Genomic DNA, 144,179 nt, shown 5'->3' on the forward strand with positions numbered 1-144,179 from the left:
TCTCAAGGTGAGCGGCCCATACGACAAGAATGTTCTACATGCGGTCATTTTGGGCACACGAGGAACGCTTGTACGGGTAGGGGATCGGACAGCGGATTTGGGGTAGGAAAAAATTGACACAAAAGGGCATAATGACTGATGAATTCGCATCCGGGAGCGGTGTAACGCCCGTGTTTCTAGGCTAGGCATTAATATTGACATAATGGTCTAAGTTAACCTTTGTAACTCATTTAGAAGAAATGAAAAGGAATTATGTGAATTTTATGTGAATTATGTGTTTTATGCTTAATTATTAGGGTTTAATTAATTAAAAATAAAAATAAGCGTCAAAATTAAAGTGTGAGATAAGCCCGATATCTTTACATAAAGTTGTAGTGGTCGAAACAAGGATTTCGGAGATATAAGGAGTGCTGAAATCCGAGTTATAACGAAGAAGTTATGACCTGTCGAAGTTTCGCGACAAAACCGGCACGGTGCTGAATGTCGTAAAAAGTGAGTTTTTGATAAACTACTTTTTAGCCTTATAAATCTAAACGAAAGTTGTTGTATTCGTTAAACCGAGAAGTTCGATAAAAAGAACGCCCAAATCTGACTTCGTATGAGGAAGTTATGATTTTTCGAAGTTTCAGTGTAGCAGTAGACAGCTAGAAACTCGAATTTTAGATTGAGCGATTTTTAGCCGACACAACCTAAACGAGAATTGAAGGTCTCGTCATTAGGAGCACAATGGTAAAAAGTCTGACGAAAACGGACGTCGGATGAAGAAGTTATGAATTTTTAACGGATTTCCTGTCTCGGTCTGTTAAAAATAATAATATAAAATTTAAAGTCAAAATTAGCTGACGAAGTCTAAACGAAAGTTGTAGAGCGTAATTTTAGCTACGCGTGCATATAAAAAACGTCAAAAACGGAGCTCGTATGCGAAAGTTATGGATTTTAGAAGTTTTGGCGCGAAAATCGAGAAAATTCGCATAGTCACGAGTTGCCACGTCACCCTCGCTGAAAAAGTGCCACATGTCCTGCTGAGTCACCGAAGTCTGTTGAGTCACCCTTGCATGAACAGTAGCCACGTGATCCTCGCATGCAACCCACGTGATCCGACCCGCGTGTAGGCTTCTGATTCGACCAAGAAGGATACCCAATCCGAACCGAGCATCTGTCCTAACCGAGGCTGCTGACCAATCCGAAGCTCGCACCTAGCTCTGAGCCTTGCACGTGTAAGACGACTCCGCGGTCCAATCAGCGAGTGCCACCGAGACCCTCGCACCTGCTGACCACCTGCGCATCGGACACACGCCTCAGACCAATCATAGACTGTCAGCGAGCCTTCGCACGAGCAGCCCATGTGCGAGCCACCCCCCCGCGAAGCCTCTTAGCCGTCGGATCAGGAGACTTCTCAACCCTTGGATAAGAACTTCGGACCCTATAAATATAAGGGTACCTGCGAGGGTTCCCGGTTACTTTTTGAATTTTGTCATTTTTAGCCCCTCTCTTCATATTTTCTTCATCTTAGAATCCCCCAAAGCCCCGGTATCGATTGTAAAGCCCGGAATACCACACGAAGTGCCCGAGAAGCCCAGAAAATTTATCTTTTCGGTTTTGAAGCCCGACTTTTGCAGAGCCCGGTTTCTCAATAAAACTCCCGGTTTTATTAGAAACGATCGTTTTAGGAAACGAATTGCTGCCCGATTTTCACCAAAATACGTGAGTGTGTAGTTACTTTCAATTTACACATAGATATGAAGTATTTACCTTGAAATACGTGTTATGTGTAAATATATTAATTGTTTAATTGAGGTGACTGTTGAATTGATGTTTTATACAAGTTTTAAACTGTATATGCTTTTTATCTACGAAAAATGTTGGGTAAAACATGGGTAGATGAAATAGTGGGTATGATGAAAGGTGAGTTGGATAAAGGAGATGATCAATAATATTGATCATGAGTTGAGGGTGAGTGGTGAAAATTTGAGAGAATCACTTACCTAAATTGTTGGCCCCCGTCATTCAGCAGAGTATGGATGACAACCATGGACTATTCTAGACAGTCTATGGAACACTAGCAGGCCCGCAACCTGTAGGTGTAATGAACTATATGTTCATTTGTTGTACTCTAAAACCCATTGACATGTATTGTAGGAGAGAATACCTGTAAATAATATTGTCGATAAATGAGAGCTATGGACTTAGCACATGTTGAATAAACTTTGGCAGCTATGGAATTAGTGCCCGTTGTATAAACCCGGTCACGAGGTGACTTTGTGTCTATTCCTTAGGATGAATCCTTAGGAAGGAGTGATAGTTGATTCTTACGGTAAACCCTTAAGAAATAAATAAAATAATGGGGTCTGGGGTAGTTAGGTTGATTGATTGATGTTTAAACATAATAAATTTATGTATTGTGGGTTGAAAACCCTATATGCTCACCAGGCTTCCAAGCCTGATCCACTCAGTTGTTTATATTACAGGTAGAGGACCCCGAGCATAGTCGGATGATGATGATGAGTGAATTTTGGATTATAGGCCAGTAGTTACAAATAATTGTCGTAAGGCTTATAATGTCTTGTTTATGCTTTTGATCTGTATTGGAACATGACATCCCGAGGTTTTGATATAAAAGGAAATGATATATTTCTTAAAGAAAGGTTTTGACAAACTTTTATCATATTTTGTTTTGGGGACCAACTCCGCAACATCTTTTATAAAGATTTCTCTTATTTGATTTTAAAAAGCATAAATTAAATCGGTCTTTTTTGGCCGAGAAATTAGGGGATGTCACAGTTGGTATCAGAGAATTAGTTTAAGCAAACTAAGAAATTGTAGAATTTCTAGACTTGAACTTAGAATGCTAAGTGATGATTGTGAGATGAGTGTCTACCATAATTTAGACACGAACACTAGTTTATTTTAGGAAGGATGCCTAAAATGCTTTTATGTGATAAATGTTTTGTGTTATAGCTATAATGATGCTATTATTTGTTCGGATCTATGGTCTGTTGCCGACCGGATCTGGAAACCTTATGTGTGTAGGATTCTAAACGTATGACTACGATATTGGAACTAACATATAAACGTTTCTAAGACTTAACATCTAACAAAAATGAGGACCTAAATTCACCTATGATTGGTGTATAGATCGAAATGCCGAGTACTCAAAGTGGGTTCGAAAGTGATAATCCACAGCCTGAGCCAATCACAATGACTGGAGTGCAGGCAATGGTATGTACGATGTTAGGTGCACAGATGGAAGAAACAAAACGTTTACTTCAACAAAGTAAGGATGAACTTATTGTGCCAATAGGTCAGACATCTGTTCTTGAGGCAACTATTAGGGTTGCTAAGTCTATTGAGGAAATGATCAATGACACAACCGCCAACAAAGTTGAAGTTGGCAAGAAGAGGAAATTTGAGGGGTCTTCAAGGCCCAACAAGAGCAACATATCCACAAAGTTTGGCAAAAGAAGAGATAAAGGAAAATGGTGCGGGAAGTGCAAAAATAAACACTCTGGGAATTGTGACGGGAAGGTGAAGTGCTTTAAGTGTGGAGAAATAGGGCATTACGCCCATAAGTGTACGATTCCCAAGGAGGTGTGCTACGGATGTAAAGAAGAAGGCCATATTTCTAAGAATTGTCAGAAGAACAATGAAGTAACAAGGCCAAGTGCACCATCAACGCCAAAGGAATTTCAGGATATCCTTGAAGAAGCGATTAGTAACACTAGGAAGTAGAAGTCAAGACTTGGTACCCGAAGATCAAGTTACGAAGTAGTAATGTGAATAGTAACAAGTAGTTTAGCCTATGAGAGGCATAGTATAGGGTAAAATTGAACCTTTGTGTAATCGTTTCAAGGAAATAAAATAAACCTTGGTTTTGTCGTCTGATGAATAGAATGGATGGTGTAATTTTTGAAGTTGTCCCAATCATTTGGAATTTCCATCACCAACCAAGTTGAAGTAGAGTTGATCATTGAAGATACGTGTGAAAGAAGTCCTAGCAGAGTCTAGGAAAATTTTATGATTAATTGGACACATTGTATGTGTTAAATTGTTTTGTGATTTTAGGACTTGGGGACTGCGAGACAGTACTTGGGACGAGTATGAGTAGGTGTGAATAGTAGTAGAGATCTATACTACTGGAAGCACAAGACTCACATTTGGATAAGGGAAAGTCACAAGGTTACCAAGAAGCTATTATTTGATTCCGTCTTGTTCTAATATGTTGTTACCATCGTTTCGGTAATGACTAAGAAGATGATTGTTATTCCGACCTTAGAGGTCATATTGAATCGAGTCCGACTAAGATGAGTATGTTACGTGGTTCAGAGAACCAAGTTCGATGTAGCATTTGACTTAAGCCAGAAGATTGAAGTAAAAGATGATTAAAGCGATCAACAGAAGTATCGCACTCATTGTTAAAGAAGTTGATATTTAGGAATCATACATGTTGAACTGTGATTGTATCACATTAGAACATGAAGGAAGGTGTAGTTTGTTCTGAAAATTGTCCCAAGGAGATCTGAGTCTAAGTAGTGCAGTATACAATGAGAGATCATTAGAACATGACCCATCGGTCTGTTACAATAAATGAAGGAAAGTACTTATTCCAAGAAGAAGAAGGAGTCCTCAATAAGGATTTATTTTGTAACTCGAAGGTTACGATTGAAGGTCCTATAAAGATCTGAAGCTTTTTAGGATTAGCTGGATATTATTACTGAATTATCCAAGGCTTTTCTTCGATCACGATTCCATTGACAGCTTTGACCCACAAAGGAGCTGTCTATACTTGGAATGAGAAGCATAGGAAGCTTTGAGAAGTTAAAGAAGAAGTTGTGTGAAGCACCGATTCTTTCGTTACCTAAAGGAGTTGATGACTTCACAGTTTATAGTAATGCCTCTGTAGTTGGGTTAGGATGTGTTCTGACCCAAAGGGATAAGGTGATAGCGTATTCATCGAGGCAATTGAAAGAGCATGAAAAGAACTACCCCACTCACGATTTGGAGTTGGCAGCGGTAGTATTCGCCCTAAAGATATGGAGGCATTATCTCTATGGCACAAAGTGTAAAATTTTCACTGATCATAAGAGTCTCCAATATCTCTTTGATCAGAAGGAATTGAACATCAGGCAACGACGCTGGCTAGTATTACTCAAGGACTACGACTGTGAGATACATTACCACCCTGGTAAAGCAAATGTTGTTGCTGATACTCTCAGTCGGAAGGTAAGTCTTGAAAAGAAAAGGGCCAAGAGCGTTAAGAATTAAAGTTGTCTTGACAATTGTGAAAAGTATAAAGAAAGCTCAAGAGGAAGCTTTAGAGAAAAATAACCGAAAGGAGAAACGTTTGAGTAAAACGTTGGTGTTTGGTACAAACGGTCAAGGAATGCAGGTATTCAAAGATAGGATTTGGGTACCTAGGATGGGAGGAATAAGAGGTCTTCTGATGGAAGAAGCTCACAAGACCATGTACTCGATTCATCCCGGCAGTACGAAAATGTATAGGGATCTAAAACCCTATTACTAGTAGCTGACGATGAAGCTCGAAGTTGCTAAAGTATGTGGCTAAGTGTGTAACTTGTGCTAGGGTTAAGGCACAACATCAGAAACCGTATGGGAGTTTAGAACCTTTACCCGTACCCATGGGTAAATGGGAAGACGTCACCATGGATTTTGTGACTAAACTGCCCAGAACAAGGAACGGTCACGACATGATTTGGGTAGTCGTTGATCGCTTCACTAAGAGTGCGCATTTCATAGCGGCCAAAGAGAAATGGTCTATGGATAAACTTGCGAATTCTTACGTGAAGGAAATTGTGAGGCTTCACGGTGTTCCGTTAACGGTTATGTCCGATCGTGATAGCCATTTTACCTCAAGGTTTTGGAGGAGTCTACAAGAGGAATTAGGTACCAAGTTGTGTTTGAGTACAACTTACCATCCGCAAACCGATGGTCAGAACGAGCGAACGATTCAAACATTGGAGGATATGCTAAGAGCATGTACCCTAGAATTCCAAGGTAACTGGGATGAACACTTACCTTTAGTAGAATTCTCCTATAATAATAGTTTCCACTCAAGCATTAAGATGGAACCTTATCACGCTTTGTATGGGGAAAAGTGTCGAACACCATCATGTTGGCTGGAAGCTGGGGAAAAGCAGTTTATGGGACCTGAAATAGTCCATGAGACTGCTGAAAAGTTGAAAGTGATAAGGGAAAGGATGTTAGTTGCTCAAGATCTACAAAAGAGTTATGCTGACAAGAAAAGACAACCGATATCCTTCGATGTTGGAGATTTGGTTTTACTTAAAGTCTCGCCGTGGAAGAGATTTATAAGATTTGGTAAGAGAGGGAAGTTGAGTCCAAGGTTTATTGGACCATTTAAAGTTCTTCAGAGAATCGGGAATCAAGCTTACAAGCTAGAGTTACCGGAAGAACTAGAGGGTATTCATAACACCTTTCATGTGTGTTATTTGAGAAAGTTCAAGGGAGTTGTGCCCGACATAATTCCCATTTCTGAATTAAGGTTGGACGAGAACAAGAGGTTAATTGGGGAACCTGAGGCAATCGTTAACCGTAAGACTAAGAAGTTGTAACATAAGATAGTCGATTTAGTGCCTGTACGTTGGAAACTTATAAATGGGCCAAATCCCACCTGGGAAACGGAGAGTGACATAGTGAGTCGCTTCTAACGTCTCGCATCTCACTACCATCTCTAACAACCACCGGAAATCGCCTGAACCGTCTGGTCACCACCACCACCTCACACTTATAGTTTTAAATTTCATATTATATGTAAATATCATCGTAACAATCTTATTAAATATTAATAACTTGTTTTTTTGTTTGTTGAATTCCTTTTTCTTTCATATCTCAGCATTTTCTTTATAATCATATAATCACATATATGTTTTTTTCTTTACCTTTTTCTAAAATATAAACATTAATTTTAGAATAGTTTTTTAATTGATTTTTTAAATTTTAAAAGGGCTCACCACCTATTTCACCAGAGAAGAATGTGAATCGTCGTAATCAGACAAGCGTGAGAAAAAAATACTCGTCGGAGCGTTGTACAGATGGCTAAAACGGCGTCGGAAATCTGAAAACTTTCTTTGAAATCGTCTAAATCGTTGGAGAGTGAGAAATAAATAGTCGTAATCTGAAAACCTCGCCGGAAAGCGCATGACACCTCGCCAAAAATCGACTGAGCGTCGTCGGAAATCGAATGGGCAGCGGCTGGAAATTCCGTGAATAGTGGCTGGAAATCACCTCTCTCCTATCTTGGCGACTAGAGATTGTGCTAGGTGCTTTTTATATTTACAACTTTACATTAACAACCTAACATTTTTAAAGATAGTTCATTTTATACCCTCTAACATAATATATTTTATAAATTTTGTATGTGTATTTATTTTAACAAAAAACATCAACTTTTTTATTAAATAAATATCGAATATCATTTATGTACTTTATATTAATAAGAACACTAATTTTTATAATAGTTCTAAGAATTGAAAATATTTATTTATTGTGAATACACGTTTTTTTTTTAATTTAAAACATTAAATTATTTGGTATGTAAATAGATTTATATATTTAAATTTGATTGGCTATGATAAAAAGAATCACTAGTAATTAGAAAAAATATATAATCATTACCTAATTATTAGTAAAAGTAATGATTAAAGGGTAGAGATCAGTGAAGATAGGGTAAGGATAAATGAAGCCCCTTGATTTTATTTTCCTACGCCTGCAATAATGACTTTATTAGTAGTCCACAGTGAGTTTAACCAATAACATATCTAGTTTGTATAACTTCATCTTTTTTTCATGGAAGATCGTGCAATTCAATGTTATTTTTAAAAAACATGTGTTCCATTTCTAAAACTCCTACAAACCAAACTTACATTAAGAGCCTATGTATTTTGACGATATTTTATTTTTTACCTTTTAGTTTTAGTTTTATATCTTTTATAGTTACTGCATGCATATATTTAATATAACGAAATACATCGTTTTATTTATTTATTTATTTATTATTATTATTATTATTATTATTATTATTATTATCAAAAGGTTGTTTAATATAATTTATGTATTCTTTATTCTTTATATTCTTTTAATAAAAACACCAATTTTATACATAGTTTTTTTTAATAGATTACATAAATTTTAAAAATTGTACAAATTTGATTTTTGTTAATACATGTTTTTTTATACTTTATAAATTTACATTAATAACCCCTTTGCTTTTAAAATATGACATTGTTTACCCTTATATTTATATTTGTATAGATTATATAAACTTTAAAAATTATACATAATTAATTTTTGGTGTTTTTTAATAGATTACATAAACTTTAAAAATTGTATATATTTAATTTTTGTTAATACATGTTTTTTTAGTTTTAAAAATATTTAAAAAAAATACATAAACTTTAAAAATTGTACGTAAATATTTTTTTTATGGATATAGAGATGTTTAAGTTATTAGGAATTAAAGTATTTGCTCGATATAAAGATATTTCTATCAAGAAATCGGCATCTCACTATCACCTCTAAGTCTCTAACAACCACCGGAAATCGCCTGTAACGTCTCGCATCTCACTACCATCTCTAACAACCATCGGAAATCGCCTGAACTGTCTGATCACCACCACCACCTCACACTTATAAGTTTTTAAATTTCATATTATATGTAAATATCATTGTAACAATGTTATTAAATATTAATAACTTGTTTTTTTGTTTGTTGAATTCCTTTTTCTTTCATATCTCAGCATTTTCTTTATAATCATATAATCACATATATGTTTTTTTTTTTTGCCTTTTTCTAAAATATAAACATTAATTTTAGAATAGTTTTTTAATTGATTTTTTAAATTTTAAAAGGGCTCACAACCTATTTCACCAGAGAAGAATGTGAATCGTCGTAATCAGACAAGCGTGAGAAAGAAATATTCGTTGGAGCGTTGTACAGATGGCTAAAACGGCGTCGGAAATCTGAAAACTTTCCTTGAAATCGTCTGAATCGTTGGAGAGTGAGAAATAAATAGTCGTAATCTGAAAACCTCGCCGGAAAGCGCATGACACCTCGCCAAAAATCGACTGAGCGTCGTCGGAAATCGAATGGGCAGCGGCTGGAAATCGCGTGAATAGTGGCTGGAAATCACCTCTCTCCTGTCTTGGCGACTAGAGATTGTGCTAGGTTAAACGATAGTGTGTTTTTTATATTTACAACTTTACATTAACAACCTAACATTTTTAAAGATAGTTCATTTTATACCCTCTTACATAATATATTTTTATAAATTTTGTATGTGTATTTATTTTAACAAAAAACATCAACTTTTTTATTAAATAAATATCGAATATCATTTATGTACTTTATATTAGTAAGAACACTAATTTTTATAATAGTTCTAAGAATTGAAAATATTTATTTATTGTGAATACATGTTTTTTTTTTTTTTTTTTTTTTTTTAATTTAAAACATTAAATTATTTGGTATGTAAATAGATTTATATATTTAACTTTGATTGGCTATAATAAAAAGAATCACTAGTAATTAGAAAAATTATATAATTATTACCTAATTATTAGTAAAAGTAATAATTAAAGGGCACTGGGGTAGGGATAAATGAATCCCTTTGAAAATATAAGTCAAACATCGAGGTACATGCTATTAATGCATCGTCCTTCGATGGAGATACAACATACAAGTAATTACAGCCTCCTCCGACGATTAAAATAGGCGCGCATTCACAGAAAACAAAAATAATACTATCAAAGTTACTTTTACGGTTGGGGTTTTCTTTCAGAGAAGTAGAAATGGAAGATGACACGGGAGAGCGATCAAGCTTCGTCATTGGACTCATAGAGAATCGAGCTAAGGAGGTATCGCTGCTTAGCTCTCATTCCCTATATATGTGTTTTGTGTCTGTGAATCGGTATGTATAGATATTTGTATGTATACGTACTTGGTTCTGCATTGGGATTAGGGCATGGTATATGACGAAGTTATCGTTATTCGTTAATTGTCACTCAATTCCTAAAACATATCGCTGGGTGTTAAGAGCAATTATTACTCTTTTCTTGTTCATTCCTATTTTTTTTCATTGTAGGACGAATTCGTGCTTGCTTCTTAGATCAACATTGCAACTGAAAGAAATGATTATTGTTGTTTCAATTGTAAGAGATGAAGATTTTGTTTCCTTTTACTTTTGCATCTGTTGTAGGTCTCATTTAGAGGCAATTGTGGTTTTTGGATTAAGAATTGAAAGGGTGGAGGGAAGGAGATACGATGATCGACTTATTTAAGTTACTTAAAAGACGTTAGAATGTGTGAAGGATAGATTCCAAATCCAATCTCTCTCCGGACTCTGATGATCATAGTTTTCGTTACCTGATTCATATAAACAAACCTGTTACAAACATGGACGTTTGGGGATTTAGATGGATCAAGACATGAAAGACACATATTTTCTGCGTGGCCATGCAGTTTTTGCTCATATACTGTTCAAAATCTTGTATTTTATTACTGATAAAATACACCTTGGAACCATAGTTTTCAGAATTCTGTGATCTGCTATGAGATTCGGATTTAGCTTAGCTGAAATGGGCATCTGATGATGATTGTTTGCCTAACTGGAGATATCCATCTTATCATCAGGTTGGAGTGGCTGCTTTTGACTTGAGGTCGGCTTCACTTCACCTGTCTGAATACATTGAAACTAGCAGCTCCTATCAAAACACGAAGACACTGCTGCATTTCTATGATCCAATGGCAATTATTGTCCCCCCTAACAAGCTAGCAGCACCTGATGGCATGGTTGGGGTATCAGAATTAGTTGATAAATTCTATTCCTCAATTCTAAAGGTAGTATATCTACTACTCTATGTAAAAATGTTGTTTCTGATTTATAGTTAAGACTCTAAGTATGGGCTCGCATTTGCAGGTCACTATGCATCGTGGTTGCTTTGATGATACAAAGGTATTCAGTTGTTTCTCATTCATTAGTAGTTTGAAATATGCTATAATGGGTATGTTTTTTTGAAGGGAGCTGTGCTGGTAAAAAGTTTAGCTGCTAAAGAACCTTCTGCACTTGGCCTGGATACTTATTACAAGCAATATTATCTCTGCTTGGCTGCTGCTGCAGCAACTATCAAGTGGTACCATTTGTTTAATTTTTAATTTAATTACATTTTAGATGCTAAATGAATGAAGAGATGGGATTCTAATCCTCCAAAATATTTGAGATGCTAAATGAAGCTGTCAGTGTCTACCAAATAAAAATTTGTTAACTGCTTTGTCAAACACAGGATTGAAGCAGAGAAAGGAATCATCATTACAAATCATTCATTGTTAGTAAGTCTCTATTTCTTTTCACATGTACTTTTAACAGAGGAAGCTGTTCTGTTGTGAGCTAGTTCCTATTTACCTTCCAGTATTGCTCTCAACTTATTAATGGTCAAAAATATCTTTCACTCTACTTCCACTGATTCTTCTTTCCTTCCATCTTTTTTCACCTCTCAGGTGACTTTCAACGGATCATTTGACCATATGAATATCGATGCAACGAGGTAGGGTTTTTTTAACCTTTTACGGTATGTTATAAATCATCCTGATGGGATATTATGATTATGGAAGTAGAATCAGGTTATTATTTATTATAACTAAGTATCTACTTGATAGTGTACATAACCTGGAGATTATAGAGCCACTGCATTCTACACTTTTGGGCACAAGCAACAAAAAGAGAAGTTTATTCCAGACTCTCAAGTCGACAAGAACTGCTGGAGGGTATGCCATTGCCATTGATTTACTGGAAGATAATTGTGTTTATTTTGTTGTTGTTGTTGTTGTTGCAGGACTAGACTTCTTCGTGCCAATCTGTTGCAACCTTTGAAAGATATAGAAACCATCAAAGCTCGACTTGATTGCCTGGTCAGTGAGTGATTCTTTTTAACAATAAATGTATGCAATATCTATTAACTAAATAAATGATGCAGGATGAATTAATGAGTAATGAACAGCTGTTTTTTGGGCTGTCACAGGCTCTTCAAAAGTTTCCAAAAGAAACTGGTTAGTCTGTGGGGATTGATGAATGATTATTAGTTACCATGACATGATGTATGTACTTATGTTTTGATTCAGACAGGGTCCTCTGTAACTTCTGCTTCAAGAGGAAGAAAGTTACCAATGAGGTCTTGGGGGGCATTGACAATGCTAGAAAGAGCCAGGTTGTAATAGGAAACATTATTATTCTGAAAACGGCTCTGGATGCCTTGCCATTTCTCTCCAAGGTACATGTAATATAATATATAACTTGTATGCTCAAACTCCAAAACATTTGAGGAATTTAAAGTTGTAACTGGTGTTAGGTACTGAAAGATGCAAACAGCTTTCTTCTTGCAAATATATACAAATCTGTTTGCGCAAACGAGAAATATGCTTGTATGAGGAAAAGGTAACATCATACTTTTTTTTTATTTTTTTACATCATAAATCATAAATCATAAATCATAAATTGATTGATAAGTAGTAGTAAAATATGTCAGGATCGGGGAGGTGATTGATGAGGATGTAGTTGATGCAAGAGTTCCTTTTGTTGCGCGGACACAGCAGTGTTTTGCTGTGAAGGCCGGGATCGATGGATTTCTTGATATTGCACGAAGATCCTTCTGTGACACCAGCCAAGGTAGTTTATACATCTCTAATCACTATTTCATTCATTCATGTGTAATAATAATCATAATCTTTACAGCTATACACAACCTTGCAAATAAGTATCGTGAAGATTATAAGCTTCCGAATTTGAAAATCCCATTCAACAATAGGCATGGCTTTTACTTCAATATTCCTCTCAAGGACATACAGACACAGGGAAAGCTTCCCACCAAGTTCATTCAGGTACCAAGTAAATTGTGCATACCATTTGTTCTCCTCTGATTTTGAAACAATTTTTTTAGGTTGCCAAGCATGGGAACAGTATACATTGCTCAACTCTGGATCTTGCTTCTGTGAGTATATTTTTTGTGATTAGTAGTTATTTGGTCAACAAAGAGTCTTTGCTGCTAATTTGTCATTAATGAAATGGGTGGGGTTGGTTAGTTAAATGCAAGAAACAAGTCTGCAGCGAAAGAATGTTATCTGCGTACACAAGTTTGCTTGGAAGGTGAGTGGAGTGTGTGGTGTATAGATTGAGGTTTTTGGTTTGATGTGGAATACTTACTTGATTAGCATAACTGCATAAGCCTTAGCAGCACTAATGGATGCAATTCGGGAGGATGTGTCGGTGCTGACCTTGCTTGCTGAGATCCTATGCCTATTGGATATGATTGTTAATTCATTTGCTCACATGATTTCAACCAAGCCTGTAGATCGATACACCAGGCCTCATTTCACTGGTAATTATTTGTGTATATCTTTTTTGTTATTGGAATGGAAGAATGACTGTTTTTTTTTTTTTTTTTTTTACTGATAGAAAATGGACCGCTGGCAATTGATGCTGGAAGACACCCTATACTAGAAAGCGTGCACACTGATTTTGTTGTACGTACAAGTTCTATGTTGGTTGCTGCTTTATTTCTGACTCTCACTCTCACTCTCTCTCTTTCATTTTCAATTTGCATTGCAGCCCAACAACATCTTTCTTTCAGAGGCTTCAAACATGGTGATTGTCATGGGGCCCAACATGTAATGATTTATTTGTCCTCAACTACAACTGTCATCACTCATAATAATATTAATAGTAGAAGTTTGTTGTTTTGGGTCAGGAGTGGAAAAAGTACATACCTTCAGCAAATATGTCTGATTGTGATCCTTGCTCAAATTGGTTGTTACATTCCTGCCCGGTTTGCAACCCTAAGAGTGGTGGATCGTGTTTTTACAAGGATGGGCACACTCCATAATCTTGAATCAAATTCCAGTACGGTACGCCTTTCTTTTCTTTTCCTACTCATCACTTCACTTGACACAACTAAACTAACAAATCAAACAACCTACCTCTCAAATCCTAACATCTTCTAATCACACCCACACACACCTTTACTCATATAAATCTCTTTAGAAGCTGAGTTGTGTAGATGATTGAACAAGCTGTGATTTTGCAGTTCATGACAGAGATGAAAGAGACAGCTTTTATTTTGCAGAATATCTCTGAAAGGTAACATATCTATATTACACAATTTACAATCAGGGCTGCTTAATTTACTCAACAGATACATACATATGTATATGTTCGACAGGAGTCTTGTTGTGATGGATGAGCTTGGGAGGGCTACATCTTCCTCTGATGGTTTTGCAATTGCATGGAGCTGCTGTGAACAACTCTTATCACTCAAACCGTAATTTTATTTTTATATCCCATATGCTATTCTCATTATATGGTTTTTCCTAGTAGAATCTTCATCACTTGCTTGTTAATTGGGGGATGGGGTTTCAGTTACACAATATTTGCCACACACATGGAAAAGCTATCACAAGTAGCCAGCATATATCCAAATGTCAAGATTCTTCACTTCAATGTTGAAGTAAAAAACAATCGCTTGGATTTCAAGGTAAACTTAATGTATGTATGTATGTATGTATTACCAACAGCAGCAGCAGCAGATTAATATGTTGTTGATAATGATATGAATTCCACTACAGTTTGAGCTGAAAGATGGGCGGCGCCATGTACCACATTATGGGCTTCTATTAGCAGGAGTAGCAGGGCTACCAACTTCAGTTATCGAGACTGCCAAAAATATCACTTCAAGGATTACAGAAAAGGTAATCAATTCCTTCCTTGGTTTCTTGTCTTGTGGTTTTCAACAAATGAAAGAGGAGGATTATAATTAAGGTTAGTTTTGGCAGGTTAGAATGAAAAAAAAAATTGGATTAGAATTTAGAAATGGTTATGATGAGATGTGTAATTTTGCTTGCTAACTTTTGGGTGGTTGGTTGGTTAGGAAGGGAAGCGAAAGGAGTTGAACTATGAGGCATATGAAGGTATTCAGATGGCATATACAGTGGCTCAGCGTCTGATATGCTTGAAATATTCCACCCAAGATGAGGATTCCATCCGACAAGCACTTGAACATCTTAAAACCACCAATTTACAGAATTTTAGATAGACAGATAGATATCTCATATCTTGTTGGATATATGTATCAACACCATCTCTATCCCTTTGATTTCTTATACATATTACATAACATAACATAACATAAATAATCTTACAAATACGGTAGCATGCATGTATGTACTTTTCAGCTGTAAAAGCTCATAACCCATTCGCTTTCTTTCTCCATCCAATCAATCTAAATCTTTTCTAGCATCAAGTCATATTCTAATTCACGGAATCAACATCAAAGCATGTATGTATGAAACCATTATTTATGGCGCTATAATAACATCTTTCAGATCAGCAAGAAACCAAATTTTAACTTCAATTCTCTTTTCAACTATCATTAACATTGAAACTCGCTCACACAGTGTATTTGTTTTGTTGCAAATATCATAATTCAGAAGTCTGTATATAGCAAAAATGAGCCGAGCACAAGATAAGCAAGAAAGGAAAAGACGAGTATCTGCATCAACAACTTTGGATTGTCCCTCAACCTCATGTTTGGAGATGCAACACCCCTGCATCCATTCCATAAACACAAACAATTCTGTAAATAAGAGAAGAAGATATGTAAAAGTTTAAAGGTGATGACTTGACTCTTGAGTGGGTGGGTTGTTAACCTAGCAATGCTTTGAGAAAGGCGAGGGAAGGGCATACTCTGGATAAACACAATTCCTGGTCCTCTCATCATTGCTGTCACCATATTCTGATTCTCCCCCTGCATGCATGCCCAACCATTTTACTTTTTAGAAACTAACAAACTGTTACTCTATTTTTTTTTAAAGAAAAATATATATCACCCCAAACACCACCCTTCTCATTGGACCATTATATTTGATTTGTACATCCACCGTTGTTGACAGGGCAATAATGCTACAAATGTCCACTGAAAGTATCTCACCAACCTCAAGATTTTTCTGCACAACTACAAAACCACAAGGAACATAAACACATTCACAGGCCATATCAAGCAGAATGTAAGGCAACATGAATTAATAGTATCATAATTACCAGATCCACCCCCAACCATGAATGCCAGGCCTTGCCCAGATACTTTTTGTCTCAACAATCTCTGTAAAGTAACAAATTTTAAAATTATATATATATATATATATATATATATATATATATATATATATATATATATATATATATATATATATATATATATATTATGGGACAAAACCTGGAAAAAGAAAATGTCACCTCAACAACATTACGATTAGGTCCCCTCTGATCAAATGTGTTGCTACTGACTTTCACATCACCAATGGAGCAAAGAAATGCATCTGGCTACAGACAGATTCAGAAAATAACAAAAACTGAGACAATGATGATGAATGAATTAATATTTAATTTAACATCATACCTGGCATAATATCTCACCACCGAATCTTGCCAGGTCAATCTACAGAGTTAAAAGAAAGTATACAATAATACATCAGAATCAAGCATCAAATGTAGTAACTAGCTAACTAACTAACATTGACAGATTGACTAACAGGGAGAATTCTTCCTAGAGAAGGTGCAGCCATGGCAACAAATCCATCGGTTGACCCACTGTTTACAAAGATTGTTTTAGTTGCATTCTTTCCAAAAACCCATTGCCACATTCCTGCTTCATTCTCTGGGGCATAAACATTTTCCATTTGAATGGAGCCAGACATATAGCACATGCAGCCTGTTGTAAATAACTCACTTACCATCAATAAATAAATAAATAATAAGCCTATTTCAGCACAACAAGCAAGCAAATACCTGGTTTTGCACTCACCTTGTCTTCTGGCTTCAACATAATCTGGCAAGAAAAATCAGGATCAGGATCAGGATGATGAACATAGAAGGAAGCAAAACTAACATTAATGAACAATGATGCTACTGCTACACATACCTGAACTATCTGAACTTCACCACCCAAAATCTGAAAAGGCGTAACAGCATCGTCTTGACTCTATTATTGTACATTAACCCCAAATCCAATGTTAAATACTCCTAAATACTACCATTCTAATAAACTGATTAACATATATAGAATCATAGATTTAAGTATAATAAGCTAATTAAAACAGTTATTCTACTTTTGCTTCAACTACAAATATTACGTTTATGTTATAATAAAATGCTCAATGTTATACTCTACACAACATTTCACCTTGATTAACCTAACCCTCACCTTAACTACCACAGCATACACCATTTATCTGATCATCAATCCATACCAAAACTTTAAAACATAAAAACTCACAAAAACCTGTTTCTCAATGTAACCTTCAATCCGCGTCTGGTTAGAATAGTAATGTTGAATCAAATTACGTTCAGATACAATCACATTAACATACACACAAAAAAAACCTACTGAAATTCTGATTTCCATACCTGATAAACGAAGGGTTGGAAAGGCGTTGAAAAGAACGGAGCCGCCATGAACAGACAGGCACCGAAATTCAAACACGGATCAAACACATAAAAGATCAATCGAACGATTGAGTTCAGGTTTAAATTCCTAAATCACGAGTCCTTTCACTTCAAATTACCTGGGTCTAGAAGGGTGATTTAGGCATTATGTTGTTGACGTGGATGGTGACATGTCGGCAGCTGTGTGACGCGGTATGATTATGATTATGATGACATGTCAGATTTTTAATGGAAATGTTTAGCGTGTAGCATGTCATCGGTTGGTCATCGACTAAAATGTATTTATCCATCAGCCCTCCTACATTTCTTTTATTCGATAAAAAAACTTATTATAATATTTATACATTTTAGGAAAAAGTTTCAATTTAGGTCCCATTTTTTTTTTAACAAAATAACCTAGAAAAATGGATAAATTGAACAAATTAGAGGGTGTTTGAGATTTCTTTTCAAAGTAACTTTTTTGATTTTTGGTTTTTCCGAAAAACTAAAAGTTTAAAAAGATGTTTGACAAATTTAAAAGTCTTTTTAAAATGACTTTTTGACAAGAAGAAAAAGAAATAGTTTTAAAAATCATGAATTTGTGATTTTTGGTAATTTTTGGCTTTTTGGCATTTTCTCCCTCAAAAGTTAATCCAAACATATTTTAAAACCTTCTTTTAGAAAAAACTATAAGTCAAAAAGTTCTTTTGTTGAAAATGATTTTTTAGGCTACAAATCAAATCCCAAACACCCCCTTAGTCTTTTTCATCCGATCACCCTTATTTACCTGGTTATATTAGCTGATGTGGCATTAAATGACTTATGTGGATTGAGGTAAAAACAAACACTCTCGTTAAGTGAGAAACCCCCCCGACATATCCTCTCTTCCTTCTCTCGTTTCACTCTTAGTAAAATTAGGGTTTTTACCTTCAAGGAAATGGACAGTGTGTATGTAACGCCCGTAGATCCGGGCTAGTCAATTTAGAGGCAATAGGGGTCGAAAACGACTTTTCGACAAAAGATTATTAAGAATAAATAATCTCAACCAAGTTGTAGTATATGTTACAAGGTTTCCGTACATATAAAGAACGTCGAAATCCGAGTTATAACGAAGAAGTTATGACCCGTCGAAGTTTCGCGACGGAACCGACACGATACCGGAAGGCATAAATAGTGATCGTGAATTTACGATAGAGCGAGATTTAGCCTTAGCAATCTAAATGAAAGTCGTGGTATATGTTAAACCGGGAGTGTGCATAAAAAGAACATCCAAATCTGACTTCGTATGAGGAAGTCATGATTTTTCTAAGATTTAGCATAACAATGCACAACCCGAAATCTGAATTTTAGATAGGTCGATTTTTAGCCAAAATAATCTAAACGATAAATGAAGATATCGTTAATAGGAGTTAAACGATAAAAAGACAGTCAAAAACGAAGCTCGTATGCGAAAGATATGGACGAAGCTTAGTTCCTACTCTTCGAGCGTTGCGAATTCGATACAGTTTTGTAAATCTGAGATAGAGTGAGAATTAGCCGACGGGATCTAAATGAAAGTTGTAGTACTCGTAAATATTAACGCGTGGATATAAAGAACATCGATAATAGAGCTCGTATGTGAAAGATATGGATGAAACTTAGTCTCTACTCTTCGACGCAGAAAACGGAGCTCGTACGCGGAAGAGACGGACGAAGCTTAGGGGCTACTCTACGATAAAATCCCTATAAATAAAGGATGCATCATTCATAATTTCGTCACACCATAACCTTTCTTTCTCTCTCTAACTTCTCTCTAGCCTCCTTAAACCCCTCCCAAGTCTAGGGAACCTCCCTAGCATGAGAAGAAGCCCCGGAGCGCCCGACGGCTCCGAGAAGAAAAACTTTCGGCTCGAAAACGCTGCTCATGCGAAGCCCGTTTTTTTTAATAAAAATCCGCTGTAAGTGAGCTACGCCTATGATATTTTTAATATAGCTTCTAATTAATTATAGTAACATTATTTGGACCTTAAAATAATTATTTGGCTATTATTATGAGTTATATAAGAGTGTTGTTTAACACTTATATAATAGTAATAATAGCTAGACTATTAAATTAGTCTCGATGAATATTGAACTAAACTCTAGTGGTAATGATACTAGGTTTTGTCGAGGGAAATTGTTTTAAGAAGTAACGAAGTGTCGTTCGAGTGCCGAGTCACCACCTTGCCAGGTGAGTGCATAGTTACTTTCATCTTACACATAGATATGAAATATTTTATATAAATTACATGCTATGTGTGCATATTACCTGAGTACTTGCTGTCTATGCTGGATGGATAATTATATACACGTTTTAAATGATTTAAACTGTATATGTATTTTATATCTACGAAAATGTTGGGGGTAAGACATGGGTAGATGTAATAGATGAAATATGAGCTGGATGATGAGTTGAGAGGTGAAATAGACCGTGAGGTGAGGGTGAGAGGTGGACGATGTGAGAAGCTTTTTTCCCAAATGATGGCCCCGTCATTCAACAGAGTATGGATGACAACCACAGACTATTCTAGACAGTCCAGTGGAACACTAGCAGGCTGGCAACCTGTAGGTGTTGTGAACGATGTGTTCACCGGTGTACTCTAAAAACTCATTGATATGTATTGTGAGTGGACTCTCGAAAACAATACTGTCAATAAAACCCTGACATATGCGCCTAAAGGACTCTACTGGTAGAAGCGCCTAATAGAGAACCTCATAACCCCGGCAGATGCGCCTAAATGACTATTCCAACAGATGCGCCCCATAGAGAATGTCACAATTTTGGCAGCTGCGCCTAAGTGACAGAACTAGCAGCTGTGCTTGACAGATGTGTCATTTACAACGATGGAATTCGTACCTATTCCGTAGGATACTCCTTAAGAATGAATGAACAAGAAAGAACTGATTCTTAGGGTAGATCCTTAAGAATAAAGAAAATAATGGGGATAGGAAATTGGGTTAACTATTTGATGATTAAACATAATAATTATATTATTGTGGGTTGAAAACCCTATGTACTCACCAGGTTTCCCAACCTGACCCACTCAGTTTATTTATATCACAGGTGTCGATATGAAGTGACATTACACTAAGAGATTAAAGAGATGTAGATCACTAGTGTAAATAAATGTATGTTCTGTTTATACTTATGTTCTTGTATTGACGATGACATCCCAAACGTTTTAAAATGAATAAAATACGTTTCTTCGAAATTGTTTTGATAACGTATTTATCGTATTTTTCTGGGAACAAATTCCGCAACATTTTTATGAAAAGAAGTACTCTGATTTTTATAAAGCATAAACAAAATCGGTCTTTTCTGGCCGTGAAAATGGAGATGTCACTGTGTATGATTTAAATAGTATAGATATGGATAATGGCGAGGGAATGCTAACCTTTGGTAGGTCACTTGACCCACCTATTATTTTTATTTTTTATGATAATGTATAATACAATTAAAATTAGTAACCCACCTTTAACAATTTTAGTGAGCTACCTAGTATGTTAGACAATTAAAACCCATGTATAAATCTGGTTTTTATAGCCTATACATTATATTTTAATAGACCAATCCAATATTAGTAGTCAATATAACTTCAATTTTTTAAAAAAAAGGAAAAAAAATAATCGTGTGAAGGCAAAACGACGTTTCCTCCCCAAGCTCACAATCGTCGAGCGATCACCATCATGCATTAGGCATCAATCATTAGCCCATTGGCCGTCTCAATTGACAATCAACATCACTTTTAGGTGTGTCGGTGCCACCGCCGTCAGTTCCACCCGCCCTCCGCCATTAGTAATGATACAATTGTAGAAATATATCAAGATATGAGATCTCGTTGGGTATAGCTGTAAGAACTTTGAATCTTTTCTGGCTTATACAATTCAACCCGATTCGAACACGCAACTAGTATTGTTTGATTTTTTTATCGTTTTCATTTAAATAGTGAACCATGTGATTTTATATTATGGATTCGCAACTGGATGTGGAACTCGATGATTATTTGAAGAGGAAACCAATTTTCTGATGCAGATATGAATTTCTGAACATTCTCTGTGAAGAAGACGATGACGATGATGCAACTGATGATGCTCAAGCTCAAAGTAACGTTGAACTTCAAATCCATAACCAAGAATTGGACTCAGAGTATGTACAAAGTAGTGATGAAGAAGAGTTGGATGTTGATTTCGAGTCTTCCACCCATAACCCAAAGGTGAAATGGAACTTAATGAAACTAGTGTTTGGTGAAAGGTATGAAAAGCCACAAGAGCTCAATTGTGTTTAACTAACTATATTATCAGTAAGGATTATCAAATTCATTTCAAAAAGTGTAATAGTGTTAGATTAGTGGAAATATGTGGAAGTGCTCCAGAAAGTGCCCATTCGTGGTTAGGGTTTCTTGGATGAGTACTGAAAGGACATTCCAAATAAAAAAGCTTATAGACCTGCATACATGTGTTAGGAGTTTTAATAATTGAAGGATTATGAATCCTACTTGGTTAGCAAGGCAATTCGTGAAGGAGCTAATTAGGAAACCTAACTTAAAATGTAAGGAGATGTAGGTTAAAATACAATGTAAATTTCATTGCAAAATCACATGGTTAAAATACTATAGATCAAGGATGAGGGCATTGTCATTAATTAATGGGAAAATGAGTGACCATTATGCAAGAGTTTAGGATTATGGGCCAACAATTGTAACATATTTTGAAGTAATGAAGAGGAATTATTTGAGTATTATGTGATTTATGTGCTACACAAGTGCTTATAACGATATAATAAAATAATAATAAAAATATGTGTCAAAAATAGAATTAAGATTTGACCCAATATCTTTAAAGAAAGTTGAAGTAGTTGTAACAAGGATTTCAGGGATATAAGGAACGCTGAAATCCGACTTATAATGAAGAAGTTATGACCCATCGAAGTTTTACAACAAAATCGGCACGACGCTATGTATCGTAAAAAATGAATTTTTGATAAACTACTTTTTAGCCTTAGTGGCCTAAACGAAAGTCGTTGTATATGTTAAACTGAGAACGTATATAAAAAAACATCCAAATCTGACTTTGTATGAGGAAGTTATGATTTTTCTAAGATTTCGCATAACAATATGCAGCCTAGGAATCAAGTTTTTGATCGATCGATTTTTAGCCGAGACAACCTAAATGATAACTGGAGTCTCGTTAATAGGAGCTCAACAATATAAAGACAGTAAAAAACGGACGTCAGATGACAAAGTTATGAATTTTTAACGAACTTTAACTGTCTAAGCTTGTTAAAATATAACTTTAAAAATAGAGTCAAAATTAGCTGATAGAGTCTAAATGAAAGTTGTACACCCTGTCAATACCTACGCGTGGATATAAAGAACGTCAAAAAAGGAGATCGTATGCAAAAGTTACGAATTTTATAAGATAATTAGTTTTTGGAGTGATCAGCGAGTGACACGTGGCGCGGTCTGAGCCACTACTTCTTCCCCACGCCTTGCCACCACATGGTGACACCTGGCATGAGTATGCCCAGTTACCCATCTAGTACGCCCAGTGTATTGCCTTCATGCAGGCTATAAATAGAGGCGCATATCACTTCATTTCTTCACACCTTCTAACCCATTCTCTCCCAAACACTCCCAAACCCTCTAAGCCTTTCCCTAACACTTCCTAAGTGTTAGAAGCGAATCCCGGAGTGTCGGAAAGCCCTGAGAAGAAGAGCTTTCGGCTCAAAAGTTCTGCCCACGTAGAGCCCGATTCCTCGCCAAACCCCCATGTAAGTGAGTTATGCTTACCCTACTCTAAGTATAACTTATGTTTAAGTTCATTATCATTATCATGAACCTATAAACAAGATTTATCAGTGATTCAAAGTCGTTATACTGATTGATCTACTTACGGGGATGATTTATAAACTGTAATTTAGTGAGGTGTTTAAAGTGGCCTTTCCAAACAGTATACTACGTATACCAAACGGACCCTACCTCCGATATGATCCTACTTGGTTGTTCCTTACTTGATAGATCATGACGTATACCTCGAGTTAATGATAAATCTAGACTTATAATTAGTCGCAATAAATATTAGACTAAAATCTAGTAATAATGATATTAGGTTTCGTCGAATGAAAAGAAAATATTAGATTTTTTAACATGTGCCACTTGTGACTTAGAATATTCACTTAGCAGTCAGTTCACATCACTAAGAGTCCCACAAAGCACTAAACAAGCAGCATTCAGACAACGGAAAAAAAATCTAACTCGCATACACTAATCAGGCCATTCTATCCACTTATCAGATGTTCATACTAGCATGCGATTCTAAAGCTCATACAATCAGGCATATAAAGGCATCTCTCCTATCATAAAATACTGAGCAGATCCTTAGCCCTAATCTAGCATGCAATTCTCATAATCATATCACCTATCATAATAAACATGTATTGGTATTCTGGGAACCATTTACCTGAGCTTGGCCGATTGCACGTATCACACCCCTTTCTTTGATTAGAAATTCTTTTTTTTAATGTTTACTTTGTAAAAATCTTCACCAAATCCTCAGTTTGAGTTCAGGGACACCTGAAAGTATGCATGAATCCCTCAAACCAAGGCTCTAATACCAACTTGAAACATCCCAAAAACCGAGGGTAAAATTTTCATTTTTAATACATATACATTCAACATCTATTTACCAAGGTTGTAAAAATCGCTCGACGTTAGTGTTGGATTAGTGTCTAAGTCCATAACTATTTTGGTATGTACTTGACCCGATGGTGCATGGTCCTTTTGGGTTGCCTTCACCAAAACAACTTGATTGGAGAAATATATATAGAGAGAGAGGATAATATGATTTATTAATATGTTATAAGAATAATATATTAAAGGAGAAATCATATTTGTTTAATTAATATTGGTCAATAATTAATTAAGAATTAGTTTTGTGATCAAATGTAATTAATTAAACTAGAGGGGCTGAATTGTAATTATGTGATAGTTACAAAATAAGGTAAGAGTTATCTTATTATTAGGTTGGACGAATTTAAGGATATAGAGCCTTAGAATTCGAGTATGATAAGGATTCAAGGATTATCTTATGGGTTGCTTTGTGGATAAGCAACTAGATAAGGATAATGACTGAAACCCTATCTCTACACCTATATAAACACCCCTTGGCTCATGAATTCGTGTATCCCTTCCCAAGAAGTCTTAGAGATGAATTCTAACCTCCCTCCTCTCTCTTTATACCTTCTCCACTTGCTTATGGTGTTTGTAAGCCATTAGAGGAGTGACACTTGTGACTCTCAACTTTCCAAGGTCAATTCAAGGAGGAATTGCATTGTTATTGCTATATAACAATCAAGGTATGTTCTTAAACCTATTTACATGTGAATTCTGATTTCCATATGCTAGAATTAGGGTTCAAAGTCTTGGATTCAAAGTATGTACAATAGAGAAACCTAGATCCAAGTTTTAGGGTTTGTATGAGCACATAGGATGTCTTATGACCAAAACCCATCAGTGGTATCAGAGCCTAGCTTGGTTTCAATTGTATTGATGCTTGATGTAACTGAAAATCGTGTTTTGGCCTCACTGTTCGACCTGACTCGGCGAGTCACTCTTGGACTCGGCGAGTTCCAGAGGTTGACTCGGCGAGTCGGTGCGTCAGATAGTGCTTATCTCGGGATTTCTTGCTGTTTTTGCATTGGGATAATTACCTTATCATGTTAGATTAATATTAATCCGATTATATGATATATTTGACTATATTTTTAATTTAATTGAAGATATTTATCAATTAATAAGATAATTGTTTCCTTATAAGATAATTGATTAATTATTTTAAGTAAATTGATAAATTATTTTGCAAGAAATCATCAAATATGGATAATTATGTGATTAAATGTTAATTTGAATTATTTGTTATTTGATCCTTGTTGTTATGAAAAGTTTCATATTTTGCCCTTTAGGTTTTATAGTTTAAATTTGAACCCAAAAGTTTTGTTGTTTTGAAATTTAAATAGTTGAAACCCTAATGTTTTGAAAAAGGTTTCAAAACTTGCCCTCAAGTTTTGGAATTTAAATTTTGATTAAATAGTATAATTTTGATGCATATTTAAATTCTAAACCCTTATGGTTTGAAATGTTTCAAAACTTTCCCTCAAGTTTTGGAATTTAAAAGTTGATTAAAAGTTTAATTAGGAATGTTAAATTCTAAAACTCTAGTATTGTTTTGAAAAGGTTCAAATCACACCCTTATGGTTTTATTAATTAATTAAGGTGTATAATTAAAAGAGGTTTAATAAATCCATAAAGGTTTTGGTTTACAATTTAATTGAATTAAAAGTATAATTGTTAAATTTGACCACCTAATATTTTAAAAATATAAAATACACCCTATACTATATATAACATTAAAAGTCTAACATTATATATATGTATGAGTAAAAGTCAGTCTTACCGTTAGTAGGCCTCATTCACGAAGCTAGTCTATAAGGGGTGTTTAAGGAAATTGCCTATAAAATGGCAATTGAATGGGTATCCACTCTTACCCACCGCACTCTTGACTAGTGGAGGGTCGTTAGCCGAACGGGTAGGATAGGACTAAACCTTCCATTATAAGTATAATGAACTACTAAAGTAACTAAATGTTTTTCAAAATTCCCAATCTTAGTTACTTAGGAAAAGTGAATTGATGCAATTCCATGAAATTACACTTTGTGCCCTTGCGAAGACGTTAGTGGAGCGTGTGTGGTTAACCGGCACACTAAATGGTTCTAAGCAAAGGTAGCGAAGGGTGACTCAATGTTTGTCATAGTTCGGTGGAGCATGTGTGGTTTACCGGCACATCGAATAGGTGACTGTAACATGTGAGGGCACCATGTAAGTTTGCATGGTTATTCACACCCGCTTTGTGATCCTCGGCATCCCAGTCACAAACAAGAGGGGCATATCGAGATTTAAACATGCCATTGAAAGTTCAATGAATCTCAAAGGATCTAGGAGTTTTCATAGATTTAAAACTTAAATTTCTTTTTCATTTTTCATGGTGGAAATTAGTGAATCGTCATTCACTTACCTTCAAATATTCTACAATTAGGGTTACGGCATCCCTCTCCCGAGTTGTAGAATATTGTGTTGGGTCCTAGCCTTAGTATTTCATTTGGGTGATTTACTAAGGACTCAATCTATCAACTAACTTGAATTCGTTTTTCTCCCGTTTTGTAGATGTCAAAGTTCGACAACTATGGTCTTCCCAAACCCCGTGGAACAAGCATTCCACATGAAGATGGTATTCCACGATTCAATCGAGGAACGAGAAATCATGCTTCACTTCCTCCTTCTCCTCCTATTGTTCTCCCCAACCCACAAGATCGAAGAATTGAAAGGTTCAATATCACTAAAGCCCTATTGGAAATGAAACATGAAGATGGTAAACCCGTGTGTGCCCACGTTCTAGGAATGAAATCACACATTGATAGGTTGATAATGTTGGGTGTGTCATTCCCGAATGAGTTGGCTGTGAATTGGGTTTTGCAGTCACTTCCAGAATCATATAATGAGTTCAAAAGAAAGTATTATATGATGAATCATGACGACAGCCTCATTGACCTAACTTACATGCTCATTGCTGCTGAATCAGAAATGATTTGGCGAAGCAATGGAGCGTATTTGTTGGGAGAGTCAACCGACCATACTTCCGAGGACGTTCTAGGAGAACCGACCTGCGTTTGCTGCCAAAAGAAAGGGCGTTGGATACAAGTCTGCCCAAAGAGCCTGAAGAGTCTAGAAGATGGGAGAGTCAAAGAGTATGGCTGCGCTTCAGGTAAAATCCACTATCTAACTCCATTAAGTTCCTATTCATTAATTCTTAATACATAATGTAATAAGATTGCATTTGAATGTTTTACAGGATCGGTGAAAAGAAAGGAAGCTTGGTGAAAGAGCAAGATGAATCTAATCACAAGGAATGGATCTTGATCATATGGACTTGAAGATTAGATTTTGATCTTAGATAGTTATGATAGAGTTGTTAGAAAATTTTCTTTTGAAATACATAGTTTTTCAATGGATTTTGCATTGTAAGGACATATGTTTTCCGCTGCTTTTATAAATAAAATAAATTTTCTTTTGAATTATTTATTTATTTGTTTATTTCCTTGCAATGAAATCGTTATGAAAATTGGTGTTTGCATATTTCTACAACAAATGGATATGATTCTTATTTATGGTGTTTATGGAAAAGTCGAGAATTTACCAAATAGGGAGAGTTTTCTCATCGCCCAAGTTTCAATTGGACAGAAATTTGGAATCATGCAACTTGGTTGCACGATGAATGAGAAATTTCATATATGGAAATTAGACTAATTCGTTGACAAGGTGTCAAGTGAAGGACTAAGAGATCGAGCACACAATGTTGCGTGTTGATCGAGTCAACCATAAGAGTAACAATGATATTCGTCATGATTTACTAAAGGTTTAGTAAATATGATTATACTTACAAGATTAAGTGTAATTTTGAATTGATTAAAGGGTTTAAATCAATAGCAGAACGAATAAGAAGAATCAAGTAGGCAGAAAGATAAAAGTTTCTCCATTCTAAGAAGAAGGGAGAGTACCTTTTATGCTTTATGATAGGTCTTAATGATTAAGAACCATAACGCAATTGATCCTATAAGTGAGTCTTAGTACAATTGTATGTCTAAGAAGAGGAATCAAGAATTGAAGAAATGGTTAAATCAAGAAGACAATCATACTTCGTTCCAAAACAAGTCTTAAAGTTAAGATTGTGACAATGAGTGAAAAGTATTAAAGGTTTATAACATTCATTAAATGTGGTAAGTTGTGATGTCTTGGATAAGACAAAGACCAACTAGTACCAATTTATGAAGTGTTTTGATTAAAAGCTACACTAACTCTTGAATATTTGTTTGTCAGGAAATGTTTTGACAAGAGAATCGTATATGTCAAGGAGTCAGTGGGAGTTTTTATAGTCTTGAAAAGTTTCAAGAACAAATCAAATAAACCTTATCGATCATCACTAGCACACGAGTTAAGGTTTACTACCTATCGTGATGACATTATTTTGGTTTCTATGCCAATCCAATCGAGTTAATTATGCATGTGAGTTCTATGAGTTCTCATTTTGAACGCATAAAAGGCAAACCACCTTAATCAATGAAAGGTATATTTGTAGGAAAGGGTGAGCTGCTTAACTACTTGGAAGACATGGTGGGCAGCCGTGCTACCATAAGGCAAGAAATCAAGATCAAGAAAGTTCCGTCCATATGAGTTTGAATTTGTCGTAAACTTTGGTTTTAACAAATTCACATGGATAGGAACACATACACCGCTCAAATCTAAGTGTCATAAGATTTCCTCCTTCATGAAAATGATTGTGAGGAAATGCTTTCACTAAGAAAGATTTAAAAAGATAGTAATTGTAAAATTGCATTCTCAAATTCAATCATGGTTACGGTATCCCTCTCCATAATTTGAATTGTGAGGTTTGGCAATTGTTTACACACACATATGAACTATCGAAGGCAAATGTGTATAAATTCAAGAAGCCTTGATAAAAGATTATCAAAGCATTAAGTATTAGAAACATGAACTTAAAAAATTCAATAAGTATTGATTTTTTGAAAGTCAAGATGTTTATGAATACATGTCGAAGCTAGTGGGAGCATAAGTGTTATGTTTTATAATAATCATCATGATAGTGGGAGCATAAATGTTATGATTGTATGATTATTGAAGAAAGTATTGCAAGGTTAGCAATATTAATTATAGAAAACATAAGTCATACTTTGCAAAGTCGCAATACTTGAAGAGTTGTTTTGCTATAATTAAGGGAGAGAATATTATGCTTCATTTCAAATCTAAAGGTTTAGGTTGAGAAATTTTAATAAGATTTAGTCAAAGGTACAAAGTGTGTTCTTAAAATTTCGATTATGATTACGGCATCCCTCTTCACAATTCGAATTTTGAGAACATAGCAAATAAAACATTATGCGTCGTGTCCCATACGCTTCGGGTATAGGATAGATTGCAAATGCTTTAATGTTTGACCATTCTAAAATTTTCCAAATGTCGAGCGCATTTAGAGGGAAAAGGGACTAGAATTGGTTTTGACTAAAATAATTAAACAACTATCAAAGGACAATCCAAGTTCGACGAGGATTGGTCGCTTGTGAGTAGTTGGAAGTATAGTATTGGAAATTATGGAAATGATTCCATATTGGATGGATCATATCGACATCATTACAAATAGAAAAGATTCTATTAAGAATGAGTTGTCATGAGGAAAATATGGAAGCGTGTTCATATTAGGAAGTAAATATTGAAAATCTATGTCTAGATTAGAAACTTTTATGCAAAAGGATGTTCAAAGGAATGTACTTTGAGAGATAGACATCATATCTAAGGAATTGTCTTGTAACAATCTCCGATAGAGGACTTTGTAATATCATTGGCAATAGTCTTTGTGACTTTGGTGCAATGACATTACAAAAGAGATCATTGCATAAAATGTTAGAATCTAGCATATTCTATAAGTAGCAAGAATTTGATATTCTTTCACTTATGAAAAGGATTTGGAGTTGTGAAATGAGAATGATTGGAAATGTGTTCAATGTGATCTATTTCACAAAGTAAGAACCATAGGTAAACATTGTGTGCATGCTAGGAGCATGGGACAAGTGTTGTAATTCAAGTAAGAAGTTGATTACCCGAAACGACAAATAATGAGTAATCAATATGGTGATAAATAAAAGGCGTTTTATTTATACTCAAAGGTTTGAGGCCATATGGGATTAGTATTATTCTTGTGTTTCACATTTGCATGTTTTGACTTCCAGAATAATTGAGTTTAATCGAATTATTCGAACGGGCCACAGTCGTTCATATGTTGGAAGTAGATATGAATGAAGACTGTCGTGAATTGGTGTGTGGATTGTCTATAAGGTATTAGACATAAGCAAATGTTTGCTGCAACGTTCATGAGTGCTTATGAATATGATTTGAGCATTGGATCAAACCCACGCTCACTTGGATCACTCCATGAAATTGTATCACGAGTGATTGGTGAGACGATAACATCTTATATTCTTGAAACCGAGATGTGTGAGTTGTATCTTGCGAATCGGTTGCACATTGATAATATGTAAACGCACTAGTAACTTGGTGTTATAAAACATATTGTTGTGTGTGATTCGGTGCGTGAGTGCAAGCGAGCATTGTATCAAAGTTTATCCGTTCCTTTTATTCAAAGTAGGATAAAAGCGATATCTTTGGGCCCCTCGATGGTTTAGTGATGACAAACGTAAATGCTCGGCCGGGCTAGGGCTAATTTGATTTGTTCAATTAGTGAGTCGTCATAAATCGGAAATCGAGATATAGTACAAAGAGAATGATTTGAAATCATATCTCATATGATCTCTAGAATGGAGGAATATATGATCCCTTATCTAAGGACACGCGTATTTGATATGATCAGAGTTGACAGCAACTTTGGAAAGCTACGATTGCAGATCGGGATCCGAAGTCATATGCAGAATAGTTATTAGACTTATCCAAGTGGGAGACTGTTGGATTAGTGTCTAAGTCCATAACTATTTTGGTATGTACTTGACCCGATGGTGCATGGTCCTTTTGGGTTGCCTTCACCAAAGCAACTTGATTGGAGAAATATATATAGAGAGAGAGGATAATATGATTTATTAATATGTTATAAGAATAATATATTAAAGGAGAAATCATATTTGTTTAATTAATATTGGTCAATAATTAATTAAGAATTAGTTTTGTGATCAAATGTAATTAATTAAACTAGAGGGGTTGAATTGTAATTATGTGATAGTTACAAAATAAGGTAAGAGTTATCTTATTATTAGGTTGGACGAATTTAAGGATGTAGAGCCTTAGAATTCGAGTATGATAAGGATTCAAGGATTATCTTATGGGTTGCTTTGTGGATAAGCAACTAGATAAGGATAATGACTGAAACCCTATCTCTACACCTATATAAACACCCCTTGGCTCATGAATTCGTGTATCCCTTCCCAAGAAGTCTTAGAGACGAATTCTAACCTCCCTCCTCTCTCTTTATACCTTCTCCACTTGCTTATGGTGTTTGTAAGCCATTAGAGGAGTGACACTTGTGACTCTCAGCTTTCCAAGGTCAATTCAAGGAGGAATTGCATTGTTATTGCTATATAACAATCAAGGTATGTTCTTAAACCTATTTACATGTGAATTCTGATTTCCATATGCTAGAATTAGGGTTCAAAGTCTTGGATTCAAAGTATGTACAATAGAGAAACCTAGATCCAAGTTTTAGGGTTTGTATGAGCACATAGGATGTCTTATGACCAAAACCCATCAGTTAGCTAGTCGGTGGACTGGGGTTAAGGGATTAATCAGCTAGGCGGAGATTAATCGGGGACCATTAATTGCTAATTTGTTAGATTTTAAAAAATTAAATATGACTAATATCATATAAAAGTTCGTAAATGTCACTAATATCATAACAAAATAGATTAATATGATAAATACAACATGAATCATACCTCAAATAGTTTTTATTGAGATATAAATTCTTCAAAGTGTTAAAATTTCATCAGGTTCTACTGTTTCAGTCATTGTGTATGCATGGATTAATCGCTAGGCGCTCTCTAATCGGTCGAGTAGCGCCTAGGGATTAATTGGAGATTAATCGGGACCTAATCGGGATTTTTACAACACTGTTATTTACATTTATCCAACATTAAGGTATTCCAAATTAAAACATTCATCAAAGTAATTCCCAAAATCATAAGTTGCGGAAAAACATAGGTGTGAGCGCTGCGATCAAGTCGGGCCCTTCCCTTTCGAATCGGAAGTACCTGAAACCATAAACCACAAACTGTAAGCACAAAGCTTAGTGAGTTCCCCAAAATACCACATACCATACATAACCATGATCCAAACATAGCAGACATATCCAAACAATCAATAAAAGTGCTATGTGTCAACCATAGTCTTGTCATTATGCCACGAGCTACCTCGTGGTCTTCCTTGTCAGGCCGGGGGCCACAACCCTGGGCCTTACCAACAAGTTCCAGGAGCCACTTTTGGGTCTTCCATGCAAGCATCACAAAGACAACTAGTATACAATCTACACTACTTAATTAACTGCCAAAGTTCAGACTCAGGTCTTGCATACAGTTTGCCAGGAGTCGCCTCCTGGTCTTTCATACAAATTGCCAAGGGTTACCCTCGGGTCTTCCTATAATACATAAACCAAATGGGCCAACATTGCTATCTTTGACCCATAGAACAGTGAGGAGACTCACCTTGAATGCAGAAGTTCACTGAAAGAAATCCCTAGCTACTGCTGCCCTAATGATTCCTCCGGGCTATCAATACCAAGATAACACCCAATTAGCAATTGGGTTCCAAACTATGATCCATAAACCATACTTGGGGTAAAATGACCATTTTACCCCTAACCCAACTGGAACCAAAACTGAGGCCTAAGTCCAAAAACCATAAAGGCCCAAAACCAAAAGTTACACAAAGGCCACTAAAATTGGGCCCAACCCATATGGGCCTTATCCTAAAGCCCAAAAATTTCCTTTTGTCCAACATTTGATCTTAGATGGTCCAAAAGGCCCAAATCAACAAAACCCAAATAGGTAGCCCAAAACCGAAATGACACCACAAGGCCCAATAAGGCCCAAATCAGCAAGACCGACATCCAAAGTTAAGTCCAAGCCCAACAAACAAAAACTCCATTGATCGAACGAACGCACGACATCCAAGGGCTGAACGCACGACGTTCGTCGCCGGACAAATTGACAGGGACTCAAGACGGAACGCGCTGCGTTCCCAGGGGCTACGCACGACGTTCAAGGCTAAGTTCCAAATTCTCATTCTAAGGACTTAATCCATTAAGTCCAACGTCTAGAACCCCCAGAATAGTCCCATAACATTGACTTAACCCATAAAGTTGAAGGCTTTAACCCTTTGCATGGCTTAAAGAAGCCCAACACCAAAGATGAACCCCAAAGGTCAAAATCACCCCAAAATGTCTTTAAAACTTCTTAATACCTTAAGACCTCACTCCAAACTTCCATATCTGATTTCAAGGGACTTCTTAAGTCATAAAGTTATGGCTTAACATAACTCAGTGGGACCCAAATCAAAACCCTAAGTCCTAAACTTCGTCAAGTGACTACCATATCATGCATGGAAGGTTTATACCCATCAAGATCCAAACTTTATGACTCTATAACCTCAAGAAGTACCAAATATGAAGCTCAAAGGTTCTAGAGTAACTTCTACTCACAAGAACCACCTCAAAGGGACCAAAACCATAACAAAATACCACTTGGCTAGATCTACATGAAAGAGTTGTCAAGGTTGAGACTTTATACCTCTAGAAGATAGATCTAGGTGCACAAAGCCAGGATCCAAAAGCTCCAAGTCAAGCAATGACTCTTCAAGAAGTTCATTCTTCTTCGGTTCTTCCTCAAGCACCAAAAACACACATAAATCACTTTGAAGCTCAAGAATCACTCAAATGGAGGCTAGGGTTTCGTTCTTAGGGTTAGAGAGGATGGAGGTTGAAGGAAATATGGGTTGGAGGTGATTTAAAGTCTTTAAATAGGGCCCAAGACCCTAATTTAGGGGTTTAATCTGGCCTGACGAACACAACGCGTTCCCAAATGCACCCGCGTCCAAATTCCAATGTACGCCATGAGTACCTCCCTTGTACGCCATGCGTACCCGTTTTGGCCCAACACCCCTCTAACTTTCAAATGATCATAACTTTTGCATCCCTTATCCGTTTTCAATGTTCTTTATATCCACAAAAAGGTAACGAGAAACCCTACACTCCTATAAACTTTATCTGAAAGCCAACCAAAATTAAATCCAAAATTCATAAAAGACTGAATTATCAAATTACGATTATACCCTTGACCTCTGAACACACCATCGAACACTTGGATCACTTAAACCATCACACCCACACCCGAGACGGGCCAAATTCTTCCTTCCCTAAGGCCCTAAGCCTCATGACCACTGAAGATTGGGCCGCGACCCCAAATAAAGAAGCAAATCTGAAACTGAATGTTATAGTTTCCTATGATTCACTTTGTTTTCTATTTTCGCCAAACAATGGATTTATGATTCTTGTTGTACCTCGTCCAATGAAAACTCGCTCTCATCTTGGTATCTCTAAACCCATATAGAGACTCGATCTTCACACAACTACTATCTCTCATATTCCTCGCTTTCACCTAAAAGCTCTCTAGGATCCGAATTGGCAACAAGCAATAATAAATGAATACAGTGCACTTATTAAGAATAATATTTGGGTACTTGTTCCTAGGCATATGAGTGTGTTAATATTTTCAGATGCATGTGGTTATTTAAACACAAACAAAATATTGACAGATCCATGAGTAGTTGTTAATGGTTGTAACTATGGTAAACCCTTTAGCCAGGTTGTAAAGGAGTCACAATTTGAACGTTTTGAGTCTGGTAGTTTCCAGAAAACGGCTTATTCAAACTTGATGTTAAGAAAACTTTCTTGCATGGACACCTTGCTGAGACTGTATACATGCATCAATCATTGAGATTTGTTGATAAATTTCTTCCTAATCATGTTTGTCGTCTACAAAAATCATTATATGGGCCGAAACAAGCCCAAGAGGTTGGTTCTAACGTTTTGCCACCTATGTCATCACTTTCGGTTTTAGTTATAGTAAAATCAACCCAACACTCTTTATTTACAAACATAGTAATGATCTGGAATATCTTTTCCTATACGCCGACGACATCATCATGACCACTTCGTCAGCATCCCATGCTTATGGCATCTTGTGGTCATGAATTCTCTATGAAAGATTTAGGCGGTCTTAACTATTTTCTTGGTGTCACGGTTACTCGGAACTAAGGTATGTTTGTGTCTCAAACAAAATATGTAAGTCACATCTTGGAACGTGCATGCATGCTTAATTGTAACACTTATAAGACTCCCGTTGAAATCGACCATAAACTTGGCCCAAACCGGTAATGCATGACATGCAAAACCTTGTACCATAGCCTTGTCGGGGAATTTCCATATTTAACATTCGACATCCAACAAGTGTGTTTTTACATTAACATAATAGTATGTTAATGTATTATATCCACCTGACAAAAGATTTTGTGTTATTGTACAATTAAAGCTTGATCAAAAAGTTACAAAAACAGTTATTTTTAGAAAAACCTCAATTAAAAAGTTTCAAAAAACAGTTGGTTTTTAAAAAAAAAATCATAAATTGCAGAAAACACTTATTTACAACTTTGATGCTGATGTCCTTTCTAGCTTATGTGGCATGAAAAAAATTGATGTACCAACATGCTACCATTTCCTTCCTTCCGCCTAGACAAAGACAAAAAATACAACACTATTTTAAGATAACTCTCTATAGACATTGATAGTTTAAAAAAAATATATACTTTGGGGTCGCCCTTTTTATTATTCTTATCCGTTTATTATCCTTATCCATTCAAAAACTAAAAGTCATAAGAGTTTGTTAATGATTTCCTATATATTAAATGTAAGATGTAAGATACTGAATCATATGTATTTTACAACATAACATGCCATGTCACAAATCTAATCAAGATGCTCAACTAGTCGACAAAAAAGTAACAGGATTATTTGGTAATGTTTTCATCCAGCTTCAAGCCAAAGCTCCATTGCCGAGCTATTCAAACAATAACAAGTAAGCTTAGATGTCAGAAGTTTATCACCAATAACTAGGGAAGACGACACTAAAAACTTAAGTCATGGTAGTAGCAGGCTAGTAGTATACACATAATCCCTCAAAGATAACAAGTACCATGCCAGACAGCCAATAGTCTGGATAAATGACAATCAAATCCTAAAACTCATTAACAGATCAAACTTTGGTGAATCCATATCATATAAACCCTACTAGGCTAAAATCACTGGTGTGTAATTATGTTTTTTTTTTTTTTGCAAAGCCATGTTCCTCATCTCCAAGAGATTTGATAAAGTATTTAAAATCATACAAATTCACTACCACTTGAGTTGGTTGAGATTCAACACATGACACAGATCTTCATTCAACACATACTCTTTTTATGGCATAACCAGACTAGGAAACGTAATTTTGTTAGATGATGATATTGAGCAAAATTCTGAAAGAAAATTTTACACCATAAGATGAAATGGAGGAAAAAAAAAGTAGCAAGTTTGACATTTTCTGGTGCAAAAACAAAGGGTTTTTTTTTTTTTTTTTTTTTTTACAAAGGAGACTGCAGAATATAATATTTAGCATATTCCTGCAAAGAGTGTTTCAGGCAGCATATTCAAGTGAAGTGAGAGAGTAAGACAGGAGAGATGATGAGATCCATATAGCAATACCTGGCACCAGCAGCCAACTTTGTTACAAGTTAGATTCAACACTCAAATGGCCTCTCACATAAATAATAAAAAAATAATAATATGCCACCTGCTGCCCATACCATACCATATAGGGAAGAAATGGAAGTCCTCAGTCTGCAGAAGTAGATGGCATGCATATCAACAAGAAAAAAATAAAAACAAAACATGTTCATAGAGATGTGAATTATATTGTAGAAACATACACAGCCAAAATTCATATCTAAAATATTAGTAAAAAATGAAAAATATTATTATCAGCAAGCAATGATGCATAAAAGATGTGAATTTCTGAAGTTGGGCAACACCACAGCAAGAGCAAGAAGAATAAAGATGTGAATGTGAGTCTGAAACTTGAGTCACTCAGAATTCAGAAACCAAACAAATTAGGTTGGTTTGGTTTGGTTTGGTTGAAAGCTCCAAGAAACCTGCCAAACAATATCCACCATAAACAAGAAGAATCGTTATCAACTAATTCACCTACATATCTTATCTCATATCATAAATCATACATTACATTACAACTGCCTATTCACTCCTATCTCATCCATCACCATAAATTCATCCTTTCAAAGCCCCCCCCCCCCCCCCCCTGCACCAACCATTCCAATAACTTTTCCATTTCTTTATTCAAAAACCAAGCCACAAATTCAGTATTTATCTCATTGCTAGTCTTTTACTTTCAACAAAACTAACAGCTCTTGTACAAAGAAAAACAAATCCACTCTTAACTCTTAAGTCTTACAAGAAAAAAGGTCAAATAACCCAATAATGACTTAAAAACAGTAGCCATTGTTAGCATGCAACAACAGCTGTAAAAAAAGTAACACTGTCAGACTTTGATTAAAATTACAATTTACAAATACAAAGCAGCTCATGCCTCCCCTCCATCTGCCACAGAAAAAAAAATGTCTAGCAACTAGGTTTTATTTAGCAGAATCTGTCATTGATGAAACAGTAAACTTTAACTTAAGTACACATTATTTTAATTATTGTTACATTAGAAGAACACAATGGTTCTTAGTGGCTAAAAAAAAACATAACTCTTCAAATTTGTAGATTCATGGACATTAATTTCTATTTTGTCTCGAGTAATTAATACAAAATTTGTAACATCATGTCTATATGTTCAGATTGTTGACTATCTATTTTAAGTCAAGAATTTCAGTCGAACTTAAGTAAGTGACTAAGCAGAAGCCAACTCCTAAACAGAGAAAGGTAGGTAGAAAATAAGGTGCAGACTTACAGTCGATGCATATGCAGAAGAAGTAGAAGCAAGATTCATTTCATCTCAGCCATAAACTTGTCATACTCAGGGTCTGTGCCATAAGTAGTTTGCTGAGTTTGGTCTGCAGAGAGATTTAAAGACCAGGGTGCAGCTGCAAAACTTTGCTGCTCAACTACTGACTGAGTGTAATAAGAAGAGTAAGGATATGCAGTTTGGGTGTTTGGTGTTGTTGTTGTTGTCCCATAAACATTACTAGACTGGGATGGGGACTGTGCAGGAGGTGCATTCATATTATTTGGGTAGCTTTGTTGGGCTTGGGCCTCAGTATTAGTAGTAGTAGTAGTAGTTGATGTAATAACGCTCTTGTTCTGAGGTGGAGGAGGAGGAGGAGGAGGAGGATATTGAACACCATAAGAGGGGATCTGTTGTTGGCTTGGGTAGGATGAATACATGCTCGATCCAGGAGGAGGAGGAGGCGGAGGAGGAGCATAAGCAGCATAAGGAGGAGGAGGAGGCGGTGGTGGTGGTCCCCATGGAACTGGGGCAGTCATATAACTCCCAGGCGGTGGCGCAGTCATCTGCTGAGATGGATACCCGCCAGGATAAGTGGGCGCAGGAGGACCAGGGGGTACAGTAGGTTGGGGTGGCTTTCCTGCAACTCTTACTGCAATTACTCTTCCATCCAGACGATAACCATTCATGCTAGCAATGGCTTGATTGGCCTGAGATATATCAGAATACTTGACAAAACCATAACCTTTGCTCAGCCCAGTGACCCTGTCTTTAATCACCTTTGCCATTACTATCTCCCCAAATGGTGAAAACAACCGAATCAGGGCATCATCTTCGAAAGTCGGAGGCAGGTACCCGATATACAGATTGGTATCATCGATTTCTTTACCAATTCCAAGACCAAGACCAAAACCGACTCCTGGTTTTGCTACATTGCTTCCTAGACCCGGATGTGCAGATGTTCCTGTACTACTGCTTCCTCCTCCGTTTGTGCTGGGTGCCCATGGTGGATTGCTCGTGGAAGAACCCATGATTGGCAATGGTGTGCTTTGCTTGGTGACACCTTCTGGAAGGGTCCCGCCAAGTTCTGCCAAGAAATTCTGATACTCATCATCCATTTTCTTTCCTGCAGTCCCTTTCACAGGGCAATCAATGGTTGGGTGTCCTCCGTCTCCACAGATCTTACACAACACATCGCTCTTAAAAGTTGACATGCGGGAGGGGCAGGCAAATTGACGATGCCCAGGTTCACCACACAATCTACAATACTCGTCGTCTCTTATTGTTCCATTCAGAGCAGCAAGTTCACGCAGCTGCTGTCTTTTATGTTCATTCAATCCTTCATCAACAGGATGCAATAGCTTTTCCACCATCCCTGCTGCAGCTTCAAGCCCTTCCTGTGTCTCTGCTTCCACTAAAACATGTAAATCTTCGTTTTCAGAAGGATCAAACTTCAAATCACGCTTTTGCCCAAACCTGCCTTCTTTCACTGAGCCTTTCCCCCGTATAACGATTTTAGCTCCAGTCTCCTTTTCCATCCTCTTCTGCGTATTACCTCTCGGCCCAATTATAAGTCCGATAAAATTATAACCAGGGTATTCTTTCATTGGTATATACAGCTTCTTCTGAAGCTTCGGAGGCCTATAATCAGCAGGGGGCTTAAACGCAGGATTTCTTTTAATAATCTGCGAAATAATCTCTTGTCTCTCTCTGTTAAGCCTTTCCCTCGCCCTAAATTCTCTAGTGTTTATTCTGGTTCCCATATTATCATATATCGGGTCCGGCGAAGGAGACCTAGCACCTTCCGGACGATCATCTAACTGTTGTCCAGACTGTAAAATTCTACTAATTTCCATAAGCCTTGCATTCAAAGCCTGAATTTCAGGATCCATATCCATACCTCCAGTAAAATCCTTCATGAAATCCGGCAACTGAAACACGGGTTTCGGCTCGTCGTCCGCCCAACGAGACTTCCTCTTTTTACCCCCATTCTGATCAGCATCTCCATCGGTAGGAGGCGGGTCCCATCTGCTCCGCCTCCGTCTCCTGCTTGTTGTATCCTCCTCCACGCCAGAGTTATCCTTTTCCGTAGTAACACTCCTAACGCCGCCATTATCAGGCTTCGGATCTGTTGTGTCTGGCTTGGGATCCGTTTGACATACGATTTGAAGTTGATGAGAAAAATTGTGGTCGGAATCGGACGGCGGGGGCGGGGGTGGAGGTGCTGAGCCAAAATCAGGCGGCGGATGCTGGTTACTGGAGTTCTTGGTGTAATCCAACGCATCATAGGGAGTAGGAGTGGGAGCTAGGGTTTCGGGGGGAAGAGAATCCATGAGGTGGGGATGGGAAGAAGTTCTGGTGTATCGCGTGTGTGAGAGAGGCAGAGAATCTAATATGTGTGTATTTATATCATACACATAGATAAATGAGAATGCAAATTGTCTTGTTTTTCTTTTACTTTTTTTTTAATATTAATATTTCAATTAGTAATAACTAGGAAAGATTCCCGCGTTGCGGGGTTGGATACGTCAAAGGAATGCACAAAACGGAAACATTTCAGTTTGAAGTTCATCAAAATTCCAGCAGGTGAAAAGAATAGTGTGTAACATGTGAAGCTCTTCCAAACCCAAGGATAAACCAAGACATTCAAACAGAATATGAAATATGTTATTGTAGCAAACCTCAATAGAACATGAAAAAGATATGTTGCCAACCACTACATTTGAAGATGATGGATCCATTATCTGACTCATTTAAAAATGAATGCAAAGTGAAGTTACTGTCCTCAGAATTAGTAATTAGTAAGTAGAAGTCACATATTTTTTTTATTTATCTTGTCATACAAATAGACACACAACCACTATTGTCAAACCCATTTGTTCCTGTTGGCCCAAGTTCATTCTATGGATTCACATTGATTCCAGGCATTGTGCCACTCCCAGTTTCAGTTCCCATTCCAATTCCGGTTCCGGTCCCTGGAGTTCCGGTTCCGGTTCCAGTCCCAGTCCCTGGAGTTCCAGTTCCGGTTCCTGGTGTCGGGGTTCCAGTTCCGATTCCGGTTCCGGGTGTTGGGGTTCCGGTTCCGGTTCCTGGGGTTGGGGCCCCGGTTCCAGTTGGCGGTGGTGTTGGAGTTGAAGTACTGCAATGTTAAAAACCAAAGGAAAATAATGAATAGCTTTCAACACCATAATCTTTAGTCATTACAGACAAACCATCTACTTTCAAGAAATAGAAAAAAAATACAAATAAGCATGCACTTTGAAAAATTGATCAACTTTGAACAAAATCATATACGATGGTTTAAATCTTAAGAATATATCTTAAGTCAACAGAAAGAAGCACTGAAGAATAGCTTATTTACCACTTAAAATACGTAAAATTATAATCCAATTAAGATGGAAATATCATACCTAGGGTTCCCAGAATAACAAACAGAATCTGTGTAAATCATCAAAAAACACATCACAAATGATAATAGAGGGTAGGATGGTAAATTCAAAGGAAAGTCACCAGAAGGGGGTGTTTGGCTAACTATAGTCGTGCCTGAGAAATAACAGCTCCCTAGAACTTGACGTTTGTTTTCATAATAACCATTAACAGCGAAATTGCAATGATCCTATGATAGAAGAGACAAACCGAAACCGATTAAGCAGCGAAAATCTAGAAATTAAAACAAAAATTTAATACGTAGGAATATATAAGGATGTTTGACTGATATTTGAGTTGATTCTCTTTCAGAAATCAAAAAACCCTAATCGTGAAAGATAGAAATATGAACGAAGGTACCAAAATATTAAAATAATTGATTGATTGATTGTAAAATTTAGCATCATGTACCCCGTAGAGAAAATCGAAGAAGGGTTTTCATCGGGTGACCACCACATCTTCTTCTGGGTGCCTTCAAAAATCCCCAAATTTTCCTAAGGTCATCGATTGTCGCAAAACAGACAACAACAATGTGGAAACTCAATATAGAGAAAATAGACTCGATCAAAATAGTGGAGATGGCAGCGGATGGTGACGTTTTCACTTATTCGAACGGTCGGCGGTGGCATATGAAAGAAAATTCTTCGCGATGGCGGTGAAGGCTTAGGCAGAAGTCGAAGAAGCGGTGGATAAGATGGATTGGGAAGCTGACAGATGGATTGGTGGCGATGGAAGCGGTCCCTTTTAGACGGCGGAGGAAATTAGAGGGATAGATAGAGACCGGAGATGAGAAAGTTGGTGGGGGAAAGTCATGTAGTATTGAAGCGGTGGATCATAATCCATAACATGTTGGATGAGACTGCTGATTGTCACGATAGTAATGTAGGTGGGACGCGTAGCAAATCCGGATAATCGGGATGCCATAACATAACACGTAGCAATTTTATATGACGGCTCTGACCAAAATGAAACCCAGCAAAGAATATTTAAAAAAAAAAAATTTAAAAAAACCCACCAATCAGATCCAAAAACTGTTCATCTGGCACTTGTAAATTAGTATGTATATATAATTATTTTATTTATATTATTATATGGGTTAGGTTATATGTTTTGTACCGATAATTTGGACGGTGTTTTTTATAAGAATGATTAAGAGAATATATATATTATTTGATAATATAAATATGTTCAATCGTCATATAATATTTTCTATTGTTGTCATACATTTTCGTTAATTCTTGTTCTCACGCATCATTATTCATTCCTTTTTATTCTTATAAAATACGATTATCAAAAACACACCCAAACAACATTCTTTGATGCATTCCTTAGTTATCATTTTTCGTTTCATGATGGTTTAAAAGAAACACTATCTTATTCTTTCTTCCTTCATCATAAGCCATAATCATTCATCGATCCCATAATTCAAAACGTGTCCACCATTTTTGTTACCTTCGACCACCAAGTGTTGTTATCATCATCGCCCCCTTCAACCACCAAATCTAGGTTCTCTCTCTCTCTCTCTCTCTCTCTCTCTCTATATATATATATATATATATATATATATATATATATATATATATATATATATATATATATATATATATATATATATATATATATATATATATATCGTTGTCACTCACCCTCTATATCGTTGCTCTACCTAAATGCCACCAAATGTTACATGTTCAAGGTGAATCAATATATGTAATCATGATTTTTATGATGTTTTTTTACAACCATATATTTGTTCATGTTTGAAGAATATGTTTTGGTTTTAGAGTTTCGATTTTTAGTTCATGTTTCAAATGAACTGGCTTTTTTTTTTTTTAAGAAATGTTTTGACAATTTTAAATTTTTCATCTTAATATGTTTTCATTTTGTAATGCCCGTTTTTGTTAATTACTTTTGAAATTAGGTCAATAAATAGTCGAATGATTATATAGTTAAAATTAATTCCGATAATGTTTGGAAAATGAATTTAAAATAACTTAAGAAAGATATTATATGATCATAATGTAGGTGGTAATTAAACAAACGGACATTATTATTATTATTATTATTATTATTAATTTATTATTATTATTATTATTATTATAAGGTCCGGGGGTATTGTGTTGTTTTTGGAAACCTCTTATGTAGAAAGAAATCAAGTAAGGGTATATTTTGTCAAAAGACCACACATTAGGGCCTTTCCTTTTTGAATTAAAAAAAAAATAGTCTATTAAATGTCATTTTATGTATCTTTTTATATTAGTGTTTGTACCATATTTTACGTATTTGTGTCTGCATTAGTTTAAGTAATGTTCACCTTATGTTTATCACTAGAATTCTCGTGTTGATCGTATTTTTTATGTCGTTTTTAGTTATTTCAAGTGGTGTAGTAACTTGGAAGCAGCTTGAATCGCGTTTTGGAGCTTAATGGAGCTAAAGCATCCAAGGAAACTAAAACCTGGGTTAAATTTGCTGAAACTGAAGAGTTCGTGTCTGAAACGCGCATTTACAAATTTACACAATTGTTTTTTTCATTCTGCAATCGTGTTTCATGTTTGTAATTTTTTTTTCGAGCCAAAAATCAGTTTTTGAGACTTCAAAGGTTTACACGATCATGTTTCTCAAAAAGCACGATCGTGTTTTTGGTAAATATGTATGAAATAACAACGTACTTCATTAAACGCGAAAATCGAGTAATTTTTAGGAAGGGTGTGGCTCACCTATTTAAAAGCGTGACACGCTTTGGTCGTGCTTTCTGGAAATATCGCGTCTGATGTGTTGTCTTACATACAAAATACCCCCTATTGTTTCCAGTTTCGATTGAGACGATCAAAAACCCTTTCCAGATGTTATTTGAGCGATTTCTACACTTTTTCATCGATTCCTGAAGATCTGATGATTGTGGATAGACTGTCTTAGTTAGTTTAGTAAGATTAGTTGTTTAGTCTTTCTTTTTATTAGCTTTAGATCATTTTAGCCATGTTCGGCAAAAATGTAACACTCCAAAAATTATAAAAAAATATTTAAAATCAACCATTAATCATCATTGTTTACAAAAAGAGTCATTGTTTTAAAATTAAAGTCATATCAGAGTGTCCCAAAAATCCATATCATGAAAATAGGAAGATGTGCACGATCAGGCCTTCGCATTCCCACGATCCTCAGAAGTACCTGAAAAAATAAACTAAATTTATAAGTCATAACTTAGTGAATTCCCCTAAAGTACCAACACACTACATAACAAACAAATCATGCAAATATGAGCCTTCGGCCTAAATGGACCGCCTCGCAGGGCTTACAACCTATCTAGACCGCTCTTCGGGCCTTCGGTATGACTGGACCGCCTCGCAGGGCCTACAGCCTATCCGGATCTCCCTGCGTGTCTTGGCCTTTAGCACAAAGCAGGATTGCCTCAACCCAACCACAATATGTCGACATATGTAACAGATAAACATAAACACAAATCTAGCAAATACAAATAATAATGCAGATCTACTAATCAGCCATATACTAGCATAATATTATCCTACAACCAGGATACATAACCTAGTGGGTCGACATTAGCCTCTAATAAATATCGAGATAAGGGAATTTCTTTGAGAAAGTATAGGAGAAGCTTGATGCTTCAGATCCAACCCCAACTCAAACTTGTTTTTTGGCTAGCAAGAAATAGGCACTTGTTCTTACTTATCTAAACTCTATTTTGGCTTGCTATAAGATTAGTACTAGTTCTTACCATCAATCTCTTTCCTATCTAGAATGGTGGGTACATCAATTTTTGTTGATCACATTCATGGGGGAGGAGAAGCACTGAAGGCTCTAGTCCGGGGTTTCTTCTTCTTCGATTCAAGCAAGTCGACCATAAGGTGAATCGATGACCTGACTGAAGCCATTCTTAGCCACGGTGCCTTCAGCCCACGAGTACAGTGAGAGAAACTCACCTCTTAGTCTGAAAATATATATAACAGAACACAGGTCCGACTGACAACTTAGTTGGCCACCTAAACACCAAATACTGGCTGATCTCAAATACCACTCAAATTACCTAAAATACCCTTAGGGTAGACTTGGTCAAAGTCAACAAACCAATTGAGTACGATGGGCGTACTCATATGTATGCGAGAAGTACTCCAGTTGACCCATAAATCGGGGCTTTAACAACGTACGCGCAACGTACCATTTGGTACGCCCAACATATGCAACTAGTCAGCCCTTTCTCTTATTAAGAGCTTCCTCTTACGTCCAAAACCAGATCTGAGCCCCAAATGTCATCTTTGACCATAAAGTTTCCAACTTTATTGTCTTGCATGGCCAATAAGTGCTTAACATTAAAAACCTTAACCACTTAACACATTAAGACCTTGTAACTCATGCATGGAAGGGGAGAAATGATCAAGAATACATTTTTATGCTTCTAAACACATCAAAACGTCTTAAAGGACAACTTAAATGGATTGGAGTCGCTCATACTTAAAATACCAAACTAATGGGACCAAAAGGACACAAACTTCATGGCTAACTTAGATCTATGCATAACTTCATCAAGTTCAAAGCTTTTTACCTCCAAATTATGCCAAATGGTGATGATATTTTGGATCCAAAGAGTCCTACTCCTCCAATATGATCTTCTATTCTTACTCTCTCATTCAAAGTAGCCCAAAGACACACACAAAGCTCAAGAGTGCTAAAAAATGATGGGTTTGAGCCATAAGAACTTTCCTATGTGCACATGCAAACCCTAATGTTTGGATCTAGGTTTCTCTAATTGAACATGCAATGTATCCAAGACTTTTATTTATAAATCTAGTATAAACATTCAAATCATAACATATGAAATCAGATCTAAAGGAATACCTTGAGTTGCTTGCTTGAATCTTCTTGTCTTTGGAGCTTAGAGTCACAATTGTCACTCCTCTAATGGCTTACAAACACCAACTAGCAAGAGGATGATAATAGAGAGAGAGGAGGGTGAGAAAATCAGCCTTAGGGTTTCTTGTCTTGCATGAGTGCCGATTTCCTCCACCCAATGGGTCTATATATACTATGAGCTACTAAGGTTACACCTTAAACCCTAATTGAATAACTTAGGCCCTAAGCAATCCAATGATCCCTATAGACTAGGCCTTGGACGATTTCTAGGTTTCTCCAAACCCTAAAATTGTCCGCCCTCACATCCATAAAGATTCATAGCCCAAAATACAACTATCACACACTTGATAGTTTATGCCCCTTTATTCAATTAACCTCTTTAAGTCACCAAATTAATTCCTATTAATTTATGACTTATATTAATCAAATAACAATATTATTATTCCTTATATTATTCTCATAATATATTAATAATATTTCTTCTCTCATTATAAATCATCCTGTCAAGTTGCTATGGTGAAGGCAACCCAAAAGGACCATGCTCAACCGGGTCAAATACTTGCCAAATATAGTTACAGCCTTAGACACTATTTCAATAGTCTCCCACTTGGATAAGTCCAGTAACTATATACACAAGCACAATCCGATTAGCAATCGTAACTCTCAAAGACCCTGTCAAACTCTGATCTTATCAGTCCTGTCCTTTAGATAAGGGATCGTACAGTCCTCTGTTCAGATATCATGTGGACACAATCATAGTCCAGCGTTTAGTTTCTCGATCTCAGATTTATTCGACATAGAACTTAATCGAACACATCAATTTAGTTCTGACCGGGCCCGACACATAAGTCAAATCAAATCATCGAGCGGCCGAGATATCTCTTTTACCTTCTTAGGATAAAAGTAACAGATAAACTTCGACTTATATGCATTTACTTATCCGCCAATCAATCATACACAACAATGCGTTTTATAACATCAATTTACTGATGCGGTTTCGCATCATCAATGAACAACCAATTAACAAATAACAAACCATATATCTAGGTTTTAAGACCATATGATATTATCATCTTGCGATCACTTATATATACCTTAACGTGATTCCAGCAAATGTGGGTTTGTTCCAATGCTCAAAACTAGTTCATAAGCACTCATGAACGTTGCAGCAAACCTTTTCTATGTCTAATATCATTTAGACAATCTACATACCAATTCATGACAATCTTCTTTAATATCTACTTCCAACATATGAACGATTGGGGACCATTCGAATAATTCAATTATTCTTAATAACTCAATTATTCAGGAAGTCAAAACATGCAAAGTGAAACAATAGTTAAACAATTAACATAAGACAGTAACTTTACTTATAAATAATTCTCCTTTATTTAATCATCAAATGTCAATTACATTTGTCTATTACAAGTTTCTAAAACTATCTAATCTAAACTAATATCATCCTTCAGCCCACTACTCCTAGCATGCTGCAAGTGCTTAACCTACTCAGTCCCTTTCGTAAGCGGATCTGGTTATCTTCTGATGATATCCTCTTAACCACGAGATGTCCTTCTTCTACTCAATGTCTAATAAAGTGATATTTTCTGTCGATGTGACGAGATCTACCATGATCCCTCGGCTCCTTGGTCAAGGCAATCGCTCCTTCATTATCACAAAAAATTTCCACAGGCTCCTTTATGGCAGGTACAACTCCAAGATCACCAATGAAGTTCTTCAACCATATTGCCTCCTTCGATGCTTCACTTGCTGCAATGTACTCTGATTCGCACATTGAATCGGCTACAATTTCCTGCTTGGAACTTTTCCAAGTTACTTCTCCTCCATTCAAGGTAAAGACCTAGCCCGACTGCGAACGATAGTTGTCCCTGTCGGTCTGGAAGCTGGCGTCACTATACCTTCGCACCTTTAAGTCATCACTCCCTCCGAGGACTAAAAACCATTCCTTGGTCCTCCGAAGGTACTTAAGGATATTCTTGACCACAATCCAATGTGCTCTGCCAGGGTTCCCTTGATATCTACTGACCATGTTCAAAGCAAAGGCTACATCAGGGCGAGTACAAGTCATAGCATACATGACTGAGCCAACTGCGGAAGCGTAAGGTACTCGGCTCATCTCTGCTATCTCGACTTCGATACTCAGACATTGTGTCTTACTCAACTTGGTATTACTTTGTATCGGTAATTCTCCCTTCTTCGAATTTTCCATACTAAAACGTTTCAGTACTTTATCTAAGTAAATGTTCTGACTAAGTCCTATTAGTCTCTTACTTAGTTCTCTCACTATCCTTATTCCCAAGATATAGGAAGCCTCTCCGAGGTCCTTCATAGCTAAGCACTTCCCGAGCCAGGACTTAACCTCCTGTAGTGTCGGGATGTCGTTTCATATGAGTAGTATGTCATCGACATACAAAACGAGGAAGCTAACTATACTCCCACTGGCTTTGACATATACACATGATTCATCTTCACTTCGTACAAATCCAAAATCTTTGACTTTCTCATCAAAGCAAAGATTCCATCTGCGAGACGCTTGCTTAAGCCCATAAATGGACCTCTCAAGCTTGCACACTCTATTTGGATGCTTCGGATTAACAAAACCTTCCGTCTGAGCCATGTAAACATCCTCAGCCAACTTCCCATTAAGAAAAGCGGTCTTGACATCCATTTGCCATATCTCATAATCATGAAATGCGGCAATAGCTAGCATCACCCTAATAGACTTTATCTTCGCAACTGGTGAGAAGGTCTCATCATAGTCAACTCCGGGAGTTTGAGTAAAGCCATTCGCAACCAATTGCTCCTTATATGTGTATACATTCCCATCCACGTCGGTCTTCTTCTTGAAGATCCATTTGCACCCAACGGTCTTACGTCCGGGCACATTATCAACCAAATTCCAAACTTGGTTGTCATACATGGATTGAATCTCCCTGTCCATTGCCTCTTTCCATTTTGCAGACTCCGGGCCTGCCATGGCTTCCTTATAGCTATTAGGTTCATCTAGATTTATTAGTGTACCATCACTAATATACGTGTCCCCTTCGGTAGTAATATGAAAACCATAAAATTGGGGTTTAACTCTAACTCTTTCGGAACGTCTAAGAGGTAAGGACTCGTCAATTGGTTCAACCGGAGTTTCCTCCTCGGGTTGAGCGTCAGCGGTAGAGGTTCCTTCATCACTCGATTCTCGAATCTCTTCAAGTTTGATATGCCTCCCGCTGTCTCCTTCGCTTATGAGTTCTCGCTCTCGGAAAACCCCTCTCCTCGCAACGAATACAACATTGTCATTCGGTCTATAGAAGAGATATCCAAACGATTTCTGCGGGTAAACGATGAAAATACATCGCTCACTACGAGGTTCGAGCTTGTCGTGAGTATCTCGTCTTATGAAAGCCTCGCAACCCCAAACCTTGATATGTGCCAACGAGGGATCTTTCCCTGTCCACATCTCGTGAGGTGTTTTGGCAACCTTCTTAGTAGGGACTCGGTTAAGGATATGGGCGGCAGTCTCTAAGGCATACCCCCAGAATGAGATAGGTAGTGAAGCACGACTCATCATAGAACGAACCATGTCTAACAAGGTTCGATTACGCCTTTCTGCTACACCATTCAACTGCGGTGTCCCAGGTGGCGTTAATTGAGAAACTATTCTGCATTCTTTGAGATAGTCGTGGAATTCAAGACTTAGGTACTCTCCTCCTCGATCGGATCGAAGCATCTTGATTTCCCTGCCCAATTGATTCTCCACTTCATGTTTGAATTCTTTGAAATTTTCAAACATTTCTGACTTGTGCTTGATTAAGTAAATATACCCATATCTACTATAATCATCGGTGAAAGTCACATAGAAGCGGTTCGTGTAACGCCCGCAAATCCGGGCTAGTTAAATTAGAGGCAATAAGGGTCGAAAACGACTTTTCGAGAAAAGAGTATTTAGAAATAAATAATCTTAACCAAGTTGTAGGATATGTCACAAGGTTTCCGTACATATAAAGAACGCCGAAATCCGAGTTATAACGAAGAAGTTATTACCCGTCGAAGTTTCGCATCGGAACCGGCATGACACCAGGAAGCGTAAATAGTGAATTTACGATAGAGCGAGATTTAGCCTTAGCGATATAAACAAAAGTTGTATAATACGTTAAACTAAGAACATCGATAAAAAGAACGCCCAAATCTGACTTCGTATGAAGAAGTTATGATTTTTCGAAGTTTCGGATTAGCAGTGTACAGCCCGAAATTCGAATATTAGATCGAACGGTTTTTAGCCGACACGACCTGAACGAGAACCGATGACCTCGTTAAGAGTAGCGTAACGAGAAAAAGATGGGCGAAAATGGACGTCGGATGAAGAAGTTATGAGGATTTAACGGACCAATCCTGTCTCGGCCTGTTAATAATATAAAATTTAAAATCGAGTCAAAGTTAGCCGACGAAGTCTAAACGAAAGTTGTAAAGTACGTTCCCACCTTCGCGTGGATATAAAGAAAGTAAAAAATGGTGCTAGTATGCGAAAGTTATAATTTTTAGAAGTCGAGAGTGAAATTTGCGAAGTCTGTTGCTAAATCGATGACGTGGCATGATCTGGACCGTTGCTTGCTGATCACGCCTCGCATCCGATGATCGCCACGAAGTCTCGCTACGCCCCGCGTCCGAAGCTGGGTACGCCCAGCGTATTTGATCTGGTCCGGGTCTGAGAATGGGTGCGAGCCAGCTGGTGCGAAGCTGGCATCCTTATCCGAGGAGTACGCGCCGCGTAGCCAAGGATTACGCCTAGCGTAGTCCGAGGCCTCGCAGCTATAAAAGGGGGGCGAGGGTATCCGGATTTTTCACACATATTCACACCATATCCTTTCTCTCTCTAAGATACTTTCTCTTTCTAGCTCCCAAACCACCCCTAAGCCCTAGATAAAATCCCTAGCTCCCGAGGGAAGCCCCGAGGCTCCCGGAGTCCCGAGAAAAAGAGCCTTTTGGTTTCGAAACGCTGCTCCAATTAAGTTCCGGTTTTCGATAAAATTCGCTGTAAGTGTGCTACGCTTACGCAATTTTTTATATAGCTTTCAAATAATTATAGGAATGTTATTAGGTCCTTAAAATAATTATTTGGGCTATTATTATAAGTTATATTGAGTGTTATTAACGCTTAATAATAGTCAGACTAATCAATTTGTCGCGGTTATCGTTAGACTAAACCCTAGTGGTCTTGGTACTAGGTTTTATCGAAGGAAAATCGTTTTGAGAGTATCGAAGCGCTGTTCGAGTGCTGAGTCACCACCTTTCAGGTGAGTACATAGTTACTTTCAGCTTACACATAGATATGAAGTATTTTATATAAATTACGTGTTGTGTGTGTATATTATTTGTATACTTGCTATCTATGCTAGATGAACGTTTTAGACATGTTTTCAATGATTTAAACTGTATATGTATTTTATATCTACAAAATGTGTTGGGTAAAACATGGGTATATGTAATAGTTGTTGTGTGACAAAATAAAATAATGAGAGACCTTGTTATAGATGTTCTTGATGATCTAGTCATCTAGCGGAGTATACATGACGACCACGGACTATTCTAGACAGTCCAGTGGAACACTAGCAGGCTCGCAACCTATAGGTGTTTACTCGAACTGTGTGTTTATTCGAACTGTGTGAACTGTGTGCTCACCAGGTGTACTCCATCCCCCATATGGTTGCCTTTAGGACTTTCATTGCTAAGGAATCCCCTTAGCAGTAGTGTCCATCCCAATGATAGTCCTTAAACTAGGTCCCTTGTGTTAGATGTTTTAGGGACGTAATGTGAGGATAACGAGAATGGGTAATTGGGTTGATTGTTTGATGTTTAAAAATAATAACTATATTATTGTGGGTTGAAAACCCTATGTGCTCACCAGGTTTCCCAACCTGACCCACTCAGTTTATTTATATCATAGGTGTTGATATGAAGTGACATTACACTGAGAGATTTAAAGAGATGTAGATCACTAGTGTAAATAATTGTAAGTTCTGTTTATGCTTATGTTTCTGTATTGACGATGACATCCCAAACGTTTTAACATAAATAAAATATGTTTCTTCGAAAATATTTTGATAACATATTTCTCGTGTTTTTCTGGGAACAAATTCCGCAACATTTTTATTAAAAGAAGTACTCTAATTTCTATAAAGCATAAACAAAATCGGTCTTTTCTGGCCGTGAAAATGGGGATGTCACAGTTCGCATCCTTTGTGGTGGATCTAAAGGGTCCACATACATCGGTATGTATGAGATCCAATAAACCCTCACCCCTCTCACAATACCAGTGAAGGGTGACTTGATCATCTTTCCAAGCAAACAAGACTCACACGTGTCATCTTCCCTAAGGTCGAATGACTCCAACACTCCATCCTTTTGGAGTTAGGCTATGCGCTTCTTGTTGACATGTCCAAGACGACAATGCCACAAACATGCTTTATCCATACTATTGGAAGAATCCATGCATAAAAACATCATTTCCTAGGTTATCTACAATCATAACAGTCTCATAAATTCCATTACAAGGCATTGCTTCAAAATATAAAACACCATTTAGATAAGCATAAATCGAACCATTCTCATTATTAAACGAATATCTAAATCCTTGTCTAAACAAACCATTAAATGAAATGATGTTTCTTGCCATATCTGGTAAGTAACAACAATTATTCAAATCTAAACTTAATCCATTACTAAGCACTAAAGAATACACTCCAATATTGGTAATAGGCGACGATCTTCTGTTTCCCATGATTAGATTTATTCTTCCATGCTCCACATCCCTATTTCTTCTTAGTCCCTGCAATTCAGAACAAATGTGGTAACCACACCCGGTATCAAGAACCCAAGAAATAACATGAGATGAATCATTAGATTTAATTGTGTAAATACCTGCGAAAGACAGCTTGATCTTTCCATCCTTGATGGCTTGCAGATATTCTGAGCAGCTTCTCTTCCAATGCCCTATTTTGTGGCAATGGTGGCACTCTGCCTCCTTCGGGTTAGGGTTGGGTTTAGCAGGATCAACCTTGGTCCCACTAGAAGAGGAACCATCTCGGGACTTTCCCTTACGGTGGCTCTTTGACGGAGCCTTCCTCTTTTTGCCCCTTCCCTGCCCTATAGCCAAAACAGGAGCAGCGGGTGGATTGGGAGTTTATGCAACAGACTTGTCCTTAAGGTTGCTCTCAGCAACCCTTAGGAGCCCTTGGATCTTGCTTAGGGTGACCTCTTCCTTGTTCATGTGGCAGGTCATCCTAAATTGGTTGTAACACGGAGGCAAGGAGTGAAGGACCATGTTGATAGCCAAGTCTTCCCCAAAGTCGACATTCAACTTGCGAAGACGATCGACATACCTTTGCATCTTTTGCAAGTGTACGGTTAGAGATTCTCCATTTCCCATTTTAGTAGTGATAATGTTAGTGAAGATCTCGTAACGTTCCTGCCTTGCTTTTTAGTGTTATCTCTCCAATAAGTCTTGATGCATCTCGTACGGATACATGTCCTCATAGGACTTTTGAAATTCGGCGTTCATTGTGGCTATCATGATGCAATGAACTTTCGTTGCATCACCCTCATGAGTCTCAAAGACAGTCATTTCAACCGAAGTAGCGATTTCTGGATTGACTTTTTCAAGCTTCTTGTCAAGGACATACTCCTTGCCCTCGTAGCGAGCAATCATGCGAATGTATCTTATCCATTCGCTAAAGTTTGTTCCATCGAAAGTCACTTTTTGGCAAAGGCTCATTAACGTGAATGAGCTAGCAGAAGCATTGTTTGCGTTCGACATCTACAAATAGAAAAGGACAAAGTTTGATTAGAATTGAATCCCTAATTATCACCCAATATGAAAAATTAGGGCTAGGATCCAACAACATTATTTACACATTAGAAAAAGGGATGTCGTAATCCAACGTGCAAACAATTTGAAGGTAAGTGAATGACGATTCACTAATTCTCCACCATGAAAACATAACCTTAAGTTTTAAATGCATTTAGAATTCCTAGATTTCGATGAGATTCATTGAACTTTTCAATGACATGTTTAAATCTCGATATGCCCCTCTCGTTTGTGACTGGGATGCCGAGGATCACAAAGTGGGTGTGAATAACCATGCAAATCTACACTGTGCCTTCATTGTTACTATCACCTATTCGATGTGCCGGTAAACCACACACGCTCCACTGAACTATGATAAACAATGAATCACCCTTTGCCACCTTTGCTTAGAACCAGTTAGTGTGCCGGTAAACCACACACGCTCCACTAACTTCTTAGCAAGGGTTCAAAGTGTAATTTCATGGGTTTGCATCAATTCACTTTTTCCTAAAGTATCTAGGATTGGGAATTTGAAAAACATGTAGTTACTTTGTATTTTAACATTATACTTTTAATGAGGAGATAGGGTTGCCCTATCCTACCCGTTCGGCTAACGACCCTCCACCGGTCAAGCAAGCGGTGGGTGTGAGTGTACACCCATTAAGCGCCATTTTATATGCAGCAACTTTATACCCACCTTATAGACCGGCTTCGTGAATGATGCCTACTAACGGTAAGACTAGCATTTTAATTATACATATATAGATGTATATATATATATATATATATATATATATATATATATATATATATATATATATATATATATATATATATATCAGTCTTGTAATATTATATTAGTATAGGGTTGAATTTTAAACTTTGTAAAATTCTAGGGTTTGAAATTTAAATTGTCCAAATTAAACTTTTAATCACAAAACTAAATTTCAAAACTTGAGGATTAGTTTTAAACTTTTCAAAACATAAGGGATCAAATAACAAATAATTTAAATTAACCATTTAATCTCATAATTATCCATATTTGATTTATTTAAATGTTTCTTGCAAAACAATTCACCAATTAAATTAAAATAATCAATTAATATCATATAAGGAAATTATTATTCAACTAATTGGTAAATATCTTTTGTTAGGTCAAGAATATACTCACATATATGTTAAAATTCGAATTTTATTGACCCATAAAGATTAAGGCAAGTTTCCATAAGAAAAATAGCAAGAAATCCCGAAACTAGCTCCATCTGACACTCGAACTCGCCGAGTACCACAATGGACTCGCCGAGTTGAGGCCTACTCGCCGAGTCCACTATGGAACTCGCCGAGTTCATCAGGCAGATGGACAAAAATCGAATTTTGCAATCAACAAGCAATCAACCAATGCATCAATTTAATAGAAACCAATCAAGGCTCTGATACCACTGATGGGTTTGAGCCATAAGAACTTTCCTATGTGCACATGCAAACCCTAATGCTTGGATCTAGGTTTCTCTAATTGAACATGCAATGTATCCAAGACTTTTATTTATAGATCTAGTATAAATATTCAAATTATAACATATGAAATCAGATCTAAAGGAATACCTTGAGTTGCTTGGTTGAATCTTCTTGTCTTTGGAGCTTAGAGTCACAATTGTCACTCCTCTAATGGCTTACAAACACCAATTAGAAAGAGGATGATAATAGAGAGAGAGGAGGGTGAGAAAATCGGCCCTAGGGTTTCTTGTCTTGCATGAGTGCCGATTTCCTCCACCCAATGGGTCTATATATACTATAAGCTACTAGGGTTACACCTTAAACCCTAATTGAATAACTTAGGCCCTAAGCAATCCAATGATCCCTATAGACTAGGCCTTGGACGATTTCTAGGTTTCTCCAAACCCTAAAATCGTCCACCCTCACATCCATAAAGATTCATAGCCCAAAATACAACTATCACACATTTGACAGTTTATGCCCCTTTATTCAATTAACCTCTTTAAGTCACCAAATTAATTCCTAATTAATTTATGACTTATATTAATCAAATAACAATATTATTATTCCTTATATTATTCTCATAATATATTAATAATATTTCTTCTCTCATTATAAGTCATCCTGTCAAGTTGCTATGGTGAAGGCAACCCAAAAGGACCATGTTCAACCGGGTCAAATACTTGCCAAATATAGTTACAACGTTAGACACTATTCCAATAAAAAGTATATTAGGGTTTGTTTGGGGACGCAGGTGGGTTGGAGGCTAGTGAAAGAAGCTAGGTTGGGGACTTAAGGATATTTAAATAGGGTTCAAACCCTAAAATTAGGGTTTGGGAATCATGCACGTATGTGCTGCTTATGCTAGGTACGCCCAACGTATGTGACCTCGGGCCAAATATTACAAAAATGCCACTATGGGCCATTTTGCAACATTTATCAAACACAAGGTCTAAATACAATAAATCTTCATACTTAGGGTTTAATTTGGAAATAAATCATCATCAGGATGTTACATAAAGCCCATAGTTTTCAGTCCTATAAAGACTTCAACTTATTATGTAAGTAATAATTAGCTTTGGTTTTTTACTTTGTGATTCTATTTAGTGGTTTCAGTTGTATGCATAATGAATGTTATTTTTAATTATTTTTAGCTTGATCATTTAATTTAGATTTAAATTAGGTCTAGTTAATCGGCTGTAAAAATCTGTAGTTTTTTAATCAATTGGTAACAAGTAATAAGTAACAGATCGGTTCCACGGTGGGATTTGATTATGTTATAAACTGAAAATCACATATTTTTATGCTACCGAACTGATGAGAAGTATTGAGTATTGCTAAGAATTTTACATTGTTCATAATGTTTCTTTTTTTGACTCTATTAAAGGTTTGTTTCATTAGGTTAGTAAAAAGTTAGGATTAACTGAAGAGTTTGATTTGGTTAATTAACTATGTAAAAGATAACTTACTAGAGCTTTTTAGTGGTTTTCATTGTCATCTTAGATAAAATGCATTTTAAATAACCAAATATGGATTGATTGCATAATTAGGAGAGTCACAACACAACTGAAATACCTTTTTATTATTGAATTTTATTTATTTTATTTCATTGTTACTTTTATATTTAATTCTAAGCAACCCCCCCCCCCCCCCCCCACCCTCATTTTATTTTTTATTATTTTACTAGTATGTGTCTTACATAAAGAGGAATTGACTATTAGGTTGTACATTTATGACGCATTTAACATGGTCCCATGTTGTCTCCTTATTTGCAACAAGTGCACAGGAGAACCTCTTCCCATCTTTACCTTTTTAGCTTTGATATTTCCCCTCAAAACACAACAAAAACCTTAGACTAGTGTAACGACCCAAAAGTCAAGGGTAAAAATTTCATTTTTCATTATTGTCAAATGCAAATGTCACTCCATCCAATCATTCAAAACATTACATAAATTAAAATGTTTATCAGAGTTACATCCCAAAATCACATAAAGCGGAAAACACGGGTGTGTGTGTTGCGATCAAGTTGGCATTTCCTTTCCAAACCGATGATACCTGAAACAATAAACAAAATTGTAAGTACGAAGCTTAGTGAGTTCCCCATAACATGTTGGATTAGTGTCTAAGTCCATAACTATTTTGGTATGTACTTGACCCGATGGTGCATGAACCTTTTGGGTTGCCGTCACCAAAGCAACTTGATAGGATGAATTATGGAGAGAGAGGATTAATTATGATTTATTAATATATTATCCTCCTTAATAAATGAAGGTTTTTTTTGCCACATGTCAATCTCTTATTAGTTTTGACATTTGTCATTTTGTGGTATTTTTGAAATAAATATTATCCACTTGTCAATTTTTGATTTGTTTCAATTTAATTTTAAAATTAAAGTCATCTACTTATATATGTAAAGTATTATATATATATATATATATATATATATATATATATATATATATATATTAAATTGCAATAAATAATTTTCTTCATTTCTTATTTTAAAATTATATATTAAAAATATTTTATGTTTACATTTTAATTTAATGTTTAATCTTTTTTTAAATCAACCCGTGTAATACACGGGTGTCACACCTACTAACATATAAAATGAAAACAAATAACAACTAACAATTATAATTACACCAAAGCCTAGCATTTTGAGGGGGCATCAAAAAGTCGAAAATAAGCACAAGTCACGTTCTTAGAGGAAAAAAAGCACTACCCAACATCAACTATCAAACATCATTCAATATACTATTGATAATTAATATTGGATAGTGAATTAACATTAGAGGAAAATAATATATATATATATATATATATATATATATATATATATATATATATATATATATATATATATATCCATCCGGTAAGAAATTTTTTTTGGTAGGTAGGTAAGAAATATTTTTTCGAATTATTTTTTTGGCAAACAAAACAAATGAATCACTAAATGAATCAATGATAACATGATTCATCAAAAAAAATCCCGAAAAAACATTTCGATGATTCTTTTTTATGATGATTTTGTTGATATTCATTAAAATTGTTATAAAAATGATTTTTTTTTTTCTTGATTTACCTAAAAATGAATCATGATGGTGTTTTTTTTTGGAATTTTTTCTTGTGAATCATCTAATGATTCATTTCATTTTTTTACTAAGAAAACATGCATATAAAAAATTTCTTACCTTCCTACCAAAATTTTCCTTGTTATTTGATATATATATATATATATATATATATATATATATATATATATATATATATATATATATATATATATATATATATATATATATTCTCTATACTAATAAAAGAGTAGCTCTTTTTCCATGTGTCACCATATTATACATTTTAATTAATGTGTTGCCACTTGTCAATCTATTAGTTTTTCATTTTAAATTTATTAGACCTCCTCATTAATGTGATTCTATTTTAAATTTTAATATTTAAATTATTGTTTTCATTAATTCACAAATAAAAAATATCTAATATATATTAAAAATTAATTTAATATATTTATTTGAATCAATGATTATAATTTCACATAACTAATAAAAAATATCTCTTAAGTTAATAATTTATTTAAAATAACTTATTAATAACTTTGAGTTTGTACTATAAAAGTTTGATTAATTTTATAACCGTGGTTCCCACGGGTTATAAACTAGTGAGAATAATATATTAAAGGAGAAATCATATTGTTTAATTAATATTAGTCAACAATTAATTAATAATTAATTTTGTTGCTAAAGGATATTAATTAAATAAAGGGGACTGGAACTGTCAATTGTGTGATAGTTGGATATTATTATTGGGCTAATTGACTTCATAGAGGATGGAGTGGACGAATTCTATGGGGAAACCCATTAGAAATCGTCCAAGGCCTCTAAGGAGGGGGTCCATGGGCTGCTTAGGGCCTAAGCAGTCAAATTAGGGTTTCCTTGTTAGATAACCCTAATAGCCTCACATATTTAAGGACCCCTAGGGCACCAAAAACGTGGCTAAGAGTTTCCTTATGGTTCTAGACGGTTTTTGGGTGCTTTTCCTCTTCTCATTCTTCATCCTCTTGCTCTTGGTGTTTGTGAGCCATTAGAGGAGTGACACTTGTGACTCTAAGCTTTCAGAAGCCAATTACAAGGAAGATTTGAGATTGTTATTGCTACATAACAATCAAGGTAAGATCTAAACCCTTTTTCTTATGTTAATATCGATTATCACACGCTAGATCTAGGGTTTAAAGTCTTGGATGAATGCATGTACAATAGAGAAACCTAGATCCAAGCATTAGGGTTTGCATGAGCATATAGGATGTTCTTATGGCTAAAACCCATCAGTGGTATCAGCACCAGGTTGGTTTCTATTGTATTGATGCTTTGTGTTTCATTCATGCTTAGAAAATCGATTTTTTGCTCCTCTGACTGACAAACTTGTCGAGTCCCAAAGTGAACTCGTCGAGTAGGATGAACTCGGCGAGTTATGCTGTCAAAAAGAGGGATTCTCAGGATTTCCTATCTATTTTGCTGTGGGATAATTTCCAAATTGTTTTTTATTGATAAAATTATGAATTTTATTGATATTGGATGATTATCCTTTCCAAAATAAGAGATCATTTCAAATTAGTCAAATGTTTACTTCCTTATATGATAAATGTTGATTTTTTGGATTATTTGATCATTATCTTTCATAAAATTGAATTAGGTCATAATTAGATAATCACCAATTAATTGTTTAATTGCCTTATTTGTGTTTTGATCTAATAGTTTTGAAATATTTCAAAATTTGCCCTCAAGTTTTGGAATTTAAATTTTAATTAAAAGTTTAATTTTAAAATGTTAAATTCTAAAAACCTAATTTTTGAAAAAGTTCAAATTACACCCTTATGGTTTTATTAAATTAATTAAGTGTATAATTAAAAGAGAGTTAATAAATCCATAGTGATATGGTTTACATTTAATTAAATTAAAAGTGTAATTTATTAAATTAGACCACCTAGTGTTTCAAAAGTGTAAAATACACCCTTATACTATATATAACATTAAAAGTCTAATATTATATATGTATAACTTAAACAGCTAGTCTTACCGTTAGTAGGCCTCATTCACGAAGTCGATCTATAAGGGGGGGTATAAGGTTATGGCCTATAAAATGGTCGTTTAATGGGTGTCCAATCTCACCCACCGCTTCCTTGATTGGTGGAGGGTCGTTAGCCAAACGGGTAGGATAGGGCAAACCCTTTCCATTAAAAGTATAATGAAGTATAAAGTAACTAAATGTTTTTTTACAAAATTCCCAATCTTAGTTACTTTAGGCAAAAGTGGAATTGATGCAATCCCATGAAATTACACTTTGTACCCTTGTGAAGACGCTAGTGGAGCGTGTGTGCTTAACCGGCATACTAAATGGTTCTAAGCAAACGTAGCAAAGGGTGACTCAATGTTTGTTATAGTTCGGTGGAGCGTGTGTGGTTAACCGACACATCGAATAGGTGACTGTAACATTAGGGGTGATGGGTTTTGAGCATTCTAACACTTCCTAAGTGTACATGCAACCCTAATAACCTTGGATCTATGTTTGTCTAATTATCATGCAAAGTTGATTTCCAAGGCTATGATCCTATCTAGCATACATGGGGAACAATATTAACTTGAATAATAGATAGAACTACATACCTTGTTGTTGTAAGTGTTCCTTGAAACCTTGTGAGCCTAGCACCTCAAGTGTGATGCCTCAAATGCTTCACACAACACCAAATGCAAAGAATAAACTTGAGAGAATACTCTAACACATGCAAAATCGGCCAAGCCCTCTTGTTTCTTAGTGTCACCGATTTTGGGGAGTGTTACATTGCTTATATAGTGTGTGACATTAGATAAACCCTAATGTTCCATGAATCTTCATTTCTTGATCCATGGGTTAACTCCATGGAGCATCCTATGGGTGAAACCCAACTTGACAATCCATGGAGCCTCTTTTGATCACTTAATTAATTCTAAATTAATTCTTGATCAAAACTAATTAAATAATATTATTAATATATTAGAACTTATAATATATTAATAAACCATATGTGTTATTTCTCTCATTTAGTTTATTCAATTGCATGGTGCCATGCAACCCAAATGGACCATGCCGGGTCGGGTCAAGTATTTACCAGAAATAGTTATGGACTTAGACACCTTATCCAACAGTCTCCCACTTGGATAAGTCTAATAACTATAAATGCAATACTTCAGAAACCGATCGGCAATTGTAGCTCTTTCAAGGTCTCTCGGAACTGAGAAGATGTTGATACGCCATTTAAGATAAGTGATCATATAATCCTCAGTTCTAGATATCAGCCGTACAATTACATGGAACAATGTATTACTTATTGTCCAGCAGTTTGTTTCCCGATTTCCGATTTGTTTGACAAAGAATTTAATTGAACACATCAACTTAGTTCTGACCGGGCCCGGTACATAGGTCAAAACAAAATCATCGAGGGGCCCAGATATCAGCTTCTAATCCAAGAAGGAACAGATAAACTTCGACTCATATGTTTGTTCTACTACTAGTTGAATTATACACAAAAGCACGTTTTATAACATCGAGTTACCAATGCGTTTTCGTACAATCAATGCATAATCAATTCATAGGCAACAAATCATATCTCTAGGTTTGAAGACTTATATGATATTACCGTCTCACGATCACTCGAGATAAAATTCCATGAAGTGATTCCAGTGAGCATGGGTTGATTCCAATACTCAGAACTTATGAGCACTCATGAAGTGTTGTCTTATATCCTGACACCTACAACCAACTTCATGACAGTCTTACTTCATATCTACTTCCAAGATATCACTGACTGTGGAAAGTTTGAATAATATGTGAAACCACAACATACTATTCTGGAAGTCAAAACATGCAAAAGAAATTATAGTAAACGATTGACAAAAGATAGTAACACTTTACTCATAAATAAACACAACTTTTATTCATCATCAAATGTCAATTACACATTACAATTTCATAATTTATCTAATTACTAAAACTTATATCATCCTTCAGCCCTATGCTCCGAGCATGCTGGAGATGCTTAACCCTACTCAGTCCCTTCGTGAAGGGATCTGCTGGGTTCTCATCCGATGATACCCTATTTGCCATGAGGATTCCTTCTTCTATGCAATGTTTGATAAAATGATATTTTCTGTCGATGTGTCTGGATCTTCCGTGATCCCTTGGTTCCTTGGCTAAGGCAACAACACTTTCACTATCACAGAAAATTTCCATGGTCTCCTTTATAGCTGGTACAACACCAAGGTCTCCAATGAAGTTCTTTAGCCATATTGCCTCCTTTGCTGCCTCGCTCGCTGCTATATACTCTGTCTCATGCTTGGAACTCTTCCTAGTGATTGCTCATCCGTTGAAGGTAAAGACCCAGCCCGACTGAGAGCGGAAATTATCCCTATCAGTCTGGAAGCTAGCATCACTATACCCTACAACTCTCAAGGCTTCACTCCCGCTGAGGGTAAGGACCCAGGCCTTAGTCCTCCGTAGGTACTTGAGGATATACTTTACCGCAGTCCAGTGTGCCTTGCCAGGATTCCCCTGATACCTGCTAACCATGCTCAAGGCAAAGGCTACATCAGGTCGAGTACACGTCATAGCATACATGATCGAGCCTACTGCTGAAGCATAAGGTACTTGACTCATTTCTGCTATCTCAGCCTCGGTACTTGGGCTTTGTGTCTTACTCAATCTGGCGTTACTCTGGATGGGTAACTCTCCTTTCTTGGAGTTCTACATACTGAATCTCTTCAACACCTTGTCCAAGTAGTTACTTTGACTAAGTCCAATTAGTCTTTTACTCCGGTTTCTCAAAATCCTTATCCCTAGAATATAGGCAACTTCTCCTAGGTCCTTCATAGAGAAACACTTCCCAAGCCAGGACTTAACTTCCTGTAGAGTTGGGATGTCATTTCCTATGAGTAGTATGTCATCCACATACAATACCAAAAAGCTAACAATACTCCCACTAGCCTTGACATACACACAAGATTCATCTTCACTCCTAGAAAAGCCAAATTCCTCGACTTTCTCATCAAAGCAAAGATTCCATCTACGAGGTGCTTGCTTTAATCCATAAATGGATTTCTCGAGCTTACACACTCTATTAGGGTACTCGTTACTAACAAAACCTTCTGGCCGACTCATGTAAACATCTTCAGTCAACTTTCCATTAAGGAAAGCGATTTTGACATCCATTTGCCATATTTCATAGTCATGAAATGCAGCTATGACTAACATAACCCTAATAGACTTAATCTTGGCTACTGGAGAAAAAGTCTCATCATAATCCACTCCAGGAGTTTGAGAGAAGCCCTTTGCGACCAGTCGAGCCTTATAAGTGTGTACATTACCATCCATGTTTGTCTTCTTCTTGAAGATCCATTTGCACCCTACAATCTTACGACATGATACATTCTCAACCAAGTCCAAACTTGATTGTCATACATGGACTGTATCTCGCTATCCATATACTCTTTCCATTTAGCAGACTCAGGGCCTGCCATGGCTTCCGTGTAGCTGTTAGGTTCATCCAGACCTACTAGTGTCTCATCACTAATAAGTGTCTCAACTTCCACAGTAATATGGAAACCATAGTAATGCCCAGGTGCATTCCTAACTCTCGTGGAATGCCTCAGAGGTACAAACTCGTCAATTGGCTCAACAAGAGTTTCCTCCTCAAGTTAAGGGCTAGGGTTTGAAGTTCCTTCACCACTTGACCCTTGAAGTTCTTCAAGGTCAATTTGCCTCCCACTTTCTCCTTGGCTTATAAATTCTCTCTCTCGAAAGACTTATCTTCTTGCTACAAAGACCACATTATCACTAGGTTTGTAGAAGAGGTAACCAACGGATCTTTGTGGGTTGCCGATGAAAATACACCTCTCGCTTCGGGGTTCTAGATTATCATGAGACCCGCGCCTCACAAAAGCCTCGCAACCCCAAATATTGATGTGGTCTAGTTAGGTACTTTACCAGTCCACATCTCGTGAGGAGTTTTGGCAACTTTCTTTGTAGGGACTAGATTAAGAATATGGGCGACAGTCTTTAAGGCATACCCCCAGAATGAGATTGGTAGCGAAGCTCGACTCATCATGGAATGAACCATATCCAACAAGGTTCGATTACGCCTCTCATCCACACCATTCAACTGAGGTGTCCTGGGAGGTGTCAATTGTGAGACAATCCCACATTCCCTAAGATAGTCGAGGAACTCTGAACTAAGATACTCACCACCTCGATTGGATCGAAGCATCTAAATGTTCCTGCCCAATTGATTCTCGACTTCCTGTTTAAATTCCTTAAACCTTTCGAAAGTCTCTGACTTATGCTTGATTAAGTATACATTTCCATATCTACTATAATCATCAGTAAAAGTCAAATGATAACGATTAGCATCCCTTGTGGCATGTTTGAATGGTCCACACACATCCGTGTGCACAAGATCCAACAAACCTTCACCCCTCTCACAAGAACTTGTGAAGGGTGACTTTGTCATTTTTCCAAGTAAGCATTATTCGCAACTATCATCAGACTTTAGGTCAAATGACTCCAAGACTCCATCCTTTTGGAGTTGGCCTATGCGTTTCTTGCTTATATGTCCAAGACGACAATGCCATAGTGATGCTTTATCCAAGTTATTATTATTAACAGAATCAACACACAATACATTATTTCCTAAGCTATCAACCACATATACAGTTTCATACACGCCATCACAAGGTACTACTTTAAAATAAAGAACATTATTAAAGAAAGCATTAATCGAACCAACTTAATTATCAAATGAAAAGGTGAAACCTTGTTTATACAATGCATGAAAGGAAATAATATTTATTGCCATTTCTGGCGAATAACAACATTTATTCAAATCTAAACTAAACCCACTACTTAGCGATAAAGTATAAACTCCAATCTTGGTGACATGTGAAGCTTTCCTGTTTCCCATGATCAAGTTTATTCTTCCTTGCTCCACATTCTCACTTCTTCTTAGTCCTTGAAAATCAGAACATATATGAATACCACAACCAGTATCAAGGACCCATGAGTTAGAATGGGGTGAGTTATTAGATAAGATAGTGTAAATACCTGCATGGTTGGGTTTAACTTTCCCATCCTTCACATCTGGCTGGTACCTTGGGCAGTTCCGCTTCCAATGTGCCTTTTCATGGCAATAGCAGCATTCCGCCTCTTTTGGGTCAGAATAAGGAGTGATGAAACCTTTCTTGGTTCCACTTTAAGAAGAGCCATCAAGGGTCCTAAACTTGGTACCATTCGAAGAACTCTTTCTCTTCTTCCCTCGTCCTTTCCCGATTGCCAAGACAGGGGCGGAATTGGTAGGAGCAGGAGTAGTAACAACCGCCTTACCCTTAAGACCACTTTTCGCGGTCTTTAAGAGTCCTTGAAGTTTGCTGAGAGTGACCTTTTCCTTGTTCATGTGGTATGTCATGCGGAATTGATCATAACATGAAGGTAAGGAGTGCAAAATAATATTTATTGCTAGCTCCTCGGGGAAGTTCACATTAAGGTTCAGCAAGCGGTCCACAAATCTTTGCATTTTCTGCATGTGGCCCATGATGGGTTCTCCATCCTTCATTCGGGTTGTTATCATGGAGGAGATGATTTCATACCTCTCTTGTCATGCACTTTGATGGTATCTTTCCATCAAATCTTTGTGCATTTAAAAAGGGTAGTAGTCCTCGTAGGACTTTTGGAGGTCATGATGCATGCCACCTTGGTGGCATCCCTTTCATGTGCCCTAAAGTCAGCGATCTCTTGAGGAGTAGCAATTGTCTCATCAATCTCCTTAAGCTCCTTATCGAGGACATATTCTTTGTCCTCGTAGCGGGTAATCATTCAGATGTTTCTGATCCATTCATTAAAGATGGATCCATCAAAAGTGACTTTCCCACACAAGTTCATTAGAGAAAAGGAGCCATTAGGATTAGAGCCAGAAGAAGCAGTGTTTACAGACATCTGAAAAGAAGAAAAGTTTAGTTTAGAAATAGAGATAGTCCTTAATAAAACACCCAAATGTAGTATTAAGGCTAGGACTCAATCACAATATATTATACTTAGAAGAGGTATGCCGTAATCTAAGTAATAAAATATTTGAAAGGTAGGTGAATGACGATTCACCAATTTCCACCAAAGTCGAAATATTAAAAATATTTAATTTGGTTCTTAGAAATTCCTAGATTCTTTTGAGATTCAATGAACTTTTCAAAGGCATGTTTCAATCTCGAGTGTGCCCTCCAAGTTTTGTGACTGGGATGCCGAGGATCACAAGACGTGGTGTGAAGTAACCATGCAAATTACTTGGTACCCTTAATGTATTACCCCTAAATTGATGTGCCGGTTAACCACACACGCTCCATGATACTATGATAAATATTAAGTCACCCTTTACCTACCTTGTTAAGTCCAAGTTAGTGTGTCGGTTAACCACACACGCTCCACTAACGACTTAGACAAAGTGTAAAGTATAATATTATAAGTATAAGGGTTGAATTTTAACTTCTAAAATTCTAAGGGTTGGAACTAAAGTTTTAATCAAGACTTTACGTGTTCCAAAACTTGAGGGCAAGTTTTGTAAACTTTCAAAACTTTTCATTTCTTGTAGCTTATGAGTTTATTAGGGTATTAAAAATGAAGACTCCTCATTTTTATAACCCATGAGTTCTTTTAATGGTTTTAAAGCAAAGTGACTTTTGGTTTTTCATAACTTGAGGACAAGTTATGTACTCATTAAAACATATAATGATCAAGAATTAATCTACCACATAGGTTACTAACAATTCCTATGATCATCTAAACATCATAAGATCAAGAACATGAACATGAACACTTTCATGAATCAAAACTTACACTTAAAACTTTATAGTTTTGATAACTTGTTGTTGTAAATGGATTAGCAAAGACATTACACCATCTAAAACAAGTTTTCAAGTACCAAAACAGTTTAGGGTAATGTTTCTAGTCCATTTCCAACAGCTAAAGTCGAAAACCTGCATTCTGAGGCTCCTACTCGCCGAGTGCATGAACCTACTCGATGAGTAGGTTGAAGATTCACATGAACTCGGCGAGTCCCCCTATGGACTCAGCGAGTTCATCAGACAGAATGCACAAAATCGACTTTTTTCAACTATTTAGCACAAATAACGAACAAACAATCCTAAGCTCTGATACCACTGATGGGTTTTGAGCATTCTAACACTTCCTAAGTGTACATGCAACCCTAATAACCTTGGATCTATGTTTGTCTAATTATCATGCAAAGTTGATTTCCAAGGCTATGATCCTATCTAGCATACATGGGGAACAATATTAACTTGAATAATAGATAGAACTACATACCTTGTTGTTGTAAGTGCTCCTTGAAACCTTGTGAGCCTAGCACCTAAAGTGTGATGCCTCAAATTCTTCATACAACACCAAATGCAAAGAATAAACTTGAGAGAGTACTCTAACACATTCAAAATCGGCCAAGCCCTCTTGTTTCTTAGTGTCACCGATTTTAGGGAGAGTTACATTGCTTATATAGTGTATGACATTAGGTAAACCCTAATGTTCCATGACTCTTAATTTCTTGATCCATGGGTTAACTCCATGGAGCATCCATGGAGCATCCTATGGGTGAAACCCAGCTTGACAATCCATGGAGCCTCTTAGCCCACTATATAAGATATGGAAGATTTACATAATCTACCCATATATCTGACTAGTTATCTTTTGATCGCTTAATTAATTCTAAATTAATTCTTGATGAAAACTAATTAAATAATATTATTAATATATTAGAACTTATAATATATTAATAAACCATATGTGTTATTTCTCTCATTTAGTTTATTCGATTTCATGGTGCCATGCAACCCAAATGGACCATGCCGGGTCGGGTCAAGTATTTACCATAAATAGTTATGGACTTAGACACATTATCCAACAAGGGGCACCATGTAAGTTTGCATGGTTATTCACACCCTGTTTTGTGATCCTCGGCATCCCAGTCACAAATCGAGGGACATATCGAGATTTAAACATGTCATTGAAAGGTTCAATGAATCTCAAAGGATCTAGGAGTTTTCGATACATTTAAAACTTAATATCGTTTTCTTTTTTCATGGTGGAAAATTAGTGAATCGTCATTCACTTACCTTCAAATGTTCTGCAATTTGGGTTACGACATCCCTCTCCCAAGTTGTGGAATATCGGGTTGGGTCCTAGCCTTAATATTTCATTTGGGTGATTTATTAAGGACTCAATCAATCAACTAACTTGAATTTTTCTCCCGTTTTGTAGATGTCAAAGTATGACAACTATAGTCTTCCCAAATCCCATGGAACAAGCTTTCCACATGAAGATGATATTCCATGATTCGATTGAGGAACACGAGATCATGCTTCACTTCCTCCACCTCCTCCTATTGTTCTACCTAACCCACAAGTTCAAAGGCTTGAAAAGTTCAAACTCACTCAAGCCCTTTTGGCAAGTAAACATGAAGAAGGAAAGTCAGTGTGTCCACACGTCTTAGAGATAAAGTCACACATTGATAGGTTAATGTTGGGAGCCGTTGTTTGTGAGGAGCTGGCTGTTGACTGGGTTCTTCAGTCGCTTCTTGACTCATATAGTGAGTTCGTAAGAGAGTACTATATGATAGACCACGACGTGACCCTCGTCGATCTCACCTATTTGCTTATTGTTGCTGAATCAGTGATGATTTGGCGCACTGGAAAAACAAAGTTGATTAGTGAATCTGCCTTCTAGACCTCTATGAACATATGCGATGGACAACGAAAGGCATGCCATGGTCGAAAAGTTTGATCATAACAGAAAGGCAAAGTCTGAAGTAGTTTCGTGTGCTGTTCCAAAAGAGTCAATTTGCTTTTATTGCCAAGAGAAGGGGTATTGGAGATGAAGCTGCCCAGTCTACCTGAGAGATTTAAGAGATGGGAGAGTCAAGACATTTGGCTCTACTTCAGGTAAAATCCACTATCTAACTCCATTAAGTTCCTATTCATTGATTCTTAATACATAATGTGATAATATTACATTTGAATGTTTTGCAGGATAAATGAAAAGAGAGGAAGCTTGATGGAAAAACAAGACGAGTTTGATCACGAAGAAATGGATCATGATCGCATGGATTCGAAGATCATGTTTTGAGCTTAGAAAGTTATGATAGATTTGTTAGGAATATTTGATTACATAGTTTTTCAGTTAATTTTGCATTCTAAGGACGTGTTTTCCGCTGCTTTTATGAATAAAATTATTTTTTTGATTTGTCTTATATATATATATATATATATATATATATATATATATATATATATAGCCTTGCAATGAAATCGTTGTGAGAAATTGATGTTTGTGTATTTCTATAAATGGATGTGATTCTTAGTTATGTTATTTTTGGTGGTGTCAAAATTTTCTAAGTAAGGAAAGATTCCCATCAGCCAAGTTTCAATTGGATAGAAACTTGGAATCATACAACTTGTATTGTGTGATGTATGGAAATCTTGGTACTTAGGAAATTAAGACTAATTCCTTGATCACACAAGTATGTGAGTCAAGTGAAGAACTAAAGTACTAGAACACAATGTTGTGCACTAGTTAAGTCCACCACAAATAACAATAAGACTATTCATCATAATTTACTAAAAGTCTGGTAAATGTGGTTATGCTTACAAGATTAAGTGTAATTATGAATCATTGAAAAGTTTCAATGAATGGCAAACGAATAAGAAGAATCATTTAGGTAGAAAGATAAAAATTTCTCCAATCTAAGAAGGGAGAGTACTTTTGTATCAGATTTTATGATCGTCTTAATGATTAAGAACCATATCACAATTGATCCTCTAAGGACATCTTATTGCACTAGTATGGCTAAGAAGAGGAATCAGAAATTGTTGAAATGGTTAAATCAAAAGGACGAGTCATACTTCGTTCCAAAATCAAGTCTTAGAATCGTACTCCAAGATTGTGAGTTGAGTGACACACACACATCAAATGTGAAGTAGAAAATTGCTTTTCCTACTCTTGCACGTTTGAGATTGGTAAGTTGTGATGTCTATGATAAGACAAAGACCAACTAAGACCAAATGTGTGTAATGTTTTGTCTTGATATAGACACACACTAACTCTTGGATATTTGTTTATCAATAAATGTTTCTTGATAAGAGAATCTAATATGCCAAGAGGTCAGTGGGAGTCTGAAAATATTGAAAAGATTCAAGAACTAATCAAGAGTAAACCTATTAAACACTAGCACACGACTTGAGGTTTGTAGCCTATCGTGTCGAAAAAATTCTTTTTATGTGCCAATTCTGTTGAGTGATTATGCATATGAGTTCTACGAGTTCTTAATAAAATGCATAAGGCAACCACCTTATTCAATGAAAGTACATTGACTGGAATAGGTGAGCTGCTAGATAACTTGGAAGCAATGGTGGGACCCTTGATGGCAAGAAATTAAGAATGAACAAGTTTTGTCCATAAGAGTTTGAATTTGTCACAAACATTATCTTTCGATTATGCTTATGGAAAATTCACATGGATAGGAACACATACACCATAAAATCTAAGTGTTATAAGGTTTCTCTCCTTCATGAAAACGATTGTGAGGAAACGCTTTCAGTAAGAGAGATTTTAAGAAGATAGCGATTATGTAAATTGCATTCTCAAATTCGATTATGATTACGGCATCCCTCTTCATAGTTCGAATTGTGAGATTTGGCAATTAGTTTGAACAATTGGGACTTAGTAAAATAAGTTCTGAATTAGTTTAGACACACATGTGATTTGTCGAAGGAAAGGTATGTGATTTTGAGAAGCTTATATAAAGGCTTATCGAAGCATATCGTATTAGAAACAATGAAATTTGGAAGTCAATATGTATTGTTTTCTAGAAGTTTAGCTGGTTTCTAAATACGTGTCAAAGCTAGTGGGAGCATAAATGTTATGTCGGAATGGATATAATCATCATGTTAGTGGGAGCATGATTATTATTTAAGTATTGCAAGTTGGCGATATTAATTACAGAAAAACAAAAGTTTCACTTTGCAAAGTTGCAGGGGTAGAAAAGTTGTTTTTGCTATAATTAAGGGAGAGAATGTTATACTTCGTTTCCAATCTAAAAGCTTAGATCAAGAAATTTTAATTGAATTTAGTCAAGGGTATATTTATTATTTGCATTCTCAAAGTTCGATTATGATTACAACATCCCTCTTCATAGTTCGAACTTTGAGAACATGGCAAATAGAAATATTATGACGATATTATAATAAGAAACTGGTAAAGTATCACATTTTTCATTATGAATCGTACGCTCGATTGCATATGCTGTAATATTCGACCATTTTAAAATTTTCCAAGTGCCTAGGGCATTTAGAGGGAAAAAGGAAATAAAACCGGTTTTGACTAAAATAATTAAACAACTGCCAAGGACAATCTAAGGTTCGCCAAGGATTGGTCGCTTGTGGACAGTTGAAACTATAGTCATGGATGGACCATATTGACATTATTATGAATAGATAAGATTCTATTTAGAATGAGTTGTTATATGGAAAATATGGAAATGTTTCCATATTGGGAGTTGAATATCGAGAATAAATGTCTAGATTAGAAACTTTTATGCAAGAAGGATGTTCAAAGGAATGTACTTTGAATATGAGACTTCATGTCTATGGAATTGTCTTGGAACAATATCCAATAGAGCACTTTGTGATTTCATTGGCAAAGTCTTGGTGACTTTGGCGCCGTGACATTATGAAAGGATTGTTGCATAAAATGTTAGAATCTAACATATTCTAGTAGTGGCGAGAATTTTGTATTCTTACACTAATGGATTAGGAATTGTGAAATGAGTGTGATTAAAAATGTTACTCAATTATACTATTTCACAAAGTAAGGACCATAAGTAAACATAGTGTGCATGCTAAGTGCATGGGACAATTGTTGTTATACTTCAAGTAATAAGTTGATTACCCGAAACATTATATAATGAATAATGTGTAATCAATATGGTGATTAAATAAAAGGAGTTTTATTTATACTCAAAATTTGGGGCCATATTGGGTTTGATTATTCTTGTGTTTCACTTTGCATGTTTTGACTTCCTTTGGGAGTAGGTATGAAAGAAGATTGTCATGAATCTAACTGTAGATTGTCTAAAGTGTTTTAGACATAGCAAAATTTTGCTGCAGGGTTCATGAGTGCTACTATAAGATTAGAGTATTGGAATAAACCCACGCTCACTTGGATCGCTTCATGGATTTTATCACGAGTGATTGGTGAGATGATAATATCTTATATTCTTGAAACCGAGATGTGTAAGTTGTATCTTGTGAGTCGGTTACACATTGATAATATGCAAACGCACCAGTAACTTGGTGTTATAAAACGTATTGTTGTGTGTAATTCGGTGAGTGAGTACAAGCGAGCATTGAGTCGAAGTTTATTTGTTCCTTTTACCCAAAGTGGGATAAAATAGATATATGTGGGCCCCTCGATGATTTAGTGATGACATCTAAGCGCTTGGCCAAGTCGGGACTAAGTTGATGTGTTCACTTGTAGTCTGTTATCAGTCGTCATAAATCGGAAATCAGGAAACAACACATAGACTGAGAGAATGATTTAAATCCATGTCTCACGTCTATACGATATCAAGAATGGATGAATATATGATCCCTTATCTAAAGGACACGCTATCTGATAAGATCAGAGTTGACAACGGCTTTTGAAGCTACGATTGTGGATCAGGATCTGAAGTCATATGTAGAATAGTTATTACACTTATCCAAGTGGCAAACTGTTGGATTAGTGTCTAAGTTCATAACTATTTTGGTATGTACTTGACCCGATGGTGCATGGTCCTTTTGGGTTGCCTTCATTAAAGCAACTTGATAGGATGAATTATGGAGAGAGAGGATTAATTATGATTAATTAATATATTATGAGAATTATATATTAAAGGAGAAATCATATTGCTTAATTAATATTAGTCAATAATTAATTTTGTGGCTAAAAGATATTAATTAAATAAAGGGGACTAGAACTGTCAATTGTGTGATAGTGGAATATTAGGCTAATGGACTTCATAGAGGATGGAGTGAACGAATTCTATGGGGAAACCCATTAGAAATCATCCAAGGCCTCTAAGGAGGGAGTCTATGGACTGCTTAGGGCCTAAGCATTCAAATTAGGGTTTCCTTGTTAGATAACCCTAATAGCCTCACATATTTAAGGACCCCTAGGGCACCAAAAACGTGGCTAAGAGTTTCCTAAGGGTTCTAGACGGTTTTTGGGTGCCTCTCCTCTTCTCCTTCTTCATCCTCTTGCTCTTGGTGTTTGTGAGCCATTAGAGGAGTGACACTTGTGACTCTAAGCTTTCAGAAGACAATTACAAGGAGGATTTGAGATTGTTATTGCTACATAACAATCAAGGTAAGATCTAAACCCTTTTTCTTATGTTAATATCGATTATCACATGCTAGATCTAGGGTTTAAAGTCTTGGATGAATGCATGTACAATAGAGAAACCTAGATCCAAGCATTAGGGTTTGCATGAGCACATAGGATGTTCTTATGGATATAAACCATCATAGCATACCTCACACAGTCCACATATGCACATAATCGATACTAGCTATAACAACTACATAAACCATATCAATCACATAAGTCATATCAATCACATTGCCATATCATATAAACATATAAGGATCGCTCCTCCCAAGGTCTTACTCCAGGATGCCATGGGCTCCCCCACATGGTCTTACACCTAAGTGTCATGGGATCCCCCCATGGTCTTTAGCTGAAAAGCCATGGGCTCCCCCACATGGTCTTACATCCAAGTGACATGGGCTCCCCTCATGGTCTTTAGCTGAAAAGCCATGGGCTCCTCCACATGGTCTTACATCCAAGTGCCATGGTCTCCTCCATGGTCTTTACCTAAAAAGTCATGGGCTCACCCACATGGTCTTACATCCAAGCGACATGGGCTCCCCTCATGGTCTTCCATGCAAGTATCACAAAGACAACTAGCGTACCACATACCACATAGTCAAATAGCATACCACATAATCATTAGCATACCACATATAGATGCATACCAAACATATCAGTAGTGAATCTACAATAAACACTACAACTAACTGAATGGTCCGACCTTGGTGCCTTCGACCCATTGGTGTGGGGAGGAGACTCACCTTACACTGCTGAAGTCCCGCGGATAAAACCCTAGCTGCTGGATGACAGATTCCTGAACTGTCCATATCAAAACAACACCCAATTAATAATTTGGTTCCAATACATAACCATAAGTATATGTTTGGGGTAAAAGACTATTTTACCCTTAACCTAACTTGGTCCAAAACCAAGGTCCAAACACACACTCTGAAAGCCCAAAAACCAATCAATGAACCAAGGCCCAACATATGGCCCAATTTTCCAAATTGGGCCCAAACCTTTACACGAACTTATCTTATGGCCCAACCATTTATCCTAGCCCAAACATTTGGCATTATGATGGTCTAATATCTCATAATCATCAAGGCCCAATTATAGCCCACCTATGTTCCCCAATTATGGCCTCTCTTATGAGCCTTATCCTAAAGCCCAACAATTTTCTTAGTCCATAAACATGTTCCCCATTTGGCCCACGAAGGCCCACATCAAGTTAGTCCAAGAAATGGCCCAATAAGAACCCAAACCCAATTAGGGGTTTTCACATAAAATGACGATTTGGGTTAAGTGTTCTTACTTAACCTATGAAGGACTTAATCCATTAAGTTCATCACTCCACTAGTCCAAACATCCATTATTGTTGGGTGTAATTCAAAATTCCAAATCTAATGGTCCAAAAGCGGGTCCCGAAAAATCCAAAATACACATTTCCAAAATTAGGGTTTTCTAAACCCTAATTAGGGTTTCCAACCAAATCAAGAAACCAATTAATCCAATAGTTAATTTTTACATTAATTAAAGTCTAATCAAGTCGGGTACCACCCACTACCACTTCGAGCCGTGGTGGCTGGCGGTGGTTCACAGCGGCAGCCACCACCTCACGGTGGTGGTGGTTATGATCTTGGGCCAAAGAAATACCAAAAGCACTCCAAAAATCTATCCAAAAGCACCTAAAAGCCCATAGCCACTGGAGATGGTGGCCAGCAGTGGCAGAACAACGGCGAAAGGTGCTGATGATTTTCCTTCCATTTCCTGCCCAAAAGAGATTCATATAATCATTAAACTCATGAAATAAGTTCATTCTTACACCAAATCATGCACACAGCCACCTCCTTACGGTGGCTGGTGGTGGCAGAAGGAGATGATATGGCGGCAACCACCATGGTTGGCTGCCATTGTGGTTGTTTAAGACTTCCCGCCATCCACCCACACACACATACGACTAACACACACTCGTTTGCTGCTCTAAACATAAAATGCACCTTGCACACACAATTAACATGTACAATATCGCCACTCATGCGGTGGCAGACAATAGTCGAGGGATGTAGCAAGATAAGCCGCCGGTTGGAGCGGCAGCGACGATGACGACGTGACCGGCGAGACATGACAGAACCACGAAGAGGGGTTACATCATCGACGGAGAGAGAGACTTGGCAGGCACATGGTTTTCGTCCCGTCTCCCCACAGTCACAATGTTGAGCTTGTGACCCCCATCCTTGTCGGCGAAGAACATAGTGGTTGCGGTGCTCATCGGTCTATTTGTGGCTACCAGATGACGACGGCTGGAGCATGGTGGCTTAAGGGTGGCGGCTGGATGTTACGGCTAGGGTTAGGGTTAGTATGCATCCAAAAACGGGAGGGAAGGGAATGACGGGTTTTAAGTCCCGTGTTCCTTTCTATCTGATAAACGAAATTGACACATTCGGTCCCTCCCACTCTTAATCTTTTCAAAACAGATCCCTAAGTTACCATTCAACCCTCAACATTTCAAAATCCTCTCAATTTAAGTCCCAATCTTACCAAACAGCCCCTGACTTCTGAAAATCTTTACAAAATAAATCCTGTAAATTACACTTTTACCCCCGAAATCCAATTTATAACATTTGGCTCCCCAAAACCAACACCCTACTAAATATTATTAATTTGGCTATAAAATAATAATAATAATTACATCTCGGGGCTTTAGAGTTTATTATTTATTTAATTGATTTTAAACAGAATGTTACAACTCTCCTCCACTTAAATTAGATTTTGTCCTCAAAATCATTCCTTACCACTCCTGACACGCCAAATAACTTGAGCAACACAGCTACAACCACAAGTGATGACTTGATTATTTGTATATATTTTAGCAATCGTTTTCTTTTACTTGTAGCATTTTTAACATTCTTTTTGCAATAAATCGTTAGATTTATTGTTTTGAATATTTTTATTCGTTTAATCTAATTTTGTGTAGATTTGTTCGAGCAAGATGGTATTTGGAGATTCGTTAAAGCCACATCGAATTCCTTGCAACCACGATTGAAGTCTTGTAGCAAAATCCAGGAGCGAAAAGAAATGCAAAACAAAGCGATATAAATTAAATTTACGGATTTTGACAGCTTTGCACGACTTTATTCAAGCGATCAAACAGAGGGTCAAATGATGTCCGATTGAGCTGAAAATTTACAGGAGTCTTCACAACTCATCAATCTTCGACCTCACAAAAAATGAGCGGATTTAAACAAGTTTAGATATGGTTTTTGACCTAGTGAACATCAGAACAGGAAGCTGCCAGGTTTAGCTTTGGCAGCCCGATACATAAAGCTTGTGGCAATCCATTTTCAGATTTTAAATAGCCCAAATTTTAATTTCCAGCAGCCCACATGAATTATTTATTAGCCCAATAAGTTTGTGTTGGTGGTGGAAGGAAAGCAAGTCACGCAAGTAGGGCATTTTTTGGAGTTAAGAAAATGAGAAGGCAGTGAGTGGATAGGGAGAACAAGAACGACGCCTCTTTGGTTTCTTCTAGTCTTATGTTTCTTTTCTTTTCTTATTTTTGGAACATTGCATTTATAATTTGTTAATGAGTTATTTATATTTTTAATTAGATTAGGTTAGGTTAAATTTTGTATTAATACTCGGATTATGGATGGAGTTTTTGGAGCAACAAGAAGTGACGATTTCAAGAAGCTTTGTTATCTTCGTTTCGTAATCGGTATTGATATAATTTCTATCCTTTTTATTGTTATTATTATTTTGTCTAGTTAGTTTTTATTTTCAATATTGGTTGAATCTATGAAACAATTAATTGATTAGGAATAGTTTTGTATGGTTTTGATGGCATGCTATGAAATATTTTCTAGTAAAACATCTATTTATGTTCATATGTCTTTAATCATGAGTTTAGATATGTGAATAATTAATTAGTTGATTAATTTCTTGATTAAGTAATAGATCTTCAAATTAACAAGCAACAAATGGTTCTTGTGATTGTTTTTCTTTCACACAATCATGAAAATATTTTCTCCAACATGGTGGTGAAAGCATTTTGACTCCTCTTGGATTTGGTGGCTTTTAAATCTTAATGCTAGTTAATTTTCATTAATTACATGCTTCATGGAAATTATGACTTTAACTAAGAAAATGTGTTATGAGCTTCTCTAACCATTGTATTAACTAAGAAAAGTCTAGGTGATCTCAAACTTCTTAGATTGCTATAGCCAAATTAGTATCCATTAAACCCATTGCACCATACAATTATGATGATTAGTCAACTAATTGAACTTGTGATTTATCCCGACATTGGAATGTTTTATTTTATAGATTTTGTATTTTTTCCATTTTTGTTATTTTTGTGAAATAGTTTTTATCGCATTTAACATTTTGAAAACCCCCATATCATTTTATATTTTTTTATTTCGTAGAAACTGAATGCATAGATTTGATTCGATCCCTATTACCACTACTACAATTCAATTTTGTATGTTGTCGTATATAGGTTTTTTTTATTTGGTGGTCTCGACAACCACAACAAGCATACCCCCAGCCTTTCCAAGGCAACCAAAACCAACCTGCAGGGTTCTAAAACTCGAAGATGAAACGAATTCCTTGCAATATGATCCCCTTTACCCAATTTGAAACCTAAAGTCTCGAGATGGTCTGTCTCCCTGACGGACCGCCTATACTGAATCATCGCTTGAATTCATTACGCTTATCTCCCAAGTGGCTGCTCAACTTCTGATAACTTGAGGTTCCCACTAGAAAACAGAGACACAGATCAAATTTCCCTGCAATACACTTATTCTTAACAGAAAACTCAGATAATCTTTCGAGTAGGAGACTTATCCTTGCAATGGTTAGACTCAGACGAGAGTTGCGTAACAGGGTGAAATCAACCACTTTAAGATTATTTAACTCAACTGCGAACAACTTAGCGTATACCCCGAATACGAGCAACTCCACACACTGATCCCAAGTCACTGAACTGATCTCGACCATAGACTTGGATAACATTGAACACTCCAAACCAGCAAAGAGGGAAACGACCTTTCACTAACCACCATGTAACTCATGGTATGCAAATGACATACGACCTCACTTAAAGATATAACCTAAACACAAACAGGGAAGCAAACTCAGAGCTACACTTACCCAAACCCTTGGAACGAAAAACTACATCATGTAGTTTCCCACAATTACTGCACTGAATCTGGCCCTGCTGGTGGTAGCAACCGTCAGGAAATTTACCCACCTCTACCATAATGTTATTTTGGGAGGTTGGTGAAGTCTATTTGTAACATCATGCTGCGAGATAATTCTTAATTGAATTTTGATCGTGATTTGATCAGGTAGAGGTCTCGGGCCTCAAAGGATTAGGCTTGGATCTAGAGGGAGAAGGCCATTGGGCTATGAGTTAATATTTTAGGCTAAAGGTGAAGTTGGGCTTAATCGGAAGCTGGGTATGTTGGTCGAGGCTTTTCGCGGTGTGATAGATGGTTTACCACGGTACGATAGGTATTATAGCCCAATCCCATGAAGATTAGATTTTCCTCTATATTTAAGGGAAACACAACCGTGTTTTAGGTCATTAATAGCCTCCATCTGGCCATTAAGCTCCTTGGGAGAAAACCCTAGCCACCATATTGCTCTTTCACCATTTCATTTCAAGTTTTATGCTTTTTGTGCACTTTTAAAGATAGAGGAGGTGGTTCTTGGTGTAATGAGTGATTGCTTTAGCTTTGATCTAGCCTCATATTGTGTTTCTGGACTTGGGTAAGCCATAAATCTCCTACCTTAATGCTTTATTTCTTTGTTGTTGACTTGGTTATGAAGTTTTGGTCCCTTTTATGGATGCTCTTAGAGTTTGCGGAACTCCGGAGCTTGCTATGACACTTTTATGATCATTGGACTTCTATTAATAGAGAAAAGGGACCACGTTTGGGTTTTCTTGAATCCATGCACAAATACTTGGCCTTTAGAGAGCTTAATGGATTTAGGGTTTAAGATATTGCCTTGTGGTGATCTCTAATTGCATAAAGTTGGAAACTTTATCCATTAAGTCAATGAAAAGAACCAAATCTAAATTTATGAGCCTAGATATGTAAGGATTAATCTCTTAATGAAGAAAATCATTTCTAACCAAAACCGCAGCATGATCAAGGAAGGCCCGCGGCATCGTGGTGCGTTGTAACACGTCTGTTTTGTCTAGACTTGGCCATAACATGGGGGTTGTTGACTTAGTTAACCGTTGATTGTTAATTTTTGGCCAGTTTGACCTTGGGTCAAATTTGAATTATTTGGGTTGTTGATTAAGGGTTTACATTTTTTTAGTGATAGTCGGTATGTGGGTTTGATCAGAGCAAGGAGTTGAGAGTGTAGCAGTGTTTCTCCAGCTTTACGATTCAGGTGGGTCTTCTTACTATGCCACGTGTGACCAGGATGTAGCCCAAGACACTTGTATGAAAGAACAATATATATCCCCTGACAATTGTATGAAAGACCAAGATGTAGCCCATGGCAAGTTGTATAGTGGAATGAGTGCCAGCGGACGATACATATGAAGGTTATGTATGTTGTATGCATATTGAAAAAAGAGTTGGCAGGTCGGCGCTAGAGTCGAGAACTTTGTTTGTATGTGTTGTATGTATGGTGGAATATGTGGTATACTAGGGAACTCACAAACCTTTATGCTTACAACTGTGATTAAATGTTTTGAGGGTTGTTAGTGAGAAGAGCTCGATGGGACTGCACACTCACATCGAAGATATTGGTTTCTACCGTTTTGCAATTCAACTATCTTAATCTTATGGTTTTCAAACGAATGAATGCCACTTGATGGTTTTAATTTAGGGACGTTAGAAGTTGGTATTAGAGCCTTAGTTTGAGGGATTCAGGAACGCATTATGATGTGTCTAAAATCAAACTAAGGATTGAGGGATTTTATAAATTAAATGTTTGACAAAATAATATTTTTATTTAAAGAAACTCGAATGAAATATTTAGGTCAGAAACATGAGCTCAATCTTTCGCCATGTTCTTGTTTGATTGTTGGCCTGAGATCGTGAACATGGTTTCTTGATCTAACATTAATTTATAAATGAGGATGTGATACGTATAAACAATTGGAGCTCAGTTAGTAAGTGATTCCCAATATACTCATAACATTAGTGTTATCGATGTTGGATTAGGTGTCTAAGCCCATAACTATAATTGGTATGTACTTGACCCGATAGTAGCATAGTCCTTTTGGGTTGCCTTCACCGGAGAAATTTGATAGGATGGATTTTTGAGAAAGAGGTTATTTTTTATTTATTAATATATTATATGAATAATATATTAATTGAGAAATCATATTATTTAATTGGTATTTATCAAAAAAATAATTTGGAATTAATTTAGTGATCAAAAGAGACTGATTAAATTTACAGGGAATGATTAGGTAAATCAGTAATACTTATAGTTTGGGCTACTGATCCATGTTTATTAGGGATGGAGTAAATCTATATGAGAGTCCATGAAGGTTTAGTCATTAGGAATGGACTAAATCTGTAACATCCCGGAATATCAAGAGTAAAGTTGAAGGGCTAAAAATGTAATTGGGAAAGGGCAACTCGGCGAGTCCACGAGTGGACTCGGCGAGTAGGGTCGCGACTTTGGTCGCGTGTTAAGTGGCCAACTCGGCGAGTCGGCGGCTAGACTCGGCGAGTTGGTGCTGAGTGGAGAAAACCCTAATTTCGGAGGATGAGCCTTATATAAAGGACATTATACCCTATCCCCAGCCTCCTTACCCTCCCTTGAAGTCCAGAAAACCCTACTAACGCGATTGTGAAGGATTTGAGTGCATTTGAGCCTTGGAAAGGAGATTTGGAGGAAGATCTTGGAAAGTTAGGAGGCTTGGAGCAAGGGGCTTTGCTTAGATTCAGATTTCCTTGCTGTTGGGGCTTCCTTTTGAGGTATTATCTCGTTCTTGGGCTGCTATTCATCTAGATTCACCATTTTTGGGATGTGTGGGAGGTTTAGCTTGTGGTATTTTGAGTTTGAAGGATAGATCTGAGGTTGCTACCTCAGATCTGGAATGAAGAAGGTCTAGAGTGCATTAAAGTCCCTGTTCTTGAGTGTTTGGTGAAGCCATCTTGTCCCAAACCCTAGCCTTAGAGTTTAAAATGCCTAGATCTCCTTGGATTCACGTAAAGTTTGCCACTTTACGTGATGGATGGGTTATAGGAGGGTAGATCTACGTTTCCGATCAATTGCATGGCCTGGAAGGCTTCTGTATGGGATGAGATCTAGAGGCACTCGGCGAGTCATAAAGGTGTACTCGGCGAGTTGCTTGAAGATGGACTGGAACTCGGCGAGTTGGAAGAACAACTCGGCGAGTAGGTTGAAGATAGCCTTAGACTCGGCGAGTTTGTTCTTGGACTCGGCGAGTTTGTTCTTGGACTCGGCGAGTCTGGTCGCGAGGTCTTAATCCTTCTTCAGGGTGAGCTGTGTAACAGTGAGTCAAGGGATGAATTGGTGAGTCGAGTGAGGAAGGACTCAGAGTTGTTGGACTCGGCGAGTCTCGGGGTGACTCGGCGAGTTGAGTCGCGAATTGTGGGAAATTCTGAGCATGGGGACTCAGCGAGTCATCGGGTTGACTCGGCGAGTAGAGTTAGTCAGGGGTTGACTTTGTCTTGTCTTTGACCAGGGTTAACCAGTTGATTCCATGGGCATTTTGGTAATTGTTAGCTTTTGTTTTGAGTTCAGAGTCTTGGTGTTGGCTAGTGTTGGAGATCGTATCAGTGGTTGGAGTAGCTTGGGTTTATCTGTTCAGTCGGCAATTTCGAGGTGAGTTATCCTCACTATATCAACAGGGTCTAAGGCACCAAGGCCGGCCCTTTGTCTGACTGAGATCCGGGTATCATTGTTATGTTATTACATTGTTATGTTTGCATCCTGGTAGCTAGGATGGTATATGTTAAAGACCTGGTTAAGGTCGGTATCCTGTTATGTAGGGTGATGCTATGCTAGTGACCGGTTAGGCCGGTATCATGGTTAGGATGATGATATGTGATGTGATTTGTTAGATCGGCTTGTTGACTGTGAATTGTTACATGATTGTATGTTTATGTGCACATGGTTGTTGGACTGGGGTTGGGTTGAGGCGGGTCCTGCTTTGTGCTGTAGGCCAAGATACCCAGGGCGGACCGGTTGTCCCGAAGGCCCAGCGAGCGGTCCGGATAGGCTGTAGGCCCCAAGAGGGCGGACCAGACATGCTGAGGCTCGGAGAGTGGACCAGGCCGACTGAAGGCCCAATGCGGGCGGACCAGTCATACTGTAGACTGAGAGAGTGGACCAGGTGGATTGAAGGCCCGGTGCGGGCGGACCAATCACACTTTAGACTCGATGTATATGGCTGGACTCAGAGGGTGGACCAGGTGGACTGAAGGCCCGGTACGGTGGACCAGTCACACAGTAGACCCGAAGTGCATGGTTGTTCTGTGTTTTGTTATGATATGGCATGTTGTGCGTGTATGGTATATGTGGTTGGTATTTTGGGGGTATCTCACTAAGCTTTCGGGCTTACAGTTGTGGTTTAATGTTTTTCAGGTTCTTCAGGAGACCGTGGCAAGGCAAAGGCGTGATCGTGCCGCTCCACATGATTATGTTTTATGATGTGATTTTGGGAAGACTCTGATAATAATTATATTGAAAACCTTTTTGTAATAACATTGAGAAAATGGGTGGTTTTTGAAAAAGTTAAAATTTGTTGAAATTTATGGTCGTTACAAGTTGGTATCAGAGCCTTTGTTTGAGTGAATTGGAGGAACATTCGTGTGAATCCAGTCTCAAATCAGGGAGAGTTTTTAAAAGAGAATTTAAAATGGTTTTCAAAATGAGTAAAAGGAGGACGCGGAGGTACGATCAACCGGAGCCAGTAAGTAACCCCAAAATACCATACATGATATTTGTTGTTGAGCTTTGATAGAACAACATGCTAGTATTAGGCTAGAGATCTTCAGGGTTTCATGATAGTGTTGCCTGATTTATGATGCCTGCTAGCCTAGGGTCCTCTGTGGGAGATTTCCGGTGTTCCTCTAGGAGTGAGGACTGAGCGTTTGTTATGTATGTATTCACTAGGGTGTTGTGGTAGTACTTCATACAAATAGTGGTAGGTGTGGAAGGTAGTATGGCCCCGTACTACTGAAAGCACATGACCCATACGTGTATCAGGGAAACCATGACCTCTAGGGTTGGGTTGGGAGTTGGTTCCTGGGATAGTGGGAGGTGTCTGAGATTTTGTGATGTTTTTCAGTATGGTGGTCACGAGGCATGCTGGGAGCGGATCCGGGTTGGATCAGGAGCCGGAGAGGGCGGTCAGGGAGGGTCGGTACCACCCGAGGTTATTGGTCAGATGAGCACAGGCGAGTTGGATGCTAGGATTCGTGAGATCCTGCATGATGAGGTTGCTGCATTGTTCCGGGCCGAGCTGCCAGAACTGTTTGGGTCAATCAAGACCGCCATGGTTGAGTATTTTGATGAGTGCTATGTGGCTCTCACTGAGACGGCTGCCGCGGCGGCTACAACGGCTGTAGCAGCGGCAGGGGGAGGAGCCGGTCGAGGTTTTCAGTATCAGGACTTCGATAATACGAAGCCTCTTACCTTTGATGGAGTTCAGGACCCGATTGTTGCTATGAGATGGTTTTCGGACGTGGAGGGGTGTTTCTTCACGTGTTCATGCCCCGCTGATCAGAGGGTGAGGTGTGCTCTGAACCTGTTGAGGCTCGGGGCGAAGGATTGGTGGAGATTGACCACGGGGTCATATTCGGATGCGCAGAGGGCTGCAGTTTCATGGGATCAGTTCAGAGAGATGTTCAGCACTCGTTATGTTCCGCGGGTTGAGAGGGAGAGATTGGCTCAAGAGTTCCTTGAGCTGAAGCAGGATTCGGAGTCGGTGACGGAGATCACCAGGATGTTCACTGAGAGGGCGATGTTTTGCCTTGAGTTCGCTTCGGAGCAAGCTCAGATGTCCCGATATATGAGTATGCTCAAGAGGGATACCAGACAATTTGTGTCTACGCAGAGGTGCGAGACTTTGTTGGAGTTGCAGGAGGCCGCCAGGCGGCGTGAGTTGGAGATTGAGTTGCAATTGCGAGAGCTGAGGCAGGCTCCGGTGCAGTCGCAGCCGGCGTCGAAACGGTCCAAGACCGTTGATTCTAGGGTAGGAGATCAGAGCAGCCACACTTGTGGGAAGTGTGGGAAGGGTCACACCAGAGTTTGTAGGTCCGGTGGTGCATGCCGCAAGTGCGGAAAAGAGGGGCACTATACGAGGGATTGTCGGCAGTCAGCGCCGGTTCGGGATTTGAGGATTTATTATCATTGTCATCAGGTTGGGCACTTGAGGGTCAACTGTCCACAGCTTGTTGCAGGACCGGTGCAGGCTCCAGCACCAGCCACTTCGAGGATCACGGGCGGAGGTCAGGGTGGAGCGGATCCCCCAAGGGCTTAGGGTCGTGCTTTTCAGCTTATAGCAGAGGAGGTCAGAGCAGTGCCGGATGCAGCTGCGAGTATGTTTCTTTCTTGATATCTTGTTATCTTGTGATTATTGTGGAGTATTGTTTGTCTGGTAGTCTCGTTGTGTGGTTTTCGGTTTGGTTTTCGTTGTTCTTTGAGGGTTTGGTATGGTTATGGATTTAGTATTGGGAATTTCGTTGGTTATCATTCATGGGGGTTATTAGTGGAAATCTGGCATCTGGTTTGAATGTTGAGTAGCATCTGCATTCTGAGGAGTGGTTAGCTGCAGATTGAGTTTCTTTCGAGCTTGGGATGATCAGTGTTGTTATGTGATTTTGTGAAGGTTGCTCGTGCTAGTGGGGATCAGTTCGCGTATAAGTGTTTGTGTGGTGTAAGGTGGTTGAGGGAGGTCGGTGATGACGACCGGTGATTGATAGTCAGTGCTATAAGTGGGGGAGAATTGGGAAATTCTCAGGAAGATCGATGAGCATATGAGGTTGTTTAGATGTTTGGGATTTAGCAGTGTTTCTGTCAGCCAAGAGCGTAGGCTGGTATGAGTAAGTGGCAGGCATGCGGGGCGGGATACAGACCAAGGGTATTTGATTGTGGAGAGCCTGGGATCAGGCCGGGATTGAGTATGTATGATGGAGATAGAGTTCGGAACCCCTAGAGGGCTAGAACAGTATGCGTGGGAGGATTTCCCGGAGAGATAACTCGGAATGATGAATGCTAGTTGAGCGGTCCGGATAGACTGAAGGCCGGTAGGCGTACCAGTCAGGCCGAAGGCTCGGAGGACAGTCCAGATTGGCTGAAAGGTTCTGAGAGTGGTCCAGATTGGCTGAAGGCCTGGTAAGGCGGTCCAGTCATGCTGATGACTCTGCAGGTGTTGTTAGACCGGTTCGAGGAAATGGGTTGAGTATGTCACGATGTGTTAGCATTAGAAGGTCTGGCCCCGGGTATTGATCTTGATTAGTGGAGATGGTGCATGGACTCGAGAGTCCTTGCGAGCAGATTCAGAGCATGTGTGTTGCATGGATAGCGGTTATGCTATAAGGGAGTGGTGTAGCGTTGGGCGAGCACCGTGGCACTTGTCGCAGTGACAAGGCGGCCAAGTGGATTTCCTTGGTAAGGAAAGAGAGAGGAATGTAGCTCCGAGAGGGAGTGTAAATTCACGGAAGTGAAAGCGGCAGTGCAGAGTTATGATTGGAATGATCCAATTATGGTCTTTGAGCAGCGTGATTGCGGCAGTGGTGTGGAATCACATCCGGATTGGATGACTGCTGAGGTCGCGGAAGGGATTCCGCGGGTGTAGAGCCAAGAGGCTCGAAAGGGATGCAGGGATGGAGTCATGGATTCCCAGCTTGATTCTGATCAAGGAATTGTGTATATAGTGGTGAGTCATCCTAGGGGGATGTTTGGAGGTGTCGTCAGTGTGACGGGTTGTCCCATCCCGAGGGTGCTAGAGCTAGTTCAGCATGTGCATGCGATTGCAAGAGGAGAACTCATGGGAGTTGCTCTGAGATTGAAGGATGTGTCCTTCTGTCAACCTGGAGTTGATGGAGTTGGACTCAAATCGGGTGTCCGGTGGTTCACGGTGATTCTAGCTCGTTGAGTCGAGTGATTGTTGTGAATTGGAGTGGGTGAGGTATCATGGAATGATACTCAGTTGATGAGTTGGTAAGTGTGGTTGTCAGAGGGCGAGGCCAGTGGCCATCTTAAAGCGGTGGTCGGAACACCGCGGGAAGGAAAAATTGGGTTTTTGGGTTTCGATGGTTGTGCTTTGAGGAACTTGGTCTGGTTAATGCCAGGTGATGCAATGCGAGAGTAATTCTGGAGTTGAGTTGCCGCAGGCTTCGAGGACGAAGCCTAATATAAGTGGGGGAGAATTGTAACATCCCAGAATATCAAGAGTAAAGTTGAAGGGCTAAAAGTGTAATTGGGAAAGGGCAACTCGGCGAGTCCACGAGTGGACTCGGCGAGTAGGTTAGCGACTTTGGTCGCGTGTTAAGTGGCCAACTCGGCGAGTCGGCGGCTAGACTCGGCGAGTTGGTGCTGAGTGGAGAAAACCCTAATTTCGGAGGATGAGCCCTATATAAAGGACATTATACCCTATCCCCAGCCTCCTTACCCTCCCTTGAAGTCCAGAAAACCCTACTAACGCGATTGTGAAGGATTTGAGTGCATTTGAGCCTTGGAAAGGAGATTTGGAGGAAGATCTTGGAAAGTTAGGAGGCTTGGAGCAAGGGGCTTTGCTTAGATTCGGATTTCCTTGCTGTTAGGGCTTCCTTTTGAGGTATTATCTCGTTCTTGGGCTGCTATTCATCTAGATTCATCATTTTGGGATGTGTGGGAGGTTTAGCTTGTGGTATTTTGAGTTTGACGGATAGATCTGAGGTTGCTACCTCAGATCTGGAATGAAGAAGGTCTAGAGTGCATTAAAGTCCCTGTTCTTGAGTGTTTGGTGAAGCCATCTTGTCCCAAACCCTAGCCCTAGAGTGTAAAATGCCTAGATCTCCTTGGATTCACATAAAGTTTGCCACTTTACGTGATGGATATTGGATGGGTTGTAGGAGGGTAGATCTACGTTTCGGATCAATTGCATGGCCTGGAAGGCTTCTGTATGGGATGAGATCTAGAGGCACTCGGCGAGTCATAAAGGTGTACTCGGCGAGTTGCTTGAAGATGGACTGGAACTCGGCGAGTTGGAAGAACAACTCGGAGTTTAGGTTGAAGATAGCCTTAGACTCGACGAGTCTGTTCTTGGACACGGCGAGTCTGGTCGCAAGGTCTTAATCCTTCTTCAGGGTGAGCTTGTGTAACAGTGAGTCAAGGGATGAATTGGTGAGTCGAGTGAGGAAGGACTCAGAGTTGTTGGACTCGGCGAGTCTCGGGGTGACTCGGTGAGTTGAGTCGCGAATTGTGGGAAATTATGATCATGGGGACTCGGTGAGTAGAGTCAGTTAGGGGTTGACTTTGTCTTGTCTTTGACCAGGGTTAACCAGTTGATTCCATGGGCATTTTGGTAATTGTTAGCTTTTGTTTTGAGTTCAGAGTCTTGGTGTTGGCTAGTGTTGGAGATCGTATCAGTGGTTGGAGTAGCTTGGGTTTATCTGTTCAGTCGGCAATTTCGAGGTGAGTTATCTGTTAGATTAGTGTCTAAGTCCATAACTATTTTGGTATGTACTTGACCCGATGGTGCATGGTCCTTTTGGGTTGCCTTCACCAAAGCAACTTGATTGGAGAAATAAATAAAGAGAGAGAGGTTATTATGATTTATTAATATGTTATAAGAATAATATATTAAAGGAGAAATCATATTTGTTTAATTAATATTGATCAATAATTAATTAAGAATTAATTTTGTGATCAAGTGTAATTAATTAAACTAGAGGGGCTGAATTGTAATTATGTGATAGTTGCAAAATAGGGCAATGGTTATCCTTGTTAAAGGATGGACGAATTCAAGGATAAGGATATCCTTAAAATCGTCCAAGGTCCAAGAGATAGGGATTTTCAAGGCTTATCTTATGGTTGCTTGATGGGCAAGTAACTAGATAAGGATAAGGACTGAAACCCTAATCCCAACCCTATATAAAGACCCCTAAGGCCTTAGAATTCATGTACTTGTTCCCAAGAGGTCCTAAGGACGAATTCCTACCTCTCTCCTCTTTCTTTATACCTTCTCCACTTGCTTATGGTGTTTGTAAGCCATTAGAGGAGTGACACTTGTGACTCTAAGCCTTCCAAAGTCAATTCAAGGAGGAATTGGGATTGTTATTACTACATAACAATCAAGGTAATATCTTAAACCTAATTATATGTTAATATTGATTTCCATATGCTAGAATTAGGGTTTATAGTCTTGGATTCAAAGCATGTACAATAGAGAAACCTAGATCCAGGCATTAGGGTTTGTATGAGCACATAGGATGTCTTATGACCAAAACCCATCAGTGGTATCAGAGCCATGATTGGTTTTTATTGTATTGATGCTTGATGTAACTGAAAATCGTGTTTTGGCCTCACTGTTCGACCTGACTCGGCGAGTCACTCTTGGACTCGGCGAGTTCCAGAGGGTGACTCGGCGAGTCGGTGCGTCAGATAGTGATTATCTCGGGATTTCTTGCTGTTTTTGCATTAGGATAGTTACCTTATCATGTTAGATCAATATTAATCCGATTATATGATATATTTGACTATAATTTTGATCTAATTGAAGATATTTATCAATTAATAAGATAATTGTTTCCTTATAAGATAATTGATTAATTATTTTGAGTAAACTGATAAATTGTTTTGCAAGAAATCATTAAATAAACCAAATATGGATAATTATGTGATTAAATGTTAATTTGAATTATTTGTTATTTGATCCTTGATGTTATGAAAAGTTTCATAGTTTGCCCTTTAGGTTTTATAGTTTAAATTTGAACCCCAAAAGTTTGATGTTTTGAAATTTAAATAGTTGAAACCCTAATGTTTTGAAAAAGGTTTCAAAACTTGCCCTCAAGTTTTGGAATTTAAATTTTGATTAAATAGTTTAATTTTGATGCATATTTGAATTCTAAACCCTAATGTGTTGAAATGTTTCAAAATTTGCCCTCAAGTTTTGGAATTTAAAAGTTGATTAAAAGTTTAATTAGGAATGTTAAATTCTAAAACTCTAGTATTGTTTTGAAAAAGTTCAAATCACACCCTTATGGTTTATTAATTAATTAAGGTGTATAATTAAAGGAGGTTTAATAAATCCATAAAAGTTTAGGTTTACAATTTAATTGAATTAAAAGTATAATTGTTAAATTAGACCAGCTAGTATTTTGAAAGTATAAAATACACCCTATACTATATATAACATTAAAAGTCTAACATTATATATATGTATGAGTAAAAGTCAGTTTTATCGTTAGTAGGCCTCATTCACGAAGCTAGTCTATAAGGGGTGTTTAAGGAAATTGCCTATAAAATGGCGATTGAATGGGTATCCACTCTTACCCACCGCACTCTTGACTAGTGGAGGGTCGTTAGCCGAACGGGTAGGATATGATGAAACCTTCTATTATAAGTATAATAAAAGTAACTAAATGTTTTCATAAAATTCTCAATCTTAGTTACTTAGGCAAAAGTGAATTGATGCAATTCCATGAAATTACACTTTGTGCCCTTGGGAAGATGTTAGTAGAGCGTGTGTGGTTTACCGGCACACTAATTGGTTCTAAGCAAAGGTAGAAAAGGGTGACTCAATGTTTGTCATAGTTCGGTGGAGCGTGTGTGGTTTACCGGCACATCGAATAGGTGACTGTAACATGTGAGGGCACCATGTAAGTTTGCATGGTTATTCACACCCGCTTTGTGATCCTCGGCATCCCAGTCACAAACAAGAGGGGCATATCGAGATTTAAACATGCCATTGAAAGTTCAATGAATCTCAAAGGATCTAGGAGTTTTCATAGATTTAAAACTTAAATTTCTTTTTCGAAATTAGTGAATCGTCATTCAGTTACCTTCAAATATTCTGCAATTAGGGTTATGGCATCCCTCTCCCAAGTTGTAGAATATTGTGTTGGGTCCTAGCCGTAGTATTTCATTTGGGTGATTTACTAAGGACTCAATCTATCAACTATCTTGAATTCGTTTTTCTCCCGTTTTATAGATGTCAAATTTCGACAACTATGGTCTTCTCAAATCCCGTGGAACAAGCATTCCACATGAAGATGATATTCCACGATTCGATCGAGGAACAAGAAATCATGCTTCACTTCCTCCACCTCCTCCAATTATTCTACCTAACCCACAAGATCAAAGGCTTGAAAAGTTCAAGATCACTCAAGCCCTTTTGGCAAGTAAACATAAAGAAGGAAAGTCCGTGTGTGCACACGTCCTAGGGATGAAGCCACACATTGATAGGTTAAGAATGTTGGGATCCGTTGTCTGTGAGGAAATGGCTGTTGATTGGGTTCTTCAGTCACTTCCCAACTCATATAGTGAGTTCGTAAGAGAGTACTATATGATGAAGTACGACGTGACCCTTATAGATCTCACCTATATGCTTATTGCTGCTGGATCAGCAGTGATTTGGCGCAATAGAAAAGCAAAGTTGATTGGTGAATCTGCCTTCGAGACCTCTATGGATATAGACAATGGCAACGAAAGACACGCTATGATCGAAAAGTTTGATCATAAGAGAAAGGCGATGTCTGAAGTAGTTCCATGTCCTGTTCCAAAAGAGTCGATTTGCTTTTATTGCCAAGAGAAGGGGCATTGGAGACGAAGCTGCCCTATTTACCTAAGAGATCTAAGAGATGGGAGAGTTGAAACGTATGGCTCTAAGATAGGTAAAATCCATTAACTAACTCTTTTAAGCTTCTATTCTAGATTCTTAATACATTATGTGATAAGATTACAATTTATGTTTTGAAGGATCGAAGAAAAGAAGGGAAGCTTAAGGGAAGAAGTGAGCAGAATCTAACCGTGAAGGAATGGATTTCAATCGCATTTCTCGAAGATTAGATTCTTGAGCTACTACTTAGAGTTAGAATTAGATTGCTAAGAAAGAAGTATTAGCATAAGTTTTTCAATGAGTTGCATTGTAAGGACAAATTTTTCCGCAATAAAATAAATTTTGATTTTAAATTTTATTTATTTATCCTTACAATGGCGTGTATGAAAAATTGATGTTAAAATGTTTCTATTATTAGCAATAATGAATTTGGTTCTTATTATGGAAAGTCAAGAATTTATCAAATAAGGAGAGTTTTCATCACCCAAGTTTTAATTGGACAGGAACTTGGAATCATGCATCTTGGTTGCATGATGAATGAGAAATTTCATATTTGGAAATTAGACTAATTCATTGTCAAAGTGTCAAGTGAAGGACTTGGAGATCGAATACACAAAGTTGCGTGTTGATCAAGTCCACCATAAGAGTAACAAAGACATTCGTCATGATTTACTAAAGGTTTAGTAAATATGATTATGCTTATAAGATTAAGTGTAATTCTGAATTGATTGAAAATGTTTAAATCAATAGCAGAACAAATAAGAAGAATCAAGTAGGCAGAAAGATAAAAGTTTCTCCATTCTAAGAAGAAGGGAGAGTACCTTTTATGCTTTATGATAGGTCTTAATGATTAAGAACCATATCTCAATTGATCCTCTAAGTAAGTCTTAGTACAATTGTATGTTTGAGAAGAGGAATCAAGAATTGAAGAAATGGTTAAATCAAGAAGTCTATCATACTTCGTTCCAATAACAAGTCTTAAAGTTAAGATTGTGGCAATGAGTGAAAAGTATTAAAGGTTTATAACATTCATAAAATGTGGAAAGTTGTGATTTCTTGAATAAGACAAAGACCAACTTGGACCAATTTATGAAGTGTTTTGATAAAAGCTACACTAACTCTTGAATATTTGTTTGTCAAGAAATGGTTATTGACAAAAGAATCTTATATGCCAAGGAGTCAGTGGGAGTCTTAATGGTCTTGAAAGGTTTCAAGAACAAATCAAATAAACCTTATCAATCATCGCTAGCACACGAGTTGAGGTTTACAACCTATCATGTTGACATTATTTTGTTTCTGTGCTATTTCAATTGAGTTAATTATGCATGTGAGTTCTCATTTTGAACGCATAAATGGCAAATCACCTCAATAGATGAAAGGTACATTGATAGGAAAGGGTGAGTTGCTTAACTACTTGGAAGACATGGTGGGCAGCTGTGCTACCATAAAGGCAAGAAATCAAGATTAAGAAAGTTCGGTCCATATGAGTTTGAATTTGTCGTAAACTTTGGTTTTAACAAATTCACATGGATAGGAACACATACACCGCTCAAATCTAAGTGTCATAAGACTTCCTCCTTCATGAAAATGATTGTGAGGAAATGCTTTCACTAAGAAAGATTTTAAGAAGATAGTGATTGTTAAAATTGCATTCTCGAATTCGATTATGGTTACGGTATCCCTTTCCATAATTTGAATTGTGAGGTTTGGCAATTAGTCTTAATCGTTTAGACAAACATATGAACTATCTAAGGCAAAGGTGTATAAGTTCAAAAAGCATTGATAAAAGATTATCAAAGCACTAAGTATTAGAAACATGAACTTAAGAAATTCAATAAGTTTTTTTTTCTAGAAGTCGAAGTTAGTGGGAGCATAAGTGTTATGTTTTATAGTAATCATAATGATAGTGGGAGCATAAAAGTTATGATTGTATGATTATTATGGAAAGTATTGCAAGTTGGCAATATTAATTATAGAAAACAAGAGTCATTCTTTGCAAAGTCGTAAGGATGGAATAGTTGTTTTGCTATAATTAAGGGAGAGAATATTATGCTTCATTTCAAATCTAAAGGATTAGGTTGTGGAATGTTAATAAATTTAGTCAAAGGTACATAGTGTGTTCTTAAAATTTCGATTATGATTACGGCATTCCTCTTCACAATTCGAATTTTGAGAACATAGCAAATAAAACATTATGCGTCGTGTCCCATACGCTTCGGGTATACGATCGATTGCAAATGCTTTAATGTTTGACCATTATAAAATTTTCCAAATGTCTAGCGCATTTAGAAGGAAAAGGGACTAGAATCGGTTTTGACTAAAATAATTAAACAACTATCAAAGGACAATTCAAAGTTCGACGAGAATTGGTCGCTTGTGAGTAGTTGGAAGTATAGTATTGGAAATTATGGAAATGTTTCCATATTGGATGGACCATATCGACATTATTATGAATAGATAAGATTCTATTAAGAATAAGTTGTCATATGGAAAAATATGGAAACGTGTCCATATTGGGAATTGAATATTGAAACTATGTCTAGATTAGAAACTTTTATGCAAAAGGATGTTCAAAGGAATGTACTTTGAGTGAGAGACATCATATCTAAGGAATTGTATTGTAACAATCTCCAATAGAGGACTTTGTAATATCATTGGCAATAGTCTTTGTGACTTTGATGCAGTGACATTACGAAAGGATAATTGCATAAAATGTTAGAATCTAGCATATTCTATAAGTAGCAAGAATTTGATATTCTTTAACTTATGAAAAACGGATTTGGAGTTGTGAAATGAGAATGATTGAAAATGTGTTCAATGTGATCTATTTCACAAAGTAATAACCATAGGTAAACATTGTGTGCATGCTAGGAGCATGGGACAAGTGTTGGAATTCAAGTAAGAAGTTGATTACCCGAAACGACTAATAATGAGTAATCGATATGGTGATAAATAAAAGGTGTTTTATTTATGCTCAAAGGTTTGAGGCCATATGGGATTAGTATTATTCTTGTGCTTCACCTTTGCATGTTTTGACTTCCAGAATAATTGAGTTTATTAAGAATAATCGAATTATTCGAACGGGCCACAGTCATTCATACGTTGGAAGTAGGTATGAATAAAGACTGTCGTGAATTGGTGTGTAGATTGTCTAAAGAGCATTAGACATAAGCAAATGTTTGCTGCAACGTTCATGAGTGCTTATGAATTTGAATTTGAGCATTGGATTAAACCCACGCTCACTTGGATCACTCCATGAATTGTATCACGAGTAATTAGTGAGACGATAACATCTTATATTCTTGAAACCGAGATGTGTGAGTTGTATCTTGCGAATCGGTTGCACATTGATAATATGTAAGTGCACTAGTAACTTGGTGTTATAAAACATATTGTTGTGTGTGATTTGGTTAGTGAGTGCAAGCAAGCATTGTATCAAAGTTTATCCGTTCCTTTTATTCAAAGTAGAATAAAAGCGGTATCTTTGGGCCCCTCGATGGTTTAATGATGACAAACGTAAATGCTCGGCCGGGATAGGGCTAATTTGATTTGTTCAATTAGTCAGTCGTCATAAATCGGAAATCGAGATATAGTACAAAGAGAATGATTTGAAATCATATCTCATATGATATCTAAAATGGAGGAATATATGATCCCTTATCTAAGGACACGCGTATCTGATAGGATCAGAGTTGACAGCGGCTTTGGAAAGCTACGATTGCAGATCGGGATCCGAAGTCATACGCAGTATAGTTGTTAGACTTATCCAAGTGGGAGACTGTTGGATTAGTGTCTAAGTCCATAACTATTTTGGTATGTACTTGACCCGATGGTGCATGGTCCTTTTGGGTTGCCTTCACCAAAGCAACTTGATTGGAGAAATAAATAAAGAGAGAGAGGTTATTATGATTTATTAATATGTTATAAGAATATTATATTAAAGGAGAAATCATATTTGTTTAATTAATATTGGCCAATAATTAATTAAGAAATAATTTTGTGATCAAGTGTAATTAATTAAACTAGAGGGGCTGAATTGTAATTATGTGATAGTTGCAAAATAGGGCAATAGTTATCCTTGTTAAAGGATGGACGAATTCAAGGATAAGGATATCCTTAAAATCGTCCAAGGTCCAAGAGATAGGGATTTTTAAGGCTTATCTTATGGTTGCTTGATGGGCAAGTAACTAGATAAGGATAAGGACTGAAACCCTAATCCCAACCCTATATAAAGACCCCTAAGGCCTTAGAATTCGTGTACTTGTTCCCAAGAGGTCCTAAGGACGAATTCCTACCTCTCTCTTCTTTCTTTATACCTTCTCCACTTGCTTATGGTGTTTGTAAGCCATTAGAGGGGTGACACTTGTGACTCTAAGCCTTCCAAAGTCAATTCAAGGAGGAATTGGGATTGTTATTACTACATAACAATCAAGGTAATATCTTAAACCTAATTATATGTTAATATTGATTTCCATATGCTAGAATTAGGGTTTATAGTCTTGGATTCAAAGCATGTACAATAGAGAAACCTAGATCCAAGCATTAGGGTTTGTATGAGCACATAGGATGTCTTATGACCAAACCAATCATTATCCTCACTATATCAACGGGGTCTAAGGCACCAAGGTCGACCCTTTGTCGGACTGAGATCCGGGTATCGTTGTTTTGTTATTACTTTGCTATGTTTGCATCCTGGTAGCTAGGATGGTATATGTTAGAGACCTGGTTAAGGTCGGTATCCTGTTATGTAGGGTGATGCTATGCTAGTGATCGGTTAGGTCGGTATCCTGGTTAGGATGATGATATGTGATGTGATTTGTTAGATTGGCTTGTTGACTGTGAATTGTTATATGATTGTATGTTTATGTGCACATGGTTGTTGGACTGGGGTTGGGTTGAGGCGGGTCCTGCTTTGTGCTGTAGGCCAAGATACCCAGGGCGGACCGGTTGTCCCGAAGGCCCAGCGAGCGGTCCGGATAGGCTGTAGGCCCCAAGAAGGCGGACCAGACGTGCTGAGGCTCGAAGAGTGGACCAGGCCGACTGAAGGCCCGATGCGAGCGGACCAGTCATACTGTAGACTCATAGAGTGGACCAGGTGGATTGAAGGCCTGGTGTGGGCGGACCAATCACACTGCAGACTCGATGTATATGGCTAGACTCGGAGGGTGGACTGTTGGCCGGAGTGGCGGACCAGTCACACAGTAGACCCGAAGTGCATGGCTGTTCTGTGTCCTGATATGATATGGCATGTTCGTGTATGGTATATGTGGTTGGTATTTTGGGGGCATCTCACTAAGCTTTCAGGCTTACAGTTGTGGTTTAATGTTTTTCGGGTTCTTCAGGAGACCATGGCAAGGCAAGGGCGTGATCGTACCGCTCCTCATGATTACGTTTTATGATGTGATTCTGGGAAGACTCTGATAATAATTATATTGAAAACCTTTTCATAATAACATTGAGAAAATGGGTTGTTTTTGAAAAAGTTAAAATTTGTTGAAATTTATGGTCGTTACAAAATCTATATGAGAGTCCATGAAGGGCCTATCAAATGTGAAGAGTCATGATGAATTAGGGTTTACACGTTAAAACCCTAGGAATTCCACATTATAAAAGTAACCCCTAGCACCCCTAAAATCGTCCAAGACTTCCAAGGTGAAACCCTAGCCGATTTTGGTGCTTCCTAACCTCTCTTTCATAGGACTCCTTTTGCTTTTGGGGTTTGTAACTTATTAAAGGTATCACATTTAAGGTACTAAGCTTTTGAAAATCCAAGAACTACAAGCTACAACAAGAGGTATTCATCTAACTAGTTTTTATGTTGTAAATCTCCAATTGTATGCTAACTAGGGTTTATGCTTTGGATAAAATGAAATTGCATGTATAAGTTGAGAAAACTTAGATCCAAAACATTTTGGGTTGTATGTGCACCATAGGATTGTTACAGTGCTCAAAACTCTTCAGTGGTATCAGAGCCTAGGGTGTTCTTTGTCTTGTGTCATAATTAACCTCTTTCTCCATAGATAAAATCCAATTGACATTTGATGATTAAATAAAGGAGTTTTATGTATGAGTAATGTTACTATCTTGTGTCAATTTCTTACTATTGTTTCACTTTGCATGTTTTGACTTCCAGAATAATATGATTATTCAAACCATCCACAGTCGATCATACTTCGGAAGTAGGTATTGATGCAAGACTATCATGAATTGGCTTGTAGATTGTCTAAGCGTTTAGACATAGCAAAAGTTTGCTGCAACATTCATGAGTGCTCCTGAAATAAGATTTGAGTATTGGATTAAACCCGCGCTCACATGAATCACTTCATGGAATTTATCACGAATGATTGTGAGACGTTAATATCGTATAGTCTTTAAACCGAGATATATGAGTTGTTGTTTACGAGTTGGTTGTGCATTGATAATGCGTAAACACATCAGTCACTTGATGTTATAAAACGTATTGTTATGTATGATTTAATGAGTAAATAGTACAAGCATACACGTCAAATTTTTTCTGTTCCTTTTATCCTAAGAGGATTAAAAGCGATATCTTGGGCCCCTCGATGATTTTGTGTTGACTTATGTATCGGGCCCGGTCAGGACCAAATTGATGTGTTCAATTAAGTTCTATGTCAAACGAATCAGAAATTGGGAAACAAACTGTTGGACAATAAGTATGACTATGTTCCATGTATTTGTCCAGATGATATCTTGAGAACGGAGGACTACATGATCACTTATCTATAGGACGTGTCAGAGGTCAACAACGGCTTTTGAGAGCTACGATTGCTAATCGGAATATCAGATTTTGAAGTCGTACTTGCATTATAGTTATTGGACTTATCCAAGTGGGATACCGTTGGATTCGGTGTCTAAGTCCATAACTATATTTGGTATGTACTTGAATCGATAGTAGCATGGTCCTTTTGGGTTGCCGTCACCAAAGCAACTTGACTGGATGAATTATGGAGAAAGAGGTTAATTATGATTTATTAATATATTATAGGAATAATATATTAAAGAAGAAATCATATTATTTAATTAATATTGGTCAAGAATTAATTAAAAATTAATTTGTAGTCAAAATAGATTAATTAAATTAAGGGGACTGATACTGTAATTATAAGATAGTTACAAAGTTGGGCTTAGAATCCATAAGGAAGGGATGGCCGAAATTTATGTGGGAGTCCACATAGAATTCGTCCAAGGGGCCTTCTGGAAGGATCCTATGGGTTGCTTAAGGACTAAGCAACTGGATTAGGGTTTTTACTAAACCCCAACTGCTCAGCTATATAAGGAACCCTATGGCATCCCAAAATCGGCCACTAGAAACCCTAAAAGGATCTCCAACCGATTTTGTGCCTCTCATTCTCTCTCTCTCTCTCTCTCTCTCTCTCTCTTTCCTTCTCTCTTATTCTTCTAACTTTCTCTTGGTGTTTGTGATCTATTAGAGGCATCACATTTGAGGTGCTAAGTTCTCAAATGTTGAAGATCAAGCAAGCTACAATTGAAGGGTAAGATTCTAACTATGTTTTAGATATAAATTTCGATTTATGCATGCTAGTTTAGGGTTATAGCTTTGGATGATTATTATTGCATGTACAATTAGAGAAAACCTAGATCCAAAGCTTTAGGGTTGCATGTGCACCAGAGGATTGATGTAATGCCAAAAACCCATCAGTGGTATCAGAGCCTAATAGAGTGTGCAAGAGTGACAATGTTGGATGAGAGACTCACTACAAACTCAAACCTCTTCTATAGACCGAGTGACAATGTTGTCTTCGTTGTGAAGAGTGGGGTTTTTCCGAGAGAGAACTCATATGACAAGAGGATAGTGGAACGAAAATTGATCTTGAAGAACTTCAAGAATCAAACGATGAAGGAACCTCTAACACTAGCGATCAACCAGAGGATGAAACTCATGTTGAACCGATTAACGAGTCCTTACCTCTTAGACGTTCTAGTAGAGTTAGCGTTCCAGATGAGTTTTATGGTTTCCATATTACTATTGAAGGTGATATGTTTATCAGTGATAGCACACTGATAAATTTGGATGAACCAAACAAATTCAAGGAAGCCATGGCAGGCTCGGAGTCTACGAAATGGATAGAGGCAATGGACAGCGAGATTTAGTCCATGTATGAAAATCAAGTTTGGAACTTGGTTGACAATGTACCAGGTCGTAAGACAGTCGGGTGCAAATGGATCTTCAAGAAGAAGACCGACATGGATGGGAAAGTACATATTTATAAGGCGCGATTGGTTGTGAAGGGCTTTACTCAAACTCCTAGAGTTGACTATGCCGAGACTTTCTCACTACTAGCGAATATCAAATCTATAAGGGTTATGCTAGCCATAGTTGTGTTTCATGATTATGAAATATGGGAAATGGATGTCAAAACCGCTTTCCTTAATGGGAAGTCAGCCGAGGATGTTTACATGAGTTAGCCATAGGGTTTTGTCGATGCGAAGTACCCCAATAGAGTGTGTAAGCTTGAGAAATCCATCAACGGATTGAAACAAGCATCTTGCAGATGGAATCTTTGTTTCGATGAGAAAGTCAAAGAGTTTGGTTATTCAAGAAGCGAGGATGAGTCCTATGTATTTGTCAAAGCTAGTAGGAGTATATTTAGCTTTATGGTGTTGTATGTGGATGACATACTTCTCATAGGAACCGACATCCCAACCTTGCAGGAGGTTAATTCCTGGCTTGGGAAGTGCTTCGCTATCAAGGACCTCGTAGAAGCTGCCTATATCCTAGGGATAAGGATTCTGAGAAATAAGATTAAGAGACTAATAGGACTTAGTCAAAGTACTTACATAGATTAAGTGTTGAAACATTTCAGCATGGAGAATTCCAAGAAAGAGGAATTACCAATCCAAAGCACTAACAAATTGAGTAAGACTCAAAGTCCGAGTACAGAAGTCGAGATAGCATAAATGAGTCGAGTAGCTTATGCTTCCGTTGTTGGCTCGATCATGTATGTTATGACGTGTACTTGCCATGATGTGGCCTTCGCTTTAAGCATGGAAAGCATATTTCAAGGGAATTGATGTGTGTAAAATGCACTTGTTTTATCCCAACTTTTATTAACAAATTTAGCACACAAAGGCAGTGAACCTATCTTTTAGTGGTATAGTTTAGTAAGTAAGGTATCGAACTCAGGGAACGGAAAATTAAACTAATAACTAATTTTAACTAAGACAATTAATGAAAGTAAAAGGTTTTTCTTCTAGTTTTACAAGACTAGAAACTTAAGGACACCATAAAACACTTTATTAACTAAATAACTAAAGCAAAGAACTAATTCACCAAATTTGATAAAGATGTTTCTATTTAGGTTCAACCAATTCACTCCTATGGTTATTTGTATTTATGATAGATTAATTGTTATTGGCTACCAATTATAGTGGTTAGGTTCATGTTCATTACTCCTAACCCTTAGACAATTAACTAATTTAAGCGGTGATCAAGTATTTAATCTAATTAATTCCCTAGATTAATGATTTGGATTAAATAAGATTTGTAGTGGTTAATCAATTTAGTGATTAAATTAACCTCTTGTTTGATGGTTTCTCAAACAAGCTCACACATTAACCTAATTATTGTCTTATTAATCTTAGTTTCATAATCATTATTCCTAAGCATATGAGTTAGTGTTCACATAGACATATGAGATTAACAATTAAGAGATGTTCATGCAACTTAATTGTCTTCCAATTAACAGAAAATAATTGTGATTAATGCATAAGGTTCTTTAACAAACTTAATTTAATAGATCACCAATAAACAATTAACCAAAAGCTAAGAATTAAACCATAGGAGTTCCTTGGTATTCCCCAAACAGAAACAAAAACGTATTTAGCTCATAGTTGCAGTAAAAACAAACATAAAAACAAGTTTAACTAGATTAAACATACTCAAATCCTAAAGCTAAGTGGAATGATTAACCTAGTTGCTTCAATTCTTCAAAATGTTGAAGATTAGAATTCCTCAGCGTCTTCCAGGGTTCTCAATCGCAGAAGGATCTTCAAAAATCACAAGAAAAGTAGTCCCATCGGATAAAGGCTTGGTTTTTATAGATATCTCAAAACAGGGTGTACTTGGCGAGTATCAGACCCAACTCGTCGAGTAGACTCGTTGTTATCCATCTTAAATCAGGAGTCATGGCTATCCTTTGGAACATTCTGATGGACTCGCCGAGTAGTCTCGTGTACTCGCCGAGTAGATGAGCTTTTGTCCCTCAATCTTCATTCTTTGGTCTTCAATTGCTTTCTCTTGTTCCCTTTCACTCCCAAGCATGTCTTTTGGACTGAAAACAAAATTTAAACAATATTAAGTACCTTTTGTCCATATTGTTCACATAATTAGTTAAAAATAAATAAGAATGTATACTAAATAATTAACTAATTATGCACATATCAAAATACCCCACACTTGACTTTTGCTTGCCCCCAAGCAAAACTAAATTTTAAACATATTAGAATCACATATGACAACTCCAATCTAACCCAGCCATTATGCCAAGACCGCAACGCATGCATTTGTGTCTAAAATTTTTCCTAAGGACATACTATACTCCAAATACTCACAATCCTCATAAACACTTACCCACTCATCCCGAACTATGCTCATTTTATGCAACCCTCCGAATCCATCCGCAGAAAACCTCTTACCCTCAAGGTGTTTTTAATTGAGCAACCCAAGCATACATAATCTAGAATTACAACTTTTCGATACCACTATGGAGCTCTTTTGGAATTCTTCACTTTCTTTGATAATTTGATCTTTGATCTCTTTGAATTCACCACCTTTATTGTTTGATTTTTGGTATCTTCAACTTTTTGAATTTCTTGGAATTTTGATCTTTTGATCTTCACTTTATTTGCTCCAAAATTCTTACAACTTTTCTTGTAATTCTCTCTTTTTTTTACATATACCTCTCTTTTTTCACTCAAATCCCTACATGCTTAAGCAGGGGCGCTCAACCTCAACCTTTATTGGCTAACGATAATAATTTTCCTGGATACATTTCAGGTTTAGGCTGCTAAACATATTGCATCCCGCGGGCTGAGCGGGGTCATGTTTTTGTCCCATGATTTCACTGGAATTAGGAAGCCACAAATGCACTAGAACGTATATAGGCTCAACTAAACATTTGAGTTTTCATGCAATTATCAACACAATTCTAACATGGAATCCTAATTTTACTTTTACCAAAATTTTCTAAATGAAATCCTAAGTAATATTTTTGGTATGCAACAAATTTTTTTAAATTAGCCTAAATTATGATTCTAAGTTTTCTAATATGTGACCAACCCCCTACCCCACACTTATGTTATGCAATGCCCTCATTGCATATTAATAAAAATGCAAATATAAAGAGAGAATTGGAACAAACTCCCCTAGGGTAGCAGTCGATAGGTTGATACTCTCTTCTTTAGCTCCTTCTTCTCTTGATTTTAACCATGGGAACAGCTCATCCATGGCTCGGGTGTCATGCGTCTCGTGTGGTTGACAGCTCGAAAATCTCACGGAACAAACTTCTTTAGAAAATCTCCAGTGACAATTCCTCACAAAAAGTGGGTAAATGTTGCAGTGAAAGTGCCCAAAGCAGTTCTGGAATTTGAAAATTGGCAGTCTACTCGGCGAGTAGTAGCGTGGACTCGGCGAGTAGCTCTTGTCTTAGAACAATATCGTGCAATATCTCAGGTACTCGCCGAGTAGAGTTTGTGCACTCGGTGAGTAGGACTGTCAGTTTGAAAACTGATCTAGCTGATGCTTCTTTCGACTCTGGTTCTGAAATTGGAAATGCAAACTGACCCTCACTCTAATTCCTTCAGTAGCAACACTCTCCATTACTCTCAACTTTCACGGACTCAATCCTAAGGACAAGACTCCATATTTTTCTTGAAAATCTCTCAATCCCTTCTTGACCCTAACAAATTAGTATGACTCCTAATCTTCTATCCCTGAAAAAAATAAACAACTAAAAGTGACAATAATAATCAACCCAACAAAATAAAAATCATCTAAGTGTTTGACAATTGTTCAAAACATAACCAAAACATCATAAACATAAAAACATAAAAAAAAATCTTCATCCTTCATCTTCCATATCGGCTCCTCCCGCGCCACTTCCTCCTTCTCCATCTCTTTTCCTCATTCGCTCGTCCCAACTCATAATGTACGGATATCCGGGACCGGGTCTTGGGGCAATATTCATCTGTTGGAAAAGATATTCAAAAGATTGGTTATTATAATTCACCCCTCACCCAATGTCGTCCAAGTAGCGCCAGTACTCCAATTGGTTCCATCCGTCACTATCCTCCTCCACCGGAATAACCGGTGGGTCTTCTCGCACCCGCTCACTATGCTGTCGGACCCGCCTTCCCGGCTCCTCGGGAATCGCCGGCTCGTCTTCATGTGGGATGGTGAATGAGTCACCAAACTTCTCGACTATCCGTGCCCTCCGATGTAGTGCAATGTTGAATGGTGGAGGGTGGATAACCGTGAGTGCCCGAGCTTGTGGCAGATCTAGAACCCCAAATGACTTGGCCAGCCGAGTGATAAACATGCCTCCATTGATTTTTGAGTTGATTTTTCTTTAACCGCCCCTTCAACAAGGAATTTTGCAATGCAATAGGGGAGGTTGCAAAAAGCGTCGGGAGTAATAATACTCCATAGGTAGAAGATGTCAAGGGTTGGGACCTTGTCTCAATCCTTCAGCATGTTGATGGTGCTGGCCACAAAGTGGTGAATGAGGCGGTGGATTGGTGAGCGAATGTGGCCCTCTTGGGCGGTGGAAGGGATATAAACTCGGTTAGCGATCGTGTTCCAACATGTCGAGGCCACCACTGCCTCAGGAAGTTCTTTGTGGCAGTTCTCCAAGAATGCTTCAAAGTCGTCAGTCATCATCATGTTCTGATCATAGATTCCTAACCTCCAAGAGAACTCAACAATGCTGCATTGTCGCAGCTCCCCGCCCAAAGAAAAAGGAATTGTGTTGGGATTGTAATACTCACTACCACCTCGGAATGAGATGGTAGCAAAAAATTCCCAACACAACTCGACATATACCGGCTCTTGAATCTTGAATAATTGTAACCACCCATCACATATGATGGTGGTATACCCCAGACTGCATTCCTTCACCAAGTAAGGTGTAAGCTCCTCCTCCAATCGCACATTGCCCAACCACCCCCAGTCAATTGCGTTTGGTAAATGGATTTCTTTTTGTTTGAGCGCCTCCAATCTGTTTCTGGCCCTTGTTTGTGATGACTTAGAAGTGATTTGTTGAAAAGAAAGCCATGGGATATCACTTTGGCTCCCCCCACGAGAAGATTGCCCCCTTCTAGCCATGATTCCTGCATACAAACATCAAAAAACACACAAACAAACAATACCCAGTAATTAAAAACAAAGGAATCGGGTCTGAATAGTCATCTACTCGCCGAGTACACGACCTACTCGGCGAGTAGGATGAACATCGGGACTGTCTGGTGCCGGACCTGTGTATACTGTCCAAGAATCCAAATTTTTCACAGGGGTTTGTTTTAATGACTTATCTAACCATAAATCATAAAGAAATTCATCCTAACATTACCTAATTTATGACAAATTTGAAACCCTAGAATTTGAGGAAACCCCCAAATCCGTAATCAAGCAAAATCGGGGCAAATCTATGATAAAGATCGAACCTTTAACGAGTTTATAGTGTAAAGATGTTACCTTTTTCGTTGAATGATGAAGATTGAGTGGAAAATTGGAGAGAATCGGACGAAAACGATAAAATCTCCGGGGCTGCTTGAGAGTTTGCTGTGCACGGCAAGTATGGGGCTGAAATGGGTGAAAACCCTCTTTTTTTTACAGACTTATATTTCATCCATGTAAATCGGCTACTTGCCGAGTAGAAAGGTCCTACTTGCCGAGTATAAATGCAGTTACGCGTTTTTTTCGGGTTACTTGGGCAGGTACTCGCCGAGTATACGTGCCTACTTGGCGAGTAAACCTTGCAGATTGAAAAAATTGTGACAATTTTGAAAAATTTATGTATTTTCTCATTTTTTTAAGCCATCCACCCCACACTCTAGGCATTGCTTGTCCTCAAGCAGTTATGTTCTCAAAAATAGATGAAGAAAAGAAAATAATGAAAATAAAGAAAAGGAAAGAAAATGCAAACTTGAAACTCGGGTTGCCTCCCGAGAAGCGCTTCTTTTTAGGGAGTCATTAGCTGGACTCCTCCCCTTCTACGTGGTTGCAATCCCTTCCAGCAGCAACAACTCTTCAATTCCTTCATTCCGGGGGACTCCTTCTTCATACTTTTTAACCCTATGACCATTGACCTTGAAAGGCGTGCCATCTCTTGATAATAGCTCTATAGCACCGTGTGGAAACACCGTCTTTACTAGAAAAGGACCATCCCACATTGACTTGAGTTTTCCCAAGAAAAGCTTTAGTCGTGAGTTGAAAAGCAACACTTTTTGGCCTTCATGAATGTCTTTATCTTTAATCCTTTTGTCATGCCACATCTTGGTCTTCTCTTTATAAAGCCATGAACTAGAGTATGCATCATTCCTCAGCTCCTCAAGAGCATTCATTTGCATTAACCGGTTGCTCTTTAGTTCCTCCATGTTGAAGTTACAACTCTTTAAAGCCCAAAACGCCTTATGCTCTAGCTCCACCGGTAAATGGCACTGCTTTCCATAAACTAACCTATATGGTGTAGTACCAATAGGTGTTTTGAAAGCTGTACGAAAGGCCCAAAGTGCATCATCTAGCTTATTCGACCATTCCTTACGATTACTCCCCACCGATTTCTCCAAAATTTGCTTTAAGGCTCGATTTGTCACTTCGGTTTGTCCACTAGTTTGTGGATGGTATGATGTGGAAAACTTATGGGTTACCCCATATTTCTTTAACACCTTTTCCAATTGGTCATTGGCAAAATGTGTGCCTCGGTCACTTATAAGGGCTTTCGGGACTCCAAATTGTGAAAATAGTTTCTTTAAAAACCGCACCACCACCCGACCGTCATTTGTTGGTAATGCTTGTGCCTCCGCCCATTTGGATACGTAATCCACCGCCACTAGTATGTATTTGTTTCCTTTAGACATGGGAAATGGTCCCATGAAGTCAATTCCCCGCACATCAAACACCTCGCACACTTGGATACTATGTTGTGGCATTTCATTTCGAGATGAAATGTTTCCCACCCTTTGACAAGCATCACATTCTTTGACAAATTGGGTTGCATCTTTAAAAATTGTGGGCCAATAAAACCCAATGTCAAAGATCTTCTTTTCCATGTAGTGTGCTCCATGATGTCCACCCGTGGGCCCACTATGACAATGCTCTAATATTTTCCGGTTTTCCTTCCCGAATACGCATCTTCGTATGATCCCATCCGCACAGCTCCGGAAGAGGTATGGCTCGTCCCAAAAGTAATATTTTAATTCCGCAAAGAATTTCTTCTTTTGTTGACTGCTAAAATCTTTCGGGATGTACTTTGTAGCTAAATAATTAGCTATGTCCGCGAACCATGGCTCTTCTCCCACTGTCACCATAATGTACTCGTCCGGGAAGTCGTCTCCTACTTTATCTTCTTGTAATTGCGGGTTCTCAAGCCTTGACAAGTGGTCAGCTGCTACATTCTCCATTCCCTTCTTGTCTCGTATCTCTATGTCAAATTCTTGAAGAAGTAGCACCCATCGTATCAGTCTTGGCTTGGCATCCTGTTTGGAAAACAAATACTTGATAGCCGAGTGGTCAGTAAAAACAGTAGTTTTAGATAAAACCAAGTAAGGGCGGAATTTGTCAAAGGCATACACCACAGTTAATAATTCTTTTTCAGTGGTGGTGTAATTTTCTTGGGCTGGGTTTAGAGTCTTGCTAGCATAATATATGGGTTGAAAGTGTTTGTCAACCCTTTGACCAAGGACAGCTCCTAATGCATAGTCACTAGCATCACACATAATCTCAAAGGGTAAGTTCCAATTTGGTGCAATAATGATCGAGGCATTAGTTAATTTTTCCTTTAAAAATTCAAAGGCCTCTAAACACTCTTTAGTAAAATTAAATGGTGCATCTTTTCGTAGTAATTGTGTTAGAGGTCTAGTTATTTTGGAAAAATCTTTTATGAAACGCCGGTAAAAACTCGCGTGTCCTAGAAAACTCCTAATGTCCTTCACATTAGTTGGTGGGGGTAATTTGGCAATGGTGTCAATCTTTGCCCGATCCACTTCAATTCCCATTTTGGAAATCTTATGGCCCAACACTATACTCTCCTTGACCATAAAGTGACATTTCTCCCAATTGAGGACCAAGTCGGTTTTTTCACACCTAGCAAGCATTAAGTCAAGATTAGTGAGACAATCATGGAAAGAAGATCCAAAAACGGAAAAGTCGTCCATAACCCAAAAGGCGTGGAATATAGTTGTCATACACCTTTGAAAAGTCGTGGGTGCATTGCATAACCCAAAAGGCATGCGTCTATAAGCAAAAGTCCCACTTGGGCAAGTGAATGTGGTCTTTTCTTGGTCCATTGGGTCTATGGGTATTTGAAAATAACCCGAAAATCCATCTAGAAAGCAATGGTAGCTATGGCCCGATAGTCTTTCTAACATTTGATCAATAAAAGGTAAGGGAAAATGGTCTTTACGAGTAGCATCGTTTAGCTTTCGATAATCGATGCACACTCTCCAACCGGTTACCGTTCGTGTCGGAATTAGCTCGTTCTTTTCGTTGGTTATGACCGTCATCCCTCCTTTCTTGGGCACCACTTGGACCGGACTCACCCATGGACTATCGGAAATGGAATAGATAATTCCCGCATCTAAGAATTTGACCACTTCTTTCTTGACTACTTCTTGCATGTTTGGGTTTAACCTTCTTTGGTGCTGTACAACCGGCTTTGCTCCTTCTTCCAGATTGATCTTGTGGGAGCAATAAGATCGGCTTATTCCCTTGATGTCGGTGATGCTCCATACTATGGCCCGTTTCCGCTTCTTCAACACTTGCACGAGCTCTTCCTTTTCAGAATTGGACAGGTTAGCAGCTATGATTACAGGCTTTTGGTTGCCTTCTTCAAGGAAGGCATACTCCAAATGAACTGGTAAAGTTTTAAGCTCCGATTTTTGGTTCTGACTGTTGGACTCGCCGAGTGCAGGTAGGGTACTCGGCGAGTTGGTGGCTGTATTCACGACTTCTGCCTTTTCTTCAGAGGAACTCGGCGAGTAGATCGGTCCTACTCGGCGAGTAGGACTGTTAGTTTGTTTTACCAATTCTTCATAATCTGCTTCTTCCAGCAGTCTTTCAATTTCCATCAAGTCTTTTTCTGGATCAAATTCTTTATCATCAGTTGTAAACTTGTTGGAATCTTCAGCTATGCATTCTTCCAATAATTCGTCAAGCATATCAATTGAGAATGCCGTGTCGTCACTGTTCCTTGAATACTTCATAGCTTGGTCTACCCCAAATGTGACTGAATCTTCTCCTACCCGCAAGGTGAGCTTTGAGTCCCTCATGTCTACTATAGCACTTGCCGTGTTGAGGAAGGGCCTTCCAAGGATGATTGGCACTTGTGGATCCGCCTCCATGTCTAGAATGATAAAATCGGCGGGAAAGACGAATTTGTCCACCTTGACTAGTATGTCTTCGCATATGCCTCTTGGGAAGGTGACTGTCTTGTTTGCCAAGTGTATTGCCATGCGAATTGGCCTTGGTTCCGGGAGATCCAGCTTCTTAAAGAATGAATATGGCATTAGATTCACACTTGCTCCCGAATCGGATAAGGCATGAATGGTGGCCAAGTTGCCAAATTGGCAAGGTAGAGTCAAACTCCCCGGATCACCTTTCTTCTTTGGTAGCTTATTTAGCATAGCAGCTGAGCAGTTTTCATTGAGTACTACCTTCTTTACTTCTTCCATCTTCCTTCTATTAGTGAGAAGTTCCTTAAGGAACTTTGCATACTTGGGCATTTGCATGACGGCTTCAATGAAGGGTATGTTGATTTGAAGAGTCTTGATATGATCTAGAAACTTCTGATACTCCTCTTCTTGCTTCTCCTTCTTAGCTCGGGCTGGGTATGGCATTGGAGGGTGGTAAAGCTTTTCAGGGACCTGCTCCTTGGGATTTGGTGGTGTACTCGCCGAGTCCATACGTGGTACTCGGCGAGTAGGGTTGTCATAATGTATGCTTTGGTTTTCTGCTTGCTTTTCTGCCTCTTCCTTCTGTGATTCCTTGGATGCCTCAGTCTGAATAGGTGCCATGGGAGTGATTATCTTCCCACTTCTTGTTGTGACTATGTTTATGTGCGCGCCTCGTGGGTTATTTTCAGTTTTGCTAGGAAGTTCGCCCGGTGACCTTTGGTTGATTTGTTGAGCAAGTTGCCCAAGCTGCGTTTCTATATTGTGGATAGATGCTTGCTGGTTCCTAAGCATGGTCCTTGTTTCTTGAATTGCAGCATCATGATCACTATGTCTTTTTTCTGAGGCAGCTACAAATTTGGTGAGCATTTCTTCCAAGCTTGGCTTCCTGTCTTGCACCGACTCCTCCTTTTGGTAGAACCCTCTCCCCTTTTGCCTAAACCTTTCCTCCTTGGCTTTCTTGTACTCTTCATAAGGGAGCCACTCTTTCTTTTGTTTTTGCCAGTCTTCATCATATCGGTCTCCACTTGAGTAACACACTTGCGCCTTCTTGTTGCCATTCTCATCTAAATCACTGTCTCTAGTGAGGTGAGGCCCATTGCAGTTTTCACAACCCACCCGAATAGCATGGATTGTTTGATCCATCTTATCCATCCTCCTATCCATGGTTTTTAGCATAGCCATGACCGCGGATAAGTCTTCAGTAGCTGCATAAGCGGCTCCCCTAGTGACATCATGTCTAGGGTTGTGGTATTCTCTAGAGTGTTTAGAAAATTCTTCAATCAATTCTTTGATGACCGGGGGCGGCTTCTTTGTGAGCGGGCCTTGCGAGTCTAGTAACTGCCTGGTTGTGACATTGACTCCATCATAGAAGATGGATACTTCTTGCTGGCTGTTTAGGTCATGGTGTGGGCAGTTTCTTAGTAAGCTCTTGTACCTCTCCCATGCTTCATATAGCGACTCTCCAGCTTGTTGTTCAAAGTTAGCAATGGCCTTCTTAACCTTGGCTATCTTGGAAGGTGGGCAAAAGTCATCAATGAATTCTTCTTTCATCTTGGCCCAAGTGGCGACTGATTCGAGGGGAAGTGACTTGAGCCAGTCTTTTGCAGCACCTTTGAATGTCACCGGAAGCATACGAAGTAGTTGAGTCTCACGGGGCACATTTGGAACATTGAAGTAATCAACTACATCATTGACTTCGTCCAAATGCTTGTAGGCATCTTCATGGTCTTTTCCATAAAAAGGTATTTCTTTAAGTAAAGCTAGGATATGACCCTTTAGCTCGAAGGTGGCAGTCGCGGGAATTGCGGGTTGCACAAGTCCCGGGCCAGTGTCGTCGCGCATCCTCTTCTTCCATTCTCCCATGGGGATTTCATCAATGTTAGCCATTGTGATATCTAACTCTTCCTCGAACTCAGTTTCGTGCTCGTATGTCAGGTCCTCTTCTTCCTCGGTCTCGTACTCAATATCTTCTTGAATTGGGTCCTCGATTGTCAAAGAGGCACTGGATGCTCCTGATTTGCTGCTCTTCTTTTTCCCAAAAACAGTCTTCAAATTGGACAAAGGTGACTTCTTTGGTGTACTCGAGCTCTCCACGTCCTTTCCTTTATTCCTTTTCAATGCGAATTCGGGATCTTCAAACGGGGGTACCAGCGGGGTGTTTGATCCTCTGGTCATGAAAGTCCTGAAATAAATAAAATAAAAACGTAAAAAAGAACAAAAAAATGTACTAAAAAATCGAAAATTAACAGCTAAATACGCTTGTACTCGCCGAGTAGGTGCGACTGCACTCGGCGAGTACCAGTGTGATTTTGAAAAAAATTATAAACTTAATATTAAAACTAAAATAGATGCTAAAACCTAATTACCAACTACTAAATTGCAATAAAGTAACTTTGTGCAAGTAAACTCACACAAAGGATCGAAAAAATTAGGAATTAGATTAATTATTTAGAACCGTTCCCCGACAACGGCGCCAAAAACTTGATGTGTGTAAAATGCACTTGTTTTATCCCTACTTTTATTAATAAATTTAGCACACAAAGGCAGTGAACTTGTCTTTTAGTGGTATAGTTTAGTAAGTAAGGTATCGAACTCAGGGAACGGAAAATTAAACTAATAACTAATTTTAACTAAGACAATTAATGAAAGTAAAAGGTTTTTCTTCTAGGTTTACAAGACTAGAAACTTAAGCACACCATAAAACACTTTATTAACTAAATAACTAAAGCAAAGAACTAATTCACCAAATTTGATAAAGATGTTTCTATTTAGGTTCAACCAATTCACTCCTATGGTTATTTGTATTTATGATAGATTAATTGTTATTGGCTACCAATTATAGTGGTTAGGTTCATGTTCATTACTCCTAACCCTTAGACAATTAACTAATTTAAGCGGTGATCAAGTGTTTAATCTAATTAATTCCCTAGATTAATGATTTGGATTAAATAAGATTTGTAGTGGTTAATCAATTTAGTGATTCAATTAACCTCTTGTTTGATGGTTTCTCAAACAAGCTCACACATTAATCTAATTATTGTCTTATTAATCTTAGTTTCATAATCATTATTCCTAAGCATATGAGTTAGTGTTCACATAGACATATGAGATTAACAATTAAGAGATGTTCATGCAACTTAATTGTCTTCCAATTAACAGAAAATAATTGTGATTAATGCATAAGGTTCTTTAAGAAACTTAATTTATTAGATCACCAATAAACAATTAACCAAAAGCTAAGAATTAAACCATAGGAGTTCCTTGATATTCCCCAAACAAAAACAAAAACGTATTTAGCTCATAGTTGCAGTAAAAACAAACATAAAAACAAGTTTAACTAGATTAAACATACTCAAATCCTAAAGCTAAGTGGAATGATTAACCTAGTTGCTTCAATTCTTCAAAATGTTGAAGATTAGAATTCCTCAGCGTCTTCCAGGATTCTCAATCGCAGAAGGATCTTCAAAAATCGCTAGAAAAGTAGTCCCATCGGATAAAGGCTTGGTTTTTATAGATATCTCAAAACAGGGTGTACTTGGCGAGTATCAGACCCAGCTCTCTGAGTAGACTCGTTGTTATCCGTCTTAAATCAGGAGTCGTGGCTATCCTCTGGAACATTCTGATGGACTCGCCGAGTAGTCTCGTGTACTCGCCGAGTAGATGAGCTTTTGTCCCTCAATCTTCATTCTTTGGTCTTCAATTGCTTTCTCTTGTTCCCTTTCACTCCCAAGCATGTCTTTTAGACTGAAAACAAAATTTAAACAATATTAAGTACCTTTTGTCCATATTATTCACATAATTAGTTAAAAATGAATAAGAATGTATACTAAATAATTAACTAATTATGCACATACCAGGAATCCTGGTAGAGCTTATTGGACTGCGCTAAAGAACATTCTCAAGTACCTACGAAGGACTAAGGACTAGCTTCTTATCCTTGATGGGAGTGATGACTTGAAAGTGTGAGGGTATAGTGACGCCAATTTTCAGACCGACCAAGATAGTTTCCGCTCTTAGTCGGGCTAGGTGTTTACCCTAAATGGAGGAGCAGTGACCTATAAAAGTTCCAAGCAGAAGACCGTAGCTGATTCAACGTGCGAATCAGAGTACATGGCAGCGAGTAAAGCGTCGCAAGAGGCAATATGGCTAAAGAACTTCATCGGAGACTTTGGAGTTGTACCTGCCATAAATGAGCCTATAAAGATTTTCTGTGATAACGAAGTTGTGGTCGCCTTAACTAAGGAACCAAGGGATCATGGTAGATACAGGAACATCGACAAAAAAATACCAAGAGGGACTCCTCATAGCGAAGAGGGTATCGTCAGAGGAGAACCCAACAGATCCCCTTACGAAGGGACTAAGTAGGGTTAAGCATTTGCAGCATGCTAGGAGTATTGGGATGAAGGACGATATTAGTTTTAGTGATTAGATAGCGGTTTAGAAACTTATAATAGGTAAAATGTAATTGACATTTGATGATTAAATAAAGGAGTTTTATTTATGAGTAATGTTACTGTCGTGTGCCAATTGTTAACTATTGTTTCATTTTACATGTTTTGACTTCTAGAATAATATGATTATTCAAACCATTCACATTCGATCATACTTCGGAAGTAGATATTGAGGCAAGACTGTCATGAATTTGCTTGTAGATTGTCTAAACATTTAGACATAGCAAAAGTTTGTTGCAACGTTCATGAGTGCTCCTAAAATAAGATTTGAGTATTGGATTAAACACACACTCACATGAATCACTTCATGAATTTATCACGAGTGATTGTGAGACGATAATATCGTATAGTCTTTAAACCAAGATATACGAGTTGTTGTTTACAAGTTGGTTGTGCATTGATAATGCGTAAACGCATCAGAAACTTGATGTTATTAAACGTATTGTTGTGTACGATTTAATGAGTAAAGAGTACAAGCATATAAGTCAAATTTTATATGTTCCTTTTATCTTAAGAGGATTAAAAGCGATATCTTGGGCCCCTCGATGATTTTGTGTTGACTTATGTATCGGGCCCGGTCAGGACCAAATTTATGTGTTCAATTAATATCTATGTTAAACGAATCAGAAATTGGGAAACAAACTGTTGGACAATAAGTATGAGTATGTTCCATGTATTTGTCCAGATGATATCTTGAGAACGGAGGACTACATGATTAGTTATCTATAGGACGTGTTAGAGTTCAAAAACGGCTTTTGAGAGCTACGATTGCTAATCGGAATATTGGATTTTGAAGTCGTACTTTATAGTTATTAGACTTATCCAAATGGGAGACTGTTGGATTAGGTGTCTAAGCCCATAACTATATTTGGTATGTACTTGACCCGATAGTAGCATGGTCCTTTTGGGTTGCCTTCACACACAACAATATGTTTTATAACACCAAGTTACTAGTGCGTTTACATATCACCAATGTGCAACCGACTTGTAAACTGCAACTATATGTCTCCGTTTCAAGAATATAAGATATTATCGTCTCACAATCACCCATGATGAAATCCATGAAGTGATTCAGATGAGCGTGGGTTTAATCCAATACTCAAATCTTATTACAGGAGTACTCATGAATATTGTATCAAACTTGTGCTATGTTTAAACACTCTAGAGAATCTACAGATGAATTCATGACATTGTTACCTCAATACCTACTTCCAAAGTATGATCAATTGTGGATAGTTTGAATAATCTTATTATTCGGGAAATCAAAATAGGCGAAGTGAAAAACAAGAATAATCGAATTCAATATGGTCTCAAAACTTTTGAATATAAATAAAACATCTTTTAATTAATCACCATAGTGATTACACATTATTCATTGTATAATGTTTCAATTAATCAACTTAATACTTGAATTAAAACAATAGTTATCCCATGCTGCAAGCATTCACACTATGTTTGTCTGTGGTCCTTTCTTTGTGAAATAAACACAAACTCATTTCACAATTCCAAATCTTTATCATAAGTGTAAGATTCTAAACTATCATGCAATGATTCATTTTGTAATGTCATGGTACCAAAGTCATAGAGACCTTGCCAACAATATTACAAAACTTTCCACTAGATATTGATAACAAAACAATTCTACGGAAGAGAAGTCCCGAATTCAAATTACATTCCTTTGAACATCCTTCTTGCATGAAAGTTTCTAAACTACACATAGATTTTTACTATCCAACTCCCGTTAACAAACCATTTCCATATTTTCCATATGACAATGCATTATTAATAGAATTCTGTCTATTCATAATAATGTCAACATGGTGCATCCATTACTATACTTCCAACTGTCCTTAAGCAATGAATCCTTAGCGTACCTTAGATCGTCCTTGACAGTTGTTCAACCATTTTAGTCATATCCGGTTCTAGTCATTTTTCCCTCTTAATGTCCTAGGCATTTGGAAAATTAGAACATGTGATTATTATAGCATATGCAATCGATCCTATATCCGAAGCATATGGAACACGATTCATAATGTCTTACATAAAGACATGATACTTGACCAGTCTTTTGCTATAATATTTCCATATATAGAATTTCCAATGTTGAAATATTTCAACATGGTATAAGTATCCTCTCCCTTACTATAGTGAAAAAGCTTTTCAACATTTGCAACTTTGTAAATTAGAACTTTATTTCCTATAAATAGTATTGCTAACTCGCAACACTTACCATAATAATTATGCTCCCACTAGCATAACAATTATTTTGTTACTAGCATAACACTTATGCTCCCACTAGCTTTGAAATGTATTAGTTGGACTTCCAGAATTCAATATTTATTGAATTTCTTTCCATAGTTCAGATTTCTAATTCGAGATTCTTCAATAATCCTTTGTCTAAGCTCATACACCCTTTATAAGAAAGCTTATATGTGTATCTAAACTATTTCATAACTTATGGCAGTAAGTCCCGAATGTTCAAACTATTTGCCATTTCTCACAATTCGAACTATGAAGAGGGATGTCGTAATCATAATCGAATTTAAGAATGCAAATATCACAATTGCTAACTTTTTAAAATCTACTTAGTGAAAGCGTTTCCTCACAATCATTTTCATGAATTGGGGGGAAAACCTACCACTTAGATTTAATGGTGTATGTGTTCCTATCCATGTGAATATGTCATTTCCAACCATTCTCTTAAGACAAGGTCTATGAAAAATTCAAACTCATATGGACTGAACTTTTTCAATCTTAATTTGTTGCCACTTGGCAGCATAAGGGCCTACTATGTTTTCAAAGATATTAAGCAGCTCACCTATACAAATCAATGAACTTTCACTGATCAAGGTCCTTCGCCTTATGCAAACAATTGAGAACTCATAGAAGTCACATGCATAGTCAACTTTTAACTGGAATGGGCACATAAACAAGAGTATGTCAACACGTTAGGTTATGAACCTCAAGTCGTGTGCTAGTAATAAACAATATGTTTATTATTGATTAGTTCTTGACACTTTTCAAGATCTTTAAGATTCCCACTGACTTCTTGACATATAAGATTCTCTTGTTAAGAAACACTCCTTGACAAACAAATATTCAAGAGTTAGTGCAGATTCTTATCAAGGAAAAACACTTCATACAATTGGTCTTAGTTGGTCTTTGTCTTAAAGACATCACAACTACCAATTCTAAATGTGTTATAAACCTTCTTAAGATTATGTCACTCAAGTCACAATCTTGGAGTATGACTCTAAGACTTGATTTTGAAAGGAAGTATGACTCACCTTAATTGATTTAACCATTTCAACAATTACCGATTCCTCTTCTTGGCCATACAAGTTCACTAAGATGTCCTTAGAGGATTAATTGTGATATGGTTCCATAATCACTAAGATGATCATAAAACACGATACTCAAGTATTCTCCTTTCCTTTCAGATTGGAGAAACTTTTTCAATGTTTCAGAATTACACTTAATCTTTTAAGCATAACCATATTTATTAACTTTTAGTAAATCATGACAAATAGTATTATCGTTCTTTGTGGTGGACCTGACCAATGCACAACCAAGTGTACCCGATCCCCTAGTCCTTCACTTGACTCACATATACATGTGAACAAGTAATTAGTCTTAATTTCCCAAAGACGAAGGTTCTCATTCATCACACGATACAAGTTGCATGATTCCAAGTTTCTATCCAATTGAAATTTGGGTGATGAGAATCTTTCCTTATTTGGTAAATTTTGACACTACCACAAACGAAAGAATCAAATCCATATAGAAACATACAAGCATCAATTTTCACAAATGTCATTGTAAGGAAATATAAAATAAGGTAAAATCAATTTTTTTTCTTTATTTATAAAAATTATGGAAAATCTTGTCCTTACAATGCAATTACAAATGAAAACTATGTTACTACATGTTTCTAAGAAATCTATCATAACTCCTAAGCAGCAGCTCAAAAATCTAATCATCGAACCATGCGATCGAAATCCATCTCTTCGTGATCACACTCATCATGCTTTTCCTTTAAGCCTTTTTTTTTCTTCGATCCTACAGAATATCAAAATGTGATCTTATCACATCATGTATTAAGAATATCCAAACAGGAACTTAATAGAGTTAGATAGTGGGCTTATTTGAAGCAGAGTTATACACTCTGACTTTACCATCCTTATGATACTTTAGGTAGATAAGGCAACCTCGCAACCAATGCCCCTTCTCTTGGCAATAGAAGCAAACATATTCTTTTGGAACATAAGACAATCTCATACTTAGCCTTTCCCTTTCCCTTGGGAAGAGAAATCTTTTCTGGACTTCTAATGTTTCCAATGTCAATGTCCATGGAAGTTTGAGAAGTAGATATTCCAATCAAATTTGCATTACCAGTGCGCCAAATCATTGTTAACAATTAGCAAATAGGCAAGATCGACAAGGGTCACGTCGTGGTCTGTTACATAGTAGTCTTTAGCAAACTCACTATATGGCTTAGGAAGTGATTAAAGAACCAATTCAACAACCAACTTACTCGAACGACAACTAACATTCCCAGCTTGTCAATGTGTGACTTCATCCCCAAGACGTGTGCACACACAGACTGGCCATATTTGTGTTTGCTTGCCAATAGGGCTTAAATGATCTTGAACTTTTCAAGTCGACGAACATGTGAGTCAGGGAGAATTATTGGAGGAGGTGGAGGAAGAGAAATTCCACTACAACAGGAATAAGGGATTAATCTTTCACCTCGATCGTCTTGTGGAATATCATCTTTATGAGGAAAGCTATTTCCAAAAGGATAATGTAGACCATAATTGTCTGAACTAGACATCTACAAGGAATAAATTGAAGTTAGTTGATTTAAGTCCTTAATATAACACCCAAATGAAATATTAAGGCTAGGACCCAACACAATATTTTACAATTCGGAAGAGGGATGCCGTAATCCAATTGTAAAATATTTGAAGGTAGGTAAATGACGATTTACCAATTTCCACCATGAAAAACAAAAATGAATATTATGTTGGGTTAGTGTCTAAGCCCGTAACTATATTTGGTAAGTACTTGACCCGGTTGTGCATGGTCCTTTTGGGTTGCCTTCACCATAGCAACTTGACAGGGTAATTTATGGAGAGAGAAAAGATATTATGATTTATAAATATATTATAAGAATAATATATTAAATTATTTAATTAATATTATTCATAAATTAAGTAGGAATTAATTGAATAAGGGGGGCTTAAACTGTCAAATGTTTGATAGTTGTATTTTTGGGCTGGGGAACCTAATGGACTAAGGGGTGAACGAAATTATGATGGGAGCCCGTCATATTTTCGTCCATGGCCTTATTCCAGAAGGTTCCATCGACTGCTTAATGTTTAAGCTATCCATTAGGGTTTTGACTGAAACCCTAGCCGCTCACAGTATAAATAGGACCCCTGGGTTACAGAAATCGGCCACTGCTTCTCCTAGAACCCTAGAGCCGATTTTAAGTGCCTCCTCCCTCTCTCATATTCTACCCTCTTTCTAGTTGGTGTTTGTAAGCCATTAGAGGAGTTACACTTGTGACTCTAAGCTCAAGGAAGAAGAAGATCAAGAGATATTCAAAGGTAATCATCTAGATCTCATTAGTTACATTGGTTTTGTAATATGTATGCTAGATCTAGTGTTCCAAATCTTGGATGAATTGCATGTTCAATAGTGAAACCTAGATCCAAGTGTTTAGGGTTTGCATGTACAAATAGGAATGTTCTTATGGCTCAAACCCATCAGTGGTATCAGAGCTTGATTGGTTTCAATTGTATTTGATGCTAACATATTCGTTCATTGCTTGATTTGAAAAATCGTTTTTTGAAAATACCCAACTCACGACGTGACTCTCTGTAATTCACGACGTGAGCTGTGACATCCCCAATTTCACGGCCAGAAAACACCGATTTGTTTATCCTTTGTTTTTAAAATCAGAGTAATCGTTTATAGAAAACAATTGCGGAATTTGTTCCCAAAACAACATATGATAAGAATTTATCAAAGCATTTCATTAAAAAATATATTTTCATTAAATAACAAAATCTCGGGATGTCATGTTCCGATACAGACCAAAAGCATAAACAATATAAAATAGACCTTGCAAAAGTTATTTATAACTACTGATCTATAATCCAAAATCTCTCGTCAAGTCCACCAACTTATACTCTTGTGTCATTACCTGTAATGCAAAGAAAACTGAGTGGGTCAGGCTTGGTGTAACACCCCGGATTCCCAGGTATTATTTATTCTTGTATTTTTTGGTGATTTGTGAGGAGACTCGGCGAGTTGGAGCCCAAACTCGCCGAATAGGATCGCGGTTTTGGGCGCGGGTTCGCGTCTGGACTCGACGAGTCCATGCTATTTAATGAAACCCTAATTCCCTGGGTTTGGAGCCTATTTAAGGGCACTTATAGCTTCCCATTGCGGCTACCAGTCCCTTGAGAGAACCCTAAGAGAGCTAAATCGCTTTGAGAGAGAAGAAGTCACTTTTGGATCTTTGTATCCTTTGTTTAGCAAGAAGAAGGTGACAATAGCAAGGAGGAGGTGAGATTCAAGCAGATCCAGAGCCTAGAGACTTCATTTTGAGGTAATAGTTCGAACCTCCCTTAGTTTTACTGTTGATCATTAGAGTTAGGGTTTTCTAACCCCCCTTTGGAGAGTGATTATGTGGAGCAAATGGTCCCTCTTCGAGTTTGTGCCTTGGATCTGGACTCAAAGAGGTCCAGAGACCTTACCCCTTGGAGCTTTATGGGTTAGTATGGGGCTATTGGACTTAGGTTGTCATTTTTGGGACCAAATCTCCTTTTGATGCCTTGTTGTGGTTATACAAGCATCAAGTTTCGAACTTTACGTGACATTCATGCTTGGGGAGGCCAGATCTATGGTTTGGGGAAACAGATCTGACCTCAGGATGTTAATAGAGTTTGTGCATGGCATGAACTCGCCGAGTTGTTCTTGAGACACGGCGAGTAGGGTTAGGGTTTCACGTAAATTGTTCAGTGAGTAGACTCGCCGGGTTGGGGGATGACTCAGTGAGTCAGGGAGAGTCAGGGGGGGGGCTGAGTCAAGCCGAAACTCGCCGAGTTGTTCTTGAGACTCGGCGAGTTGAGTCGTGGTGGCCCCGCGATTCATGCCAGGTGGAACTCGTCGAGTTAGGGAAATACTCGACGTGTCATGAGAGGATCCAAGGGAGTCAGTGGACATGTATAGACTCGCCGAGTCGCTCTAGTGCACTCACCGAGTCCGGTCAAAGTTGACCGTTGACCATGTTGACCTTTAGGGTTGAGTTCAGTGTATTTATGGGTGTGTTACTTTGTGTGATTAGGCGGAGGCTAGATCACATTTGTTCCAAGACAGATATTAACCGAGATACCCGAGGTGAGTCTTCTCACTATACTTTACCTTGATTAGGTAATCAGAGTTATTTTACAGAGTATTTGTATGCTGTATCTATGTTATGTGTTGTACTGCATTATTTCTATGTGATTTATGCTGTGCATGTTTATAGAGTTGGAACCGGAAGGTTCACAGAGTTAGAACCAGAGGGTTCACAGAGTAGGGTCCACGGACCCATAGAGTTATAGCCTCGAGTGGCTAATATGTGCTATGTGTGGTATTTTGGGGAACTCACTAAGCTTATGCTTACAGTGTTCAGTGTTATGTGTTTTAGGTACCAGTGATGACCGTGGGAAGGCGCCGGCCTGATCAGTACACACACGGGATTTTTATGATATGAGATCTTGGGATTTTTATGTGTTATGGATTTGAGTTTCAAACACTAATGTTTTTATGAATATTAAATGAATTATGCTTTTATAAAATGCGAAAAATTGTTTTGAAATTTACGGTGTTACAAGTTGGTATCAGAGCCTTGGTTTGAGGGATTCAAGTACACATTCGGGCGTATTTGAACTCAAACTGAGGATTTGAGAAGTATTTTCAAAAAGAGTAAAAGATTTTTGGAAAACGCAGAGCAGAGTCGTGTGTACGATCAGTCCGCGCCCGAACGGTGATTTCCCAAGATACCCTCATGCTATGTGTTATGATATTGATATGATGTATTCTCATGCTAGAGTAGGCTAGTTACTCCTATTAGGACTAGAGTGGCTTGATTTGTGATGTCTTAGCCTAGGGAGAGGTGAGCTGCTATGAGATGCTTGAGAGTGAGTAGGTAGCAGCGAGGAGCTTATGAGAGATCTGTTAGAGAGTGGATTATCCATAATAGAGTACTTGGAACTTGGGATCCGAAGAGGAGGACTTGGGGTGTATACTTATACAGTGCGGGCAGTAGTATTGGGCCCGTACTACTGAAAGCATCGGGGCAGTGTACAGTCCAAGTAAGAATCTTTGGAATGCCAAAGATCAAGGAGGGACGAGTTGTCGAGTGTGAGTATGCTCGAACGGATTCTAATTTATCGTATGTTGTATTTCAGAGGTAGATCATGGTGAGGACACGTCTTATGCCTGAGAGCAGTGGGGCCAGTGATGAGGAGATCCGCCGGATCATCCATGAGGAGGTGGCTGCGGCCATCAGGGCAGAGATACCAGAGATGTTCGGGTCCATTAAGACCACGTTGATTGAGACTTTCGACTAGCGTTATGCTACTCTTTCTGAGGCTGCTGTTGCAGCGGCCACCGCAGCTGTTGCTGCCGTAGGGTGGTGATGCGTTGCTGTTCCGAGAGTTCAGCAACACAAAACTGCCGGAGTTTGATGGGACCCAGGACCTGGTGGCGGCTATGAGATGGATTTCAGACATAGAGGGGTGTTTCTTTACTTGCTCATCTCCTGAGCATTTGAGAGTCCGGTTCGCGTTGAACCAGCTTCGCTTGGGAGCGAAGGACTGGTGGAAGTTTGTGACGGTGCACTTTACGCCTGCTGAGCTTACTGCAGTGACCTAGGAGAGGTTCGCTACCATGTTCCGAGATGAGTACGTTCCCCAGGTGGAGAGGGAGCGTTTGGCCCAGAAGTTTCTGACCCTCAAGCAGGGTACTGAGTCTGTGACGGTGATTACTAGGATGTTCCACGAGAGGGCGTTGTTCTGCCCTGAGCACGTGTCTACCGAGTAGGTACGTATGTGCCGATATCTGAGTATCTTGAGGAGAGACATTCGGGAGTTCGTGGCGAACTCCTCGTACCGGACATTTGCCGAGCTTCAGGCAAACGCCCGGAAGAGGGAGATTGAGCTAGAGACTCAGGCTAGGGAGGAGGCGGAGTCTCAGGGGAGGGATTGGCGACCGGCACAGTCCCAGCCGGCAGCCAAGCGGGCCAAGCCCGCTGATCCCAAATCAGGGAGTCAGAAGGGCCGCACTTGTGGAAAGTGCGGCAAGGGTCATGATGGAGTTTGTAGAGCGGGATCTTGCTACAAGTGTGGCAAGGAGGGGCATATGGCCAAGGACTACCCCAAGGGGTTTGCAGTATGTTTTCACTGCAACCAGATCGGAAACCGGAAGGCAGAGTGTCCGCAGTTGCGGGGATTAGCTCAGGGAGCACCTCATGGATCTGCCCCTGCCGCCATCAGAGCTACCGAGAGTCGGACAGTGAAGGTCGAGACGCCAAGGGCACGAGGGAGAGCCTTTCAGTTGACCGCAGAGGAGGTCCACGCAGCGCCCGATATCGTGGCTGGTATGTATTCTTTCGTGTATTTATTTTGATATTGATATATTATGCTTATATTATGTTATGCGTAGGTACTTTTTCTTGTGAATTATGTACCTGCCTTGGTGTTATTTGACTCGGGTGCGAGTCGGTCTTTTGTATCTTTGGCTTTTAGTCAACATATCAATACTAGTCGTGAGGCGTTGAGTCGGCCTCTGAGAGTTTCCATAGCTGACGAGAGGGTGATATATGCCACGGAGGTGATCCGTGGGTGCGTATTCGAGATATTCGGTGTTGAGTTCCTGATTGATTTGGTTCCTATTGCGATGGGTGATGTCTGTGCCATTGTGGGCATGGAGTGGTTGAGCAGATTCGGTGCGGTTATCGACTGCGAACGGAAGATGGTGACCATACGAGACCCTAGTGGGGGAGTTCTTACGGTGTACGACGAGGGTACACGTTCTGGGTCAACATTTTGTTCGGCCGCTAGGGTGAGGCAGTGTCTACAGCAGGGCTATAAGGGCTTTGTGGCGTATGTGATGGATACGCGGGTTGATTCAGAGAGGCCGAAGTCAGTTGAGGAGGTTCCGATAGTGTGTGAGTTCCCGGATGTATTTCCAGAAGAGTTGCTGGGTGTGCCTCCCGTGAGGCAGGTGGAGTTCAATATCGATTTGGTTCCGGGGGCCGCACCTATCGCCAAGGTGCCTTATCGCCTTACACCTCCAGAGATGCAAGAGTTATCCTCGCAACTTCAGGAGCTGCTGGGAAAAGGATTTATTCGGCCGAGCAGCTCGCCGTGGGGAGCGCCTATCCTTTTTTGTCAAGAAAAAGGATGGTTCACACCGGATGTGTATTGATTACCGGGAGTTGAACAAGCTAATGGTCAAGAACCTTTACCCGTTGCCGAGGATCGACGATTTGTTCGATCAGTTGCAGGGAGCATCTTGGTTCTCCAAGATCTATTTGAGGTGTGGATATCATCAGGTGAGGGTGCGAGATGAGGACATCCAGAAGACAGCGTTCAGGACGTGTTATGGGCATTACGAGTTTGTGGTGATGCCTTTCGGGCTCACCAATGCCCCGGCAGTGTTCATGGATCTCATGAACCGAGTATGCAGGCCGATGTTGGATCGGTCAGTGATTGTACTCATCGACGACATTTTGGTATATTCGAGATATAGAGAGCAGCATGAGGAGCATTTGAGGGAGATCCTCGAAGTTCTGAGATCGGAGAGGCTTTATGCCAAATTCTCCAAGTGTGATTTCTGGTTGCGAGAGGTCCAGTTCCTAGGACACCTCGTTAACCAGAGAGGGATATTGGTCGACCCGGCCAAAGTTGAGGCAGTGATGAGTTGGGAGGTGCCGAGGTCACCCTCCGAGATCAGGAGTTTCTTAGGGTTGGCAGGTTATTATCGAAGATTTATCAGGGATTTCTCTAAGATCACAGTGCCACTCACCAGGTTGATCTGGAAGGATGTTGCTTTTTCATGGGGCCCCGAGCAGCCAGCCTCCTTTGAGACGCTTCGCCAAAGGTTATGCGAAGCCCCGGTATTAGCCCTCCCGGAGGGGATGGAGGACTTTGTGGTATACTGTGATGCGTCGATCTTGGGGTTGGGAGCGGTGCTGATGCAGAGAGGGCATGTGATAGCATACGCATCGAGGCAGCTGAAGCCTCATGAGACGAGGTATCCCACACATGATCTAGAGTTGGGGGCGGTGGTGTTCTCCCTCAAAATTTGGCATCACTATCAGTATGGGGTTCAGTGTACGATATACACGGGCCATAAGAGTCTGAAGTATTTGATGGATCAGCCCAACCTAAATATGCGACATAGGAGGTGGTTGGCTGTGGTCAAGGGTTATGATTGTGAGATCCTGTACCATCTGGGCAAGGCTAATGTGGTAGCCGACGCCCTGAGTCGCAGGGCGGAGAGCCCCCCATTGCGGGATGTATGTTTGCGGTTGACCGTGATGGCTCCGGTGTTGGACGCCATTCGTGGAGCACAGGCTGAGGCCGTGAGGTCGGAGAACCAGAAGAGAGAGCGAGTTGTTGGATTGGTATCGGAGTTTGTTACCGATGGTCGGGGGCTTATGACATTTCAGGGGCGTATATGGGTACCGTTTGTGGGAGGGACGCGTACCATTTTGATGGAAGAGGCTCATCGGTCGAAATTCTCAATCCATCCTGGGGCCACTAAGATGTATTTGGACCTGAGGAGAGAGTATTGGTGGCCCTGTATGAAGAGGGATGTTGCATGGTTTGTTGAGAGGTGCTTAACCTGCTGTAGGGTTAAGGCCGAGCACCAGAGACCGCATGGTAAGTTGCAGCCATTGGAAGTTCCCGAATGGAAGTGGGAGCAGATTTCCATGGATTTTATCACCAAATTGCCAAGGACTGCTAGGGGAGTCGATGCAATTTGGGTGATTGTGGACTGGTTGACGAAGAGCGCCCACTTCCTTGCTATCAGTGAGAGCTCTTCTGCAGAGAAGTTAGCAGAGATGTACGTGAGGGAAGTGGTATCTCGGCATGGAGTGCCGATCTCGATTGTCTCAGACCGGGATGTACGTTTCACTTCCAGATTCTGGAAGAAGTTTCACGAGGAGTTGGGTACTAGGCTGCATTTTAGTGCCGCATATCACCCCCAGACTGACGGACAGAGTGAACGGACGATTCAGACGCTCGAGGACATGCTCCGGGCATGTGTGTTGGATTTCGGGGGGAGTTGGGATATGTATTTTCCCTTGGCAGAGTTTTCCTACAACAATAGCCATCATTCGAGCATTGGTATGCCACCCTTTGAGCTGTTGTATGGGAGGAGGTGTCGGACCCCTATTTGCTGGGGAGAGGTCGGGCAGCGTGTTATGGGCAGTACTAAGATCGTGCTTCAGACGACAGAGCAGATCCAGCAGGTCAGACAGAGGTTGTTGACCGCTCAGAGTCGTCAGTAGAGTTATGCGGACAGACGCCGGTCCGAGCTTGAGTTTCAGGTCGGGGACTTTGTGCTCCTGTAAGTCTCTCCTTGGAAAGGAGTGATACGATTCAGAAAGAGGGGCAAGTTGGGGCCCCGATATATTGGCCCATTCTGGGTGGTCGCGAGGATAGGCAGGGTAGCCTATCGTTTGGAGTTGCCAGCGGAGTTGGGTCAGATTCACGACACTTTCCATGTGTCGCAATTGCGGAAGTGTATAGCCGATGAGTCGGCAGTGGTACCATTAGAGGATATTCAGGTGGATGCGAACCAGAATTATGCTGAGAGACCGGTGGAAATCAGAGATCGGAAAATCAAGGTTTTGAGGAACAAAGAGGTACCCTTGGTTTTGGTTCAGTGGCAACATCGGAAGGAGTCCGAGATGACTTGGGAGCCGGAGCGTGAGATGCGTGAGCAGCATCCGAAGTTATTTGCAGAGCGAGACTTCGAGGGCGAAGTCTAGTTCTAGACTGGGGAAAATTGTAACACCTCGGATTCCCAGGTATTATTTATTCTTGTATTTTTGGTGATTTGTGAGGAGACTCAGCGAGTTGGAGCCCAAACTCGCCGAGTAGGATCGCGGTTTTGTGCGCGGGTTCGCGTCTGGACTCGGCGAGTCCAAAAGTGGACTCGGCAAGTCCATGCTGTTTAATGAAACCCTAATTCCACGGGTTTGGAGCCTATTTAAGGGCACTTATAGCCTCCCATTGCGGCTACCAGTCCCTTGAGAGAACCCTAAGAGAGCTAAATCGCTTTGAGAGAGAAGAAGTCACTTTTGGATCTTTGTATCGTTTGTTTAGCAAGAAGAAGGTGACAATAGCAAGGAGCAGGTGAGATTCAAGCAGATCCAGAGCCCAGAGACTTCATTTTGTGGTAATAGTTCGAACCTCCCTCAGTTTTAGTGTTGATCTATAGAGTTAGGGTTTTCTAACCCCCTTTGGAGAGTGATTATGTGGAGCAAATGGTCCCTCTTCGAGTTTGTGCCTTGGATCTGGACTCAAAGAGGTTTAGAGACCTTACCCCTTGGAACTTTATGGGTTAGTATGGGGCTATTGGACTTAGGTTGTCATTTTTGGGACCAAATCTCCTTTTGATGCCTTGTTGTGGTTATGCAAGCATCAAGTTTCGAACTTTACGTGACATTCATGCTTGGGGAGGTCAGATCTATGGTTTGGGGAAATAGATCTGACCTCAGGAGGTCAATAGAGTTTGTGCATGGCATGAACTCGCCGAGTTGTTCTTGAGACTCGGCGAGTAGGGTTAGGGTTTCACGTAAATTGTTCAGCGAGTAGACTCGCCGGGTTGGGGGATGACTCAGTGAGTTAGGGAGAGTCAAGGGGGGGCTGAGTCAAGCCGGAACTCGCCGAGTTGTTCTTGAGACTCGGCGAGTTGAGTCGTGGTGGCCCCGCGATTCATGCCAGGTGGAACTCGTTGAGTTAGGGAAATACTCAACGTGTCATGAGAGGATCCAAGGGAGTCAGTGGACACGTATAGACTCGCCGAGTCACTCTAGTGCACTCGCCGAGTCCGGTCAAAGTTGACCGTTGACCATGTTGACCTTTAGGGTTGAGTTCAGTGTATTTATGGGTGTGTTACTTTGTGTGATTAGGCGGAGGCTAGATCACATTTGTTCCAAGACAGATATTAACCGAGATACCCGAGGTGAGTCTTCTCACTATACTTTACCTTGATTAGGTAATCAGAGTTATTTTACAGAGTATTTGTATGCTGTATGTATGTTATGTGTTGTACTGCATTATTTCTATGTGATTTATGCTGTGCATGTTTATAGAGTTGGAACCGGAAGGTTCATAGAGTTAGAACCAGAGGGTTCACAGAGTAGGGTCCACAGACCCACAGAGTTATAGCCTCGAGTGGCTAATATGTGCTATGTGTGGTATTTTGGGGAACTCACTAAGCTTATGCTTACAGTGTTCAGTGTTATGTGTTTTAGGTACCAGTGATGACCGTGGGAAGGCGCCGGCCTGATCAGTACACACACGGGATTTTTATGATATGAGATCTTGGGATTTTTATGTGTTATGGATTTGAGTTTCAAACACTGATGTTTTTATGAATATTAAATGAATTATGCTTCTATAAAATGCGAAAAATTGTTTTGAAATTTACGGTGTTACACTTGGGAGCCTGGTGAGCATATAGGGTTTTCAACCCACAATAATATAATTATTATATTCAATTATCAGACAATCAATTCAAATACCCACCCCCATTATCTCCATTTATTTCTTAAAGATATATCCTAAGAACCAATTACCTTTCTCCCATTCACTCTTAAGAATTGCCCTAAGGAACTGGCATAAAGTCTAGTGCTGCCATGGTTCTTAGATTACCTCTGGTGAACACGCAATTCACAATAATTAATGAACACCTAGTTCAAGAACACCTAATGAACACTTAGTTCCAATATTACCCAATGAACACTTAGTTCACAAACACTTAATGAACACTTAGTTCAAATATTCCTGATGAACACTAAGTTCAAATATCTAATGAACACTTAGTACGAATATCCCTGGTGAACCCAGTCACCTAAGGAACACAGAGTATGAAAGCTCTTAGTTCAAACAACGTGATAATAAAGTATATCTCGATCCTGCAAAACCACTAATACTATAAACACATATAAATCATATTTCTAAAACAATATATCCCATCCCGTCGATCCCCACATACTGACCCTATACTATGATCTTAAGAGATCTAGCCTAAGGAATCGATATGAACAACAAACTGACGAAGCTGCTTCGGAAATTCCCTAGCAGCAAACGAGGATCAATAAAGACATAAAATGAGGGGAATGGAATACGTTTCACCACGAACCTTCGTTCGTAAAAGAAAGAACCACAAGACAGTTAGGTCAGGGGTATTTATCTAGATAACAATGCCTTGGCGTGGCCCGACTATCATGAGGTATTATACCCCCAGACTTTGCCTATCCCAGCATCGAACTTTTCTTAGTAGTGGCCTGAATACATGAGGTATTTCACCCCCATACGCACCCTATCCAGCAATATAACACCAGACATACCTAGCAGTGGTCTATTACCGACACACTTTATTAGGCAGTTTACGAAGTTCCCTTAATTACTTCGTGAAAGAAAACGCTGACATATGAAGCTCGGTCGATCACTTCATAAAAGAAACGCTGACTCCAAAGCTCTCTCAACATAAAAGTATGGGCAAATACTACTAGAGTACTCCCGTACGCTCCTGTAACCGACACACAAAATAGTCAAAAAGACTTTGTACATGATAGTACTTCTGGCACATTATAGTACTCTGGTATGCGAAAGACTTGTACTCGAGAACATAATAGTACCCTGGCACAAGCAGCACCCAAGACACAGAGCTTTGAAAAAGGACTTCGTACATAAAGTGTACTTCTGTACGTAGGACGTACTCCACTAATCATTAATCTCGCAACGCACGTACTCTTAATAAGAGACTACCCAATGTCCAAACTTAATTGAACTAAACATCCCATTTAGGTCTTAACCCATCACTAGGCAAACCTACAATGTTTATAATCAATTTTTTTATACTATCTCCATTTAGGCAACGCCAACTAGTGTGTACTTAACACAAGGTTTTAAGTAATAATATCATATATACACATCTTAACACCTATTGAACCATATATAATTTTCACGTTGTATATCATCAAATATATCTAACACGTATTTCGGACAATAACAAATACTTCACATACATATGTATATTTCATACTTTAATCAATACTTGTATTAAAATCACGTTCCTAAAAGGGACTATACACATGATACCTTATCGAATGAGCACATAGTTCAAAAATACATAACCCATACTCCCGGATCTTAACTTTGCCTCATTACCTAATCCATATTCCCGGATCTAAAACTAACCTCTTGATCTGATCCATACTCTCGAATCTAAAACTAACCTCTTGACCTGATCCATACTCTCGGATCTAAAACTAACCTCCTGATCTGATCCATACATCCAGATCTAAAACAAGTTTGTCTCTTTATCATTTTATCTCATGGTCCAACCCATCTATTATCACATACCAACAACCTCATCTACCCATGTTTACCCAACATATTTGTAGATACAAAATACATATATAGTTTAACTCATTAAAACTTATATAATTCGTCCATTCCACAATCATCTCAAATAAACAACAATATATTATACACATAGCACGTATTTCATAGCAAATACTTAATATTTATGTGTTAGAAGAAAGTGACCACACACTCACTTGATTAGAAGATGATCGGACAGCACTACGGCTTGTAGAAGTAGTATTCTTCGGTAGATCTCGAAGATCTTCACAAAAATTGGCTTCTCGCAGGTAGAGCTTCGGCTCAGGAATTTCACTTCTCGGGATCTTTGGGCTTCGGGTCTCGGGATGATACCGAGGCTTCGGTGGGTTAAAATAGGGCTTAGAGATAGTATCAAGAGTGGGAGAGTAAGACATGAGCAACCAAACTCGGCTGCCCCTTGAATTCTATTTATAGGGTGAATTTTCTGGGTTCACCTCGTGAATTTCTAATATTCACCTCGTGAGTTTCTAATATTCACCTTGTGAGCTCGATACATCATTGCGTTCATCATGGCCACTTTCCCTGGTAGAAGTCCATCATCTGTTCACCTCGTGAGTCACTAATGCTCACCTCGTGAGTTATGACAGTTTTGGGGTTTCGCGCCCCGAACTTCAGAAATTCATAACTTTTGCATACGAACTCCGTTTTCAACGTTCTTTATATCCACGGGTAGGTAAAAACAAGATCTAAAACTTTCATTTAGACTTTGTCGGCTAATTTTAACTTTAGTTTTAATATATTATTACTATATTATTTTTAGTAGGTCGGGACAGGAAAACTCCGTTCAAAATTCATAACACCTTCATCTGAACTCCGTTTTCGTCTGTATTTTTGTCGTTAAGCTACTATTAATGAGATATTCGATTCTCGTTTAGGTTGTGTCGGCTAAAAACCGCTTGATCTAATATTCGGATTTCGGGCTGCATACTGCTAATGCTGAAACTTCGAAAAATCATAACTTCCTCATACGAAGTCAGGTTTGGGCATTCTTTTTATGCACACTCTCGATTTAACGAACTCTACGATTTTCGTTTAGATCACTAAGGCCAAATATTGCTCTAACGTAAATTCACTATTTACATCGCGCTGTGTCGTGCCGGTACTGTCGCGAAACTTCGTCATGTCATAACTTTTTCGTTATAACTCGGATTTCGGCGTTATTTATATATACGGAATCCTTGTAACATATACTACAACTTAGTTAAGATTATTCAACCTAAATAATTTTTTTTATCAAAAAGTCATTTTTGACGCTTATCGTCTCTAAATTGACTAGCCTTGATCTACGGGCGTTACCTGAGCTTAGTCTGACAGACAGACTCGACGAGTGCAGTGAGCTGCTCGACGATTTTGTAGATCAGATGGCTCAAGATTCAGATTTTTGGCTGTTTTTGTGTTTGGATAATTATCAAATTTTTTTTTTTGAATTATAAATACGATTTTTATGTATTTGCTATGATTATCCTTAACAAATAAAAGATAATTACCATTTATTTAAATAATAAATTAATTATGTGATAATATTTGATTATTTTAATTTATTTGATGAATTATCATATAAATAAAATGGATTAGATCAAATTTAGATAATCATTAAATTAATTGATTAATTTAAAATTATTTGCTATTTGATCCTTATGTTTTGAAAAGTTCAAAACTTGTCCTCAGGTTTTGAAATTTAAATCTTGTGATTAAAATGTTTAATTTGAGCTATTTAAATTTCAAACCCTAGAATTTTACAAGTTTAAAATTCAACCTTGTACTTTATAATATTATAAGATTAATATTGTATATATATATATATATATATATATATATATATATATATATATATATATATATATGTATAACCTAAAATGCTAGTCTTACCGTTAGTAGGCCTCATTCACGAAGTCAATCTCTAAGGGGGTATAAGGTTTTGGCCTATAAAATGGCTATTTAATGGGTGTCCACTCTCACCCACCGCTTCCTTGGTTGGTGGAGGGTCGTTAACCGAACGGGTAGGATAGGGCAAACCTTTCTCATTAATAAGTATAATGAATTATTAAAGTAACTAAACGTTTTTTTAAATTCCCAATCTTAATTAGTTTAGGCAAAGTGAATTGATGCAATCCCATGAAATTACACTTTGTACCCTTACTAAGACGTTAGTGGAGCATGTGTGGTTAACCAACACACTAATTGGGTCTAAGCAAAGGTGGCAAAGGGTGACTCATTGTTTGTCATAGTTCGATGGAGTGTGTGTGGTTAACCGACACATCAAATAGGTGACTATAACGATGAGGGCACCATGTACATTTGCATGGTTATTCACACTCGCTTTGTGATCCTCGGCATCCCGGTCACAAACTTGAGGTGCATATCAAGATTTAAACATGCCATTGAAAGGTTCAGTGAAGATCAAAAGAATCTAGGAGTTTTCAATACATTTAAAACTTAATCTTCTTTTCGTTTTTCATGATGGAGAATTAGTGAATCGTTATTCACTTACCTTCAAGTTATTTGCATGTTAGATTACGACATCCTTTTTCTAATATGTAAATAATGTTATTGGATCCTAGCCCTAGTTTCTCATTTTGGGTGTTTAATTAGGGATTCAATTCTAATCAAACTTTGTTCTTTTTCTTTTTCAGATGTCGAACATGAACAACAACAACGCTTCCGGCTCGAGTTCCTCCGACTCATTCTCACTCATGAATTTGTGTGGGAGGGTGATATTCAACGGAAACAATTTCAACGATTGGATCCATAACATTAGAATGGTCACCCGTTATGAGGACAAAGAGTATGTCCTTGATAAGGAGCTGAAAGAGATCAATATGAACACTACTATTCTCGAAGAGATCGTTGCCTTTGAGGCCCACGAGCGTGATGCCACGAAAGTCCATTGTATCATGCTAGTGACAATGACTTCCGAACTTTAAAAGTCCTACGAGGACATGTATCCCTATGAGATGCATCAAGACTTGTTGGACCGGTACCACCAAAGTGCGAGGCAAGAGAGGTATGAGATCATCACTTCGATGATCACTACCCGAATGGGTAACGGAGAGTCCCTTACCGCTCATCTGCAAAAGATGCAGAGATATGTTGATCGTATTCTAAAGTTGAATGTTAACATTGATGAAGAGTTGGCGATTGACATCATCCTTCACTCTTTGCCCCCTTGCTACAACTAGTTCCCACTCCAAGTGCTGCCCCTGTTTTGGCAAGTGGGTTTGCTGAGAGAAATCTCAAGGATAAGTCTGTTGCATCAACTCCCACTCCAACCGCTACCCCTATTTTGACAATTGGGCAAGGGAGGGGTAAGAAGAGGAAGGCTCCCTCAAAGAGCAACCACAAGGGTAAATCCCAAGATGGTTCCTCTTCTAGTGGAACCAAAGTTGGTTCTGCTAAACTCAACTCTAACCCGTAGGAGGCAGAGTGCAACCACTGCCACAAAATAGGGCATTGGAAGAGAAGTTGCCCATAATATCTGCAGGCCATCAAGGATGGAAAGATCAAGCCATCCTACGCAGGTATTTACCAAATTAAATCTAATGATTCATCGCAATCCATTTCTTGGATACTTGATACAGGATGTGGTTTTCATATTTGTTCTAATTTGCAGGGCCTAAGAAGAGATAGGGATGTGGAGCATGGGAAGATAAATTTGATCATGGAGAACATAAGATCGTCGCCTGTCACCAAGATCGAAATTTACTCTTTAATTCTTAATAGTGGATTAGGATTAGATTTAGACAATTGTTGCTATTTGCTAGATATGGCAAGAAACATAATTTCATTTCATGGTTTATATAGACAAGGTTTTAGATATTCACTAGATAATGAAAAAGGTTCTATTTTTTTTTATCTTAATGGTGTATTTTATTTTGAAGCATTGCCTTGTAATGGAATATATGAAACTGTGATGGTTATAGATCACTTAGGAAATGATGTGTTGTGTGTTGATTCATCCAACGGTTTGGATAAAGCATGCTCGTGGCATTGTCATCTTGGACATGTCAACAAGAAACGCATAGCCCAACTCCAAAAGGATGGAGTGCTGGAGTCATTCGACCTCAGGGACGATGACATGTGCGAGTCTTGTTTACTTTGAAAGATGACGAAGTCACCCTTCACTGCACTTGTGAGAGGGGTGAGGGTCTATTGGATCTCATACACACCGATGTGTGTGGGCCCTTTAGATCAACCACAAGTGATGTGAGATGCTTCTACGCGACTTTTACTGATGATTATAGTAGATATGGGTATATCTACTTAATCAAGCACAAGTCAGAAACCTTTGAAAAGTTCAATGAGTTTAAACAAGAAGTGGAGAATCAGTTGGGCAGGAAAATCAAGATGTTTCGATCCGATCGAGGAGGAGAGTACCTAAGTCTTGAATTCCAAGACTGTCTTAAGGAATGTGAAATCGTTTCGCAATTGACGCCACCTAGGATACCACAGTTGAACGGTGTGGTTGAGAGGCGTAATCGAACCTTGTTGGACATGGTTCGTTCCATGATGAGTCGTGCTTTACTACCTGTATCATTTTGGGGGTATGCCTTAGAGACTGCCGCCCATATCCTTAACTTAGTCCCTACGAAGAAGGTTGCCAAAACACCTCACGAGATGTGTACAGGGAAGGCTCCCTCGTTGGCACATATAAAGGCTTGGGGTTGCGAGGCTTTCGTAAGAGGAGAGACTCACAACTAGCTTGAACCTCATAGTGAGCGGTGTATTTTCATCGTCTGTCCGTAGAAATCCTTTGGATATCTCTTCTATAGACTGAGTGACAATGTTGTCTTCATTGCGAGGAGAGGGGTTTTCCGAGAGCGAGAACTCATAAGCCAAGGGGACAGTGGGATGCAAATCTCTCTTGAGGAGATTCAAGAGTCGAGCGATGAAGGAACCTCTAACGCTGGCACTCAAACCGAGGAGGAAACTCTGGTGGAACCGATTGACGAGTCCTTACCTCTAAGACGTTCCGAAAGAGTTAGAGTTCAACCCCAGTTATATGGTTTTCATATTACCACAGAAGGGGACACGTATATTAGTGATAGTATGCTAATAAATCTAGATGAACCTAACAGCTATAAGAAATCCATGGCAAGCCCGGAGTCTATGAAGTTGAAAGAGGCAATGGACAACGATATTCGGTCCATGTATGACAACCAACTTTGGAATTTGGTTGACCATGTGCCCGGACGTAAGACGGTCGGGTGCAAGTGGATCTTCAAGAAGAAGACCGACATGGATGGGAATGTGCACACATATAAGGCGCGATTGGTCGCAAAGGGTTTCACTCAAAGTCCCGGAGTTGACTATGATGAAACCTTCTCACCAGTCGCCAAGATAAAATCTATTAGGGTGATGTTGGCCATTACTGCATTTCATGATTATGAAATATGGAAAATGGATGTCAAAACCGCTTTCCTTAATGGGAAGTTGCCTGTGGATGTTTATATGGCTTATCCATAGGGTTTTGTCAATGAAAAGCATCCCATTAAAGCGTGCAAGCTTGAGAAGTCCATCTATGGACTTAAGCAAGCGTCTCGCAGATGGAATCTTTGTTTTGACGAGAAAGTCAAAGAGTTTGGTTTTCTACGAAGAAAGGATGAATCATGTGTGTATGTCAAAGCCAGTGGGAGTATAGTTAGCTTCCTCGTATTGTATGTTGATGACATAATACTCATAGGAAACGACATCACGACACCGCAGGAGGTTAAGTCTTGGCTCGGGAAGTGCTTCGCTATGAAGGACCTCGGAGAGGCTTCCTATATTTTGGGAATAAGGATACTAGGATAGTGAGAGACAAAAGTAAGAGACTAATAGGACTTAGTCAGAATACGTACTTGGACAAGGTAATAAAACGTTTTAGTATGGAGAATTCAAAGAAGGGGAGTTATTGATCCAAAGTAATGCCAAGTTGAGTAAGACTTAGTGCCCGAGTACCAAAGTCGAGATAGCAGAAAGGAGCCGAGTACCATACGCTTCCGCAGTTGGCTTGATTATGTATGCTATGACTTGTACTCGCCCTGATGTGGCCTTCGCTTTGAGCGTGGTCAGCAAATATCAAGGGAACCCTGGCATAGCACATTGGACCGCAGTCAAGAACATTCTTAAGTACCTTCGGAGGACCAAGGAATGGTTTCTAGTCCTTGGTGGGAGTGATGACTTAAAAGTTCGAGGGTACAGTGACGCCAGTTTTCAGACCAACAGGGACAACTACCGTTCGCAGTCGGGCTGGGTATTTACCCTTAATGGAGGAGCAGTGACTTGGAAAAGTTCCAAGCAAGAAACCGTGGTTGATTCAACGTGCGAATCAGAGTACATTACAGCAAGCGAAGCGTCAAAGGAGGCAATATGGTTGAAGAACTTCATTAGAGACCTTGGAGTTGTGTTAGCCATAAAGGAGCCCATGGAAATTTTCATTGATAATTAAGGAGCGGTTGCCTTGACCAAGGAACCGAGGGATCACGACAGATCTCGACATATCGACAAAAAATACCATTTTATTCGACATCGGGTGGAAGAAGGACTCCTCGTACTAAAGAGGGTATCGTCAGAAGATAACCCAGCAGATCCGCTTATGAAGGGACTGAGCAGGGTTAAACACTTGCAGCACGTTAGGAGCATCGGGCCGAAGGATGATATTAGTTTAGATTAGATAGTTTAGAAACATGTAATAGATAAACTGTAATTAGCATTTGATGATTAAATAAAAGAGTGTTATTTATTAGTAATGTTACTGTCTTATGTTAATTGTTTACCTATTGTTTCATTTTGCATGTTTTGACTTCCTGAACAATAAGAATTATTCGAACCGTCCACATTCGTTCATATGTTGGAAGTAGGTATGAATGAAGACTGTCATGAATTGGTGTGTAGATTGTCTAAAAGGTATTAGACATAGCAAAAGTTTTCTAATGGTTCAATAAATAATTTAAAATTTTCGATAAGGTGATTCCAATTATATTTTTTTACGTAAAAATAACTTTTTAGTAAACTAAGTTAAATAAAAAATTATGTAAAAAGTAAAACTAGTCAAATAGATTTTATGCGAAAAACATTTTTTATTATATTTATTTACGGTTATTGTCACTCTAGCCCAAGAAAGTTACGTATAATGGTTTAAATGGTCCCTCGTGATTATGTTTTGCGTTTTAAGGGCTTAAACTTGTTAATGACCGATTGGGAAAGTCATCTTACCCATTTTAGCAGGTTAACCTGCCTCGTCACTTGCCATGTATACGTATGAGGTAACCCACTGAGTCAATACTGAGTTGAGTCGATGACACATAAGCTGGCACATGCAGATTAGTAATTATCGCCTTTAATGTCCACCAACACCCCAACAACCTTACACTGTCGATTCGATTAAGTCTCAGGCACAAGTCTCTAATTATAAGGGGACATACGCATGCGGGGTTTGAAGTAAAACAAATCTGAAACTTGTTTGCCATTTTCGGGCAAACAATCTGTGGAAGTACCCTTAAAAAGCAACAATGTCGGCTCCACCACCTTCACCCGACTCTTTAAATTCTACTGAAGACATCAACTACAATGTGCTCCACTCAATCTTCTGTGATTGTGGTCCGAAGATTACAGAAAACCAAACTGAAATAAAAAGGTTGAAGGAGCCACTAGGACAAGAGTATATCGTTTGCAGGATCAACCACATCAGTCTCCAGCACAAGCTGGATGACCATGATCAGAAGTTTAAAGTCGTTGGTGTTGCTCTGGGTGGCATGATGTTGGGGATGCTCTTGTTGATGGTTGTTATGCTCCATTTCCTTGTTAAGCTTTGGTGATGGGTTGATCTGCAACTAAGGTGGTTAATGGTTAAGAATGTTATTAGTATGTAGTGTTCGTGTGTTTTAATTTTTTTTCTTCTATTTCTATTTATTTTGGCGAAATATGTAAAAGTCATGTCTTAATGACAGACATTTTGTAAGTGAAATCGAATGATTAATGAAAGACCTATCAAAATGATAGGCGTTTTGTAAAGTTGTCTGATGTTCTTTGTCGATTGTTTTTGATATGAATTAGTTCTTAACTTTGATAGAACGGATCTGTTGAAAGTGCAATAGCGGGGTTAATATAGTCTTTTACATAGTGGGGGTAATATAGTCTTTTTTATGTACTGCTCCTTCATATATACCTTCTTGCATTTCTTCTAGCACATTGTTTTCTTCTTCAAATACTCTCCACTATGAAGGTACATAATGAAGAACATGGAATGTGGATGTGGAGCTGAGGCTATAATAAGAACATCTCGTATTACCAATAACCTAGGAAGGCCCTTTTATGCATGCCCGAAAAAGGTAATTTACCATTTATTCAAATTTTGGTGTTAACCCTACTTTTTTTAAGATGCCTTAATTGAAGCAAATAGTTGGAATCAGGATGCTCGTTTGGGTTTTATAGCTTGGGTTGATGAAATGGAGTGCAACAATGAAGTTTTGATCATAAATGGGTTGTATAAGTCCAACAAAAAGCTTCAAGCTGAGGTCTTTAAGTTGAAGGTTTACCTAGTATGTAGTTGGGTATATTTTTTCTGTTTAATCATGTACAAATTGTAATGAAGGTCAGTTGGACCACTTGTCTTTTTATGTATCTTGTAATGCACTTTGATGTCTTTTAAAACTTGTAATGTACTTTATTTCCTTTAAGTTGTTATGTAATCTGTAATGTACTTTATTTAATTGAAGTGGTTATATTTGGGGTTTGATGTGTTTTGTATGTACGAAATATGAACAATCAAATTAAATAAAGTTAACAATTAAATCCAACCAAACACAACAAAGTTAAAACATAACAACTTGTCCAATTCCAAATGTAATAACCTACTATATCCCAATACCAAACTTAAGACTTAAATCCAACCAAACACAACCAAATTAAAAGATAACAACTAAAACAAAATAAGATCCTAATCATTAAGCTCCAATGGGTTTGCACTTGTTTCTCATTTCCTATCTTTTCCCTTCACCCTCTTAGCAAGTTTCATCTTTATGATTCTCTCTGATTTCTTTCTTTTAGATATCCTTCCAGCAGCAACAACTGCTGCTCCTTGACCCTTTTGCCCTCCGTACACTGATTTTGCTCCTTGACTATTTTTCCCTTCATTGACACCTCCTGCACCTTCACCTTTATCTTTTCCATTGACACCTCCTGCTCCTTCACCTTTTCCATTGACCCCTCCTGCTGCTTCACCTTTTCCATTGACACCCGTTTTCCTTTTTTTTAACATTTAGTTTGGGCTTCCTACCAACTTCAGGTTTTTGCACTCGAGGTATTTCAGCTCGAGGACATGTGACCTTGTTATTCCCCACATTTTTACAAACATTGCATAATATTTTTTCCCCTGCCTTAGACATAGTGTGCCTTGGTAGCTTCTCTGATGCATTTCTTCTTCTGTTAACCTTTGGTCTACCTGGCATTCTTCTCTTCATTGGTGGAAGAGGTGGTATGAAGTCAGTAAGTGGCCACATGTTGCTACCATTCATCCCCTGAATTAGATACTTATAGGTGTTCTAGTAAACTGCTCCATAGAACATTGTATCAACATAACCACCAACATCTCTATTGAGGAATGATATAGTTGAAACTGAATGCACACATCCATATCCATTAAGTTGCCACACTCTACAAGTGCAAGTCTTCTTGTCCAGGTCAACAACATAGGACTCAGCCATGTTTCTTGTTTCAAATTGGTTTAGACCACTTGGTAAAACCTGCCAATACCTAGTGTAGACATAACATAGTAATTATATTAATTTATGAGTTTAGAGATTAGAAAGTACGTTTATGCTTTTTTTAATTGATTCAGAAGGAGTGTAATTTTGGGCAAGGCTTGTAATCAGACCATGAACTACCTTTAATCTTTAAATTGTATATTCTCTCCATAACATACAATCTAATCTCCTCTAACATGGTGATGATTGTCTATTTCCTAGCATCTCTTATCACACTATTGAAGCTCTCAAATAACCCATTCTCCACTACATCACACATCTTTCCCTCTTGAAAAAAAATGCTCTACTCCAAGATTTGGGGTTTGTGTCCATAAAATAAGCAAAGGCTGCAGGGTTAAGCACTTCAATCTCCTTCATGCATCATTGAATAAAGGCTCAGTGGATGCCTTTCTTTCCTTCCAAAACATGTTTTCATAATGCACACCACTGAATCTTTTTCCTAAAGTTGGCAACAATATGCCTTGCACACTGCCTATGTTCAGCAATAGGCAGTATTTCCTTCACAGCCTCTAACAGCCCCTGTGCAACAATGGTAACAAATTATATAAAGGGTATGAAACTAGAATTTATTAAATTAGGAAGTAAAACTACTAACCTTATGCTGATCTGACATTAATGTTATACCAAAACCATCATTCAGTTGCAAGTCATCTCTAAGGTTTTCCAAAAACCATTTCCAATGTTCTTTGTTCTCTACACAGACAACTGCCCATGCAATTGAAAATATGTGATTATTGGCATCTCTTCCTACAGCATATATGATCTCACCACTACATAAGCCCGTTAAGAAACATCCATCTAAATTTATAATCCTTCTACAACTCCCTCTCCACCCTTGCTTAAGCCAATCAAAACACAAGTAAAGTTGGCTAAAATAATTCTTACCATCTGGCATAGAATTGACATCAATTTTGACTATTGATCCTGGATTTGATCTTCTAATCTCCTCACCATATGACCCAACTTTGCATAGTGCTCTACTAGTGTTCCTTCAATCAGTTCAATTGCATACTTCTTTGCTCTTCTACACTGTCCCATACTCACATCTATACCAAATTTCTGTTTAACCTCATCCCTTAGTAGCCTCACACTAACCTTTTGTTTCTGTAAGAATTGTGTTGTGTAATGGGTACCTATCCATGAATAATTGACAATTGAACCTAACTTGAAGTTTCTTGCACATTTATGCTCATTTATAAGACTCTTTATCTGGAAAGACTTTTCCTCACTCATCCAAGAAGCCCACATCCTAAACTTGCACTGCCCAGAACAACATTTCACCAACAGCCTCATACTATCATTTTTTTGTAACACAACTGATAACCATTTGCTACAACATAGTTACACATCATATTTTTCAGTTGTTTAGGACTCACACATCTCATACCTAATACAGGTTTTTGCTTTTTCCAATGAACATTCTCATTGTAAATAGCCTGGTAAGTAGAAATTACCTCAACTTCTTCTGGTGGACCATATGTATCTTCACGAGGTGGACTGTCTGGGGTGACTTGCTCCTTTGCGCACAACTTAATCAGACACTCATCCTCCTTTGTCTTGTTCATAGGAATGCACTCATCATGATCACTGTCCCCTTCCATGTGAATGTCATCATCTTGCTCTCCTTGCAAATCCTCGTTTGGACGTGGGATATCATCCATACCACCATGTAAATCTTGCATGTCGATACCATCATCCATATCCATACGACTGTGAACTTCTTCACGATCTTCATTTGCACCAAATAATTGGTCCAAAGAACTGCCAACTTCTGCTTGCTCTTCAAGAATCCGTTGATGTACATTAACACCAAGATGGTCCATATATACATCGATTACACAATCAGAAGCATACCCTACTTCTATTAGTTCCATGTAATCCATGTCATTTGCGATTAACCTTAAACCATCAGGAAAAACAATATTGGGCATGTAGAAGTACACATTCACACATATCTCACATGCGAATCTTTCAAGGAACTCGACAAATTCCTTTTTGTCCATTCCAGCAAAATCAACATCATCAAACCGTTGCTCTGCTCCATCTGTGTAAGTAATAGAGGGGTACCTGGTAAAAATTCCAGCAAAATGTAGATCAATCTTCATGAAAACGGACATAACAACAACAAAGTTCCCCGATTTGAGTGACTAACACTTGAAGAACAGGATAGAACCGAAGAACAAATCAACAACAAAATTCGATGCAGAAGTTAAAGATGAAAGTGACAGAAGGGGACAATTGAGGGGTTTAAACATACAGTATCTCTCATTAACTACTGTGCACACATGGCAATGAAATGGGCTAATTTAATATGACGTGGAAAAAAAATTTCCAGGTAGGATGGGGTCACCGGGTGACCCCTTCATTTTTCCAAGATTGCCCTTTTAAAACAAGAAATAACAAGTTTGAGCCCTTAAAACGCAAAAAATAATCACGAGGGACCATTTAAACCATTATACATAACTTTGTTGGACTACAGTGACAATAACTCATTTATTTATGTATCAAAGTAGTTTTTTGATAGATATTATGCAAGTGATATGAATCTCTCTATCATTAAACACGTTATATTTTTAGTAGGGCCAACCCAAACATATTTGAGGCCTGATCAAAACTAAAATAGAGGCTTCCAGTTGCTAGAAATTTGGTATGATCATTTATAATCATATTAATTTTGAGTTCTTTTACCAACAATACTTCCTTTCTATTGGACCATTTTTTATACTCATTCGTTGTAGCTTTCTGGTGGCATACGTGTTATTTACTGCTCCCACCTCCCCATTCTTCCAATTACACACAGACAACAGATGATCGCTCATCACCGCCTCTCCATTTATTGATTTCCTCTCGAACCTTCTCCCATTTCAATTCCACCCATCCCTCTCTCTTTCATCCTTCTCTATGATTTCTTACCCATCTCCAGCGATGCTGCCTGCCACAGCCTCCGCCATCGACAACCACCTCCACCGTCCCTTGAATGGTCACCATCACCTTATTTGTCAATTAGAATCGGTTGTGTCGTATTGGTCGGTGCTATAGATTACGTTTCCTTTTTGCTTCTTCTTTATCACCGCCACCTCCTGTAATATCGATTGGGGCTTCTTTTGCTTCAATTGGATTGATTTCTATTTACATGAGGAGTAACCTGATATTTCAATTTTTTCGACCTGGAAGGTAAACACTTTTCGTACTATATATTGCTAAAGTTATTCTTTTGCTTTCCTTTAATTCAAAATTGTTTGTTCTCCCTTTAATTGGTTTGCAATAGACTATGCTTATTGACCTAATTTGTTTACTTATAGTGTGATGGCTTAAAATTGACATGTGGTTTAGGTGATGTTTGTGATTTTTTGATTTATTTTCTCTGTGTGGATATTCTGTTACTCTCAATTTAGGTTTATCTTTTGGCTATCATCAGGTTCAATTGATGTCTCTGGCTTCCTCTTTGTTGCCTCAAACCCACCGAAGCATACTTCCACAGATTGATCCGGTGGGGTATTTGCATGCAGCTCCACATCTAAT

The 144,179-nt window shown here is 38.2% G+C and overlaps 3 protein-coding genes, 1 non-coding gene and 1 pseudogene across 19 annotated transcripts; 2 read left to right on the forward strand and 3 right to left on the reverse strand.

The window, feature by feature from the left end:
- The first annotated feature begins 9,557 nt into the window (after positions 1-9,557).
- LOC111892889 (DNA mismatch repair protein MSH4) lies at positions 9,558-15,290 on the forward strand. 4 transcript variants are annotated; one of them, XM_023888960.3, is made up of 25 exons: positions 9,558-9,891; positions 10,119-10,185; positions 10,667-10,873; positions 10,953-10,988; positions 11,054-11,166; positions 11,317-11,362; positions 11,531-11,577; positions 11,690-11,797; positions 11,866-11,941; positions 12,007-12,079; positions 12,152-12,300; positions 12,379-12,464; positions 12,556-12,695; positions 12,762-12,907; positions 12,967-13,017; positions 13,109-13,172; positions 13,252-13,404; positions 13,482-13,549; positions 13,635-13,693; positions 13,774-13,930; positions 14,110-14,162; positions 14,245-14,343; positions 14,442-14,556; positions 14,648-14,770; positions 14,950-15,290. In XM_023888960.3, the coding sequence occupies exons 2-25, from the start codon at positions 10,165-10,167 to the stop codon at positions 15,112-15,114; spliced, it is 2,355 nt and encodes a 784-aa protein (XP_023744728.1). In that variant the 5' UTR covers positions 9,558-9,891; positions 10,119-10,164; the 3' UTR covers positions 15,115-15,290. The 4 variants fall into 4 exon arrangements, with proteins under 4 accessions (XP_023744728.1, XP_023744726.1, XP_023744725.1 ...); XM_023888958.3 differs by lacking the exon at positions 10,119-10,185 and having other exon boundaries at positions 9,559-9,891; positions 13,258-13,404; XM_023888957.3 differs by lacking the exon at positions 10,119-10,185 and having other exon boundaries at positions 9,561-9,891.
- A 68-nt stretch (positions 15,291-15,358) lies between these two features.
- On the reverse strand, positions 15,359-17,707 carry LOC111892890 (uncharacterized). Of its 12 annotated transcripts, none has more exons than XM_023888964.3 (11): positions 17,484-17,635; positions 17,359-17,388; positions 16,999-17,058; positions 16,866-16,905; positions 16,610-16,788; positions 16,477-16,515; positions 16,314-16,400; positions 16,119-16,179; positions 15,908-16,032; positions 15,728-15,825; positions 15,359-15,625 (listed from the first exon to the last, which is right to left on the reverse strand). In XM_023888964.3, the coding sequence occupies exons 1-11, from the start codon at positions 17,529-17,531 to the stop codon at positions 15,505-15,507; spliced, it is 888 nt and encodes a 295-aa protein (XP_023744732.1). In that variant the 5' UTR covers positions 17,532-17,635; the 3' UTR covers positions 15,359-15,504. The 12 variants fall into 12 exon arrangements, with proteins under 12 accessions (XP_023744732.1, XP_023744736.1, XP_023744731.1 ...); XM_023888968.3 differs by having other exon boundaries at positions 15,765-15,825; positions 15,934-16,032; positions 16,592-16,788; XM_023888963.3 differs by having other exon boundaries at positions 15,920-16,032; positions 16,592-16,788.
- Positions 17,708-37,109: 19,402 nt separating this feature from the next.
- Positions 37,110-40,582, reverse strand: LOC111892881 (splicing factor-like protein 1). Of its 2 annotated transcripts, none has more exons than XM_023888943.2 (2): positions 38,200-40,582; positions 37,110-37,381 (listed from the first exon to the last, which is right to left on the reverse strand). In XM_023888943.2, exon 1 carries the CDS (start codon positions 40,524-40,526, stop codon positions 38,235-38,237), a length of 2,292 nt encoding a protein of 763 aa, XP_023744711.1. In that variant the 5' UTR covers positions 40,527-40,582; the 3' UTR covers positions 37,110-37,381; positions 38,200-38,234. The 2 variants fall into 2 exon arrangements, with proteins under 2 accessions (XP_023744711.1, XP_023744713.1); XM_023888945.3 differs by having other exon boundaries at positions 37,300-37,844.
- Positions 40,583-40,688: 106 nt separating this feature from the next.
- On the reverse strand, positions 40,689-76,272 carry LOC111892907 (PLASMODESMATA CALLOSE-BINDING PROTEIN 4-like; annotated as a pseudogene).
- A 34,878-nt stretch (positions 76,273-111,150) lies between these two features.
- Positions 111,151-111,257, forward strand: LOC128133111 (small nucleolar RNA R71). The gene has a single exon (XR_008231300.1). It is a non-coding gene; the product is annotated as a small nucleolar RNA R71 (small nucleolar RNA).
- The last annotated feature ends 32,922 nt before the right edge of the window (positions 111,258-144,179 follow it).

The sequence above is a fragment of the Lactuca sativa genome, chromosome 3, assembly GCF_002870075.4.
Source record: "Lactuca sativa cultivar Salinas chromosome 3, Lsat_Salinas_v11, whole genome shotgun sequence".
Lineage (NCBI taxonomy): Eukaryota > Viridiplantae > Streptophyta > Magnoliopsida > Asterales > Asteraceae > Lactuca > Lactuca sativa.

Coding starts and splice junctions, on each gene's coding strand:
- LOC111892889 (XM_023888957.3), top strand. CDS start 9,826: ATGGAAGATGACACGGGAGAGCGATCAAGCTTCGTCATTGGACTCATA. Junction 11,942..12,006: donor AAGCTCGACTTGATTGCCTG/GTCAGTGAGTGA, acceptor TAAATGATGCAG/GATGAATTAATGAGTAATGA. Junction 13,018..13,108: donor CAACTCTGGATCTTGCTTCT/GTGAGTATATTT, acceptor GGGGTTGGTTAG/TTAAATGCAAGAAACAAGTC.
- LOC111892890 (XM_023888962.3), bottom strand. CDS start 17,531: ATGGCGGCTCCGTTCTTTTCAACGCCTTTCCAACCCTTCGTTTATCAG. Junction 16,516..16,591: donor CTGTTAGTCAATCTGTCAAT/GTTAGTTAGTTA, acceptor TTAACTCTGTAG/ATTGACCTGGCAAGATTCGG. Junction 15,626..15,727: donor CTTTCTCAAAGCATTGCTAG/GTTAACAACCCA, acceptor GAATGGATGCAG/GGGTGTTGCATCTCCAAACA.
- LOC111892881 (XM_023888943.2), bottom strand. CDS start 40,526: ATGGATTCTCTTCCCCCCGAAACCCTAGCTCCCACTCCTACTCCCTAT.